This window comes from Anomaloglossus baeobatrachus, chromosome 12, assembly GCF_048569485.1.
Source record: "Anomaloglossus baeobatrachus isolate aAnoBae1 chromosome 12, aAnoBae1.hap1, whole genome shotgun sequence".
Classification (NCBI taxonomy): domain Eukaryota; kingdom Metazoa; phylum Chordata; class Amphibia; order Anura; family Aromobatidae; genus Anomaloglossus; species Anomaloglossus baeobatrachus.
The window spans coordinates 108,176,688-108,320,866 of record NC_134364.1 but is presented as its reverse complement, the minus strand read 5'-3'; the positions used below and the strand labels follow the sequence as shown (position 1 = coordinate 108,320,866).

Here is a 144,179-nt window from a genome sequence, read left to right as displayed (position 1 = left end):
CAGGTACGATGTGTATGCGATGAACGTTTTACCATTCAATCGCAATCGCATGTACCTGTCACACACTGCAATGTACCTTACAATGCCGGATGTGCGTCACTTACGACGTGACCCCGTCGACACATTGTAAGATACATTGCAGCGTGTAAAGCGGGCTTAAGTCATAGATCTATTAATAAAGACACCAAGAGGCGCTGGAAACGCATCAGAGACGGCCATCCAGTCAAGTGAACTTTTTTTTATCATATTCTAATAAAGCAGTATAGATTTTACCTTCATTCCTCATATTTTTTCCTTTACTAGAGAAGTATTTTTTGCCTATTTTCACTGCTCGGAGCGGCAGTTACATATGAGAACCGACACATACACAGAACCTGGACTTTCATATATGCGGTGAGATCTCTTAAAACTTTTTTCTTCTGACGTGAAACATACTCTTTTTAAGGTGAACAAAAAGGAAGTAGTTTCCAAAATAAACATAAGTTTTGGCTTGGTGAAAAGCCATTCCATCTTCACTTGAAAACACACTGTTGCTGCTTTCTATAAAAAAATATAATTTTTGGACGGCTTGAGATAGTATTTGCCTAATAATTTTGTGATCAGCAAACTTGTTGCAGATCAAAATAAAAAGGATTATTTTTAAACTCCTTGTTGAGTAGTCATAACTATTTCCCATTCAAGAGTACACTTGTTTTGTCCCATTAAAGATATAGATTTTGGATGGCTTTTGAAAAATCTATTGCTTCTTTATTTAGTATATAAAGGAGCTCTTATTACAGCCCAAACAGGGATATTTTTTGTACTTCCAATGTAAAAAAAGCCACAGCATTTGAAAAACAAAGGCTTGTGTAGAAACACCACTAAGGCAGGCATCTGTCCCTGAAAAAGTGATAATTTTTGGACCATTTATACCATTCAAGTAGCCTACAAAGTTTGAAACTGCAGTGTGCTGTGGGTTACCCCAATTATATTTTGTTTTCTTTATATAGGTCAAGGTTGCTTTGACATTCATAAGGCTGTGCTTGCATTACAGGGCTCAAATAGGCTCAATACACATCTCAGAGAACTCTCTTATTAGACAAGCATTTTCTAAGCAATTTGAAACTTTTAAGTAATGCATATTTTTGGAAAATTAGGTGAAGCTGGCAAATTTGAATTTCAAATAGTCAACTGATCTCTGGTGGTGAAATTAATTTTTGATTTAGATTTCTCTTTTCTTCATTCACTTTACATTTTATTTGATAAATGTTTACAATTAGTTCTTTTTTAAAGCATTGTTTCTTTGCAGCATTTCCTCACTCCTGCCTAAAACTGTTGCACAGTGCTGACGACTTTAGGCTTATGATAACCTCCGCTAACTTTGGCTTTAGACGTAGAAAAATAGCGGTCACTCACCGGTATTTGAAGTTTCCAGGCTTTATTTCTTAGACATACAGGGGAGAGATGTGAGTGCTACGCACATGGACGACCGTTTTGCACCTGCTACCGGTGCTTCAACAGGTCCATCCCCTTGATGGATGGATGGACCCATTGAAGCACCAGTAAAATGTGCAAAACGGCCACCGTCGTCTGTGTGCATTGCAATTACATGCCTCCCTTGTATGTCTAAGAAATAAAGCCTGCAAGCTTCAAATACCAGTCAGTGCCCACTATTATTCTACGCCTGAAGTCTTATTATGTCTTAAACATTACAGAGTACCGAGGTTGAAGGAGATACTGCGGCAGGTGGCTGATGAGAGCCAGCCTCTATAAAGCTAAAAGGCTCATGTGAATTTACCGTGCAGAATATAAAATTGTGCCCAGTTATTCCTTCTTTAATGGACATTCCCTAACTTTGATATTTGTCTAATAGCCATTCACTCGAGCATTTGGATTGGACAATAGCATCAAAAGTGGCTTGTGATCCAATTTTCTATGTCACAGTATCCAGAATGGGGTATGGCTATAGCAGGTTCAAAGCCTTATAATAGTTTACATGTATAATAAATATACATTACCTTACTGTGAATACTATATACACTTTAATGTTTTACATTCACACGTTTGTCTTTTAATGCAGGAAGCAAACAGTTGAAACTGGTGAATGGTCATGGCCGTTGTGCCGGAAGAGTAGAAATGTATTATAAAGGAAAATGGGGGACGATCTGTGATGACTCCTGGGATAAAGCAGATGCAGATGTGGTGTGTAAGCAGCTGGGCTGTGGTTCTGCTATCCAAGCTACAACTAGAGCCTATTACGGGAGTGAAACTGGTCATATCTGGCTGGATGATGTAAATTGTGTAGGAAGCGAAACACATATACTGAACTGTCCAGCAAGTGAACATGGTCAATATTGGTGTAAACCTTTTCGTCATGCAGGTGTGATATGCTCAGGTAAAAATATTCAGATTTTAATACATATTTTTAATAATGTATTACAGGTATGGTAAATGTGTGTAAAATAAACAATTCTGTTCATATAAATTAGAAGCCCACTAAGAGAACAGAGATTGAAGCCTTAAGCGGGCATTGGAAAAGGGGCAGTTATGCTGGACCCGGACAAGGCCACCATGCAGTTGATAGAGTTTTGCTGCCCAACTCTGCAACTTATCACATCCAGCCACCATTGACATCGGGAACACCTGATTGACAGGGTGCCATTTGTCGTGCCCAAACTGATCTAGCATTAATGACCTATCCTAAAGGTAGGCCAACAATAATAAAGTACTGGGCAACTCCATTTATATTTATATCACATCAACTTAAAAATAAAAAATAAGGCAGCCTTCCCACATTGTCTTGGACTCTCAAGGGCTCCCACTGTGCTGCTCCTCCCAGTGACTACTTTACATAGCCCAGTCTAGTAAGACTTTACAGTCAGTCCACATCCATTTCTGCACAACATCTCACAACCTCATTGAAACTGACCTTTCAGCTTATAGGGCTAAAGATCCAGGAACCTTCTAGATATTTCTTGATTCCAATGAGAGGAAAAGTGAAATAATCACTGTACCGCTATTCAGCTATTTTTTCCCTAAATAACATATATACAGGTGCAGCTCAATAAATTAGAATATCATCAAAAAGTTAATTTATTTCAGTAATTCAATACAAAAAGGAAACACATTTTATAGAGTGATAACACACAGAGGGATCTATTCCTATATATTATATAGAGTCATTACACACAGAGGGATCTATTCCTTTATATTATATAGAGTCATTACACACAGAGGGATCTATTCCTATATATTATATAGAGTCATTACACACAGAGGGATCTATTCCTATATATTATATAGAGTCATTACACACAGAGGGATCTATTCCTATATATTATATAGAGTCATTACACACAGTGATCTATTTCAAGTGTTTATTTCTGTTAATGTTGATGATTGTGGCTTACAACCAATGAAAACACAAAAGTCATTATCTCAGAAAATTAGAATATTATATATGGCCAAAAAAAATGATTTTAAACGCAAACATGTTGGCGCCTACTGAGAAGTCTGTACAGTAAAAACCTCAAAACTTGGTCAGAGCTCCATTTGCATAATTTACTGCAGCAATGTAGCATGGAGGCGATCAGCCTGTGGCACTGCTGAGGTGTTATGGAAGCCCAGGTTTTTCTGACAGCTGCCTTCAGCTCATCTGCATTGTTGGGTCTGGTGTCTCTCATCTTACTCTTGACAATACCCCATAGATTCTCTATTTGGTTTAGGTCAGGTGAGTTTGCTGACCAATCAAGAACAGTAATACTGTGGTTCGTAAACCAGGTATTGGTACTTTTGACAGTGTGGACAGGTGCCAAGTCCTACTGGAAAATGAAAATGCATCTCCAAAAAGCTTATCGGCAGAGAGAAGCATGAAGTGCTCTAAAACTGTCTGGTAGATGGCTGTGCTGACTTTGGTCTTGATAACACACATTGGACCTACACCAGCAGATGACATGGCTCCCCAAAACATCATTGATTGTGGAAACTTCACACTAGACCTCCAGCAGCTTGGATTGTGGCCTCCACTTTTCCTCAAGACTCTGGGACCGCGATTTCTAAATGAAATGCAAAATTTACTTTCATCTGAAAAACAACACCTTGGACACTGAGACATAGTTTAGTTCTTTTTCTCCTTGGCCCAGGTAAGACACTTCTGGCATTGTCTAATGGTCATGAGTGGCTTAACATAAAGAATGTGACAGTTGTCGCCCATGTCCTGGATACGTCTGTGTGTGGTGGCTCTTGAAGCACTGACTCCAGCAGCAGTCCAATTCTTTTGAATCTCCCCCAATTTTTTGAATGGCCTTTTCTTAACAATCCTATCAAGGCTGTGGTTATACCGGTTGCTTGTGCACCTTTTCCTTCCACTCAACTCTCTATTAATATGCTTATATACAGCACTCTGTGAACAGCCAGCTTCTTTACCTTTTGTGGCTTACCCTCTTTGGGGAGTGGGTTAATGACTTCCTTCTGACATCTGTCAAGTCAGCAGTTTTCCCCATGATTATGTAGCCTACTGAACCAGACTAAGGGACCATTTTAAACACTTAGGAAGCCTTTGCAGATGTTTTGAGGTAATTATTCTAATTTTCTAAGATAATGACTTTTGGGTTTTCATTGGCTGTAAGCCATAATCATCAACATAAACAGAAATAAACATTTGAAATAGATCTCTCTGTTTGTAATGACTCTAAATAATATATAATAAACATGTGAAATTGAGCCCTCTGTGGGGGATACCTCTATATAATATATAACATGTGAAATAGATGACTGTGTGTAATGACTCTATATAACATATACATTTCCATTTTTTATTGAATTACTGAAAAAAATTACATTTTTGATGATATTCTAATTTATTGAAATGCACCCGTATTCCCAGACTTCCCAGAGCTAACTTCTCTAAGCTAAGGGTAAACTCTGCTCCCCTAATAATCCACACAATGCATGTAGTCCAACCTTTCCCATGTCTCAACAATTATTGAGGCAGGAAAGACAAGATAGTGCAAATAGGGTCTTACCCAAATTATGTATCTCCAAGTATAACAAGGAGAGGCTCACTTCAACAGATTGTGAAAATCACAACCCCCGTAATAACAAAACGGCTCCAGAAGACCCATGTGAAACTAGCAAACAATCTAAGAGTTTTTGTGAAGATTAAGCTTGGATCTGTACACTTGAGTAAGCCAGCGTTTCATTCTGTAGTAGAGTCGGAAAGATATTAGAGCTGCTTTACAAAATGTAATCTTAAACATATGTTATGGTGCAATCTGTGGGCTAATAACTGCTAGTGTTGAGGCATACAATGAGAGGAGGAAAAGGGTTAATTCTGCTCTGCCATTGAAAGACCCAGCCAAGAACAGGATAAAGACAAGAAATTATTTTTTTCAATGCATTTCAGAGCTAAATGCTCTTTCTGTGGGACAAATCATATTACCTAATTTTATGTGATTTGTCCTGAAGAAGGAGCATTTATTTCTGAAACGCTTTGACAAATAAAATCACTGTATTATACTATAACTTTAGTAATTTGATTTATTCAAATCCCTTTTCTTTTGGTATTCACTTATACTTTTTTGCACTAAATCCATCAACTGCATGTGCACTTTTAAAGAAATCCAAAATAATTGGTCTTCAATTCATATTTTTGTGACTTAAAAATGTCATAAAAATGGTCCAAATTGAAAACTTCTCGAGAAATCTTAATCTAGGCGAAGGTCGGAGTAAGATGTACCAAAAAAAAAGCCAAATCTGGTAACAATTGAATTTCTTGAATCTATCAGAAAAAACAAAGTTGTTGAAGAAAAAAAATAAAATAAAAACTAAAAAAAATACAAATTAAAAATTATCGTAAAGCGGAAAGAAAATAAGGCAAAAATACTAAAGCCACTAAAAAAGCAAATTACTCTAGAAAGATGAATGAACCACAATGATGAATCAGGGCTTTAGTGTTTGTTACTATCAAATCCAGGCAAAACAGCGTCAAATGCAGAAAAATGCGTCAGTATCATGCACCACATGCCTTAACCCCTCAATGACCAAGCCATTTTTGACCTTTAGTCACCAAAAGGAAAAAGTTTTTAACTACTATCAAAGATTGACTAACACCCTGAATAGTTTTAAAAAGAGCATGAATATAATATATGATATGAGTATTCGAAATAGAGTTTAGTATAATAATTTTTCTACTAGTCTCAAAATTAGTCTTATGAGTGCTGTCTCTTTTCCTTCAGATGCATGTTACACAAGACTTTTGACAGGATAGTACAAAAACTACTTTACAACTTGACTTCTCTTTCCTCATCTCTTTTCACTTTGTCCCTGTCACGGGTTATGTATTCATAGGCCAGGGGCCCCTGGGCTGACCCTCAGACCCTGCACTGTCCCTTATCTTGATGGTAAGCTTGATGGTAGCCAGGGTTGAGTCTCACACGTGGCCCTTTCTCCTATCCAAGCCATAATACAACTTCCCACCCACCCAGGGAGAGGGCTGGATACCCAGAAACAAAACCCCACAAAACAACACGTATGAGGGAGAATGGAAACTCGTACACACTGCACTCAAAACACACAGGAGAGACCATATGTGTACAGGGAAGTGAAGAAAAAGGGAAAGTAGTAATGTACAACAGGGTTACATTTACACCACTCAATATCGCAACAAAGATCACCATCCACAGATTCACCTACAAGACCGGTATCTCTTGGAGCAAAAGATAACAGCTATAATTGGCACTGAGTAGTGAGATCAAGGATCTTATATAAGAAGTAGATGACCTTGATTGGTCATTGGCGACCTGAGCTCTTGGCAGAGTTCCCAAGGAATTAACTTCTACAGGAACAGAGAACATTAAACAACCAATGCCCAGTTCTGGCTGAAAAATTAGGAGACCTCAGGTTGCCTGTCAGACTCTGCAGTGTGAAAAGAGCCCAATGCTGCAGTGACATCTAAAGCGTCTAGACCAGAATACCGCATCACAGTCCCTCTATCTTTCCCTCTCTTCTCTCTTCTCTTTTTTCTGTATATTTCTCTTTTTTTAATTTCTTTTGCTCTATTTCTTTTAATAATTTATTCCTTCCTCCATTTCTCCATCTTCCCCTCTTTCCCTCCCTCCCTCTTTCTTTCCCTCCCTCCCTTTTTCTCCCTTCCCACCCTTTCTTCCACCTTTTCTTCCCTATAACTATTCCTACCTACCTTCATTAATTTCCCTTCTCCCTTGCCTTCCTCACTCCCTTTCCTTCCTCCTTTCTTCAAGAACCACACAAAAGAGCAGAGGGAGGGTCATGCAGCACAGAAGAGTAGCAGTGTGCTGATGATAAATTAAGTTTTACTGTTTGCTACTTTAATATAGGGTAATATAGAAAGTTTTCATAATTCAATAAAAAAATGTTATGAGAATTACCTAGGTAAAAAAAAACCTATATTATATAATTGCAGAAAAAGAGGAAAAAGTGAGGCTGATGGATGGATCTTTTCGCTGTGCGGGAAGACTGGAGATTCTCATAAATAATACATGGAGCAGAGCGTCCAGTGACCAATGGAGCATCAACGAGACGCACGTCGTGTGCAGAGAATTATATTGTGGTCATGCAGTTGGTTCATATATCAGAAAATCAACAGCAATCAATGGCCATGTGTATATCAGTGAAAAATGTCAGGGAAATGAGACCCAACTGTCAGATTGTTCTGTTCCTGGATCATCAGTTGTAAAGACATGGACCAATCAGGAAAAGGATATACATGTCGTTTGCTCAGGTATAGTAGTATGAATGGACTTTGGTTAGAGCAGCTATCCAACATATGTCTTAAAGCAACCTATGTTTTACCAAATAGAGTACAGTACTAAGGAGGCCATCTGCTTTATAACTTTATTATGTCCAGAAGATGCTCAAATATTTTAGACTGGTGCTCAAATGAGCAGATATATGTGAACCACACATCAATGATGAAAGTGCTACAGATTGGGCATCACTAGGCTACAGAATACATTACATCCAATGGCATGTCATGTAAAATATCTAAAGCTTCCAACACTTCCACATATTCGTCTGTAACTATAGGAAGCATACTGTATGTCTGCAACTGGTCTTGGCTTTGGCTAATATTCTGGAAGAGTGGAGATTTATCATAATGGAAGACGGTGAAGCATGTAGCATTCTGCTTGCTTTTTTGGTGAAGCATATTGAGTCCTGTGGAGGCTGATACAGTTGAGAGTGGTCCTCACCAAAATACACATTCATAAATCATACACAAGGATTTGGAGACCATTGGGCTAGAGAGTATTTTAGATTAAAGATATGCATTTTAATGGAATGTCAAATCCAAATTGCCATGTTAAAGTTTATTACATGTGTATATATATATTTTTTTTATAAATACAGGAGATATATGGCTACGATTGGTAAATGGCCCTGGCCGATGTGCTGGAAGAGTGGAGATTTATCATGATAGAATATGGGGGACCATCTGTGACAAGCACTGGGATAAGGCTGATGCCGACGTGGTTTGTAAGCAGCTGGATTGTGGTTCTGCTATCAAAGCTACAACTAGAGCCTATTATGGGGAAGGACATTTGCCCGCCTTGCTTGGGGATGTAACCTGTGTAGGAAATGAAACACACATCTTGAACTGTCCATCATATAAACTTGGTGACATATTCTGTTTTTTTAGAGACGCAGGTGTAATTTGCTCAGGTAAGAAAAGATTTCTGCATATCTTTGATATTCAACTTCTATCATGTCAGTTTTAAGCGTTGTTTCCGATGTAGAGCATTAGAAACATTTTGTAGCTCTTCGAGCCTGAAGTAGATTCTCGATTACTGGTTTGCTATTATTATCTATTATTATTATTCATAGACCAGCATTGGTTCCATGGAACTGTATGTGAGAAGGTTTTACACACAAAATACAGATATACACTAGATCAATCGGTACAGAGGGGAGAGAAAGCCCTGCCCTTGCGGACTTACAATCTGCAGGATGACATGGAAGAGACAGTAGGTTGGGGAGGTTTGTAGAAGCTGACCGAGGTGGCAGTGGCGTCTTTGCATGCTTTAAGCTTTCTTGAAAAGATGGGTTTCCATTTTATCTTTGAAGCTTGCGAATGTACTAGATAATTGAACATGTTGGGTCACAGAATTCCAAAGGATGAGGATACTGAGGAGAAATTTTGGAGGTGATTGGATGAGGAACAGATTAGCGTGGTGGAGTAGAGATGATCAATCTTGATCGGTAAAGGATCGCCATTTTCAAAATCATACAATCCTTGATTGGTTCGGATCAGGCTCCGAAATCCAAACATTTTGACCCAAAAGTCGTCATTACTAAGTTTTGTTTGTTAACTGTTTGCGGCTTTTCTAATACTTTACAATTATTTTGGCTACTGTACAGGTGCAGTATGATGAGCGGAGGGGACATGTTTGATGAGGGGAGCAGGTGAGCAGACGAGGTCAGAGGAGCAGCAGATTTTTTTTTTCTTACCTTTATGTTAGGATGTTCCTGCAGGGTGCAGAAAACATCCACAACGTTCAGACACAAGGGTTTGTGTCATTGGCTGGATAAGTCACATGTCCATCTGCATTTAAAATGCAGACATGCGGTGTGGATGCCATTTTGTGATTACTAAATCTTAGGGAATGTGCTGCTGCTACTGCAACTACACAGTTAGCTTAGCTAGAGGTTTAATTGAGGTACCCCTGAGGCCTCAGGTCAGGTGCCACAGAGTACTGCACCTCACACGAGGTGCAGTATTCATCGCGGATGTGGAAAAGCTTGTCACCGGTAACAAGCACAACCACACTCAACCAAAACATAACACGGGGGTTCTGTCACTGGGACCGGGCTAGGGTAGGTGCTGGGTGGCCATGACGAGGTATGGGACCTCATGCCCACTAGTTCAGGGACTCGGGAGGTGGGGTACCCACAGGGGAAAGAGGAGACATCTGACACACTACAGGCAGTTAGCAAAAGATGGCATCCAGGTCAGGTTGGCCTCTGGAATGGACAAGCAAGCTAAGACACAAAAAGGTCGGAACCCGTGGTCTGGAGTTGGAGGCTTAACCTGGGTTCTGAGGAAAGAATGGGGATCTCAGGGTTCGTGAGGAGTGCACCCGTGACCCGTTCCACGGACAAGGAGCTGGAGTGGAGGGAAACCATTGAAGGGAGATACACAGAAGGAACCACCGGCCATGATCTGGGATCGGCTGAGGCCCATCACAGCGTAGCGCGGTGCTCCAACGGCAGTGTGTGACCAGTGAGTAAAGACCTTGAACTGTTCCGCCTGTGTCATCCTGTTACTGCTGATGCCCTCCCCATCACGCCACCACACCATCAGCGCCTGAGAGATTACTACAAACACCATCCTCCCTAGGGCCATAGCCTGTGGAGAGCTGCGTTGTCATCCACCCCAGCAGAGAAGTCCCACAGCAGTGGCTAATACTGGCTGCATACCACAGGTGGTGTCACGAACCACTACCCCCATCATCCCCATCCGCAGCCTTTTATTAACACCCGGGATCACGGAAAAGGGCAAGGCCACCATGGCATCCCAGGAGAAGCACCACAGCCCGGTGATGAGTAACCCCCGACCCCGTGGGCGCGTCATAATCATAGGTAGTTGACATAATTAGGATGTATGGCGATAGTGTAGGGAACGTTGTGTGCCACAAATTGACATTTCATCATCTAGTGAAAGCTAATCGTGCGCTCTAGTTCTTTATTGTGATTTCTATATTTAAATAGAGCCACATCTAGGTTCCAGCTCCAAATTGCTATTTGTGCATCTAAACATGGCCACATCTGGGTTCCAGCTTAAAATTGCTATTTCTGCTTTTAAATGGGGCCAAATCTTTGTTCCAGCTCTAAATTGTGATTTGTGCTTCTAAATAGGGCCACATCTGTGTTCCAGCTCAAAAGTACTATTTCTTGTTTTAAATAGGGCCACATCTGTGCTCCAGCTCCAAATTGCTAGTTCTACATCTAAATAGGGCCACATCTTTTTTCAAGATCCAAATTTCAATTTCTGCATCTAAATACTGCAACATCTGTGCTCCAGGTGAAAATTGTCATTTACCTCGTAATCACCTAAATAGTGATTGCTAATTTAGTGACAGTTGACTAACAGGTGTGAGATTAGGGTTGTGAAACAGCTGCTTAAAAGAGGGAAAGGGTATATTAAACATTATTGTGAAATCCCGAGGTTGTGTGGAAGGGGATAATAAGAGCAGTGTTCGATGTGTACACGTTGTGGTAGGTGCTTAAATTTCTGGAAAGTCAACTGAACAAACACCGGCGTGTCCTAGCCAAAGACAACTGACAACTTCTGCTAACGGATGGGCTACTCAACTCCCTTTCTTTGGCAGCCACACAGCTGTACGACTTGTAGATGATGGTTAGAAAGAACATGTGGTACAGTGGATGGCAAGCGTGGCATCAAGTGGCCTCTCCTCCTGTTTCTTCACCTCAACGTCACACACAGTACAATCCTCAGGTCTGCACCAAAGATTGACAGACTCAAAAAGAGAAAAGCATCTGCACCGATGCCCAAAATATTTGCCATTTGGATCCAGGGATGGATGAAGTAGGGTCAGAGCAGAATCGACCAAATGTTAAACTCTGGGGGGGATGAAGGTGATGATGATGAGACTCAGATACCTGATGCACAAGTGGCACCCCTGAGTACATCAGGGTGCCACAGGGCACTGCATCCTTACCCAGGGTGCACGGCCTACCTCCATGGTCCCAAGTTCCCAGAAACCGGTGTCACCTCCATCTGCACCACAAATCCCAATCAACACCTCACATCCTGACCTGTCAGACACACCAGTGGGTTGGTCTAGCTGGAAAAGGGCCACCCACCTACCTAGTGGACAGGCAGACTGGTGGGAGGGAAGCAAAGGAGTCGAGTAAGAGCCCTCAAAGAGAGAGGAGCTGGGGAGTATTAGCTCCTGGGGAGCTAGAATGAGGTTTTGTCGCAGACAGTAATCTGGGACAAGAAGAGTCAGGGACCGGTGGCAGTGACATTGGAAAAGGGTGCGATGGACATAGTCTAGGAGGACTGGCGGCACCAGCAAGCCCAAAAGAAACTGACCGGCACTGAGCACGACGGGGTACAGGACCCTAGGTCAGGAGGCGCTTCAATGTCCTGGCATTTAACCTGCAGAGGAAGGAAACCTTCAGGGAACTTCTCAGAGAGCTCAGAGACTGAAAGCATCAACACACCGTGGGGGACAGAGTTTTCCAGTGAAAGCAACCCATTAAAGTCCCAAGTGCCAGCCCTTGGGAGCACATTTTCACTTCAAAACTGAAGAGCGGGACCCTATAGCTTCAGGCTATAGTGACCCACATGGACATGAAACTGTGTACGGAGGCAGGCTCCGGATTACTATGTGACACCGGTGGGACCGAGTACTTGGACAGGCTTCCCGCAGCGGCACGCAGAGAAGTTTGTTAACTTGCAGCTTGGGTGTCTCCTTTATAATCCTCATCCAGCACCACGACTACCCACAGTGAGTACCCTGGTCCCCAGCACCCTGCTCTCCCAAATAACCAACCAACAACCCTGAGCCCGGGGCCATCCCAACCTGTGGAGGGACTAATATCAGGCTGCTTAACTCCATCTGCCTTGGTACTCCTTACAGCAGCGGCGGTACTCCCATTACCCCAACCCACAGGTGCAGTCACTAACTTCTCCCCTGTAAATACCCTCATTTACGGATCAAAGTGTCTGCCAACCTGGGTCTGGGTTCCTCAAGCCACCACAATCCCAGAACCGAGCAGCCCGACCAACACCGGGGTGGCACACGCACATGTACTATACTGTGGGGGCAGCGCAGGAAGAGGAGGGCGAAGACAGAGATGATGACTATGAGTTTCGGGATCCCACTTAGTGTGAACCCAGAGGCACGCAGCTGAGTAGCTCAGCAGAGGAGGAGGAAGACGAGGAGGTTATGTTGCTAATTCACACACAAACAATAGTGATGCAACCACGACAAACACTGGATTCTCAGCAAGAACTCTGGCTGTGTGATAGCTCGCCCTATCAACCACATCTTCTGCTTCTTCCTCCTTTGTCACCATCGACAGTGTTCTCACACAGGTCTCCAGATGCAGAACCTCCACTTATTTACTCGCTACAGTTGGGGTAAGAAAGAACCCATCAGCTGTTGTGGAAGTAAACATGCCTGGTGCTTTTGATCCATCTGGGACACCAAGCACTCCACATGTTTCTTCTCAATCCACCATAACATTTCCACATACACTTCCCTCACAGTCCACAAGTTTGTCGTGTGCACTCTACTCTACCCTTTGTCACCACAGCAGTGAGCTGACTACTGGGTTACAATTCTGTTAGGTCCATAGTACAAGAGTAAATTTTGCCAGATGCTTCCCACCCCCGTTAAGAAGGGCAGTGAGCCCCATAGGGGTGAGCAGGCCCATGACGATCGGGAGGGTGCAGGGTAGTAAGGAGTTAAAAGGTTTTGGTTGGGGATGAGGGAGATAGATGGGGGCATGGGATTGGTGGTTGGTACTGGAGGGGGGATTGGTGGAGAGCAAGGAAGGGGTGGGGGCGTAGTTTGAGGTATAAAGAGAATGTAAAGTGTGTTACCTCCCCTTTCGTAGCTTGAACTTTGTGCCCCAGGACGTTTGTGCTGCAGCCCACTGCGATGGCTGACCTGGCTGCTTTAATGGACTTAGTGCGTGGGGCTGCTGAGGTCCTGGGTGCTGACGTACTACGGGATCAGCTGGCGGCGGTTTGCGGTGCTAGAGCGGTGATTCCTGCTGCTCCTGCGCCCGGGCCTGTTCTACGTGCTCGGCGGTCACGGCCGCCGGTGCGCTACTCCCCCAGTGGAGGGGGGAGAAGGAGATCAAGGAGCCCCTTCGGGGACCCTCCGGCACGAGGGAGCCCCGCGTCTGCTGTGGTGGAGCTGCCGGTTGCCGGGAGGAATCCTCGCCGGAGATCCCGCGGGTCGGAGGTGGGCGGAGCTTCGGCGAGGCCTACTTCCGGTCCGCGGCCTGCAAGGTCCCGGAGCGGAGTAGCGGCAACCCCCGGTGATGTGCGGGCCGGGGGTGGAGCCCAGCGTATCGGATTGGCGGTGGGGACTCCCTGCAGATGGCAGGGGAGCGACTCAGGACGGATAGTGGAGGTGGAGTGCGGCGGCGGGCAGAGACGAGCGGGAGAAGAGTGCGGCGGCCCGGCGGCCATGGTGCGGTCCCGGATTACGGTCCCCTCCGGCGAGGATCGGGCTGGGGGGTTCCCGGCGTTTGTCAGAGGCGGGATGGCAATCCCGCAGTCGGCAGGGAGGGAGCCCAATGAGCAGGGAGGACGCAGCAGCGGCGCAGCAAGGATACCGGAGGCCAGCAGGGATGGACGGCGGTACGGCGCCACGTCGTGCCAAGAGACTGAGGTCCAGCAGGAGGCGTCCGGAGGAGCGGGGTGCGGTGACCGTGGGGGTCGACGGCCGCCAGGTGCGGGCTGTCCCCTCGCTGGTCCCCCCTGTGGCCGGCAGTGGCAGTTCGGACTCCGGAGGGGATGAAGAGTCGATGGCAGTGACAGGCCGGGCGGAGCGACAGCAGGATGATCGGGGCACGGCTGTGCCAACGTCGGTGCAACGGCAGCCGGGTGAGCGAGCGACAGAAATGTTTAATGCTGTGGGTAGTGCGGGCGGGGGAGGGGGTTCCTCCGCGGGAAGTGTTGCGCAAGGGGCGAGTGCGGTCGGTCAATCTGGTCTACCGGGCCCGGATTTTTGGGGGCAGCTTTTGGGGGTGTTGCAGGGGTTGTCGGCGGAACGGGGTAGTCGGATGGGGCCTGGGGCTCCGGTGGGGGCGTGGGTGGCCCCCTCGGAGGTAGTGCAGACAGAGGCGCCGGGGCGTGAGGTTGCGGCGCGGGACACTACCGCGGCGGTAGATGCGGGACAGGCGGCCGGTGGGGTGGCTGCCGTGGGTGCGAGTAAAGAGGCGGAAAAGGAAAAAGAGAAAGAGGATGAGGTTGTGCGGTTGGATGATAGGGCGCGGAGTGAAATTTATGTGTGTTTTGAAGGTCAGTTGGGGGTTCATTTAAAAAAGGAAGTGAGGGACAAGATTTGGAAAGGGGAGTATGTGGAAATTTTTTCCCTGCTTCCCCTGGAGAAGTTTAATTTGGATAAGGTGAAGCCCAGTGATACAAAAAAGGAGAAGGAGGATGAGGAAAAACGGAGGTATAGGTTGATCCCGAGGACGTTTACCAATTGGCTGCAGGCCTTTGCGATCTTGGCTAGCGTGATTGGGGAAAAGGAGCCGGAGCATTGTTCCGCTCTATTCGGTTATATGGACGCGATAGGGGAGGCGTATAGAGTATACGGCGGATTAGGGTGGTTAAGATATGACGAACAGTTCCGGCAACGGAAGGCTCTGCGGCCTGGTGTTCAGTGGGGACACAAAGATATTTCTTTGTGGATGCGGCTAATGACGGCTCCGGCTCAGCCCTTTCGAGGTGGTGCCGGGAGCCCGGGTGCGAGCGGCGGGTCCCCGGCTGGACAGAAAAAGGGGGCTTGTTGGCAATATAACGAGGGCCAGTGTAAGTTCGGGGCCTCATGTCGTTTCAAACATGAGTGTTCCGGATGTGGAGGTTCTCACTCCCTGGCAAGGTGCTTTAAGAAAGGAAAAGGAAAGGCGGGGGAGGGGTCTGGAAAAAGGGAGGACGCCAGTGAGGGTAGAGGCGATGCTTCCCTATCTAAATAGGTACCCGGACGTTAGAGCGGCGGAATTGTTGGCACGTGGTTTTACGGAAGGTTTTCGGATTCCGTTTGAATCTGAGGCGCCGGTGTTTCGCCCGGGGAATTTGAGGTCCGCAAAAGAACATCCAGCGGTGGTGAAGGAAAAGCTGCAAAAGGAGGTGGAGTTGGGGAGGATGGCGGGTCCATTCCAGGACCCGCCATTCTCCAATTTAAGGATTTCCCCCCTTGGGGTGGTGCCTAAGAAGGAGCCGAACAAATTTCGGCTCATCCATCATTTATCTTATCCGGAGGGATTGTCGGTGAATGATGGGATATCACCAGAGTTGTCGGCAGTTTCTTATGTATCCTTTGATAAGGCATTGGAGCTGGTAAGGACTGCCGGGTGGGGGGCCCTAATGGCAAAGGCGGATGTGGAAGCAGCTTTTCGTTTACTTCCGGTGCATCCAGAGAGTCTTCATCTCTTGGGGTGTATGTGGGATGGGGAATACTATGTGGATCGCTGCCTGCCGATGGGCTGTTCCATTTCGTGTGCACATTTTGAGGCATTTAGTACCTTTTTGGAATGGGTAGTCAAGGACGTGGCAGGGGTCCATTCAGTGATTCACTATTTGGATGACTTCTTTTGCGTGGGTCCGGCGGGCTCTTCGGTTTGCTCCTTGTTGTTGTTTACGTTAGAGCGGATTGCGAGGAGCCTGGGTATTCCGTTGGCAAAAGAAAAAACAGAAGGGCCGGTGACTGCTCTATGTTTTTTAGGTATTGAAATTGATACACTGGCAATGGAATGCCGATTGCCTGAGGGGAAGCTTCTGGATTTGAAGGCGTCGGTGCGTTTTTGTATCAGGCCAAGAAGGTGCGGTTGCGGGACTTGCAGTCAGTGCTCGGGAAATTGAATTTCGCTTGTCGCATCATGCCGATGGGGCGGATCTTTAATAGGAGGCTGGCAAGTGCAACCGCGGGGGTAAGAGCTCCGAATCACTTTGTCAGAGTGACAAAAGTGATGAAGGGGGATTTGTTGGTTTGGGAGAAGTTTTTGGACCGGTACAACGGTCGGACTCTTTGGATGAGCAAGGCTTTGTCCAATAGCCAGTTGAAGTTGTATACTGATGCGGCTGGAGCGACAGGTTTTGGGGCAATTTTTCAGACGCACTGGTGTGTTGGAAAATGGCCAAAGCTTTGGGTGGAAACAGGTCTGGTGAGGAATTTGGCGCTGCTGGAATTGTTTCCCATAATTGTAGCAGTGGAGTTATGGGGCCCCGATTTTTCCGGAAGAAGGGTTTGCATGCATTGTGACAACATGGCAGTGGTGCATTCCATCAATGCGCTGTCGGCAAAATCCCCGCCGGTTGTGGGGTATTTAAGGCACTTGGTGTTGCGTTGTTTGGAGTTGAACATTTGCGTGGTGGCTCGGCACGTGCCAGGGATTCGAAACGAGGTGGCTGACGCGTTATCACGGTTTCAGTTTTGCAGGTTCAGGAAGCTGGTGCCGGGAGCGGACGCGGATGGAGAACCTTGCCCGGACGGGCTGTGGGACCTGGCATCGGTGTAGCTTTTGAGGGGATTAGGAGATCGGTGTCTGAGGCTACTTGGTGCCGATATCAGGCGGTGTGGAAGGAATGGGCAGAGTTGGAAAGAAGGGACTTCGTGGAGTCGGGTTACAAAGACCGAGTGTTGGGGGTCCTGATGTTAATTAGTGGGGATTTTTCGGCAGGTCGGTCCGTTTCGGTGATGGGTGGCAAGCTGGCGGCATTGGCCTTCCTGTTTCAGATGCAAGGGGTCCGGGATGCGACTAAGGATTTTCTGGTGCGGCAGGCAATGAAGGGTTTTCGGAAAGGGGCCCAGTCGCGTGACATGAGGCGGCCGGTGTCATTGCCTTTGTTGGGGCGTTTAGTGGGATGTTTGGGGGAATTGTGTTCGTCTCCTTTTGAGAGGGGGTTGTTTTCGGTAGCTTTTGTATTGGCGTTTTTTGGGGCCTTTCGCATTGGTGAATTGGTCAGCCCGACTAAGCAAGCAATGGGTGGTTTGATGATGGAGGATGTAATGCTGGGGGAGGATAGAGTGGAATGTCGGCTTCGTTTTTCGAAGACGGATCAGAGGGGGCGGGGGCGCTTAGTGGTGTTGTTTGCGTTACCGGGACACCAACTGTGCCCGGTGGTACAGGTTTCGGAGTTTATAAAGGTACGCGGAGGTTACCCGGGCGTTTTCCTGCGGCATGAGGACGGATTGGCCTTGTCGCGTTACCAATTCATTGCGGTGCTGAAGATGGCCTTAGCTCGGGTGGGGGAGGAGCCAAGTGAATACGGGTCTCACTCCTTCCGGATTGGGGCGGCAACGGAAGCCGCCAGGTGGGGTTTGAGTGAGGATTGTATCCGGCGGATTGGGAGGTGGGAGTCTTCCAGGTTTCGCTTGTACATTAGGCCTCATTTGGTCAGATGATGATTCGGGGGTGGGGAATTCCTGTTTTGTGTTTTGATGCTGGTATGTGACAATTTTCTTGGCTGTTGCTGTTTTATTCGTGGTGTTTATATTTGGTAGGGCCATGCCTTGTGTGGATCCTCGGGCACTCCTACGTGTATTGGGGAGCGTTGCGGGTGGATGTGCGTCACGATGGTCGGCAGCTTGGAGTGTCGGTGACGGAGGCCCGAGTAAAGTGGCTGGGAATTCGGGGCATGACCTGGGGTAGGGTGCGCCCAGAGGTGGCTTATTATAGCCGTATGGATCGTGACCCGGATGTGTTAATTTTACACGTGGGTGGGAATGATTTGGGAGTAAGGTCGGCAAGGGAATTGAAAAGGGACATAAAGTTGGACCTGTTACATTTGTGGAGGGCGTTCCCGGGCATTGTGATCGTTTGGTCGGACATCATAGCTCGGACGCAGTGGCGTTTTGGTAGGTCGGTGGACCGTATTAATAGGGCTCGGAGTAAGCTGAACCGGGCAATTGGCAGGTTTGTGGCACGGAATGGTGGTTTGGTGGTGCGGCATAGAGAATTGGAGGAGTCCACGGAACAGTACCTAAGGGGAGATGGAGTTCACCTGACCGATGTGGGTCTGGATTTATGGATGTTGGGTTTGAGGGATGGCCTGGAGCAAGCACTTGGGGTGTGGGGGGCCCGGGCCAAGTAAGGTGGTCACTTGGCCGGTCTGTGGCGGGGGGATAGGTCCGTCTGAGAGGTTGGGAGTACCGACAGTCGGTTGGTTGGTACGAAGTCGCTCAAGGGGAGTGGCTTCGGAGTGGATGGGAACTTGCAGGCGGAGGTCCTGCAGGTTCTGGGTGGGGGTAATTAACGATGGAACGTTATTACCCCTCACCTTGGGCCGGTTGGTCACGGCCGAGGTGGTCCTCTGGGCCGGTTTGGAGGTTACGGCCGGGGGGTTAAGAATGATGGTTGTTTCCCTCTCGGATGGATCTATCGGTGGTTTTGGTTATAAGGGTATATATGTATAAAGGTTATGTTTAACAATGGGTGGCATGTTGAGCCACGAGTTTGGTATACATATATACGGTTAAATAAAAGCTGTGGCCATTCCTTGCAATAAAGTCGTAGTTATCGTCTTTATTTAAGTAAATAGGGTATGGGGGGTAGAACCTGTTAACCTGCTTATCCCTTATAGATGCGTCAAGGGATGCACACATGCTGGATTATGGAAACAAGCTGGAACACAATCTTAAGAGTGCTTTTCCCAAGACAGCAGTGTGGCACCCAGTGTGCATTGCAGTTCTTCACGTCAAACATTGGGAACATTGGGCTGTCATTGCAGAAATATTAGTAGCAGCAACAGTTTAAGTGGCAGAAGCTATTTCTATAACTTGTAGAACACATTTTTTACACCATCCCATTCGCCAGCAGAACAGAGTACAAGTCTGACGCATAGTGAATAACTAGAGAAGATGGTGCAGGAGTATCTCGAGCTCAATATCAATGCCATCAGGGGTGGGTTGGGCCTTTTGCATTTTGGGCTTCAAAATTAGAAGAGTGGCCTGAGCCACTCCAGTAACATCTTGGAGGTTTTATCATGCCCAGAAGCCAGCATTCTCTCAGAACGTGTCTTCAGCACTGCTGGTGGTGTCCTGACTAATAAGCACATCAAGCTGTCCCTTGAAAGTGTAGACCACCTAACTTTCATCTAGATGAACAAGTCATGGATTTTCAATTACTTTTCCACCCCAGTTGCAGACTGCGCAGAATTGGCAATATTGTACTTTTCAGTCTGTTGCATTCATATTGCATTATTGTAGTCTGTGACACCTTTGTCACGGCTTCTGTTACTACTGCTGGTGATCTTAATAATAAGTGCCTTGGTGGTGCAACAATCAAGCAGTGTGTCCACCGCTGTTACTTTTACACCTTGTCTTTTTGTTTTGCATGAAGCACTTACTAATCCACCTATTTCTCCTCCTTTTGCTTCTTGCCGAGTCACGACAAGCCTATTTGTTTTACATGGAGACTCTTATCTGGGACTCCATGTTGTGTGTTGCCTGTAGTGGCAGGGGTCTCAAAGTACCAGGCCTATACCTATCCTTCATCTATCTATTCATTTGAAGGCTATAAATGCTGGGCTATACCCTGTGTGATGCAAGGTCCATGCCACACTGGTGTACAAAGACTCTATGGGTACTCAGGGGCAATTGATGAAACTGTCCTGGTGTCTGCAAATAATTTTCGGAAATGTGGAGACTCCAAAATGGATCTACAAGTTTTGTCTTGTCTGTAATGACAGGGATTCTAAGAGGAAAAGGCCTACTTCTGTCACAAATCCATCCACCCACTTCTTGATTTTAAAGCTGTAAAAACTGGGCCAGACCCTGTGGGGAGCAATGCCCATGGTTGATGTCTGTGCAAAGACACTATGGGTAATGTGGGGAAATTGATGCTACTGTCTTGCTGTCTGACCATAACTTTTGGAAATGTGGAGACTCCAAGATGGGTCTCCAAGTTTTGTCTTGTTTCTAGTGGCAGGAATCTCAGAGCAACAGTCCTACTCCTGTTGCACATCCAATATTTCTTATGTTAATAGTTCAGGAAGTTAATGGCTGTGCCACAACAGTGTGGCTCCACTGTCAAACAGTTTGAGCAGTTTTGGAAGCTTTTGGGCCCCCCCAAAGGTGTTGTCTAGGCCTTTTTTGCATCCCATTGAATTCAATGGGTTTGGCTAGGATCGTCGATTGGATCGTCGATCTGTTAGGCAAACTCAGGCGGACTCGATGATCCTGAACCAATCTAATACTTGGGAGGTTCACTCATCTCTATGTAGGAGAGATGAGGGTGCTGGGTGGACCAGAGATTATGTGTTGACGTATATAAGATTAGTTTGGCGATATATAGAGGAGACAGATTATGGACAGCTTTGTAAGGCTTTGTTAGTAGTTTCAATTGTATACACTGGGAAATTGGGAAACAATGAAGAGATTTTTAGAGGAGAGAAGCAGTGGATTAATTGGGCAGTACAATTAAGGATAGACTAGTGAGGGGCAAGTATACTAACAGGGAGGCCACAGAGGAGGATGCTGCACTAGAATTTTTTTATGTTAGGAGTTGAATAATGGTGGTGTGGAGCCCAGGACTGCTCCAGCGGTTACCTTTAGGGACTCCATGGGACGGTCTGGTCACAGGTAGGGAACCTTCTCTTTAGGATTTTTCGTGACGCCACTCTCGGTATTGCGGTTAGGGGACCACCACTGCAGGTTAAGGGACGCCTGGGGTTGTTGGTAGGTGCAGTTAGATGGTGTGGCCCCCTAAGAATAGGGCTGGCCCCTGGGCCCGTTTTGAGTGGGTGGAACCACAAGGCGCAGAATGACTCAAACACATTCCAGGAAGTCTTTTAACGTGTTTACTCACTCTTTGGTGGTTACTGTGAGATGCCCGGGCGACACTGTGATAACCAGGTGGAACCAGAATTTCCAGAAGGCCATTCTGAGGGTAGCTGTCCACTCGCTCTCCTTGCACTCCTTTTGTTTGGGAGGACCCCTTACATGAATTATGGTAGGTTTCTTCCAAGGAAGCTGTTTCTGACCCTCGCTCCCCTTTCTGGCCTGTCTGCCGGCAGCGTAGACCTTGGTTGGATGGCTTCTGGCCCTATCCCCTTATGGGCCTCCTGGTTGCTGCTTGGGCTCAGACTCTGTGTTGTGGTGGTGAAGGCGTGAAGTACCCCCACCTGAAGGTTGAGCAGCTCTGGATGATTAGCCGTCTGCTCTGGGGACCTGTCTCCCCCTTGCGTGATGGAATACCGGTGATCCCCTTACTTGGCCACCTCTCTCTGGGTGTCTTTCAGGCTGACCCACAGGTACCCGTTCTCCCCCACTGCACTCCGCAGGGCCTGGCTAGCATGAGAGACCCTCTGCTCCCTTCCATACTCCTCAATATTCTGCTTCCGACTGCTTGCTCCTCCTTTTTCTCTTGTCTGCCCTGCTTCCTAGCAACCAGCCTCTGAGCACACCCCTTGATGGGAATTGAAAGTTAACCCCTTCTGGCTACCCAAGGGTCCCTTCTAATGGTGTGCGAGACCTGGTCACTATGTGTTTGTGTGTGCACCTCATCCTGGCCCTTGGAGATTACCTGGAAGCACTACCCCAGTATGGGTGCAATACTCTGTGGTGCCTGACCAGGCCAGGGGTGCCACATTCCCCCTTGGTTATCAGCAGCACGTTCTTGGGCTGCAAAGACAAGAAAAAAAAGGTAATTACAAAGTTTTCCCACACAGGGGCAACTATTTACATTTAAACATACCAAGTAGCATTCCACCACCAACCACCCACAAGTCCGAAACCCACCCAAAAACTTCAAGGAGGTAGGTCACCGGTCCTTTTGGTGACCAGGTCTGGGCCATCCATTTCCCCAGACCTTTCCTCCAATCCTCCTCTCCTGAGGAGGGTGGTGTAAGATATGCCCCATAAACAGGCGTACCCACTTCCGAGTCTTGGAGGGCAGGCCCCATAAACAGGCGTGCCCCCTTGTTGGTGCAGAGCCATGCCCCTGAACAGGCAGACTCTGAGGTTGGTACCAAGGAGATAACTTTTTACAATGAGAGAGTTCGTGGTATAGCCAGTTCCTAACCTGTGGTCCATATTTTAAAGTGCACATAACCAAGTGCAAAGAAAACATTTTTAAAGAGTTCTCACAATAGTCCTTGTGGGCACATTTCACTTAAACGTTACTTAACTGTAAACAGGTTAAACAATACATGTTATACTGACATTTTGGATTAAACTGTACTTTCTCTATACCATAATGGGGGCTGACCAAAGTTGCTGCGGGTTGAGCTACGCAGTACTATACTGTCATCTGTCTGATGTTGTGTCCTCCCACCCGGTGTATGTGTCTCACTGTGAATAATGGGTGTACTGGGTGCCGATACCAGTGCATGGTCTTATGATTCAGCTACGTTTGGCTCTTCAAGGTTCTAAACAGGTTCTTCTGGTTCTTTACTTCTTCTCTAGGTTGAGGGACTGTAATGACTGGAATAACAACTGCTCCATTGTATTGAGGCCAACTTGCTGGAAAATCTCCAAGTACAGTATGGATCATCTTTTCTCTTGGTTCTTCGACTGACGAAGGGTTGGAAACTTCTTCAGGGATTCTTAGCTGTTCAGGACATCTCTTTAGGCGATCTCTAGAAATGACAGCTGTTGTCTTTCCTCCATCTTTGCTGATAAGGCATGTCTTTTCACGGCTAAGTGTCGATGGTAACACAGTATAGGGTTCTTCTTCCCAGTGATTGTTCAGTTTATGACGTCTTCTCTTTCTCTTGAGGACTACATCTCCAGGCATCAAAGGAACAGCAGGTGCTTTTTGATTGTAGGCTTTTTCTTGTTTCTAACGCTGCTGAGTCAAGCTTCGCTCCACACACACTCTTGTAGTTTCTTGTATTGGGCTTGGCGGTTGGAATCCCAATCAGCACCTTGTAGAGGGTCTTCAGGGGTCTCAACTCCCATTTCCAGATCTACTGGCAATCTTCCTGGTCTGGCCCTCATCAGATATGCCGGTGTGCAGTTCGTGGAACTCACAGGAATGTTGTTATACATGTCCACCAGGTCAGGCAGCTTTTCTGGCCATTGACTTCATTCTTCTAGTGGGAGAGTTTTCAGTTGGTCGAGAATAATGTGGTTCATCTTCTCACACATGCCGTTGGTCTGAGGGTGGTAAGGCGTGGTACGGATCTTCTTGCAGCCGTAAAGGTTACTAAATTCCTTAAACACCTCAGCTTCAAAGGCTGGTCCTTGGTCAGTGAGCACTTGGTCTGGATAACCATTGTGGTCTACAAAAATGTGTCTGTAAAGCTCTGGCTGCAGTCTGGCCTGTCAAGTCCTTGACCGCTACCACCACCAGGAACCTGGAGTAATGATCAACCATAGTGAGAGCGTAGTTGTAGCCTTGTCTGCTGGGCGCCAACTTTACATGGTCCAGGGCCACAATCTCCAGGGGCCGTTTAGTTTGGATTGGCTGGAGTGGTGCTTTCTGGCTGTGATGGTCTTTTCTTCTAAGATTGCAGGGCCCGCAGTTTCGACCCCACTTCTCTAGGGCAGATCTCATGCCCACCCAGTAGAATCTTGCTTTAAGTAGTGCCTCCAGTTTCTTCCAACCAAAGTTGCCCGCGCCATTATGATATCCAGTACCATTCGTGTATCCTTCTGTGGTACTATCACTTGCCACACCTTCTCATGCGTCCTCGGGTTAATGATACTCCTGTAGAGCTTGTTTTGGTAGATGAATAATCGACCCCTCTCTTTCCATAGGTACTGTGCTTCAGGTGGGGCTCCTGGGTCAAAGCTGGTGCCAGGTTGGGTGATCAGCTTCTTCACCAAGCCTACCGCTGGATCATTTTCCTGGGTCTCCTTCCAGTTATAGTGAGGTAGTGGATTCAGGGTCACTTCTTGGCGGTTGACACGTGACTGCCGACACTGTTTGGCCCCGTGGCGATTGAACGCTGGCAGCTCAATCTCATCAAGGTCATCTACATCTTCACCCTCGTCTGCTAGGTGAGGCATCCTGGACAAAGCATCTGCGTTGCCATTTTTGCGGCCAGCTCGATACTTGACAGTAAAATCATAATTCGCTAGTCGGGCTACCCAACGTTGCTCCATGGCGCACAATTTAGCAATGTCCAAGTGGGTCAGGGGGTTGTTGTCCGTGAAGACGGTGAATTTGGTGGTTGCAAGGTAGTGCTTGAATTGCTCTGTGATAGCCCAGACCATGGCCAGGAACTCTAGCTTAAATGAGCTATAATTTTCTGGGTTTCTTTCAGGAGGCCTGAGCTTCCTGCTGGCGTAAGCAATCACACGTTCCTTGCCTTCCTGCACCTGTGAAAGCACTGCTCCAGTCCCACATTACTGGCATCTGTATACAATACACATGGTAGACTGTAGTCAGGGTAGGCTAGGATCTCTTCACCCGTCAAGGCCCCTTTCATTTGTCTGAAGGAGTGTTCTTCTGTTTCTCCTCAGTGAAATGGTGGGCCGGAGGTCTTCCCCTTCTTTGCTTGGCCAACTAACAGCTCTTGTAAAGGGGCTGCCATCTTCGTGTAGCCCTTGATGAACCTTCTGTAATAGCCTACCAAGCCAAGGAACTGACATACCTCTCGGACCGTAGTAGGTGTGGGCCATTCCTGGATGACTGTGACCTTCTCTGGGTCCGGCGTTACTCCTTCTGCGCTGACCACATGTCCTAGGTACTGGACCTTTGGCTTCAGTAAACGGCACTTGGATGGTTTCAGCTTTATCCCATATCGAGATAGTGCTTCAAAGACTTCAGCCAGGTGTTTCAGATGGTTCTCGTAGGTCTTGGAGTACACGATGACGTCATCCAGGTAGAGCAAGACAGTTTCAAAGTTGAGGTGCCCCAAGCAACACTCCATCAACCTCTGGAAGGTCCCAGGGGCGTTGCAGAGTCCAAATGGCATGCTGTTGAACTCACAGAGGCCCATGGGGGTGGTGAAGGCCGTCTTCTCCCGATCTTCCTCTGCAACTGATACTTGCCAGTAGCCACTAGTGAGATCTAGGGTAGAAAAGTAGTTAGAGGCTTTCAAGGCAGCGAGGAATTCCTCTATCCATGGCAAAGGGTAGGCATCCTTGTGTGTTATCTGATTTATCCGTCTGTAGTCTACACACATCCTCATTGTGCCATCCTTCTTTTTCACCAGGACCAGGGTAGCTGCCCAGGGGCTGCAACTGTCCCTTATGACTCCTGCCTCCTTCATGTCCTTCAGCATGTCCTTTGTGCGCTGGTAATGGGCTAGTGGTATAGGCCAATGTCTTTCCTTAATGGGAGGATGACTGCCTGTGGATATATGATGTTGCACCCCTTTGATTCTGCCAAAGTCTAATGGGTTCTTACTAAAGATCCGCTCGTATTCCTGCATGACCCTATGAACCCCATGTTTCTGGTAGGTGGGTGTAGAGTCAGTCCCCACATGGAGTTTCTGGCACCAGTCCTCTAACTGCTTTTGGGAGGTCTCATCCTCTTTTGAGTCGGCTTGTGTCAGGGGACCTACAGGTGTTATAGCGTCATTTGGGCAAGTAAACAGTTTGGCTATGGTAGCGTACCTTGGAAGTCTGGCTTCCTCCTCCCAACAGTTCAACACTCATACAGGCACTCGTCCCTTGTGTACGTCAACTACCCCCTGGCTGTCAGAATCGTGGGCCAGTGTTCTGAATGAATGGGCTCTAGTACAGCCTGTTAATCCTGTCCTCTGAGACCTACCGCTGCTCTAAAGCACATCATCATTTCACTCCGTGGGGGTATCACAATTTGGTTAGCATCCATTACCCGTACACTACCAATCTCACCGCCAGTCTGTTTTACCTGCTGCTTCCTCAGAATGACTCGGATCTCTTTTTGTAAGGCTCTCCGCGATCCGCCCTCAGCACCTTCAGCAATCTGGTGAAGCAACAACAACACTTCCCCTAGGCAATTTTCCATGACATTACTGCCTAAAATCATTTGTGGGTTCCTTTCTCTGACATCATTATCCACAACAATCAGTCCTTGTCCTTTCATTTCCTGCCTTCCCACCTTTATGGTTACCTCTTTGACCCCAACGTGGTCTATAGGTTGTCCATTGGCTGCATAGATGGTGAGGTCAGGGTCCGGTGGTCGGAGATCGTCGTCCGACTAAAACCTACGATAAAGAACATACGGGATCGTGGTTACCTGAGAACCAGTGTCCAATAATGCCGGAGTAGGGATCCCATCCAGGACGATGGACAGGACCAAACGTCCACCCACGTACTGATCACGGCAGTGAACTGGGCCTGATCTTCTAATCCTGAGGACTGGCCCTCGGCCCCAGGTTCGGCTCGTTTAAAGGACAAGCCCTTGCATAGTGGCCTGCCTCTTGGCAATGACAGCAAATACGTTGTCCAGATGAGTCATAGCGATCACTGCTCCTGCCTCGGGCTGTAGGATCTCTTCTCCCCCTCATCCATGGGACGTCCTCCGGGCTGTCAGCTAGCAGGATTCGATGAGGGACTTTGGTTTCTAAGGGCAACTGCATTGCTTTCAGGATTCGTGCAACGTCCTTGCTGAGCTGCTGCTCCTGGAAGGATAGTGTATTTATGGACTCTGCCGGCGTGTTGAGTCCTTTTGCAGTTACCAGGGCCTGCGAGGAGGATTCTGCTCCTGCAGCCAGGGAACTGGCAGGCCATGCTGATGAGACGAGGTCTGTGTCCACAGAATGTTGGAGTGCTTTCACCGCCCTGTCTTTCAGAATGGCAAAGTCCACGTCAGGGTGTTCCAGGGACCACAGCTTCATCTACTTCCTATCCTCAGGAGAGTGCAGGCCCCGCAAGAATTATTCTTTCATCAGCTGGTTTCCTTCCTGATCACTGACAGGGTCCACCAGCTTGAGAGCCCGAAGTGCAGCTTGCAACCTGAGGGCATAGTCTCTTATGCTATCTTGAGGATTCTGGCGGCAGTTATAGAAATCCGTCCTCAGCTCTCCCTCGGTGCAGTGTTCAAAAGCAGCTGCTAGTTTGGCAAAGATGACTTCTACAGAGCTCCGGTCATCACTGGTCCAGGCCTCAGCCTCCAATTCTGCTGATCCAGTAAATTGTCCCAGCACCACGGCGGCCCTCTGCTTACCGGTCATTGCGTACATGTCCAGCAGGGTGTTGATCTTCTTCTTAAATCCGGTCAGTGTGTCTACTTTACCAGCATATTGGGGCAGCCAGTGTGCCCCTGGGACGTACGGAAAGGAAATCGGCATTATCGGGGAGACTTCGGCTGGTGCAGCTGCGACCGCGGCACCGGCACCAGGCGCTGCTGCGTTCACCGCGCTGGGGGCTGGCATCGCTTGGGCTGCGTCGCCCTGACCGGGGGCATTACCTCCCGCAGCGTCCATTTTCCTTCCAGGTCCCGCTTTTCTTCTTTAAAATCTGTGCGCTCCCTCTACTTCCGGGGTCAGAACGCTCTGGGGATTCTGGGGCGGCCACACCTCTTTGTGGGCGGTGCTCTTCTCCCTCGTGCGGGCTGCAGCGTGCACTTTTGATGATGGCAATATGGCGGCGGTTCAATTTTTGCGGTCGGACCTCTGAGGCGCACGGTCACCTGTCTCAACAGGTCAAGTCCTTATCCTGTTCGTGACGCCAGAAAGATGTGGAGCCCAGGACTGCTGCAGCGGTCTGGTATGTTACCTTCAGGGACTCCACGGGACGGTCTGGTCACAGGTAGGGAACCTTCTCTTTAGGATTTTTCGTGACGCCACTCTCGGTATTGCGGTCAGGGGACTGCCACTGCAGGTTAAGGGACGCCTGGGGTTGTTGGTAGGTGCAGTTAGATGGTGTGGCCCCCAAGAATAGGGCTGGCCCCTGGGCCCTTTGAGTGGGTGGAACCACAAGGCGCAGAATGACTCAAACACTTTCCAGGAAGTCTTTTAACATGTTTACTCACTCTTTGATGGTTACTGTGAGATGCCCGAGTGACACTGTGATAACCAGGTGGAACCAGGATTTCCAGAAGGCCGTTCTGAGGGTAGCTGTCCACTCGCCATCCTTGCACTCCTTTTGTTTGGGAGGACCCCTTACATGAATTATGGTAGGTTTCCTCCAAGGAAGCTGTTTCTGACCCCCGCTCCCCTTTCTGGCCTGTCTGCCGGCAGCATAGACCTTGGTGGGATGGCTTCTGGCCCTATCCCCTTATGGGCCTCCTGGTTGCTGCTTGGGCTCGGACTCTGTGTTGTGGTGGTGAGGGCGTGAAGTACCCCCACCTGAAGGTTGAGCAGCTCTGGATGATTAGCCGTCTACTCTGGGGACCTGTCTCCCGTTGCATGCTGGAATACCGGTGATCCCCTTACTCGGCCACCTCTCTCTGGGTGTCTTTCAGGCTGACCCACAGGTACTCATTCTCCCCCGTTTTCAGCTACTGCACTCCACAGGGCCTGGCTAGCATGAGACACCCTCTGCTCCCTTCCATACTCCTCAACACTCTGCTTCCGACTCCTTGCTCCTCCTCTTTCTCCTGTCTGCCCTGCTTCCCAGCAACCAGCCTCTGAGCACACGCCTTGATGGGAATTGAAAGTTAACCCCTTCTGGCTACCCAAGGGTCCCTTCTAATAATGTTGGAGACCTGGTCACTATGTGTTTGTGTGCATACCTCATCCCGGCCCTTGGAGATTACCTGGATGCACTGCCCCAGCATGGGTGCAATACTCTATGGTGCCTGACCAAATCAGGGGCGCCACAGTGGATTATAGAAAAATTTTTAAGTTGGATGTGGCAGGAGGTTGGTGACAGCTTGGATGTGCGGTTTGAAGGACAAGGCAGAGTCAAGGGTTACTCCAAGGCAGTGGATTTCTGTTACTATGGAGAGTGTGGTGTAATTTATTTTAAAAAATTAGATCAAGTAGGGGAGATGAGTGAGATAAAGGAAAGATGATGAGTTTAGTTTTCTCCACATTAGGCTTTAGGAAGAGAGAGGAGAAGGATATGGCGGATAGACAATTCATCATTCTGGACAGCAAGGAGGCGACATCTCAGCCAGAGAAGATCTCAGTGCCATCAGCGTGTAGCACATTATATGCCACATGAGCTTTCTGAGTAGAACAGTCTACATAGATTGATTAGCTTCCACTGCCAAATATTGGGTTCCTGAGTCTCTGTACACCAATAAAAATCCAACAGATCAATTTAACTTATACAACTGCAAACATAGAAGCATATAAAGGTTCTGATCAATTTTACTTTAACAGAAAACTGACTAAATATTCATGCTCTCTGAAGCACAGGGAGCATAGATAATACACCAGTTGAGTTATTGCAACAGTGCATAGTGGGCTTTACATGCTACGATATCGTTAATGAATTATCGTCAGGGTCACATTGTTTGTGACGCACATCCGGCGTCATTAACGAGATCGTAGTGTGTAACACTCAAGAGCGATCTTAAACAATGACAAAAGAGGGCAAAATCGTTTGCCGTGGAGAGGTCGTCCGGAAACAAAAAATCGTTTTCATGATGTTAGCAATGTTGTTCCTCGTTCCTGTGGCAGCACACATCGCTGTGTGTGACACCGCTGGAGCGAGGAACATCTCCTTTTCTGCCTCCACCGGCTATACGGAAGGAAGGAGGTGGGCGGGATGTTTACGTCCCGCTCATCTCCGCCCCTCCACTTCTATTGGCCGCCTGCCGTGTGACGTCGCACGACCCGTCCCCTTAGGAAGGAGGCGGGTCGCCAGCCAGAGCGACATCGCAGGGAAGGTAAGTGCGTGTGACGGGGGTAAGCGAGGTCGTGCGACACGAGCAGATATATGCTGGTGTCGCTCAACCGACGGGGGCAGGTACAATCGCTTGCGATCTCGCTAGCGAGATCGCAGCGTGTAAAGCCCACTTAAGTGTAACACTAAAACACATGAGTCTTTAATAGATAATATAGTTTGAAAATTTGGGGTAGAACAATATGTCTTGGATGACTAATCTGAGGTGGCTCCCAGGAAACCTGTCCCTACACCACTCCCCTAGATTGACAGATTTCCCCTTATGTCATCCAAGGGTGCAGGACGTGGTTAAGCCGCCATTCATAAGAGATGCGTGGCTCCCGGACGGATTTGCAAAATACATTTCTTTGAAATGTAGTAGTAATTCAGAATAAAACATACTTATAGCTGCATTAATGCAGTCAATGTCAGGAGAGTTTATATTTAAGCCTGACTAAAAATCATTATTCTTAGCTTTTTATGATCCTATGTAAACAGGGTTCTTGCTACCAAGTGCAATAGCTGCCAATGGATGCCTTTCTTGAAAAATATAATATTACAGGATATGGATTCTAGATTTTGTTATGGGACATGGATCCAGCTAGCTAGACTGACTGGCAAATGTGAAGTCTGGAAGGAACATTTCCCCCAAATATGGATTAATGAACATCTAACTCATGGGGTTTTCCTCAGCTTCTGGATCAACATGTTAGGTTTTGGTTGAACGCAATGGAATGTCTACGCTCAACCTTAAAAAACATGAAATTATATGCAATTTTGGATGGCCACCAGTCGGTACATGTAAACAGAACCTTTCTCTTTACATTGCCCCTCATAGGTCCAAAAAAAGAGCAGAACTGAATTTGGAGATGGGGAGTCTGACCTGCCTAATGGAATCTAAGAGGTGATTATGTTATCCCGTGGTTCCCAGGAAGTCAAAAAATGACACCTTGTCTACCCAAGGTCACTCACTAAACAGTCTCAAATTGGAGGTAACATTACCCAGCTGTATGTGTGACGCCCCTGGACTATTCAGGTCGTCACAGGGTACTGCACAAACTGCCCTACCCGTGCAGTATTCAACCCCCCCATGGTTCTGGGTCTACATCCTGCGGTACTGCCTCCACCAGCATTCACAAATCCTAGATACACTTTGCACCACACCTGTCAGACACACCAGTGGGCTGCTTAAGCAGGAATAGGGCCGCCCACCTAGAGGTCATACAGGGAGGTGGTAGGTGTCAAGTCAGTTCAGTGGTAGCCCTCGAGCTGAGAGGAGCTCTGAGGAAGCTGGGACTTGGAGCTCCCAAGGGAGAAGTAAACTAGGTCGCAGACGGTGGTCTGGACAGAGAGGAGTCGGACCCCCGGTTGCAGGGAATTGAGGCTAGGTATTAACCAAAAAGAAGAAACCAAAGATCCATATCTGTTTACACATTGAGCAACGCAGATTCCACCATATGACTCATATATGAAACCAAAAAAAAGGTGTTTCTGCACCTAAGAATTACATACAATATCCATCATATTTTAGAAAAAGTATCAAATTTTATTCCATCATAATTGAAATACAACATTATATTACTTTATTGAATGCTGGTATACACAGAATTAAAATAACCCTACCCCATAAAACCAAAGAAAAACAACTGGTGCATTGTGGAACAAGGCATAATATCAAAGAGTACATGCATCATACACATATATAAGTTCCTGGGTATGAGTAGGCACGGACACATCCAGTGATAGCCCACTACTATGTAAAAGTGCCAAAAGGGTTCAGATTATTTTATGGATCTAAAACCTGCAACTTGCATTCCATATTGCGGCCAAATCTATAACCGTACAGATGAAATAAGGCTATTTCCCACCTGGCAAAATTGAAATAATGCAATCCTTCTTGTTGGAAGGAAGAAAGGGGACTTTTCCAAATATTAATAAAATTGTATCATTACATAGAGCATGTCCCATCATTTAACAATATTGCATATTTTGTCGATTGGTATTTGCAGGTGAGCCACAACACCACAACACCTAGCACCTCAATGTACATTGGCACATAATAAAACAATCATAATAATAGTGCTTCCCATATCACATATATAATTGTAAGTGACTAGGTACAATTGTAAAAAGGTGAGAACACCTCCGGAGATATCCCACAAGATTTTAAATTAAAGGCAAAAACACCTCCAATGAAATTTGGCACGGATCAAAGAGCCATGAATCATATACCCAGGTAGCAAGCCACAACGCCCAGTGCCTGAACCCGAAGAGAAGGACGGTCAGCAGCCTGTTCCTATCACCGATCCGGGACCAAAGGTGCGTCGGGGTACATAGACCCTAGATCAATCACCACCCCTAGATCTGAGCGGTTCGATCCGCTGCAGGGGCGGAACATATGTAATGAAGGGGAAATGAATAGTTGTAACAAAGCTGAGATGAAAAAATGACACTGTTGAATAGCACTATTAAGTAATTAAATATGTCCCCCAAAATTCTGGGAACCCTACTTTAATTTTAAATGTTTAATTATGCTTGATATCTAAGTTTATATATAGTTTAAATAAGAGAAAAAATAATGCAATTGAAGGAAAACATTGTAAGAAAAAAATTGAGTAAAAAACATAAAAACTATAATGTGTTGTATAACTGCAGAGAAAGAAGATACAGTAAGACTGATGGACGGGTCTTATCGCTGTGCTGGAAGACTGGAGATTTTGATAAATAATCTATGGAGCAGAGCGTTCAGTGACAAATGGGGCATAAATGAGGCCCACGTTGTGTGCAGAGAATTACACTGTGGTCATGCAGTTGGTTCATTTCATATCACAACACCAACAATCCGTCGTCATATACATCTCATTGGAAAATGTCGAGGAAATGAGACACAGCTGAACGATTGTTTTTCTGTTGGATCAGTTAATACAATAATATGGACTGATCAGAAATTGGATATACAAGTTGTTTGCTCAGGTATAGTAACATGAATGTGACAAGGCTACAGCTGAGAACTCGTGATGAGTGGTGGACGGGTCTATATCGTACAGTAAAATAAATAAATAAATTTAAAAAATGACATGCGGTCCCTCTAACAAGATAAAGCCTTATAGCTGGGGGGCTGGTATCCTCAGGCTGAGGAGACCAACATTATTGGGAGTCCCCCAGCCTAAAAATATCAGCCTACAACTGCCCGGAATTGCCGCAACCATGAGATGCGACAGTCCTGGGACTTTACACGGCTCATCCCGATTGTCCTGATTCGGTGGCAATCGGGGTAATGAGGGGTTAATAGCATCTCACAGCTGTCATCAAGCCCAGAATTAGAGAAGGGGTCTTCTATGAGACCATCCATTACTAATTCTACAAGTAAAAAGAAATACACATTCATGGAGAAAAAAATACAAAACCACCCTCTTTCACCACTTTATTAACCCAAAAACACCCAGGTCCGACGTAATCCACTTGATGTCCCACATCAGTCCTGGCTCTGCTACATCCGAACCTGGAGAGACCAAAAATATGTCCAATCTCTCCAGGCTCCGGAAACACTGACACAAAGAACCCAGCTGGCATCAGTGACGTCACTTAGTACACTGTCACTGTTAAAGTGCTGTCGGGGAGCGGGACACTGCCCGCACTTTAACAGTGGCAGTGCCAGCATGGAGGTAAGAGCTGCCCTGCACTCCCCAGAAGGCATTTTCAGAGTTGAATTGTGGGCCGTGTCCCCCTCCCCACCAGCCCTTCAACACTGACAATATCGTCCGGGGAGTACGGGGCAGCCCACATCTCTATGCCGGCACTGCCACTGTTAAAGTGCTGGACCGTGTTCCTCTTCCTGACAGCACTTTAACAATGGCAGTGCTGGCATGGAGGTGCAGGCTATCCCAAACTCACCGGATGGCACTGTCAGTGTTAAAGTGTGGGGTGGATGTCCCGCTCCCCACCTGCACTTTAACAGTGTCCATGAACTGAGTGATGTAACTGCTGTCAGCCGTGTCCTTCTTGTCAGTGTTTCTCGGAGCCTGGAGAGATTGGACATGTTTTCAAACAAAGCATTTTTCTCTGTGTATATGTGTTTATTTTTAACCTATAGGATTAGTGATGGGGAGGTCTGGGCTTGATGACAGCTGTGTGCTGTTAGTAACTCCTCATAACTCCAATTGCCACTGCACCAGGGCAATCGGAATGATCCGGGTAAATTCCCAAGACTGTCGCATCTATTGGATGCGGCAATTCTGGGTGGCTGGTGGCTGATATTTTTAGGCTGCGGGCTCCCAATAACGAGGGTCTGGACAGTCTGGGAATACCAGCGTTCAGCTTTATTTTGGCTGGGTATCAAAGTTAGGGGAGACCGCATGTTATGGGGGGCTGTCTGATAATAACCTAAAGGAGTATCAGACAGTCAGGGTCCACCGTGCAAAGACTTTGCTGCAGACTATGGCAGAGTGCAATACCTCTGTTAACTCACAGAAGGATATAATAAGTAAGTAAAGCAATTCCTCCCTTACTTGGAGGGTGTGTGGAATGATCTCTGTTAATAATCACAGAGACAAAGGCAATGTGTGCGAAATGGCACCTACCTAGGTCCGCTCTTCTAGTGGTGCAAAAGAGACGAACAGCAGCGTAAGCCGCACAAAGCTCCTACCTGCGTTCGCTCCACTAGTGTGCGAGGACACGAACCACTAGATATGGCACCTGCCTAGATCCGCTCTTCTAGTGGTGCAAAAGAGACGAACAGCAGCGTAAGCCGCACAAAGCTCCTACCTCTGTTCGCTCCCCTAGTGTGCGAGGATACGAACAACTGCCAGACGCAGTATAAGGAACGTTACCCTAGCGGCAACGTCCACCTACGAGTTGAATCACAAGGCCCAGCCGGACCATGTGCCTCAGGCACCTGCCTATGTTCGCTCCCCTAAGAGGTAAGGATACGGGCAGCAGCCGAAGCTGTAAGGTATAAGAACGCTACCCTGCCGGTAGCGCTCACCTAGCATAGACAGAGGAATGCCTAGAGGAACGCGCACAGAGCGTCTACTCTTATGCATGAACCAAGAGGACTGAGCGCCATGCGGCGTGTGTCAGGGTCTTATATAGACTCTGTGCCTCATCCAGGATGGAGGACACCAGAGCCAATCCGCTGCCAGAACGACAGGAGTGACGTCATGCTGGCCTATCACCGAGCAAGACGTCACAAGCACATGACCAGCGACCAATCGGCATAGAAGGTGTCAGAGACATGTGACCTCGTGTCAGCGATGATGTCACCCGCACATGTGCAATGGCTCCAAGATAGGACTTAGTCTCCAGCGCTCGCACATGTGCAGTAGCAAGAAATCTGGACTTAGTCTCCAGCGCTCGCACATGTGCAGTAGCAAGAAATCTGGACATAGTTTCCAGTGCTCGCAGCAACCGTAACAGTACCTCCCCCTCAAGGGCCCCCCTCCCGGCAACGCAGGTAATCGGCAACTAAGTCGGGAGCATGGACAGCCTCCTCAGGCTCCCAAGAGCGATGTTCCGGGCCATAGCCCTCTTAATCTATCAAGAAGAACCTGCACCCTCTAACCATCTTAGAACCAACTATGGCTCGTACCTCATAGCTAGAGCAAGAGGAATCAGAGGCAGGAGAGTGCACTTCACGAGCGTGAGGTAAAATAGCCGGCTTTAGCAGTGAGACATGGAATTTGTCATAAATCCTAAGATGGACAGGTAACTTCAATTGGTAGACTACAGGATTTACCTGTCTAAGAACCTCATAAGGACCCAGGAAGCGAGGAGCAAATTTGACAGAGCTCACTCTAAGTCTCACGTGTTTTGCAGAGAGCCACACAAAGTCCCCTGGAGAAAAGACAGGAGCCGGGCGACGAAACCGATCGGACACCGTCTTCATACGGTCCTTAGCTGCTTGGATCGACTCTTGAGTCCGATCCCAAACCTCTCTGGCATTAGTTGCCCAGTCGGCCACAAGAGGAGGAGGTGCCGCAGCGGGAAACGGTACCGGTACCCTAGGGTGTTGCCCATTATTGAGTACGAACGGTGTCTGCCCAGTGGCCTCAACCAGCGAATTGTTAAGGGCAAATTCTGCCCAGGGTAGGAGGGAGGACCAGTTATCGTGGTTCTCAGCAACAAAGTGTCGAAGGTATATAATCATAGATTGATTGGTACGCTCAACCAAACCATTGGTCTCCGGATGGTATGCCGAAGAGAGATTCAACTCAATTTGCAGAAGGCTACAAAGATCTCGCCAGAAACCGGAAGCAAATTGCGGGCCTCTATCACAAATGATACGATCTGGCATCCCGTGAAGCCTAAAGACATGCTTGAGGAATAGTTTGGCTAGTACCCTGGAAGATGGGATTCTCGATAACGGTACGAGATGAACCATCCGGGAGAAATGGTCCGTAATGACCCACACAAATCTATGTCCCTGAGAACATGGAAGATCACCCACAAAGTACATGCCTACCACCTCCCATGGTCTATCTGGCACCGGTAAAGGATGCAAGAGCCCAGCCGGTCTCTGCCGTAATGGACGGTTGCGAGCACACGAGTAGCAGGAACCGACATATCTCTTGACGTGGCTGGCTAAGTGTGGCCACCAATACCACCTCTGCAGTAACTCTCGTGTCCGCCTAATACCAAAATGCCCACCCACCTTTGAGGTGTGGGCCCATGACAGTATATCATTCTGTCGATCAGGCGGAACAAAGGTCTTGCCCGGTGGGATTTGGTCTAACGTCACAGGGGAGAGCGTATGAAAAACCCTGGAGGGAAGGATAAGACGAGGTTCGTCAATCTCTTCCTGGGTAGAAACCATAGAGCGAGACAGGGCGTCTGCCTTGTTATTCTTACTCCCAGACAGATAGTTGATGGAGAAGTGAAAGCGGGAGAAAAACAAGGACCAGCGGGCTTGGCGAGGATTCAGACGCTGAGCGGTTTGTAAGTACGTCAGATTCTTATGGTCTGTATAGACCTGGAAAGGATGTTTTGCTCCTTCCAGCAAGTGACGCCACTCCTCCAAGGCTAATCTCAAGGCGAGCAGTTCCCTATCCCCAATGGTATAGTTTCTCTCTGCCGGTGAAAAGGTTTTAGCAAAGAAGAAACACGGCCTTTTTCTACCTGCACCGTTCTTTTGATACAAGACCGCACCAGCACCCACTGAAGAGGCATCAACCTCTAAGAGGAAGGGCTTACTCTCATCGGGTCTTTGAAAAACGGGAGCAGTTGAAAAGTGTCTTTTTACTGCCTCGAAAGCCTGAGATGTCTCAGTAGACCAGGCTTTGGGATTAGCACCTTTCTTTGTCAAGGCCACCAAAGGGGCCACCAAAGTAGAAAAATGGGGTATGAACTGCCTGTAATAATTTATGAATCCTAAGAAGCGTTGCACCGCCTTCAAGGAATGAGGTTCGGACCATTGCAGGACAGCAGAGAGCTTCGCAGGATCCATAGCCAGACCCTCTTGTGAGATAATGTAACCCAAAAAAGGCAATGAGGACTGCTCGAATACACATTTCTCGAGTTTATCAAACAATGAGTGCTCCCTTAAACGGGAAAGGACACGAACGACATCCTGACGATGAGTCTCCAGATCAGGAGAAAAAATCAGGATGTCGTCCAGATACACCACTACTGAGGATAACAGTAAATCCCTGAACACATCGTTTACGAAGTCCTGAAATACTGTGGGTGCATTACATAACCCAAAAGGCATGATGAGGTATTCATAGTGACCGTCTCGGGTGTTAAAAGCGGTCTTCCATTCGTCACCCTTTTGAATTCGTACCAAGTTATACGCACCCCGCAGATCCAACTTCGTAAAAACTTGAGCTCCTCTCAGTCTGTCAAAGAGCTCCGAAATTAAAGGTAATGGGTATTTGTTCTTTATTGTGATTGCGTTGAGACCCCTGTAATCTATGCAGGGACGCAAATCACCCTCTTTCTTCCGAACAAAGAAAAACCCAGCTCCCGCGGGAGAGACAGACTTACGAATGAACCCCTTCTCTAAACTCTCTCTTATATAGGTCGACATGGCCTCCGACTCAGGTATCGACAGGGAGTAAACTCTGCCTTTAGGTGGAACCGAACCTGGGATAAGGTCTATGGCACAGTCATACGGCCTATGGGGTGGAAGAACCTCAGCACCCTGTTTGGAGAACACGTCAGCGAAATCCAAATAGGGTGTAGGTATGGGAGAGAGATCAGTTGATGCAACCGCAACGACCTTAGGTGGTAAGGGAAGACATCGGGACTGACATTTCGAACCCCAACTAATAATGCTGTCAGACTCCCAGTCAATGTGAGGAGCATGAGTCCGAAGCCATGGGAGACCCAGAAGGATGTCGTCTATACCCTCAGGCAAAACAAGAAAAGAAATCTCCTCTATGTGACCCTGAGACAGGGAAAGGCGCAAGGGAACTGTCCTCAATGTAATGGAGTCAGACAACATAGTTCCATTAACAACACGGACAGGAATAGGCGCCTCTAACATGATAGAGGGAATATGGTGTCCCTTTACAAATCCTGAGGACACAAAAGTCCCGTCAGCTCCGGAATCCACAAAAGCCATAATAGGCCATGTATTCTCAGATAACGAGAGCTGACCTGGGATACAACACTTAGAGGGTGCAGAAGACGTCTCTAGTAACCCCCCTCTAATGGTTACTAGGCCAGGGAGTTTCCCTGATGACTAGGACACTTGTTGGCATAGTGCCCAGCCTGACGACATACGTAACATATAGGAGGACCAGACTTGCGTAGTCTGGAGGACGTATGACCTAACTCCATAGGAGTGGGAGATGTTTCAGATGCTGAGGAACATGGTAGTGGACCCTCAACAACTGGAATAGCCCGATGCTTAGGGCGTGAGGAAGAGATATCAAGTCTACGTTCCTTATGGCGTACATCGATCCTCGTTGCTACTGTGATCAAGTCCTCCAGAGAAGCAGGGACCTCACGAGTAGCAAGAGCATCCTTGACATAGCCTGCCAACCCTCTCCAGAAGATAGGAATCAACACCTTCTCTGGCCAATCTAGTTCTGCCACCAGAGTTCTAAAAGCAATGGCATAAGAACTAGTGGATAACGAACCCTGAGATAGATCTAACAGTCTCAGAGCCGCATCATGGGTAACCTGCAGACCCATGAATACCGCCTTAAGAGCATCAAGAAAGTCTTGATGTCTCAGAGTAACCACATCAGAGCGCTCCCATAGGGGAGTCACCCATTCTAAGGCTTTGTCCTGAAGTAAGGAGATGATAAAGCCTACTCTGGACCTCTCCGTAGAGAAGCGAGAAGAGTTGACCTCTAGGTGTATCTGACACTGACTAATGAAACCACGACATGATCTGGCATCGCCAGAATATCTGTTTGGCAGAGCAAGTCGAGGATCATGTGCAGCTGTCACCATGGTCTGAGGTTTATCCTCTATACTCCTGAGCCGTGACTCAAGTACTTGTATGTAACGGTGTAACTGCTGATATTCTGCCATAACTGCCAGACCCTTGGCTCAGTCCTAATGTTACGGGGGGCTGTCTGATAATAACCTAAAGGAGTATCAGACAGTCAGGGTCCACCGTGCAAAGACTTTGCTGCAGACTATGGCAGAGTGCAATACCTCTGTTAACTCACAGAAGGATATAATAAGTAAGTAAAGCAATTCCTCCCTTACTTGGAGGGTGTGTGGAATGATCTCTGTTAATAATCACAGAGACAAAGGCAATGTGTGCGAAATGGCACCTACCTAGGTCCGCTCTTCTAGTGGTGCAAAAGAGACGAACAGCAGCGTAAGCCGCACAAAGCTCCTACCTGCGTTCGCTCCACTAGTGTGCGAGGACACGAACCACTAGATATGGCACCTGCCTAGGTCCGCTCTTCTAGTGGTGCAAAAGAGACGAACAGCAGCGTAAGCCGCACAAAGCTCCTACCTCTGTTCGCTCCCCTAGTGTGCGAGGATACGAACAACTGCCAGACGCAGTATAAGGAACGTTACCCTAGCGGCAACGTCCACCTACGAGTCGAACCACAAGGCCCAGCCAGACCATGTGCCTCAGGCACCTGCCTATGTCCGCTCCCCTAAGAGGTAAGGATACGGACAGCAGCCGAAGCTGTAAGGTATAAGAACGCTACCCTGCCGGTAGCGCTCACCTAGCATAGACAGAGGAATGCCTAGTGGAACGCGCACAGAGCGTCTACTCTTATGCATGAACCAAGAGGACTGAGCGCCATGCGGCGTGTGTCAGGGTCTTATATAGACTCTGTGCCTCATCCAGGATGGAGGACACCAGAGCCAATCCGCTGCCAGAACGACAGGAGTGACGTCATGCTGGCCTATCACCGAGCAAGGCGTCACAAGCACATGACCAGCGATCAATCGGCATAGAAGGTGTCAGAGACATGTGACCTCGTGTCAGCGATGATGTCACCCACACATGTGCAATGGCTCCAAGATAGGACTTAGTCTCCAGCGCTCGCACATGTGCAGTAGCAAGAAATCTGGACTTAGTCTCCAGCGCTCGCACATGTGCAGTAGCAAGAAATCTGGACATAGTCTCCAGTGCTCGCAGCAACCGTAACACCGCACGTCTGTTTTTATAATTTTTTACTTATTTTACTGTACGATATAGACCCACCCACCGATGACTGTGATCGGTTGCAGTCAAACAGCTGTCACTTAGCGTGGTGGCGGGTCTAATTGCAACCAATCACAGATGCCAGTGGTCGGAGGAAGCAGTGCCTGGGCCGGTCCCGCCCACAGCCATGATTCAGTCATGGGTACGGGATTGAAAAGCACCAGGTGAGTGCTGCTATGAACAGTTCTACTTTTTCATATGTGAGGCTGTATGGCACATTTTGAATAAAAATAATTTAGAGTAGGACTGCCCCAAAGAGATTTGCCGTGTCATGGAGGGCTAGCTCAAGAAATTGTAATTTTTTGCCAAAAATCTCAAATTTGAATAATAAGTACAGTTTGGAATATTTAGTGCAGTAGTGCACATGTAGTGCTGGCTACTTTGTTTTTACTTCACAAACCCAATTCACCCTGGAGTCTGCAAGACAGAAAGTGGTTGAACATTGCGGACTTGGCTTATGCAAGCTTCACATGGTACGATCTTTCGTGCGATTGCACGAGCGATCGTACCCGCCCCCGTTGTTTGTGCGTCATGGGCAAATCGCTCCCCGTGTCGCACAAAGTTGTTAAACTGCTGTCACACATACGTGCTGAGCGACCTCTTCCTGAAGGGGGAGGGACGTTCGACGTCACAGCGACGTCACACAGCCACCGGCCAATAGAAGTGAAGGGGCGGAGATGAGCAGGACGTAAACATCCCGCCCACCTCCTTCCTTCCTCATAGCCGGCGGGTGCCGCGGGACGCAGGTAAGCTGTGTTCATCATTCCTGGGGTGTCACACAGAGCAACGTGTGCTGCCCCGGGAACGATGAACAACCTGCGCAAATAAGAAAAAAACAATTTTTTAAAAATGAGCGACAAGTACACGATCCATGATTTATAACTGATTTGGAGTCGCACGTAGGTGTCACATGAGACGATGTTGTGAACGATGCCGGATGTATGTCACAAAAACCGTTACCCCGACGACATGTTGCATGATAGATCGTCTCGTGTGATGCCCGCATTACTGCTTTGTACAGGTTACAACTATATTGAGTTCTGTGGAAGCCTATTGAGATTGGTTCTCACCCGAATGTTAAAGTTTGTTACATTTCTACATTTGCTCTTACATGCAGGAGGCACACGTCTACAACTGGTCAATGGTCCTGGTCGATGTGTTGGAAGAGTGGAGATTTATCATAATGGAAGATGGGGGACGATCTGTGATAACTCCTGGGATAAAGCAGATGCAGATGTGGTGTGTAAGCAGCTGGGCTGTGGTTCTGCTGCTAAAGCTACTACTGAAGCCTATTATGGGAGAGAATACAATGACAAATGGTTGGACAATGTAGAATGTAAAGGAAATGAGACACACATCCTAAACTGTCCATCAAGTGAATTTGGAAAAGGAGACTACTCTTATATGACTGCTGCAGGAGTGATATGTTCAGGTAAAAAAAAGCAAACCCAAAGATTTCTGCATACTTTTTTTTTACAATTTATATTGTCACTAGAGATGAGCGGTGCTCAAATCGAACTATTTGTCAATCACAAATTCGACCTGTTTTAGGCGATGTTCGAGTCGTTCGACGAACGTGAACACTTAGCTTCAAGTTCGACAGTTCGAGGTTATGTTCGATAACGGTTCGATCACCAAAAGCGTAACTGGCTTTTCACAGTAATACTGTCATTCAATGTTAACGAGAACAATCCGTTCTGGGACTGTGCTTGTTAACCAAGTTACTCGTTTAGCAAAGCAAGATTTCCCATAGGAAATCATTACAATGCAGACAATTCCTTTCACAACTTGTTAAATGTCCCATCCTGGTCCCCTATTGTGCCATTCCACACATGCACAAACACACACAAACACGTACAAACACACACAAACATACACAAAAATACACGCGCACACACACATATTATGCTCACCTTACATTCGGTTCTATCGCCGGCCTCCTGGGACTTGCAGTTCGCCGGTACAAGATGTGTATCGGGTAACCATAGCAACCGATGCCGGAACTTCTGCTTCCAGAGCACTGACATCAAAGGCAGGAGCCGCTTGCCTCTGATTGGCCAGCGTGCTTCCTTTGAGTAGCGTCTGACAGAGGAAGTTCCTCCCTCGTTGCAATGGTTACCCGATACAAGTAGTTCGCCGCTACAGGATGTGTATCGGTTAACCATCGCGACGAGGGAGGAACTTCCTCTGTCAGACGCTACTCAAAGGCATTGCGCTGGCCAATCAGAGGCAAGCGGCTCCTGCCTTTGACGTCAGCGCTCTGGCAGTGGAAGCTCCAGGGCATTGGTCGCATGGTTACTAGATATATATCTTGTACCGGCGAACTGCAAGTCCCAGGAGGCCGGCGATGGAACGGAAGGTAAGGTGAGCATAATATGTGTGTGTGCGTTCGTGTTTGTGCATGTTTGTATGTGTTTGTGTTTGCCTGTAATTGTTTTCAATGGTGTTCAAAAGTGTTCAACGAACGTTCGTTGAACACACCCACCATTCGACGAACCGAACTGAACTCGAACACTAGGGTGGTGGCTCATCTCTAATTATCATACATGGTGTTACACATCTGTTTTAGCTGGGCATGGCACCCCTCCCTTCCATTATGCCTGCTGTCCTTTTGCTGTGCCTATTTATGGGTTTTACAAGTCGCTCGAAATTTCTCAATAACTTCATCTCCATTGGTCTCTAAACTGAAACCCTACAGTTTGGTTAGCCCTTTTAATTTGCAGGTTAATCCCTTAATAACTGAACAATTTTTTTTTTATTTTTCCCGCTCTTCTTCCAATAATTATATTTAAATTTTTCCATCCACATAACCACATGAAGCCGGAGCCAAGTGGTTGGCCACGCCCACCGAGGAGTTTGGATGGCCTGAGGCGGGAAAACACACAGATCTGTTTTGGAGGTGAAAGGGAGAGATAAGGAAAGGAGTAGGGAGAGAGTTAGGAGGAGAAGATGTCTGTCAGGTATCTGGGTCGGAGTCTGGATACCCTGTGGCCAGGAGGCAGACGGTGCTGGCCGCCTGCAGGAGCTGGGATTACAGACGGTGGAACCGTAAGGGACCGGGACCGGGTAGTGGCCCGCCGGTACCGAACCGGGTAACCGATTGGAAACCGGAGCACCAGGAGGTGTACTCAGACCCAGTACGAGGCCCAAAAACCACTGGACTGAGTCAAATTCACTGATTGGGGTCTGGACTTTAGGTCCTTTCCCACCCAAGACCCGACTGAAGACAACAGCCCAACCATAGGGATAGAAAGCCACCGCCCAGGCATCGAGATCCCACGGGCCAGGGTCTGCCGGCAAACGGGCTCTACTGGCACACACAAAGCTGGGGAGTGGACTATCGTTGCTCAGGCATAGGAGTCATCATTTCTACCAAAAGAGAGGTGCAGGAGAAAGGCGGAAACGACCAACCTAAAAAGGGGACAACAGTGCCCTCGGGCTGCGCACCGCGCTGCACCACACCGACACACCAGCACACATTCCCCCTCCTCAGCATCCTCGGGCCCCCGGGACCATCATCCCCCTACCAACGGTAGGTCAACACCAAGCTGCGGACCACCGTCCCCGGGAGCTTCGTCAACGGCAGCGGTGATGTCCATCCATTCACCACAACCCGTGGGTGGCGTCACGAACTTAATCCCCAAACAACTGCGGCCTCGGCCGTGGCCCTCACCCCCACCGAACACCACCCCTCACGTAGCGCCAGCATTCCTTTCAGAGCGACGTGACCACCGGGTCCGGAAGGACTTCGAGCCACCCACCGACGAGCACAGATCCGAGCGGCTCGGCAGCCAGCCGAGCCCCGGGGCGGTACACGTCCGATCTTCTGGCGTCACAAACAGGATTGAACCCATCCATTTACCTGTGGAAGTGCGCCTTGAAGTTATCGTCAGCGGTGTTCTGTTGAAAAATTGCAGAACCCGCCATCTTTTGACGCGAAGTTTCCCGCCAAAGCCGTCTTCTCCAAGGAAAAAAGTGCGAAAGTGAAGCCCCGCCCCTGAGAACAGAGCGGTGCAGAAAGAAACCAGAGTGCCCCGAAAAGACCAGGGGGGGCGGGTGAAGACCCTGTCACATGTGACCGAAGGGATAAAGGGAAGGGACTCCAGGACTCTGCCATCCATCTGGTTCCTGGTCCCCGACAGTGCACCATGTCCACCCCGTCCGGCAAGCCAGAATTCGCGGAGCCCGCGCCTGGAACAGCGGCATTGGTGGAAGCCCGGACAACTCTGATGTGTTGCCGTCTCCAAGCACAGGTGCGCTTCCTCATGGAGCAGTGGACGGCCGAAATGGAGGGGATAGCCGCCACCGTGCGGGCATGTGAAGTGGCGGCAGTTTTGGAGGAAAGAGTATGCGACCCACGTCCCTGTGTCCTAAAGGGACAGGCCACTGCGGCTGATGGACCCGGTCTGCTCCTGCCCTCCATACTGCCTCCCTCACCACCCGTAGTGGTTGCCGCTGCCTCTCCGCCCGGTTCCCCAACCCCGTCACCGGTGGCGGAGCCCGTCCCAGACGCCTATGAGGATCTGCCTGTGGAGGCAGCACGCGGACGGCCGTACGTTCGGCCTGCACCATTCCTGCTCCCGTGGAAAGATGATTCGCGGAGGATGCCCGCTCCCGATGTGGTCCCGCCGGTCCCGGAAGTGACCGTGCTGCAGAAGGTCCAGGCCTCGGCAGTCCGCCTGGCCAAGAAGGAGGTGGGCGCTACCCGGAAGAAGGCCCAGCAGGTGAGGCTGGTCATTCCCGGGTCTCAGGCCTCGGCTGAGGTCCCGCGGGGTTGCCGCTGCCAAGCAGCAGAGCCGGCCGCAACACAGCGGGGTTCCTCAATGCTAAAAGTGTCGGTCGTGGTCGACACCGGGGAGAACCGGCTGGGCCAGACCCCCGCACCAAGAAACTTCGGGCAAGCAGACGCTCCGTACTGGGAGCGGTAGCCAAACCAGCTGGGCCGGGAAATCGAGGCTCGGGAGAAGCGGAGAGCGGAGATCCTAGCCTGTACCATCCGGGAAAAAGAGAAATTGAGGAGTGCCACCTGCCGGGTGCGGGGCCCGAGTTACAAAGGCCAGGTCTGGCGATTTGACCCCGACCGCGGATGGGGATTTGTATATGAGCCCAGCCTGGAGGCCGAAGTCTTTGTATCCCGTCGGGATGTGTATCCGCACTTGCTCATGGGTCACCCAGACCGTGACCTAGTACCCGGAGAACTGGTCACCTATACCCGTTATTGTGGGGAGAGGGGCTGGTTTGCCCTCAGCGTCCAGAGGGAGGAGGGCATACCAGGAAGGCTTGGGGCGCTCCCAGTCCCCTCCCCCACCGTACAGCTCTGAAGTCACGGTGGAAGAAGAATACGAAGACAGAGATTAAAGGTAGCAGATTCCGGCTACCAAGTTGAAAAGTCCCTGTTAGGACCATATTGCCCATCCATGTTGGGACTTTGTTGATTTGCCCCGTTAAAAAATGAACACGGCTAAGAACTTGCAGGCCACCCAAAAACTTTTGGGCTTGTAAATAATCCAGGACCGGCCTGTCCCATCTCACAACCTCCGGAGAGGCGGATTGGAGGATGGGACTGCGGGAAAGTGATGGCCGAGGCCCCGCCACCACTGCAACCAGTGGCGATCCTCCGGGTCCGGGGGTCCCCTGGATGTGGGGCCCCTGAGAGACAGCCGAATGTGGAACTCTGTACCCGTCCCGTAAAACAAAACCTGGGCCCGTTCCTGGACTGGAGAAAAGGGGTGCTGCCAGTTTCTTAGGGGCAGCATCAAGGCTAGTTTTGTTTGGGTGGGCAAGCAGAAGGACCTGGTCCCGTTACAGTGATTAATAGAGATGAGCGAACCGGTCGCGGTTCGGCTCGAGGTCGGTTCGCCGAACGGAGCTCCCGTTCGAGTTCGGTTCGTCGAACGTTCGACGAACCGAACTCGAACTGCATAGAAAACAATGGCAGGCATTCACAAACACATAAAAACACCTAGAAAACACCCTCAAAGGTGTCCAAAAGGTGACAAACAACTCACAACACAACACAAACACATGGGAAAGTCACAAGAACAAATTCTCATGCGAAAACAAAAGAGCGTAACGAGGAAAAAGAGGACCAGACACAGATATAGGCATGGCACGCCCTTCTAAAATCATGTAAAACACCGCAAGGTGACTCCAAGCGGAGTCTCCCTTTTTTCCAAAAATTGGGCCACACACACACCCACCCCTTCATTGGCAGCACTTGTGCCCCAGTTGTACACTTCACAGCTAGATTTGCATCAAGCACATTCAAAAATACGCCATACTTAACCGTCCCCAGGATGACCCCGGGGTAGGTAGCAAAGTCTTTGCTGAACCATGGCTTGTTCATCTTGGCTCCTTTTAAAAAACACAGCAAGCAAGGGTTACTCCAAGCGGAGTCTCCCTTTTTTTCCAAAAATTGTGCCCCACACACACCCACCCATTCAGTGGCAGCAGTTGTGCCCTAGTTGTACACTTCACAGCTAGATTTGCATCAAGCACATTCAAAAATACGCCATCCTTAACTGTCCCCAGGATGACACCGGGGTAGGTAGCTAAGTCTTTCCTGATCTGTTCATCTTGGCTCCTTTTAAAAAACACATCAAGCAAGGGTTACTCCAAGCGGAGTCTCCCTTTTGTCCAAAAATTGGGCCCCACACATACCAACCCCCTCAGTGGCAGCAGTTGTGCCCCAGTTGTACACTTCACAGCTAGATTTGCATCAAGCACATTCAAAAATACGCCATACTTAACCGTCCTCAGGATGACACCGGGGTAGGTAGCAAAGTCTTTGCTGAACCATGACTTGTTCATCTTGGCTCCTTTTAAAAAAACACAGCAATCAAGGGTTACTCCAAGCGGAGTCTCCCTTTTTTCCAAAAATTGGGCCACACAGACGCTCACCCCTTCAGTGGCAGCAGTTGGGCCCTAGTTGTACACTTCACAGCTAGATTTGCATTAAGCACATTCAAAAATACGCCATACTTAACCGTCCCCAGGAGGACACAGGGGTAGGTAGCAAAGTCTTTCCTGATCCCAGCTCTGTTCATCTTAGCTTCTTTAAAAAACAATGTAAGCAAGGGTTACTCCAAGTGGAGTCTCCCTTTTTTCCAAAAATTGTGCCCCACACACACCCAACCATTCAGTGGCAGCACTTGTGCCCTAGTTGTACACTTCACAGCTAAATTTGCATCAAGCACATTCCAAATCCACAAGCATTTACTCTCCCCAGGATGACACAGGGGTAGTAAATTCCTGGTGGATCCATGACTTGTTCATTTTGATGAACGTTAGTCTGTCCACATTGTCACTGGACAGACGCGTGCGCTTATCTGTCAGCACACACCCAGCAGCACTGAAGACACGTTCAGAGACAACGCTGGCAGCTGGACACGACAAAATCTCCAAGGCGTAACTGGAGAGCTCTGGCCATTTTTCTAGATTTGAAGCCCAAAATGAGCAAGGCTCCATTTGCAAAGTCATGGCATCGATGTTCATTTGGAGATACTCTTGTATCATCCTCTCCAGCCGTTGACTATGTGTCAGACTTGTTGTCTCTGGTGGCCTTGCAAAGGAGGGTCTAAAAAAATTATGAAAAGATTCCATAAAATTGCTGTTACCAGCACCAGATACAGTCCTACTGGTACGGGTAGACTGTTGAAGATGATGAGACCGTCCCATGTTTGTCAAGTTACAACTGGGAAATTCACTCCCTGCACCTGCACGGTTGTTTGGTGGAAAAGCCGAGCTAAGATCGAGTAACAGCTTCTGCTGATACTCCTGCATACGTGCGTCCCTTTCTATGGCTGGAATTATGTCACAAAATTTGGACTTGTACTGGGGATCTAATAGTGTGGCAAGCCAGTAGTCATCATCACTTCTAATTTTGACAATACGAGGGTCATGTTGGAGGTAGGGCAACAAGAAGGCACTTATGTGTCTTGCGCAGCCATGCGGACCAAGTCCACGCTGTGTTTGTGGCATAGAGGTGCTACCCGTTCTTTCTTCCTCTGACATCTCCCCCCAACCTCTTTCAACTGAAATTTGACCAAGGTCTCCCTCATCTGCTGAGTCTTCCATGTCCATGGACAGTTCGTCCTCCATTTCTTCATGCTCTCCTGCACCTTCCTCAACATTTCGCCTGCTACTATGTGCCCTTGTTGATCCCTGTCCCCCATGGTCCCATGCCTGCTGATGGTGATGATGAACGTCTGGACCTTGGTGATGTTGTTGTCCCTTGCGCATATGAATCCTCCTGTAGTTCCTCCCCTTCCTGTTGTCCCACCCCCTGACTCCGAATAGTGTTTAGCGTGTGCTCCAGCATGTAAATGACTGGAATTGTCATGCTGATAATGGCATTGTCAGCGCTAAACATATTCATCGCCATGTCGAAACTGTGCAGAAGGATGCATAGGTCCTTGATCTGAGACCACTCCATCAGGGTGATTTGCCCCACCTCTGCATCTCATTGGCCCAGGCTATACGTCATGACGTATTGCACCAGGGCTCGGTGGTGCTGCCACAGTCGCTGTAACATGTGGAGAGTCGAATTCCAGCATGTCGCCACATCGCATTTCAGGCGATGAACCGGCAGGCCGAAAGACTTCTGGAGAGATGCAAGTCGCTCAGCTGCGGCGGTTGAACGGCGGAAGTGAGCAGACAGTTTTTGCGCCCTGGTCAGAAGGCCATCTAGGCCGGGATAGTGTGTTAAGAATTGCTGGACAACAAGGTTCAACACGTGAGCCATACAAGGCACGTGTGTCACCTTGCCCAGGCGAAGGGCCGCACGCAGGTTTGCAGCATTGTCGCACACGGCCTTACCAGGCTGCAGGTTGAGTGGAGACAAGCATTTATTAAACTCGGACCGCAGAGCTGACCACAAATCCTCAGCTGTGTGACTCTTATTCCCAAGACATGTCAAGCTAAAGACCGCCTGATGACGTTGCGCTCTGCTGCCAGCATAGTAATGAGGGGTGCGTGATTCCTTCTGCGCAGTGAGAACGCTGGTGGACTGACCAGGCAGGCTTGGGGCGGAGGTGGAGGACCCAGATGAGGTGGAGGAGGCAGAAGCAGTGGCGGAACTTGTACAGACAGAGGATTGACACACAAGTCATGGGGACGGCAAGACTTGTGCAGCAGACCCTTCACCATCTATCACCATAGTTACCCAGTGCCCAGTCAGCGACATGTAACGTCCCTGTCCATGCTTACTAATCCAAGTATCGGTGGTGAAATGCACCCGTTCACACACAGAGTTTCTCAAGGAAGCGGTGATGTTGTGTGCAACATGCTGGTGTAACGCGGGCACACCTTTCTTAGAGAAGTAGTGGCGACTAGGCATCTGGTACTGGGGCACAGCGACAGACATAAGGTCTCTAAAATCCTGTGTGTCCACTAGGCGGAAAGGCAGCATTTCGGTAGCCAAGAGCTTACAGAGGGATAGAGTCAACCTCTTAGCTTTGTCATGGGTCGCAGGAAATGGCCTTTTATTTGACCACATCTGAGGGACAAAGATCTGGCTGCTGTGTGTAGACGGTGTTGAGTAGGGTGTCCCTGGAAAAATGCAGGTTTGTGAGGAAAGTGCAGGCGGAGACATGATGTTGCCTTCATCCAACGTTGCTGCTATCGATGTCTGAGAGAGCTGTACACACTCACTTGTTTCCCCTTCCAAACCAACTGACGACCTACCAAGCAAACTGCCTGTTGCGGTTACAGTGGTGGAAGTTGTGCGTGGAAAACCAGGTGTGACAGCTGTCCCCACAGTCCTAGAAGATGAAGAGCGCACGGATGCACTGGAAGGGGCAGGCCCTGGATAGTTCGCTCCGCTAGGCCGCACTGCAGCACGGTGAGCTTCCCACCGGGACCTATGATATTTATTCATGTGACGATTCATGGAATAAGTTGTCAAACTGCTGAGGTTTTGACCTCTACTAACAGAATCACGACAAATTTTACACATCACATAATTTGGGCGATCTTTTTCTATGTCAAAAAAGGACCAGGCTAGGCAAGGCTTAGAGGGCATGCGACCTGCTGAGCCCCCCCGACTAGTGCTCAGAGGCAGAGTGGTGGCTGATGATGCAGTTGTAGACGTGCTACCAGTGCTCCGACTCTGTCCAGGAAGGCGCAAGGTAACTTAGTCGTCGGTTGCATCCTCCTCCACCGCCTCTGTTGACCTCCTCGAGTACCTGACTGGGGGTTGACAGTAGGTGGGATTTAGAACTTCATCATCAATTGTTGTGTTTGCACTCCCCTCCCCCTCAGACCGAGCCTCTTCTTGCCCTGACCGAATATTTAAGTTGTCATTCCAATCTGGTATCTGCGTCTCATCGTCATCAGTATGTTCCTCATTGTCTATAACTACAGGTGTTACAGTTTGTGACAAAGGGTCAACATTATGCTCAGAAACGTGGTCCTCACGGCCTGAATCAGAGTCACAAAGGTTCTGGGCATCACTGCAGACCATTTCCTGGTCTGTACTCACTGTAGCTTGGGAGCAGACTTCTGATTCTCAGGCTATAGTGTGACTGAACAGCTCTGCAGACTCAGCCATCTCAGTTCCACCATACTGTGCAGGGCGGATGGAGACTTCAGAGCTGGGAGAAAGCAAGTGTGATTGGGATGACAACTCAGAGAATTGGTGTTTTTTGGATGCAGTACTTGAAGTGGCTGAGAGGGCACTTGTTGGACCACTTGAGATCCATTCAAGCATTTTCCTTTTTTGGCCATCATCTACCTTTGTTCCTGTTGTTCGTGTCCGTAAAAAAGGGAGCACATTGGATTGTCCACGGTAAGTAGTAGACATCTTTCCTGGTAGATGGTCTATCTTCAGCAGATGATAATGGAGCTTTGCCACCTTCCCCACTGACAAACCCTTTTTTTCCTTTTCCACCACGCCTCTTCCCCTTTCCACCAGCATCTGTCATTTTGCCACTCATGTTGATTGCGACAAGATTGTGCACTGAAAATGTGGTAGTAAAAATTGAGAGGTGGTGTAGATTGCAGCGGTGGTCTAGCTTAATTAACAGCAGAATAATAAAGAATAAATATCCCTGACAATGCAACTACGGCCCTTAAACTGGCAGTATAAATTGCTAGTATAATGGCTTAGTAACAATGAGTTTGAGTGTGCAATGCAGGCAGACGTGCTGCAAAAATCTGTGCACTACTGGGACTATACAGAAGTCCAAAAGCCACGTTTAGGATGCCACTAAGTTCACTCAGTGTTTGCTAGTATAATGGTTTAGTTATAATGAGTTTGAGTGTGCAATACAGGCAGACGTGCTGCAAATATCTGTGCACTACTGGGACTATACAGAAGTCCAACAGCCACGTTTAGGATGCCACTAGGTTCACTCAGTGTTTGCTAGTATAATGGCTTAGTTATAATGAGTTGGAGTTTGCAATACAGGCAGACGTGCTGCAAATATCTGTGCACTACTGGGACTATACAGAAGTCCAACAGCCACGTTTAGGATGCCACTAGGTTCACTCAGTGTTTGCTAGTATAATGGCTTAGTTATAATGAGTTGGTGTGTGCAATGCAGGCAGACGTGCTGCAAATATCTGTGCACTACTGGGACTATACAGAAGTCCAACAGCCACGTTTAGGATGCCACTAGGTACACTCAGTGTTTGCTAGTATAATGGCTTAGTTATAATGAGTTGGTGTGTGCAATGCAGGTAGAGGTGCTGCAAATATCTGTGCACTACTGGGACTATACAGAAGTCCAACAGCCACGTTTAGGATGCCACTAGGTTCACTCAGTGTTTGCTAGTATAATGGCTTAGTTATAATGAGTTGGAGTGTGCAATGCAGGCAGACGTGCTGCAAATATCTGTGCACTACTGGGACTATACAGAAGTCCAATAGCCACGTTTAGGATGCCACTAAGTTCACTCAGTGTTTGCTAGTATAATGGCTTAGTTATAATGAGTTTGAGTGTGCAATGCAGGCAGACGTGCTGCAAATATCTGTGCACTAGTGGGACTATACAGAAGTCCAATAGCCACGTTTAGGATGCCACTAAGTTCACTCAGTGTTTGCTAGTATAATGGCTTAGTTATAATGAGTTGGAGTGTGCAATGCAGCCAGACGTGCTGCAAATATCTTTGCACTACTGGGACTATACAGAAGTCCAATAGCCACGTTTAGGATGCCACTAGGTACACTGAGTGTTTGCTAGTATAATGGCTTAGTTATAATGAGTTTGAGTGTGCAATGCAGGCAGACGTGCTGCAAATATCTGTGCACTACTGGGACTATACAGAAGTCCAATAGCCACGTATAGGATGCCACTAGGTACACTCAGTGTTTGCTAGTATAATGGCTTAGTGATAATGAGTTGGAGTGTGCAGAGGACAGGAGGGTACAGTGCCAGGATTGTGGGTCTCTGGGTAGAGGAAAGGAAGCCTGCCTTTCTTTCCCTCCTAATGGGGAAATGCAGCGAGGAAATCCCTGACCTTAGCTACACAGACGCTGTCATCTTGTGTAGCTGTTAAACTCTGTTTTCAGGACCTGTCACCTATGGCTCTGACCCTGCCGGTATGAGCCCTTAAAAGGACTGATAGAAAGTGCTATCCCTATGCTGTAAAGCGATGTGTATAGAGCGTACACAGCAGTATCGGCGATAGGAGCTGCGCCAGTGATGTCTGACACCAAGGACGCAGAAGAGATAATGGCGTCCGGACGGGCAGATACTCGTTTTTATAATGCAGGGACATGTGACATGGACATCCTATCACACATGCCGTTGCTTCTCTGGCTAAAAGTCCACCTAGCTGTGTGTGTGTCTGGGATTGGCTGACATGCTGGCCCTCCCCACCACACGCGCGCGCTTAGGGAAGGAAGACAAGGAAAGAAAAAAAAATGGCGATCTCCATTATCCAAACAGCAGTGATCTGAATGCGCTGTTCCCGCACACTATACACTGAAATGTCATAATAGTGTGAGTCACAGAGTGACTTACACTATTACAGCGGAAAGCCAGCTAGGAATTAGCTGTTTTTTTTGCTGCTAGAACCGTTCTCGAACGTATCTAGAACTATCGAGCTTTTGCAAAAAAGCTCGAGTTCTAGTTCGATCTAGAACAGCCCCCAAAATCACTCGAGCTGCGAACTGGAGAACCACGAACCACGAACCGCGCTCAACTCTAGTGATTAATAAAAATGTTTGATGTTTGCAACGGTTAAAGAATGTGCCTCCCATAAGGGAAGATTTAAAAATATGCTTAAATTGTACAAAAGTTATTATAAATGTAAATATGTTTTATTCTTTTTCAGTTAAAAGCAACAAAATAAACCGGTGGTGGATGGGCAGCCCGCGGACGGTCTGCATTAAACCAAGGGTGAATGTGACACCCTGGACTAGCCAGGTAGTCACAGGTAGGCCCTTACGCAAACACCTTCCCCTAAAAAGGTACCAGCAGCCAACCTTAAAACCCTGAGTCACCCCTCTCAGGTTCTGACGTCCACTGCTGGGGGGCGGAGCCAGGCGGTTGGCCATGCCCACCGAGGAGTTCAGATGGCCTGAGGCGGAAAAACACACAGATCTGTTTTGGAGGTAAAAGGGAGAGGAAAGGAGAGGAGGGAGAGAGTTAGGAGGAGAAGACATCTGTCAGGGATCTGGGTCGGAGCCCAGATACCCTGTGGCCAGGAGCCAGATGGTGGTGACTGCCTGCAGGAGCTGGGATTACAGCCGGTGGAACCGTAAGGGACCGGGACCGGGTAGTGGCCCGCCGCTACCGAACCGGGAACCGATTAGAAACCGGAGCACCAGGAGGCGTACTCAGACCCAGTACGAGGCCCAGAAACCACTGGACCGAGTCAAATTCACTGATTGGGGTCTGGACTTTAGGTCCTTTCCCACCCAAGACCCAATTGAAGACAACAGCCCAACCATAGGGATAGAAAGCCACCATCCAGGCATCGAGATCCCACGGGCCAGCATCTGCAGACAAACGGGCTCTACCGACACACACAAAGCTGGGGAGTGGACTACCGTTGCTCAGGCATAGGAGTCATCATTTCTACCAAAAGAGAGGTGCAGGAGAAAGGCGGAAACCACCAACCTAAAAAGGGGAGAAGTGCAGCCGGCTGCGGGCACCGTCCACCATCTTGTTTGGTTTACCAGAGACTCCAGTGTGTCTGTAATAGTGAGCACAACAGTGCTCTCGGGTCGCACACTGCGCCGCACCGCACCGACACACCAGCACGCATTCCCCAAACTCAGCATCCTCGGGCCCCCGGGACCATCATCCCTCTACCCACGGAGGGGTCAACACCAAGCTGCGCAAAACTGTCCCCGGGAGCCTAGTCAACGGAAGTGGTGGTGTCCATCCATTCAAAACAACCCGTGGGTGGCGTCACAAACTTAATTCCCAAACAACCGCGGCCTCGGCCGTGGACCTAACCCCAACCGAACACCACCCCTCACGTAGTGCCAGCATTCCCTTCAGAGCGACGTGACCCCCGGGTCCGGGAGGAGCTCGAGCCACCCACAGACGAGCACGGATCTGAGCCGCTGGGCAGCCGGCCGAGCCCCGGGGAGGTACAATATGTTAGTTATGAAAGTTGTTTTAAAAGCGGAAAAAAGCTGAAACTGTGTGTATGAGAAGCCTAATTACCTAATGAAATGAAAGTGACTGGTCTTCTGGCCAAGCTGCATAAGGAATATGCTTCAAAATATGCATGAAAAAAATCACCAAATAAAAGTTCATCGCATTGTTATGTCTAGTATTTTGATTTACTATGTTAGAATTTAAATTCACTAACTATGGGAAAAATGCGAGGGTGAGTCAAAAATAGTCTGCACTGTGTCATGATAGAGGATAGAAGCTATACCGCCGTATAGGACAACACAAAGAAAAGGGGAAAGGAATGCCCTATCGCTAGGGAAAGAGGGAAGTGGTGACCCCTGACAAATAACCTGCATCTCATCCTCAATGCCCTCACCTGTCGCCGAGCAGGAATACCTCACCCCTAGGCAAACCTTGATCTTTGGCCTAAGTAAGGATGGAAGGTATGAGCTCTTCACCAACACCACTATCCCTAAAGGAAGACACAAGGGAACAATATAGCAAAACACAACTGCTATCACCAGAGCCCTGGTAGATAGTAAAAAACAAGACTTATCTGAGCTGCAACAACTACAGGAGTCTAGAGCAACAGAAGATGACCTTTCCAGAGCTCAGCAAAGAACAAACTATAAACTGCACCCAAATCCTTCCAGTGTGAGGTTTATAAAGGAAGTCAGAGGCTAGCAACTGAGAGCAGAAACTGCCAGTGTCCCAGGATCCTATAGTCTGCTGCTGCAGAAACAGGGAACTGGCAAATAACACATGCTGCCAATCTTTGGGATTTTCTAACACTTGCTGCTACTGGATTGTCAGCCAGCCGTGACACATCCATGACAACTGGGGTCATTATTAAATATTCTGTTGGCCACACAATCTTGTCAGCGCTTTCCTTGCGGGGTTACTGACTATCTTTCCAGTTGCTGAGGTGTGAACATGGTACATCAATGTGTGACTGTGGTGCGATGAACAGTGGAGGACCCACATGTGCATTGCATAGGAAAAAGAGCAGCGTGAAGAAATTATTTTTTTGTTGCCTGAAGGTGTGTCTATAGAATGTATCAAAGACTTTGTGCAGAGTTTCGAGAAAGTATTTTGTCGTGGAGAAATATGTATGAATGGAAAAGGAAATTCAAGGTAGATTGCTCAAGTGTCATAAGTAACGAGAGATGGATACCCATCCATCCCCATGACTGATGAAAAACGTATGATAGAGCATCCTTCCTATCATCCTGATCTTCCCCATCAGACTATTATCTGTTTGAGCCCTTGAAAGAAGCCCTACAACAACAACGATTAACATTGGATGACGATGGGGTCAAGAAAGCGGTGCATTAGTGGTTTGCAGCTTTATTCAGAGAATATGAAAGCTAGTTGACAGTGGAAAAAAGTGTCTTAAGAAGGGTGGAGATTGGTCGTACAAATTATGTATTTGTATTCCTGAAAGTTGTATTAAAATAAATTCTACAGCCAGAGTGCGAGTAATTTTTGACCCTCGTATTTAGAAAAAATGCTAAAAGCTTTAAATACAAAAACACAACATTATTGAGATATTTTCCATAAGTTTTTGTTTGCAATTCTTTAGATTACAGAGAATACAGATTAGTTGATGGGTCTGATCCATGTTCAGGCCATTTAGAAGCTCAGCACGGTGATACCTGGGGATCGATTTGTGAGATTGACTCAGAGTTAAGAGCTGCCAATGTTATCTGCAGAGAGACCAACTGTGGTCATGCCGTGCCATCGTTACTGAACTATACCAGGAGGCTTGACCAGAAATGGACAGAGCAAATCCACTGTACTGGTAATGAGACCAGATTATTAGACTGTGCAAGAAAACCTGGAGAACAGATGAATTGCAGCAAACAATATCCTTCGGCAATTCAATGTAAAGGTATGTGTGTTTTTCAGATTTATATTCCTTAGAGTATCTCAAATTTTAATGAAATGTTAATTATTTGTCGATCAGTGGTATGGGTGGGGTTATGCAGAGCTTTTTTTTCTGCCTATGCACAGGCTACACAATAACTGTCAATCAATGGTGTGGGTGAGGTTATGTAGAGGGTTTTTTGCCTATGCACAGGGTACACAATAAACTGTCAATCCATGGTGTGAGCGGGGTTATTCAGAGCTCAACATTCAGAGAACTGATAGATCTGTAACAATTTATATAGTGATTTTTATTGCAGAAGAGAGTTTTCAATAGGCCATACTATCCAAATATCTACCCATAAAATGAATGCTTTAATTGTCAATTCATTAAAACCACAATAGGACAGACAAAAAACACACATACATAGTGCTTCTGTGATCAGTGCACACTAGGTAAAAAAGGTGTCCAGGGACTCAGTGGTATATTTGTAATATAACAGAGAACGGTAGAGAAGGGTTTCAACGCCGCGCCAATGACCGACAGATCCTGAAGTGTCAGATTAATGTTGCTTTATGTCACGCACAGGTCAAGTCAATGCGTTTCAAGAGACTCAGCTCCCTTCATCAGGACAAGCTGGCAAAGAACATCAAATTTCAATCTTGAGATTTGATGTTCTTTGCCAGCTTGTCCTGATGAAGAGAGCTGAGTCTCTTGAAACGCATTGACTTGAGAGGTTTGATGTTCTTTGCCAGCTTGTCCTGATGAAGAGAGCTGACTCTCTTGAAACGCGTTGACTTTACCTGTGCGTGAAATAAAGCAACATTAATCTGACACTTCAGGATCTGTCGGTCATTGGCGCGGCGTTGAAACCCTTCTCTACCGTTCTCTGTTATCTGCCATTTGGGGACTGCTGCCGTGACCTGGAGTTACATGCTTGCATAGGAGTTGTGACTTTCACAACCCCTTTTGGTGAGTAGGTGTGCTCATTCAAGACTAGAGTTGAGCGCGGTTCGTGGTTCGTGGTTCTCCAGTTCGCGGCTCGAGTGATTTTGGGGCATGTTCTAGATCGAACTAGAACTCGAGCTTTTTGCAAAAGCTCGATAGTTCTAGAAACGTTCGAGAACGGTTCTAGCAGCCAAAAAACAGCTAAATCCTAGCTTGGTTTCTGCTGTAATAGTGTAAGTCACTCTAACCGGACATTTTCTTCACGAACGCCATTATCTGCCTTCTGCGTCTTTGGTGTCAGACATCAGTGTCGCAGCTCCGTCCTCCTGAGTCCTATAGCCGATACAGCTGTATGCGCTGCATACACAGCGCTAGACAGCTTAGGGAGAGCACATTCTAGCAGTCCTTTTAAGGGCTCAAAGCGGCAGGGTCAGAGAGCCATAAGTGACAGGTCCTGCAAACAGCAACAGCGTCTGTGTAGCCCAGGTCAGGGATTTCCTCCCTGCATTTCACCATTAGGAGGGAATAGAAAGGCAGGCTTCCATTCCTCTACCCAGAGCACCACAATCCTGCCACTGTACCCTCTTGTCCTCTGCACACTCCAACTCATTCTAAGTAAGCCATTATACTAGCAAACATTCAGTGTACCTAGTGGCATCCTATACGTGGCTATTGGACTTTGCTATAGTCCCACTAGTGCCAAGACATTTGCAGCACGTCTGCCTGCGTTGCACACTCCAACTAATTATAACTAAGCCATTATACTAGCACACACTCAGTGAACCTAGTGGCATCCTATACGTGGCTATTGGACTTTGCTATAGTCCCACTAGTGCCAAGACATTTGCAGCACGTCTGCCTGCGTTGCACACTCCAACTAATTATAACTAAGCCATTATACTAGCACACACTCAGTGTACCTAGTGGCATCCTATACGTGGCTATTGGACTTTGCTATAGTCCCACTAGTGCCAAGACATTTGCAGCACGTCTGCCTGCGTTGCACACTCCAACTAATTATAACTAAGCCATTATACTAGCACACACTCAGTGTACCTAGTGGCATCCTATACGTGGCTATTGGACTTTGCTATAGTCCCACTAGTGCCAAGACATTTGCAGCACGTCTGCCTGCGTTGCACACTCCAACTAATTATAACTAAGCCATTATACTAGCACACACTCAGTGAACCTAGTGGCATCCTATACGTGGCTATTGGACTTTGCTATAGTCCCACTAGTGCCAAGACATTTGCAGCACGTCTGCCTGCGTTCCACACTCCAACTAATTATAACTAAGCCATTATACTAGCACACACTCAGTGTACCTAGTGGCATCCTATACGTGGCTATTGGACTTTGCTATAGTCCCACTAGTGCCAAGACATTTGCAGCACGTCTGCCTGCGTTGCACACTCCAACTAATTATAACTAAGCCATTATACTAGCACACACTCAGTGTACCTAGTGGCATCCTATACGTGGCTATTGGACTTTGCTATAGTCCCACTAGTGCCAAGACATTTGCAGCACGTCTGCCTGCGTTGCACACTCCAACTAATTATAACTAAGCCATTATACTAGCACACACTCAGTGTACCTAGTGGCATCCTATACGTGGCTATTGGACTTTGCTATAGTCCCACTAGTGCCAAGACATTTGCAGCACGTCTGCCTGCGTTGCACACTCCAACTAATTATAACTAAGCCATTATACTAGCACACACTCAGTGTACCTAGTGGCATCCTATACGTGGCTATTGGACTTTGCTATAGTCCCACTAGTGCCAAGACATTTGCAGCACGTCTGCCTGCGTTGCACACTCCAACTAATTATAACTAAGCCATTATACTAGCACACACTCAGTGTACCTAGTGGCATCCTATACGTGGCTATTGGACTTTGCTATAGTCCCACTAGTGCCAAGACATTTGCAGCACGTCTGCCTGCGTTGCACACTCCAACTAATTATAACTAAGCCATTATACTAGCACACACTCAGTGTACCTAGTGGCATCCTATACGTGGCTATTGGACTTTGCTATAGTCCCACTAGTGCCAAGACATTTGCAGCACGTCTGCCTGCGTTGCACACTCCAACTAATTATAACTAAGCCATTATACTAGCACACACTCAGTGTACCTAGTGGCATCCTATACGTGGCTATTGGACTTTGCTATAGTCCCACTAGTGCCAAGACATTTGCAGCACGTCTGCCTGCGTTGCACACTCCAACTAATTATAACTAAGCCATTATACTAGCACACACTCAGTGTACCTAGTGGCATCCTATACGTGGCTATTGGACTTTGCTATAGTCCCACTAGTGCCAAGACATTTGCAGCACGTCTGCCTGCGTTGCACACTCCAACTAATTATAACTAAGCCATTATACTAGCACACACTCAGTGTACCTAGTGGCATCCTATACGTGGCTATTGGACTTTGCTATAGTCCCACTAGTGCCAAGACATTTGCAGCATGTCTGCCTGCGTTGCACACTCCAACTAATTATAACTAAGCCATTATACTAGCACACACTCAGTGTACCTAGTGGCATCCTATACGTGGCTATTGGACTTTGCTATAGTCCCACTAGTGCCAAGACATTTGCAGCACGTCTGCCTGCGTTGCACACTCCAACTAATTATAACTAAGCCATTATACTAGCACACACTCAGTGTACCTAGTGGCATCCTATACGTGGCTATTGGACTTTGCTATAGTCCCACTAGTGCCAAGACATTTGCAGCACGTCTGCCTGCGTTGCACACTCCAACTAATTATAACTAAGCCATTATACTAGCACACACTCAGTGTACCTAGTGGCATCCTATACGTGGCTATTGGACTTTGCTATAGTCCCACTAGTGCCAAGACATTTGCAGCACGTCTGCCTGCGTTGCACACTCCAACTAATTATAACTAAGCCATTATACTAGCACACACTCAGTGTACCTAGTGGCATCCTATACGTGGCTATTGGACTTTGCTATAGTCCCACTAGTGCCAAGACATTTGCAGCACGTCTGTCTGCGTTGCACACTCCAACTAATTATAACTAAGCCATTATACTAGCACACACTCAGTGTACCTAGTGGCATCCTATATGTGGCTATTGGACTTTGCTATAGTCCCACTAGTGCCAAGACATTTGCAGCACGTCTGCCTGCGTTGCACACTCCAACTAATTATAACTAAGCCATTATACTAGCACACACTCAGTGTACCTAGTGGCATCCTATACGTGGCTATTGGACTTTGCTATAGTCCCACTAGTGCCAAGACATTTGCAGCACGTCTGCCTGCGTTGCACACTCCAACTAATTATAACTAAGCCATTATACTAGCACACACTCAGTGTACCTAGTGGCATCCTATACGTGGCTATTGGACTTTGCTATAGTCCCACTAGTGCCAAGACATTTGCAGCACGTCTGCCTGCGTTGCACACTCCAACTAATTATAACTAAGCCATTATACTAGCACACACTCAGTGTACCTAGTGGCATCCTATACGTGGCTATTGGACTTTGCTATAGTCCCACTAGTGCCAAGACATTTGCAGCACGTCTGCCTGCGTTGCACACTCCAACTAATTATAACTAAGCCATTATACTAGCACACACTCAGTGTACCTAGTGGCATCCTATACGTGGCTATTGGACTTTGCTATAGTCCCACTAGTGCCAAGACATTTGCAGCACGTCTGCCTGCGTTGCACACTCCAACTAATTATAACTAAGCCATTATACTAGCACACACTCAGTGTACCTAGTGGCATCCTATACGTGGCTATTGGACTTTGCTATAGTCCCACTAGTGCCAAGACATTTGCAGCACGTCTGCCTGCGTTGCACACTCCAACTAATTATAACTAAGCCATTATACTAGCACACACTCAGTGTACCTAGTGGCATCCTATACGTGGCTATTGGACTTTGCTATAGTCCTACTAGTGCCAAGACATTTGCAGAGCGCATCTGCCTGCGTTGCACACTCCAACTAATTATAACTAAGCCATTATACTAGCACACACTCAGTGAACCTAGTGGCATCCTATACGTGGCTATTGGACTTTGCTATAGTCCCACTAGTGCCAAGACATTTGCAGCACGTCTGCCTGCGTTGCACACTCCAACGAATTATAACTAAGTTACATTGTCAGGGATATTTATTCTTTATTATTCTGCTGTTAATAAAGCTAGACCACCACTGCAATCTTCACCACCTCTCAATTTTTACTACCACATTTTCAGTCCACAATCTTGTCGCAATCAACATGAGTGGCAAAATGACAGATGCTGGTGGAAAGGGGAAGAGGCGTGGTGGAAAAGGCAAAAAAGGTTTTGTCAGTGGGGAAGGTGCCAAAGCTCCATTATCATCTGCTGAAGATAGACCATCTACTAGCAAAAGTAAGATGTCTACTACTTATTGTGGACAATCCGATGTGCTCCCTTTTTTACGGACACGAACAAGAGGAACAAAGGTAGATGATGGGCAAAAAAGGAAAATGCTTGAATGGATCTCAAGTGGTCCAACAAGTGCCCTCTCAGCCACTTCAAGTACCGCATCCAAAAAACACCATTCCTCTGAGTTGTCATCCCAATCACTCTTGATTTCTCCCAGCTCTGAAGTCTCCATCAGCCCTGCACAGTATGGTGGAACTGAGATGGCTGAGTCTGCAGAGCTGTTCAGTCACACTATAGCCTGGGAATCAGAGGTCTGCTCCCAAGCTACAGTGAGTACAGAACAGGAAATGGTCTGCAGTGATGCCCAGAACCTTTGTGACTCAGATTCAGGCCGTGAGGACCAAGTTTCTGAGCATAATGTTGACCCTTTGTCACAAACTGTAACACCTGTGGTTATAGACAATGAGGAACATACTGATGAAGATGAGACGCAGATACCCGATTGGGATGACAACTTAAATATTCGGTCAGGGCAAGAAGAGGCTCGGTCTGAGGGGGAGGGGAGTGCGAACACAACAATTGATGATGACGTTCTAGATCCCACCTACTGTCAACCCCCAGTCAGGCACTCGAGGAGGTCAACAGAGGCGGTGGAGGAGGATGCAACCGACGACGAAGTTACCTTGCGCCTTCCTGGACAGAGTCGGAGCACTGGTAGCACGTCTACAACTGCATCCTCAGCCACCACTCTGCCTATGAGCATTATTCGGGGTGGATCAACAGGTCGCATGGCCTCTAAGCCTTGCCTAGCCTGGGCCTTTTTTCACATCGAAAAAGATCGCCCAACTCATGTGATATGTAACATTTGTCATGATTCTGTTAGTAGAGGTCAAAACCTCAGCAGTTTGACAACTTCTTCCATGAATCGTCACATGAATAAATATCATAAGTCCCGGTGGGAAGCTCACCGTGCTGCAATGCCGGCTAGCGGAGCGAACCATCCACCGCCCGCCCCTTCCAGTGCATCCGCGCGCTCTTCATCTTCTAGGACTGTGGGGACAGCTGTCACACCTGTTTTTCCACGCAAAACTTCCACCACTGTAACCGCAACAGGCAGTTTGCTTGTAAGGTCGTCAGTTGGTTTGGAAGGGGAAACAAGTGAGTGTGTACAGCTCTCTCAGACATCGATAGCACCAACGTTGGATGAAGGCAACATCATGTCTCCGCCTGCACTTTCCTCACAAACCTGCATTTTTCCAGGGACACCCTACTCAACACCGTCTACACACAGCAGCCAGATCTCTGTCCCTCAGATGTGGTCAAATAAAAGGCCACTTCCTCCGACCCATGACAAAGCTAAGAGGTTGACTCTATCCCTCTGTAAGCTGTTGGCTACCGAAATGCTGCCTTTCCGCCTAGTGGACACACAGGATTTTAGAGACCTTATGTCTGTCGCTGTGCCCCAGTACCAGATGCCTAGTCGCCACTACTTCTCTAAGAAAGGTGTGCCTGCGCTACACCAGCATGTCGCACACAACATCACCGCTTCCTTGAGAAACTCTGTGTGTGAACGGGTGCATTTCACCACCGATACTTGGACCAGTAAGCATGGACAGGGACGTTACATGTCGCTGACTGGGCACTGGGTAACTATGGTGATAGATGGTGAAGGGTCTGCTGCACAAGTCTTGCCGTCCCCACGACTTGTGTGTCAATCCTCTGTCTGTCCAAGTTCCGCCACAGCTTCTGCATCCTCCACCTCATCTGGGTCCTCCACCTCCGCCCCAAGCCTGCCTGGTCAGGCCACCAGCGTTCTCACTGCGCAGAAGGAATCACGCACGCCTCATTACTATGCTGGCAGCCGAGCGCAACGGCATCAGGCGGTCTTTAGCTTGACATGTCTTGGTAATAAGAGTCACACAGCTGAGGAGTTGTGGTCAGCTCTGCGGTCCGAGTTTAATAAATGGTTGTCTCCACTCAACCTGCAGCCTGGTAAGGCCGTGTGCGACAATGCTGCAAACCTGGGTGCGGCCCTTCGCCTGGGCAAGGTGACACACGTACCTTGTATGGCTCACGTGTTGAACCTTGTCGTGCAGCAATTTTTAACACACTATCCCGGCCTAGATGGCCTTCTGAACAGGGCACGAAAACTGTCTGCTCACTTCCGGCGTTCAAGCGCCGCAGCTGAGCGACTTGCATCGCTACAGAAGTCTTTCGGCCTGCCGGTTCATCGCCTGAAATGCGATGTGGCGACACGCTGGAATTCAACTCTCCACATGTTACAGCGACTGTGGCAGCACCGCAGAGCCCTGGTGCAATACGTCATGACGTATAGCCTGGGCCAACGAGATGCAGAGGTGGGGCAGATCACCCTGATGGAGTGGTCTCAGATCAAGGACCTATGCACCCTTCTGCACAGTTTCGACATGGCGACGAATATGTTTAGCTCTGACAATGCCATTATCAGCATGACGATTCCAGTCATTTACATGCTGGAGCACACGCTAAACACTATTCGGAGTCAGGGGGTGGGACAACATGAAGGGGAGGAACTACAGGAGGATTCATATGTGCAAGGGACAACAACATCACCAAGGTCCAGACGTTCATCATCACCAACGCAGCAGGCATGGGACCATGGGGAACAGGGATCGACAAGGGCGCATAGTAGCAGGCGAAATGTTGAGCAAGGTGCAGGAGAACATGAAGAAATGGAGGACGAACTGTCCATGGACATGGAAGACTCAGCGGATGAGGGAGACCTTGGTCAAATTTCAGTTGAAAGAGGTTGGGGGGAGATGTCAGAGGAAGAAAGAACGGGTAGCACCTCTATGCCACAAACACAGCGTGGACTTGGTCCGCATGGCTGCGCAAGACACATGAGTGCCTTTTTGTTGCACTACCTCCAACATGACAGTCGTATTGTCAAAATTAGAAGTGATGATGACTACTGGATTGCCACACTATTAGATCCCCGGTACAAGTCCAAATTTTGTGACATAATTCCAGCCATAGAAAGGGACGCACGTATGCAGGAGTATCAGCAGAAGCTGTTACTCGATCTTAGCTCGGCTTTTCCACCAAACAACCGTGCAGGTGCAGGGAGGGAATCTCCCAGTTGTAACTTGACAAACATGGGACGGTCTCGTCATCTTCACCAGTCTACCCGTACCAGTAGGACCGTATCTGGTGCCGGTAACAGCAATTTTATGGAATCTTTTCATAATTTTTTTAGACCCTCTTTTGCAAGGCCACCAGAGACAACAAGTCTGACACATACTCAACGGCTGGAGAGGATGATACAGGAGTATCTCCAAATGAACATCGATGCCATGACTGTGCAACTGGAGCCTTGCTCCTTTTGGGCTTCAAACATAGAAAAATGGCCAGAGCTCTCCAGTTACGCCTTGGAGATTTTGTCGTGTCCAGCTGCCAGCGTTGTCTCTGAACGTGTCTTCAGTGCTGCTGGGTGTGTGCTGACAGATAAGCGCACGCGTCTGTCCAGTGACAATGTGGACAGACTGACGTTCATCAAAATGAACAAGTCATGGATCCAGAAGGAATTTACTACCCCTGTGTCATCCTGGGGAGAGTAAATGCTTGTGGATTTGGAATGTGCTTGATGCAAATCAAAACATCCTGTTTGCAACTAGGGCCCAAGTGCTGCCACTGATGGGGTGGGTGTCTGTGTGGCCCAATTTTTGGAAAAAAGGGAGACTCCGCTTGGAGTAACCCTTGCTTACATTGTTTTTAAAAGAAGCCAAGATGAACAAGTCATGGGTCAGCAAAGACTTTGCTACCTACCCCGGTGTCATCCTGGGGACGGTTAATTATGGGGTATTTTTGAATGTGATTGATGCAAATGTAGCTGTGAAGTGTACAACTAGGGCCCAAGTGCTGCCACTGATGGGGTGGGTGTCTGTGTGGCCCAATTTTTGGAAAAAAAGGGAGACTCCGCTTGGAGTAACCCTTGCTTGATGTGTTTTTAAAAGAAGCCAAGATGAACAGAGCTGGGATCAGGAAAGACTTTGCTACCTACCCCGGTGTCATCCTGGGGACGGATAAGAATGGCGTATTTTTGAATGTGCTTGATGCAAATCAAAACATCCTGTTTGCAACTAGGGCCCAAGTGCTGCCACTGATGGGGTGGGTGTCTGTGTGGCCCAATTTTTGGAAAAAAAGGGAGACTCCGCTTGGAGTAACCCTTGCTTGATGTGTTTTTAAAAGAAGCCAAGATGAACAGAGCTGGGATCAGGAAAGACTTTGCTACCTACCCCGGTGTCATCCTGGGGACGGATAAGAATGGCGTATTTTTGAATGTGCTTGATGCAAATCAAAACATCCTGTTTGCAACTAGGGCCCAAGTGCTGCCACTGATGGGGTGGGTGTCTGTGTGGCCCAATTTTTGGAAAAAAAGGGAGACTCCGCTTGGAGTAACCCTTGCTTGATGTGTTTTTAAAAGAAGCCAAGATGAACAGAGCTGGGATCAGCAAAGACTTTGCTACCTACCCCGGTGTCATCCTGGGGACGGATAAGAATGGCGTATTTTTGAATGTGCTTGATGCAAATCAAAACATCCTGTTTGCAACTAGGGCCCAAGTGCTGCCACTGATGGGGTGGGTGTCTGTGTGGCCCAATTTTTGGAAAAAAGGGAGACTCCGCTTGGAGTAACCCTTGCTTGATGTGTTTTTAAAAGAAGCCAAGATGAACAGAGCTGGGATCAGGAAATACTTTGCTACCTACCCCGGTGTCATCCTGGGGACGGATAAGAATGGCGTATTTTTGAATGTGCTTGATGCAAATCAAAACATCCTGTTTGCAACTAGGGCCCAAGTGCTGCCACTGATGGGGTGGGTGTCTGTGTGGCCCAATTTTTGGAAAAAAAGGGAGACTCCGCTTGGAGTAACCCTTGCTTGATGTGTTTTTAAAAGAAGCCAAGATGAACAGAGCTGGGATCAGCAAAGACTTTGCTTCCTACCCCGGTGTCATCCTGGGGACGGATAAGAATGGCGTATTTTTGAATGTGCTTGATGCAAATCAAAACATCCTGTTTGCAACTAGGGCCCAAGTGCTGCCACTGATGGGGTGGGTGTCTGTGTGGCCCAATTTTTGGAAAAAAAGGGAGACTCCGCTTGGAGTAACCCTTGCTTGATGTGTTTTTAAAAGAAGCCAAGATGAACAGAGCTGGGATCAGCAAAGACTTTGCTACCTACCCCGGTGTCATCCTGGGGACGGATAAGAATGGCGTATTTTTGAATGTGCTTGATGCAAATCAAAACATCCTGTTTGCAACTAGGGCCCAAGTGCTGCCACTGATGGGGTGGGTGTCTGTGTGGCCCAATTTTTGGAAAAAAGGGAGACTCCGCTTGGAGTAACCCTTGCTTGATGTGTTTTTAAAAGAAGCCAAGATGAACAGAGCTGGGATCAGCAAAGACTTTGCTACCTACCCCGGTGTCATCCTGGGGACGGATAAGAATGGCGTATTTTTGAATGTGCTTGATGCAAATCAAAACATCCTGTTTGCAACTAGGGCCCAAGTGCTGCCACTGATGGGGTGGGTGTCTGTGTGGCCCAATTTTTGGAAAAAAGGGAGACTCCGCTTGGAGTAACCCTTGCTTGATGTGTTTTTAAAAGAAGCCAAGATGAACAGAGCTGGGATCAGCAAAGACTTTGCTTCCTACCCCGGTGTCATCCTGGGGACGGATAAGAATGGCGTATTTTTGAATGTGCTTGATGCAAATCAAAACATCCTGTTTGCAACTAGGGCCCAAGTGCTGCCACTGATGGGGTGGGTGTCTGTGTGGCCCAATTTTTGGAAAAAAAGGGAGACTCCGCTTGGAGTAACCCTTGCTTGATGTGTTTTTAAAAGAAGCCAAGATGAACAGAGCTGGGATCAGCAAAGACTTTGCTACCTACCCCGGTGTCATCCTGGGGACGGATAAGAATGGCGTATTTTTGAATGTGCTTGATGCAAATCAAAACATCCTGTTTGCAACTAGGGCCCAAGTGCTGCCACTGATGGGGTGGGTGTCTGTGTGGCCCAATTTTTGGAAAAAAGGGAGACTCCGCTTGGAGTAACCCTTGCTTGATGTGTTTTTAAAAGAAGCCAAGATGAACAGAGCTGGGATCAGGAAATACTTTGCTACCTACCCCGGTGTCATCCTGGGGACGGATAAGAATGGCGTATTTTTGAATGTGCTTGATGCAAATCAAAACATCCTGTTTGCAACTAGGGCCCAAGTGCTGCCACTGATGGGGTGGGTGTCTGTGTGGCCCAATTTTTGGAAAAAAAGGGAGACTCCGCTTGGAGTAACCCTTGCTTGATGTGTTTTTAAAAGAAGCCAAGATGAACAGAGCTGGGATCAGCAAAGACTTTGCTACCTACCCCGGTGTCATCCTGGGGACGGATAAGAATGGCGTATTTTTGAATGTGCTTGATGCAAATCAAAACATCCTGTTTGCAACTAGGGCCCAAGTGCTGCCACTGATGGGGTGGGTGTCTGTGTGGCCCAATTTTTGGAAAAAAAGGGAGACTCCGCTTGGAGTAACCCTTGCTTGATGTGTTTTTAAAAGAAGCCAAGATGAACAGAGCTGGGATCAGGAAATACTTTGCTACCTACCCCGGTGTCATCCTGGGGACGGATAAGAATGGCGTATTTTTGAATGTGCTTGATGCAAATCAAAACATCCTGTTTGCAACTAGGGCCCAAGTGCTGCCACTGATGGGGTGGGTGTCTGTGTGGCCCAATTTTTGGAAAAAAAGGGAGACTCCGCTTGGAGTAACCCTTGCTTGATGTGTTTTTAAAAGAAGCCAAGATGAACAGAGCTGGGATCAGGAAAGACTTTGCTACCTACCCCGGTGTCATCCTGGGGACGGATAAGAATGGCGTATTTTTGAATGTGCTTGATGCAAATCAAAACATCCTGTTTGCAACTAGGGCCCAAGTGCTGCCACTGATGGGGTGGGTGTCTGTGTGGCCCAATTTTTGGAAAAAAGGGAGACTCCGCTTGGAGTAACCCTTGCTTACATTGTTTTTAAAAGAAGCCAAGATGAACAAGTCATGGGTCAGCAAAGACTTTGCTACCTACCCCGGTGTCATCCTGGGGATGGATAAGAATGGCGTATTTTTGAATGTGCTTGATGCAAATGTAGCTGTGAAGTGTACAACTGGGGCACAACTGCTGCCACTGAAGGGGTGGGTGTGTGTGTGGCCCAATTTTTGGAAAAAATGGAGACTCCGCTTGGAGTCACCTTGCGGTGTTTTACATGATTTTAGAAGGGCGTGCCATGCCTATATCTGTGTGTCCTCCTCTTTTTCCTTGTCCAGCTGTTTTGTTTTCGCATGAGTATATGTCCTTGTCACTTTTTAATGTGTTTGAGTTGTTTGTCACCTTTAGGACACCTTTGAGGGTGTTTTCTAGGTGTTTTTCTGTGTTTGTGATTGCCTGCCATTGTTTCCTATGCAGTTCGAGTTCGGTTCGTCGAACGTTCGACGAACCGAACTCGAACGGGAGGTCCGTTCGGCGAACCAACCTCGAGCCGAACCGCGACCGGTTCGCTCATCTCTATTCAAGACCCCTTATATACCGGGGAAAGACCCTATTGCGCTTCTCTTTTCACAGATTTTCCTATCCGTATATTTGTAATACAAACTCTTCGAGCAAAAAAGGGGATAATCCAGCAAACATCAGTCTGCATTTGTGATATATCTGTTGCCCTTGGACTATGCCCAACGGGGGATTTTCTCCAGTGTATTTTGCAGTATCTGGATGACCGGTATGGGGTAACATAACATTCTATCGATACACACCATCGGTCCCTTATAGCCACTATCAATTCCTATGATGAACCCCAATAAATAGTGGGGGGAATCAAGAGAATCAAGTTCTTTGGTACCGGGATTCAAGTATTTGATACTCAGATGTGGTGACGTATTATGGCATGTGGATTCTCCTTGCAGCCCGGGAGGACTACCATCTAAAGCTAAGTACCCCAGTACTATGTATATTTAGCTAGTTCGCTAATTATATTGGCCACAGACTATCATTATTTTTGGTATATGCGGTAGCCTTGAGTTACCAGATCTTTATCAGGGAGGGTGACATATTGTATGTATGACATTAATACCCTCTTGTTTTGGTGTGTCTGTAGCCAGCATGTTTTAATACAGTATATATTGCACCTTTCCCTTTGTCTGGAGGCTGGGTAATTAATCTAGGTGGACAGGGAAATAAGGGACAGCCACCGTGGAATAGGGGCACCATACATCTAGGGTGCTTAAAGGCCCATTGCTAAACAGGCTATAGTGGAGGGACAGTTTTATCCCCATTTTTGCTCGAAGAGTTTGTAAGCCCCGCACATGTCTGGTGATCTGATTAGAGATCCACCAGTGCCTGTTTACCTCTTAGATCGCGCTGTCAGATACAGCACAATTTAAATGGTTGCTGTGGGGATCACACTGTTCCCCAACGAGAATGACAGCCCCTTGATGTGATCACGGGGAGCCAATATGTTACCATGATAGCGCGGGATCAGCTGATGACCCCTGATGACCATGACAAACTTCCTGTGAGAGCCAACAGAGCTCCAGCATTCACAGGAAAGCATCATTTCTGCTGATCAGAGTGATGCTGCTCTGATCAGCAAAAATAAACAAGCGATTGGACACTGCGGTGATAAAGTCCCCTAGGGGGACTAGTAAAATAAATAGAAAATGTAATGAAAAATGTTTTTAAAAATATAGAACAAAAAAAAGTTCAAATCACCCCCTCATTCAAAACAAAACATCCAAAAGAAGACTCTCTTCTTTTGGATGTGCACTCGATACATGCGGTATACCAAGAGTGATCTAACAGTGATCCATCAGAAGGACTAGCAGTGCCCGGTTTCCTCTTTTTTTTTCTCATTATTATTGTCATTTTATAACTGCAGGGATTGAGTCATCGGTGAGGTTGATGGATGGACTGGATCGTTGTGCTGGAAAACTGGAGATTTTAAGAAATAATAATTGGAGCATTGCTATTAGCGATCAATGGGGCTATAATGAGACACAAGTTGTGTGCAGAGAATTACATTGTGGTCATCCAATTGATTACTTTAAGGTCAAAGCACCAACAGCAGTCAACAGTCATGTATATTTCAGTGGAAAATGTCAAGGAAATGAGACCCAACTGTCAAATTGTTCTGGATCTGGATCTGGAACTGGATCATCTGAAATAAATACATGGACAGATCAGGAAAACCAACTAGAAATCATCTGCTCAGGTATAATTATTATCATATAATTTAATATAAAGTTCAACAAGCACTAATACTAAAATCACTAGCCTAATAATAATTTGTAGGTGTCCCCTTAAGTTGTCAAAAGGTTTGACCCATTGAGGCATTGACTTTACTTGAACGTTGAAAGTATTGTGTTTTATTCACTTAAGACAGCTCCTTTAAACTATTCGACATTTGACGATATATCTAAGCGTACATACTTACATAGTATATCACATTTATATTCCAACCTGATCCTATCTGGATTTCTTGCTTTATAGAGGCTGTTAGTTGATTCCTTATTGATTTTACCTTCGTAAACATTTCGTAGAAATGATGGATGTATAAGGGGTAATTATCTCGGTGAGATCTGGGTCAGTTGTTAAGGTACCCCAGCACCTTTTCTACTTCTGATCAATTAATCTAGACATTTCTCCACCCTTGTCTCAAGTCCATGGCCTCAGCAAAGGGAGATGTTTTGATCCTTTCTACTACACATGTAAATGTTTCATTATGCCTAAACCTAACCCTACATTCATATGCCTAAAGGCCCCATTACACGCAACTACGTATCTAACGATATATCGCCGGGGTCATGGATTCCGTGACGCACATCCGGCATCGTTAGCGGCGTCATTGCGTGTGACACCAATGAGCGGCCATTAACGATGGAAAATCCTCACCAAATCATCCATCGTTGACACGTCGTTCATTTTCAAAAAATCGTTGATTGTTGAGGACGCAGGTTGTTCATCGTTCCCGAGTCAGCACACATCGCTGTGTGTGACACCTCAGGAACGACGAACTACAGCTTACCTGCGGCTGCCGGCAATGAGGAAGGAAGGAGGTGGGCGGGATGTTACGGCCGCTCATCTCCACCCCTCCGCTTCTATTGGGCGGCCGCTTAGTGACGCCGCTGTGACGCCGCACGAACTGCCCCCTTAGAAAGGAGGCGGTTCGCCGGCCACAGTGACGTCGCTAGGCAGGTATGTCCGTGTGATGGGGCCTAGCGATGTTGTGCGCCATGGGCAACGATTTGCCCCTGACACACAACCAATGGGGGCGGGTTCTTTCACCAGCGACATTGCTAGCGATATTGCTGCGTGTAAAGCCCGCTTTAGAGTGAAAAGTTGTAGTTGATGAACAATTCTTTCTCACTCTATAATATTGACCTTTGAGCATAATTTGTCTTTAAATTATAACACTGATGGCTTTCCCAACTTAAAAGATTGTTTGTGAAAGTGGGATTTCAGAGTGTTCAAATTCTGTGTGATTTCAGCATTTTATCCACGTAGGTGCCAATATGAATAGCCAGATCCAAAAGTTGTTAAGTAGGGGACACTAAGTTGGTCATCAACAATGCAAAAATGCAAAAAACAAAATGAAATAAAAGTATCACTCATATTATAAAGTGAATTATGTAATTTAAAACTACAACCATAATTTGAAAATAAGAAAAGGTATAGCTTTTGCAAGAAGGGAAGGAAAAACACAATCAAAACTTTTGGCCACAAGAAAGGATTTACAAGTTGTCATTGCCTCTTGGACAACTATTCTATTAATTATTTTCACTCCTCTTTCTGAAATCTTGCGGTGAGCACCTGGTCATGGACGATTTACGGTCAAATATTTTGTGTTTTTCCAATTCCGGATTATGGCTCCAACAGTGCTCACTGGAACCTACTATAGTTTAGAAATTCTATAACTAATGCCATCAGTATGTTTTGCCATAATAAGGTTGCATTGGTCTTGAGACAGCTCACTGGTTTTACCCATCATGAGATGTTTCTTGTGTGGCACCTTGGCTGCATCAAGAAGGAATTAAAAATGAATGACTTAGAAGAAAAAGGCTAAAGAGACAAGTGTAGATTTGTAACCCACATTAGCAAGAGTTAAGTATTACTGATGATTTGACTCAGTCATACTATCTCCAAAAAATGGCCTTGTTGATTCTCCAGTATGTAGTGGTTAGCACCTTTTAATGCACCAGTGCTTGCTAACCAAAAAAATGTCAAGGAAGGGCAACCAGGGCACTGACAACCAGATTATGGGCTTCTAATTGTAAATATACAGTTGTTATTATTATTGATTTTATTCTTATCATAAAATGTATGCTTTATCCAATGCAGAAAGTAAACGTCTACGACTGGTAAATGGACCTGGTCGATGTGCTGGAAAAGTAGAGATCTACTATAATGGCAATTGGGGTACCATCTGTGGCCACTTTTGGGATAAACCAGATGCAGATGTGGTTTGTAAGCAGCTGGACTGTGGTTATGCTCTTAACGCTACAAATGAAGTCTCTAGTGAGCCTGGGTACGTCTGGCTGGATAGAGTACAATGCAGAGGACATGAAACACACATCTGGAACTGTGCTGCAGACAAATGGAGTGAACACCAGTGTATTAGTTATCAAAAGGCAGGTGTAATATGTTTAGGTAAGAACTCTGAATTATTTTATACACTATTCTTCAACCTATTTTAAATATACTTCTATGTCTAGTGTACCACATATATTTGAGAAATAACATCCTTGACATTTGAAGAACATCTAGCCCTGCAATCAGGGTAGTAACTAATTATTCCAAAAATTTTCAGAAAATATGAAGCAAGAACCCAAGAACTTAAAATGTTTTTCAAAATTTTTAATCCCCCTTTTCACTTGATGGAGTTTATTCTATAAACAAAAAAAAATTGTGTTTCCCTCACCTTCTCCGAGTCTTCTCCACTTCTCATGGTGTCTATTACTGTCTACAGTGCTGATGTCATGTCAACCAAAAATTGAGCATAGCGGCTCTCTCTGAGTGCACGGCACAAACTGGTCAGAGTCTCTGAGGTTACTGTTTGGCTGCAGCACTGGTGATATGATGTCGCCCTACAGATATTAGTCACGTGGAGCAGCAGTGGAAACGACACAATGGAATTGGGGGACAGGGGTTTATCATAATGATAAAAACCTATAAGGGTGTGTTCACACAATGTTTTCTTTAATGTCGATGCAAAGTGTGTGTGTTTTGAAAACCACCTGAAAAAGCACTGAAAAAACGGAAATGCTAAAAAATGGATATATTAAATCTTATGGAAAAAAAGGACTTGCTTTTTGTATTGTTCAGGCTTTTGTGTATTTTAACTGCTTCAGGTTTCCAAAAATGTCATACTATAAAAAGATGTGACCGGACCATTCTGCAGAAATTTTCTGCTTTGATGACATTCCATAATTTACAATTTGAGTCATTGGGAAGGCTCAAAAGATGCCTGGAAAATGCCTGAGCATTCTTATGAGTGTTATGTCAGCCTTTTCGACAAAAAGAACAACTAGAAAACACTTGTAAAAATTAACCTGTCAAAAAAGACAATGGTCAAAAATGCATTTATGAAATTACCAAAAATTGATGTAAGACTATAAAACTCCTCGGGGTACAGACATTGAAAACCTTGTGGAAACAAAAGGCATTTATTGCATGTACCCTAACATGCAGTGTTGTAGAGTTCTTATGAATCCTAATTGATATTGTCTTCCTTGGATATGACTGAATTCTTAGAATGATACTGTTGAACTGGTAATATGTCATGATCCAGGACCGGTATTCCCCGCTCCAGAGTTTCCCAGACCCGGCCTGGTCATGTTAGGGGTTAACTCCAATCAGTCTCGTTCTGGATTCAGGAGACACTGTATCTGGGCGCTGCACCTGCATTCCTGTACTGGTTATAGTTTTGCTCTGCAGCCTGTGACTGGCTCTGGTGAGATTTCCTCTTTGATCTGACTCCTAGTTACCATGCCCTGATGTGTACCCTTCCCCATTTGTCCATCTGTCCCAGTCCCTGACTTCCCGCTCCTTTCAGGTGTTTACCCATCCTGGTTCATCCTCTTTCCCGTGTTTGTGTGTCTCCTCAGCCTCCAGTCTTGTCTTCTGTTCCCTGTGCCTTTGGTGTTTCCCTCTGCATACCTGATCTCCCGGCATCTGACTGCGGTTCTGTTTTGTTACCTTTTTGTAATCCTCCCTTTGCAGTGACTTGACTTTCCTGGCTAGACCCGAACTGTTTGACTACTCTATTGCCCCCCTGGTGGTTCGCCGGTGAACTGCCTAGTGAAGTTACTCTGCTGAACTTCGCCTTCTTTCTGTTACAGTGTTACTTTGACTCTCCTTCCCTACTCTGCTGTCACCTAATGGGGAATACGCTGTACTATGTCTTACCTGCCCTTTGTACAGCGTGACAGAATAATTCTGTTCTTAAACAGATAGCACTTGCCCTGCTGTAGTTTATCCTTGTCATCCAACATTGGATAACTTGATAATTGAATAACAGCATACTCATGTGAATGTTTTGTAATAGAGGTAGGTGTGATGTGATCACTGGTGATGTGCACGAGGGGAGATATGTGTCGCTGCGACTACTGCAATCAGTGATGTGAACCCAGATGTAGTACTCCAGCACATTAGGTGCTGAGAGGGTTAATTTGTATTACCTGGGCCGGGTTTGTTGTGGACAGCTAAAGAGATGGGTGGGATGGCTGTTCACCATATCTCCACCTCGGGGTGTGGTCCCAGAGGTAAAAGCTAGGCCTCTGGACACACTCATGGTTGGTTCTGTTCTGCTCTGTATTTTCCTGTGCTGGAGGCAGTAGTGCTGTCCTTTTGTCAATGGATTGTGACTGCTGATAATAAACCAGGTGAAAATCCACACGTGAGGTGTTCCTGCATCCATCTCCTACTGCTGAGAGAGTGGCTCTACCACAAGTGGTGCAGACTGCGGGCAGGCATCCCGGGGCCGTTTATACCTGCTACAGAGGAGCTGGATGTCCTGGGTGAAGGCAGTCATGAGCCAGGGAACACGGTCAGACACCATGAAGGACCTGATTAAACACCTGGTGCAGACCCAACAACAACAGAAGCAGGCCAAGCAGGAGATGAACAGGTTGTTTATACAGCAGCAGCAGCTAGCCCTACAAGAGACGAACAAGCTGTTCATACAGCAGCTACAGCAACAACGGGAGCAACAGCAGAGGCAGATAGAAGTCCTAGCAGAGGTAATCCGTGGCAGAGTGACCAGTCCAGGTAATGACGCTAACGTCCGGAAGGCGGTAAGGCGAGCTATGCAAAAGATGACTCCGGGGGATGATGTTGAGGCCTTCTTGACTGTGTTTGAGAGAGTTGTTGAAAGAGAAAAACTCCCGCCGGAGCAGTGGGCAAAGGTATTGGCACCATATTTAAGTAGAGAGCCACAAAAGGCCTATTATGATCTTGCTTTACAGGACGCTAAGGAGTATGACAATCTAAAGGCTGAAATTGTGGCACACCTGGGTGTGACTATGACTGTTAGGGCACAATGGGTCCACCAGTGGGCATATCATGGCGACAAAAGCCCTCACTCGCAAATGTTTGATTTATTGCATCTGGTACAAAAATGGTTGCAGCCAGAGTCCTCTACCCCAGTGCAGATGGTGGAGCGGGTCGTAATGGACAGGTTTCTTCACTCCCTTCTAAAGCCAGTGCAGACTTGGGTTGCCCGAAGAAACCCCTTGAATGCTGATGACCTGGTTGGACTGGTGGAGAGGTACCAGGTGGTAGAGAGTTCCCGGGGGAAGTCACGGGACTTACCATTTCCCTATTGGGGGATTTCTTCAGTGAGCGACACCCAAAAGAAGGGTAGAAGAGCCACAGGAGGGGGGAATCCAAGGTCCCAAGTGGCGGCATGCAAAACCCCCAGTCAGTAATGTTATCTATTGGAGGTGCCAGGGACCAGGTCACATTGCTGCCCGCTGTCCCTTGACTTCCGAGCCGATGGACTGCAGCATTCATCGGCACTCTTCCTATTATGCATACCCAGCCTGCAGTGTGGACAGTCAACCCAGTGAGGGGCCACAGGCATGTCTTGTAGAAATAAATGGTACCAGAATAGTGGGACTTTTAGACTCTGGGAGTTCAGTGCATCTCGTGAGGGACACACTTACACACCAGCTGATTCCTGGGAAGAGGGTGGGCGTCCGCTGTATTCATGGGGATGCCAAGGACTACCCTGTGGCTGCTGTGACTATAAAAACAACTTGTGGGTCGGAGTCTCATGAGGTTGGAGTGGTAACAGATCTGTTGCACCCAGTAATAATAAACGGGGTTGCTCAAGAGCCGGGGGCTGACACCAGATTCCCCCACTTTGCAGTAAATGGGGAATTGTTATATCGGGTTACCCAGTTGAGAGGCGAGATAATTGAGCTACTATTGGTACCAGGGCCTTATAGATGCCGGGTGTTAAAAATGGCCCATTCTCCTGTCCTGGGTGGTCATCTGGGGGTAGATAAAACACGGGAGCGGATTCTACAGAGGTGTCATCGAGAGATTCTTAGTTATTGTAGATCCTGTCCCACCTGCCAGCTAACTGCACCAGTTTCACATTTTCTAAGTCCTTGTGCCATTACCTATAATAGAGGTTCCGTTTGACCATATTGCCATGGATCTTGTGGGCCCCCTGGTAAAATCCGCTAGAGGGCACCAGTATATCTTAGTGGTTCTGGACTATACTATTCGATACTCTGAGGCGGTACCATTGAGAAATTGTTCCTCTAAGAATATAGCCAGGGAGTTCGTCCATATCTTCTCTTGGACCGGACTGCCAAAGGAGATCCTGACAGTCCAAGGGACCCCCTTTATGTCGAAAGTCATGAGGGAACTGTGTAAGGTGCTGCGGATTACACAACTGAAGACTTCAGTCTATCACCCACAGACAGACGGCCTTGTGGAGAGATTCTTAGGGTACCTTCACACTTAGCGATGCAGCAGCGATCCGACCAGCGATCTGACCTGGTCAGGATCGCTGCTGCATCGCTACATGGTCGCTGGTGAGCTGTCAAACAGGCAGATCTCACCAGCGACCAGTGAACAGCCCCCAGCCAGCAGCGACGTGCAAGCGACGCTGCGCTTGCACGGAGCCGCCGTCTGGAAGCTGCGGAGACTGGTAACTAAGGTAAACATCGGGTATGGTTACCCGATGTTTACATTAGTTACCAGTGTGAGCAGGGAGCAGGGAGCCGCGCACACTGAGCGCTGGCTCCTTGCTCTCCTAGCTACAGTACACATCGGGTTAATTAACCCGATGTGTAATGCAGCTACATGTGCAGAGAGCAGGGAGCCGCGCACACTGCTTAGCGCTGGCTCCTTGCTCTCCTAGCTGCTGTACACATCGGGTTAATTAACCCGATGTGTACAGCAGCTACATGTGCAGAGAGCCGGAGCCGGCAGCACAGGCAGCGTGAGAGCTGCAGAGGCTGGTAACTAAGGTAAATATCGGGTAACCACCTTGGTTACCCGATGTTTATCTTGGATACAGCTTACCTCAGCTGTCAGACGCCGGCTCCTGCTCCCTGCTCGCTTCATTTGTCGCTCTCTTGCTGTCACACACAGCGATCTGTGTGTCACAGCAGGAGAGCGGCTTTGAAGAAAACGAACCAGGGCTGTGTGTAACGAGCAGCGATCTCGCAGCAGGGGCCAGATCGCTGCTCAGTGTCACACACAGCGAGATCGCTAATGAAGTCACTGCTGCGTCACAAAAAGCGTGACTCAGCAGCGATCTCGGCAGTGAGCTCGCTGTGTGTGAAGCACCCCTTAAAGTCCATGCTTAAGAAGGTCATGGAGAAGGATGGCCGAGATTGGGATTGCCTGCTTCCATACTTGCTCTTTTCGATCATGGAAGTTCCACAAGCCTCTACCAGGTTCTCTCCCTTTGAACTTTTATATGGTCAACATCCCCGAGGGTTGCTTGACATAGCCAAAGAAACCTGGGAAGCAGAGGTTACCCCCATAGGAGTGTCATAGAGCATGTGGCAGAGATGCAAGAGAGGATGGCTGAGGTGATACCCATCATGAAAGAGAGTCTTCTCCGGGCTCAAGAGGCACAGGCGAGAGAATATAATCGCTCTGCCAGGGTGAGACAGTTCAGCCCTGGCAACCGTGTGTTGGTGTTGACCTGAAATTACCTCAGCACTCCCAGAAAAATCCACCAGGATTCGGACCTCAATAATGCTGGAATGGGAGTACCTCCCCTGATGTTACTAAGGACCCTATGGAGACCTACTATAGACATACCCCCAAGTTTACTATTATGATGATTTAGAAAATGGTTTGCAACCGTGGAAATAGTTTTTCCCTGTTTAAGATGTTTTGACGCCAGAGCTACAGTTAGGTCCAGAAATATTTGGACAGTGACACAATTTTCGCGAGTTGGGCTCTGCATGCCACCACATTGGATTTGAAATGAAACCTCTACAACAGAATTCAAGTGCAGATTGTAACGTTTAATTTGAAGGTTTGAACAAAAATATCTGATAGAAATTGTAGGAATTGTACACATTTCTTTACAAACACTCCACATTTTAGGAGGTCAAAAGTAATTGGACAAATAAACCAAACCCAAACAAAATATTTTTATTTTCAATATTTTGTTGCGAATCCTTTGGAGGCAATCACTGCCTTAAGTCTGGAACCCATGGACATCACCAAACGCTGGGTTTCCTCCTTCTTAATGCTTTGCCAGGCCTTTACAGCCGCAGCCTTCAGGTCTTTCTTGTTTGTGGGTCTTTCCGTCTTAAGTCTGGATTTGAGCAAGTGAAATGCATGCTCAATTGGGTTATGATCTGGTGATTGACTTGGCCATTGCAGAATGTTCCACTTTTTTGCACTCATGAACTCCTGGGTAGCTTTGGCTGTATGCTTGGGGTCATTGTCCATCTGTACTATGAAGCGCCGTCCGATCAACTTTGCGGCATTTGGCTGAATCTGGGCTGAAAGTATATCCCGGTACACTTCAGAATTCATCCGGCTACTCTTGTCTGCTGTTATGTCATCAATAAACACAAGTGACCCAGTGCCATTGAAAGCCATGCATGCCCATGCCATCACGTTGCCTCCACCATGTTTTACAGAGGATGTGGTGTGCCTTGGATCATGTGCCATTCCCTTTCTTCTCCAAACTTTTTTCTTCCCATCATTCTGGTACAGGTTGATCTTTGTCTCATCTGTCCATAGAATACTTTTCCAGAACTGAGCTTGCTTCATGAGGTGTTTTTCAGCAAATTTAACTCTGGCCTGTCTATTTTTGGAATTGATGAATGGTTTGCATCTAGATGTGAACCGTTTGTATTTACTTTCATGGAGTCTTCTCTTTACAGTTGACTTAGAGACAGATACACCTACTTCACTGAGAGTGTTCTGGACTTCAGTTGATGTTGTGAACGGGTTCTTCTTCACCAAAGAAAGTATGCGGCGATCATCCACCACTGTTGTCATCCGTGGACGCCCAGGCCTTTTTGAGTTCCCAAGCTCACCAGTCAATTCCTTTTTTCTCAGAATGTACCCAACTGTTGATTTTGCTACTCCAAGCATGTCTGCTATCTCTCTGATGGATTTTTTCTTTTTTTTCAGCCTCAGGATGTTCTGCTTCACCTCAATTGAGAGTTCCTTAGACCGTATGTTGTCTGGTCACAGCAACAGCTTCCAAATGCAAAACCACACACCTGTAATCAACCCCAGACCTTTTAACTACTTCATTGATTACAGGTTAACGAGGGAGACGCCTTCAGAGTTAATTGCAGCCCTTAGAGTCCCTTGTCCAATTACTTTTGGTCTCTTGAAAAAGATGAGGCTATGCATTACAGAGCTATGATTCCTAAACCCTTTCTCCGATTTGGATGTGAAAACTCTCATATTGCAGCTGGGAGTGTGCACTTTCAGCCCATATTATATATATAATTGTATTTCTGAACATGTTTTTGTAAACAGCTAAAATAACAAAACTTGTGTCACTGTCCAAATATTTCTGGACCTAACTGTATGTCCGAAAAATGTTTCTGAATACAATGTCGCAATTCCTGCATGGTCTGACCAACGTACACAAACTGACACGAACAAATAAGAGCATATATCACATTGTGAGATTTGCAATTGGTATAATGGCGTAATTGGTACGTTTTTTTATCTCGAGGGTTCGTGAAGCTGGAGTTTGGAGTCATGAATTGGCAAATGGAGCATTGACCACAGGGATACGAACCTACTTGAATAAGTCCTCTACCCAATTTGGTTGTTGGCCATGTAAAATAACTTCTACATAAATGATCTTTAAGATTGGCAGCCCTTCAGGCTGTCAACAAAGGCTTAGAGGATACTATTTGTTTAAGATTAGAATCAGATAGCAAAATGTCCCAATTTTTCTTTAATATTTGACGAATCTCCGACCATTGACCATTGAAAGTGGTTATCAATCTTGGAAAGGTGGATACTGAATCTCTTTGTTTAGGTTTAGAAGGGTACTCCGATCTGTATGTGATGCTTTCTGGAGGGCCCGATTGAGGCTGATAAAGGCGGAAATATAGTGCTGTGACCAATCGACCTATATACAGCTGAAGCCAAAAGACAACTTACAAATGCGGCACTCTACACCATCTTACCTTCGGACCCCACGACAGCCTTTCAAAAGAAACTGGATGCTCTGTTAGCTGATGCTGTTTCTAAAAACATCATAGGTAAGAGGGAACGGAATTTCATCTTTAATGCCCATCCGATTACTCCGACTTTTTATTTGCTTCCAAAAGTCCACAAATGTTTGGAAAACCCTCCATTTTGACCAATTGTGGCAGGTATAGGGGGTCTAAGTGAGCATGTCTGTATATATATAGATTTCTAACTACAACCGCTTGTTATGTCTTTGAAATCATATGTGCGGGACACCATACACATATTGGACATTTTTGAGAATTTTCCAATACCTCCACAGACTCTTTTGGTTTCTTTAGATGTTGAGGCCCTATACACTAGAATAGGGCATGAAGACAGCCTCCATGCTGTATCTACTTTTTTGTTGGATGAAAACGGCAACATTTTGGTCCATGGTACGTTTATTCTGAATCTCCTATCTTTTGTTCTCCAACATAATTTTTTTGTCTTTGACCGAACCACCTACAGGCAGACGTCCGGTACCACGATGGAGGCATGCTGTGCACCTTCATTCGCCAACCTTTTTATGGGTTGGTGGGAGGAGACGCACGTGTTCACCATATCTCCACCTCGGGGTGTGGTCCAAGAGGTAAAATCCAGGCCTCTGGACACACTCATGGTTCTGTTCTGCTCTGTATTTTCCTGTGCTGGAGGAAGTAGTGCTGTCCTTTTGTTAATGGATTGTGACTGATGATAATAAACCAGGTAAAAATCCACATGTGAGGTGTTCCTGCATCCATCTTCTACTGCTGAGAGAGTGGCTGTACCACAGAGGTTAATGGAAAGGTCTGTGCACATGCTCCTCTATCGGTAACCATATTGTAGACAGGACAGCTATGCTCCTGTAAGGATTTCTGTGATAAGTGCAGAAGTACTATCTGCAATACTCATAATCATAAAATCATTTACTCAACACAAGAGTGGATGGGTCAAGGAGAACATAACTTTTCTCACTAATAAAAATGGCAGGATGATGATGATGAAGTCACCAATAATGATGATTCCTGTTGGCGGGAAATAGATTTGGGTAATTATGCCATCAGAATAGAAGACTAATTATGTTAGCAATAAAGGATGGAATTGTTGTATGCTTGAAACATCAAAACCTTCCAGGGATAGATCTGTTGTTAATGTGGTCATCTCAGGAGCACATGACATTGGGCAACAGCTGTATGAGGAACCAAAGCTCTTAAGGGGGCTTTACACGCTACGATATCGTTAATGTTTTGTCGTCGGGGTCAAGTTGTTAGTGACGCACATCCGGCGTCATTAACGATATCGCAGCGTGTGACACTGACCAGCGACCTTAAGCAACCTCAAAAATGGTGAACATCGTTCACCATGGAGAGGTCGTCCCAAACTCAAAAATCAGTAAGGGTTGTTTATGCAGGTGGTTCATCGCTCATGCGGCAGCACACATCGCTATGTGTGACACCGCAGGAGCGAGGAACATCTCCTTACCTGCCGCCGGCCACAATGCGGAAGGAAGGAGGTGGGCGGGACGTTACGTCCTGCTCATCTTCGCCCCTCCGCTTTGATTGGCCGGCCGCTTAGTGACGTTGCGGTGACGTCGCTGTGATGCCGAACGTCCCTCCCCCTTGAAGGAGAGATTGTTCGGCAGTCACAGCGACGCCGCCGAATAGGTAAGTGCATGTGACGCTGCCGTAGTGATAATGTTCGCTACGGCAGCGATCACAAACAATCGTATGCGCGACGGGGCGGGTACTTACACGCTCGCTATCGCTACAAATTGCTAGCGATATCGCTACCGTGTAAAGCCCCCTTTAGACCTAGAGAAAGCTCTGGTGGAGGTAGCATTGCCGCCAGTGAATATGTGCATGGGAATTTTAATTTATTTGGCTGAAGGACAACACTATCACATGGCAAATGCACTGCAAAAATGAATAAGCCTTTGCTTACACACAAATTAAAAATTTATAATTTTCCATCATCCCATGAAACAGCATAACCTGCTCGTCTAAGAAAATTAAAATTGCCATCAATATGAGCGAGTGTTTACTTCGCCATCATCATTGTTCTAGCCTGCCCATAGCCACAAACTGTAACTAGTAATCTCTATTAACGTTCTCATCCATGAACCATTCTCCTCCTCCATTACATCATCAGTTGTCCATAACTGTGTGGCCAGAAAACAGCAATTTATGCCCAATCGTCAGCTTGTTTGCCACTGAGAAATGAACGCCTGTATTTCCTAGTAGATGGCGTTCCAGTTGTTGTCCTATTTCTTAGCTAATTCCCCTGACGACATTTGCTCTGTCTCAATGGAGAATGTGGTAAGGCAATTACTTCCAAGGACAGGTCATGTCTTTCATGACACAATGAGTCAATGTTTTGTTAGGCAGGAAAGATGATGTGTGGCGCCCCTGACCTGGTCAGGCACCACTGGGTACTGCACCCATGCTGGGGCAGTACTTTCAGGTAATCCAAAGGCTGGAATAGGGTGTGTACGCACAGACACATAACAACCAGGTCTCCCACACTTTGAGAGGGGACCCTTGGGCAGAACCAAATGAGGGCTTGCCTCCACATCTCAGCAAGGGGTGTAGTGGAGGGCCTGTAAGCTAAGATGCAGAGGAAACTAGGAGGAGCGAGCCAGTCTGGGAGTGGAGTGCGGCAGTTGCTAAGTGGACACCCTAGTCAGACCCTGAACGTGAAGTTGCCATTAGCGGGGAGAACGGTGATCAGTCAGTCAGTTAGAAAGACACCTGAGGAGAGGTGGTTGAGTATGGGGACTCCTGTTGACTAGGCACGCACAGGGAACAGGTCCCTAGAGTAGACATCCATTTATTGATCTGCTAAACCTGCCGGTGAGGGGATCTGCAAGTCACTCACCAACCATCTATAGTCCGAGCCTTAGCAGCAAAGTGGGGGCCCATAAGGGGGATCGAGCCTGGAGCCATCTCCCTTGATCCACGCTGTCGGCAAATGGTCCAAAAAGGGGAGAAAAGGCAGTAGCGACTTCCCTGGATGAATCCCACGGTACTTCAAGTCAGGGGTTATCCGAAACAAGAAGTGCTAGGAAGGCGAGTTAACGGTTACCCTTAGACCGGCCTAAAGAATACCTGGTTCCACCTGGTTTATTTCAGCATCGCCCAGGTTACCTCACAATAACATCTAAAAGTGAGTAAAGAACAGTTGAAAGACATCTTGGACTGAGACTGAGTTATTCTGGGACCTGTCATTTCACACACCCGAGTCACTCACGGGAGGCCATACCATCAGACTGCAGACTCCATCAGCCCCAGACGCTCATTAAACCTGCAGTGGCGGTCACCCATATCCCTGACCGCAAACCGTGAGTGGCGTCACGACTCCTACATATATAAAACTGACATACCTGTTGCCAGAATTCCCAAAAAGTGGAGACCCTGTGGCGTCCCTGAAGATGGAGTAATGTCCCTGGGGCGACTGCTGCAGGTGGGCACCACAGATGCAGCATCACAATGAGGCCAGATGTTAACAACACCTTCTCGGATGGGCAGGTGTTCAAGTCCGCAAAGAATAGAACATTACTTACATAGTGGAGAAGTTGATCCTCTACATTGAGTAGAAAATGTACCACTTGTTGTCTCCCTACCAACTAAAACTAGTCTTCAACAGTAGTAAAAGTAACATTATCTTGCAAATTTGAATCTTCAACATACTTCAATGCAACACTAAATTACAAATCAGGCTTTAGGGCTCGCTCAGAAAGGCATATAAATGGGCTGTGTGCTGTCCTTCATTGAGCGGGAATGATTATAGAGACCACATGCTATCTTAGCCCATGTGCTGGCGAAAATGGGCAATTTTCCACATGCACTGATCCCCCGCGTGGTCAATACTGCAGCATGCATTTTTCTAGTCTGTCTTATGGACCAGTATTTTGCATGTTGTGTAATCAGTTGTGGCATCTATACGCAACATGATTAACATACGACTGGTACATTTTTCCATGCATCTGTGAGAATCCGTCTTAACTATCAGAGTATAAGAGCAAAATTTCATGATAGGATCATCACATTCACTAAAAAGTCCATGGAAATGATTGAATCAATCTTTAAAATTCATAAATATGATAAATAACTACATTATATACCCACAGGAAAAGCTGGATCAATAAAGTTGATAGGTGAAAACGATCACTGTGTAGGAAGACTGGAGATTCTCATAAATAATACATGGAGCAGAGCATCCAGTGACCAATGGGGCATCAACGAGACGCACGTTGTGTGCAGAGAATTAAGTTGTGGTCATGCTGTTGGTACATTTATTATCCCCACCCCAGATACCATCAATGGTCATGTGGATCTAAGTGGAAATTGTCAAGGAAATGAGACCAAACTGTCAGATTGTTCTGTTCCTGGATCATCTGATTTAAAAACATGGACTGGAAATGATATAGAAATAATCTGCTCAGGTAATTAATTATAAATTACCTTCCATTAAATATTCTATATATGAATTATATCTTTGTATTTCTTTAAATGCAGAAAGACAACAGCTAAGACTGACGAGAGGTCCCAGCAGTTGTGCCGGCAGAGTGGAGATTTACCACAGTGGAAAATGGAGGACGATCTGTCCTACCATCTGGCACGAAGAAGATGCCAATGTAGTTTGTAGGCAGCTGGGTTGTGGTACTGTGTCTGACACTACATCAGAAACTTATCTTGGGAGAGGAAGTGGGGACATCTGGCTGGTCAATATATTATGTACAGGACAAGAATCACACATCTGGAACTGTGAAACACGTCCACTAAGTATATATAACTGTATTCAAGAAACAGACGCAGGTGTGATATGTTCAGGTAAGGGTTTCTTAAGTTTTTTGAATATATTTATACATACTTTATTAAATCCCCAGGAGATGTGACCATTTTTTAAATTTTCCCTTTGTTTTTTTCTCCTTTCCTTAGCTATGATTCATTGAGTCCTAGTCCACGTCAGTAATCCTTGAAAATCCCCTTATACCATCCTTCCGAAATCCGTGGCTCTTTAGATTAGCTGGCCTTTGCAATAATGATGACGCACCTGTTACGGGGGGACTGGTGGATTTGGTGGTGAATATCCCAATTGCTAGTTGGGGTCCACCGTGCTCCAAGATGGTAAAGGAGCTGCTGGCAACCCGTAAGTCAGGCGGATAATACAGAGCTGGATGGCTCTGAAATAATAGGAACCTGATCCAAGTTAGGCGTCTCTTGGACCAGGAATCTGTGAACCCTGTTCACACCACAGGGTCCACACACCCAAACCAGGAACTCCCATGTTAACACCACAGGGGTCCTGGGGTACACGGTCCGTGTACGTAGGGGGCACAACACCCAGACAATAGGCGCAGCAGCTGCAGGCCAGTTTATTCCACTGGAATGCTACAACAGGACTAGAGTGATAGGAGGGGAAGCGTGGCACCTGACCCTAATGTGCCGAGCCACGAATCTTGGCGTGACAGGCACCGCACGCCAACCCTTCCTACCGCTTCCAAAACTAGTGGCTGTAGCCACAGTAAGGCTCTAATCATAGGTATGAGCATGTAAAGACTGCGCACTTCCATGTGGTCTCCAGGCACTTTTAACACCTATGGTCCGCCCCAAACTTAGGAAGAGCCACAATGGCACCTCCAGGGGCCAATAGCAGAGTGCCACATCATCCGTGACGTCACCAGCGGCCTATCCGGAACCGCCACGTCACTGATGACACATGGGCAGCACTGCCCCAAACACCCTACCAGTCATCATCTGATGACCAATAGTGGGGTGCCAAGTCATAGGGGCGGGCCTCCGTTAGCCAGTCTGGAGTGGTCACATCATCAGGACTCCTGATGCTATCCAGCCTATCAGGGCCTGCCACCTCACGGACATGCCCAGTGAAGTCTTTACCGGACTTAGCCTCCCATGCACTAAATGCCTGAGCATGCTCAGTAGGCACAACACAGGACTTGGATACAGAACAGAGTCCAAGAACCTGAGCAAAGAGGCTTTTTGCACTAAGTGTGTGAGCATGCTCAGTAGCCTGAACTGAGGACTTCACATCAGAAATGGCACTATCAGGCTGAGCATGTTCACCAGGCAAAACACTGGACATAGGCTCTGGCTGGGGCAAATCGGCACGTGCATGTGCCCTAGCCGCCTCTTCACACTTAGACGTGGAGGAAGAAGCAGCCAGCGGGGCGACCTAAGGCACGGCCAAAAATAGTATGCGTAGCAGGAACTGCAGCAGGCTGCTTGTGGCTATGGCGGTGCCGATTTGTAACCGCACCAGACTGACTAATCAGTACAAGAGCCGCAGATTATGTCCTATAAGAGGTGGATTTCAGGGTATGAACCATGTTCAGATGTATGTTCAACATTACAATTCCCATCAACTGAATCTTTAACTATTGTTTGCTTTTTCCTTCAACTTAGCCATATGAGGGATTTTTGCTTGTAGGACGAGTTGTAACTTTGAATGAAGTAATTAATTTTATCATACCGTGTAATGAAAAATATGGAAAAAATCAAAGTTTGGAGGAACTGAAAAATTAAAGCTTTACTGTGATATTCCAGTCCAATCCATAATCAACTATCTCCTACAAAGCCTAGCTGCAGAATGGGCTTCATAGGTGTACAAACATGGAGGACATGGTAGCCTTCAGTAACGGCTTAATGCATTACTAAGCTATTATGACTAATTAAGGGTTTGTACAATGACATATGAATTCTGATCAGAAGGAAGCTGTGGAGAAGTAGTGTGACGCCCCTGGACTATCAGGTCGTCACAGGGTACTGCACAAGCTGCCTGTTACAGGGGAACCGGCAGATTAGGACCAGGGGGTATATATCCTAATCGCCAGTCGGGGCCCACCGTGCTCCAGATGACAAAGGAGCTGCTGGCACCTGAGGGTTAGGCGGAGACTATAGAGCTGGATGGCTCTGAGATAACCCAGGAACTCTGGGAACCGGTCTTGTGTGTTGGGACACGTCAGACCGGACGACAACCCGATTAGCGTTTTGGTGCACCTAGCGCTACACCAACCACGTGTGCAGGAAACACGTCAGGCCGGGTGGTAACCAGGTAGCGTTGACCGGAAGACCGCCACGAAAGCGTCCCGTTGGCCACGTGTGTAGGACACGTCAGGCCGAGCGGTCCTCCGATTAGCGTTTCTGGCCACATCTTGACTGGCCACGTGTGTGTAGGACACGTCAGGCCAAATGGGTACACCAGTAGCGTTGACCGGGAAGCCGAGGAGGATAAGGAACACCCTGTTAACTCCACAGGGGTCCTGGGGTACGCTGTCCGTGCGTGTAGGGGGCACAATCGGACAGGTGGCGCAGCAGGTGCGTTGTCCATGTGCGTAGGAGGCACAATCGGACAGGTGGCGCAGCAGGTGCGTTGTCCGTGTGCGTAGGGGGCACAATCGGACAGGAAGCACAGCAGCCGCAGCCCAGTTAACGCCACTGGGCTGCTATAGCAAGACTGGAACGGCAGGAGGGAAGCACGGCGCCTGACCCTGATGTGCCGAGCCATGAATCTTGGCGTGACAGGCACCGTTCGCCTAACCCTACCTACCGCTTCCCAACATAGGCTTATGCCGCAATGAGGCTCTAACATGGAGGTGTGCTCTGACTGAGCAAAAGTGAAGACTGCGCACCTCCATGTTGTCTCCAGCCCCTTTTATAACCTGGGTCCGCCCCAAACCCAGGGTGGAACCACCAAGGTCCAATAGCAGAGTGCCATGTCATCAGTGACGTCACATGCGACCTATCCGGAACCGCCACGTCATTGATGACCTCATGGCAGCCACGCCCCAAACACTTCACCAGTCATCGTCTGACGACCAATACTGAGGTGCCAGATCATAGGGGCGGGCCTCTGCGAGCCAGTCCGGAGTTGCCACGTCATCAGGACACCTGACACCCTCTGCCTTATCAGGGCCTGCCACCTCACGGACATGCTCAGTGAGGTCCTTACCGGACCTAGCCTCTGGTGCACTAAGTGCCTGAGCATGCCCAGTAGCCTGAGCAACAGGCTCAGAAAGCAGACTATCAGTTTGAGCATGCTCAGTAGGCACATCCCAGCACTTAGACACAGCACGAAGTCCAAGTACCTGTGCAAAGAGGCTGTTAGGGTTAATTGTGGGAGCATGCTCAGTAGCCTGAACTGAGGACTTAGGGCGGCTTTGCACACTACGACATCGCAGGTGCGATGTCGGTGGGGTCAAATTGAAAGTGACGCACATCCGGCATCGCATGCGATATCGTAGTGTGTAAAGCCTTGTTGATACGATTAACGAACGCAAAATCGTCGTAATCGTATCATCGTTGCAGCGTCGGCGTAATTCATAATTACGCTGACGCGACGGTCCGATGTTGTTCCTCGCTCCTGCGGCAGCACACATCGCTGTGTGTGAAGCCGCAGGAGTGAGGAACATCTCCTACCGGCGTCACTGCGGCTTCCGTAGGATATGCGGAAGGAAGGAGCTGGGCAGGATGTTTACATCCTGCTCATCTCCGCCCCTCCACTCCTATTGGCCGCCTGCCGTGTGACGTCGCTGTGACGCCGCACGACCCAGCCCCTTAATAAGGAGGCGATCGCCGGCCAGAGCGACGGTCGCAGGGCAGGTGAGTGCGTGTGAAGCTGGCGTAGCGATAGTTTTCGCTACACCAGCTATCACACGATATTGTACCTGCGACGGGGGCGGGCACTATCGCGTGCGACATCGCAGCATCAGCCTGCGAAGTCGCAACGTGCAAAGCGCGCCTTAGTCTCAGACATAACACAATCAGGCTGAGCATGCTCACTAGGCAAAACACCGGGCTTAAATTCTGGCTGGGGTAAATCGGCGCACGCATGCGCACTAGCTGCCTCTCCACACTTAGACGTGGTGGAAGGAACAGCCAACTGGATGACCCGAGGCACGGCCAAGAACGACAGCCGGCGCCTGGGCGCAACAGGAACCGCAGCAGGCTGCTTGCGGCTATGGCGGCGCCGGTTCGTAACACTGCCCTTCAGTGCAGTATTCTGCCCCTCTCTTGGTCCTGGGTCCCTACTTAAGTAGTGTTGCCTCCAACAGCAAATCAAAACCCTAGAGACTCCCTGCACCACACCCACATGAGACACCAGTGTACGGCTTGAAAGGAATAGAGCCGCCCACCTGGGGGGGTCAGGAAGGGGAGGTGAGGTGTGTAGTGAGTTGTTGTCTGTCTGTGAGTGGAGAAGGAGTTGGAAGTAGCCCTCGAGCTGAGAGGAGCTCAGAGGAAGTCGGGAGTGGTGACTCCCGAAAGAACTGCCTAGGTTGCAGACGGTGGTCTGGGCCTAGAGGAGTCAGACCCCCAGTCGCAGGGGATTGTGGCGAGGTGCTTAGACCCATCGAGAAGGATTGCCAGCAGCCTAGCCATATCACCAGTCAGGGACCAAAGGCACGACGGGGTACATGGAACCTAGGTCGGGGAGTAGCTTCAGGCAACCCGATAATTCACCTGAGGAGAACGGAGCCTTTATGATATGTTCCCACCTGCTCCAGAATCGGGGCACTATTGTTGCAGGCAGGGGCCGCTTCTGCTTCTGGGGCCGCTCGGATCCGGGTTCGCTGCTGTGGCTCGAGTGGTGACCGTACCCGGGCTTGCACGGCCGTCCGTCCTCTCAACCGTCGAAAGGGGATATTTACAGGGGGAAATGATGTGTTGGTGACGCCACCCATGGGTTGTGGTGAGCGATGGTGACACCGCCGCTGCCTGGTGATGGGGCACCCCGGGGCTGATGGAGCGGGGGCAGCAAGATGGAATACCCTCCACGGGTAGAGGAGGTGTAGTCTCGGGGCCCTTTTGTACACGGAAGTAATGGCTGCTCGAGGTGGCGTGCCGGGTTGGACCGGGGATCAATGGTGTACTCACAGTTCAAGAATCACACACAAGTCCAGTAGTAAACCAAGTTGCCAGTGACTGGTCGCCTTTGGCGGGTGTATTCGGGTCCCACACTCGAGTGTAGCAAACAGGGGTCCCTTCCTCCTGCACTCTGTGTTTGTGTCTTTTGTGGGACGACTTCGCATGGAACGGGGAAGTCCACTCCCGGTACTGTGTATGTTTGGGAGCTGTGGCCCGCAAAATCTGACCCTTAAGATTTTTGTGGGTTCTGACGGACACCCTATCCCCCGTGTTGGGCTTCCATTTCGCTCTCTGGGCTTCTGAAGTACCAGGCCTGAAACCTCGTCCTCTGCTGGTTAATTAACAAGGGGCATGCAACCATCCTCGTCCTAGGGTCCAGGCACCCCGTCTGTGCATAACCTCCGGACCGGGTTCCTGCTGTCGGCACTGGCGGGCTACAACCTTGCCCCAGTACACTTAAGGTCTCCCGCGACCGGATCTCCGTCGCCTGTGGCCCTGTTTACTGTCTGCCACCTAGCCAGGTAGTCCATGGGCCCCTACCCCTGACTCCACTGCACTTCACACTCCAACTGTCAGAACTCAACTCCACTCAACTCAACTGTTGTCTTCCCGCCCCTGACACCTCAGGACTCCTAAGTGAGCGTTCTCATCCGCCTGATCCCGCCCACTGGTGTGTCCCTATTGTCATGAGGGGGTGGCGAGGTTTTAATGGCTGTGTGTTGTACCTGGGTGTGGGGTTTTGGTGTGATAAGGAGGGTGGTCTACTTTTGTGACTACCTGGTTTTGCCAGGGCGTCACACTAGTGCAACGAGGGGGATAGGACTTTCCAACTTAAACGGTCCAGAAAATCCTAAGCGTGACCCCTGAGAGCAAGCTCCCATACTTAGCCAAAGTAAGGAGTGGGGCCTGGCTAGTTCTACACTACTGGGCCATCAAGTTGAAGTCTAAACTGAGTTCCAGGAGGCAGGTCACGGACAGATCACCAGGCAGCACCACTTAGGGACGGGACCCAGATGAGCTCCCCTCAGCGGCAGCGCTATCCAGAGACTTGGTTTACCCGGTTGTCGGTGTCTGTTTATGAACTGAGTGAGTATGAGAGTGACCCCTGCATCCCCACAGCATCCCCTTCTCCGAGTCCCGGCACACCCCTTAACCGTGGAGGGTTACAACACCTTGCTGCCACGTTCCATCATCCCTGGGTACTCTCAACAGTAGCGGTAATACTCCCAATTACCAAACACCACAGGTGGCGTCACGAACTATAACTCCCCTGTAAATACCCCCCTTTTCATTCGAGTGGCTGCATGACCCCCGGGTCCGTAGACCCTCGAGCCACAGCGAACCCGGATCCGAGCAGCTCGAATTCTTCCACGGGGGCGGTACAGAAGCGCAATAGGGTCTTAACCAATAAAACACAAAAAAATATTTTGAAGTAGGTACACTCACCTAAAGGGGTTGTTTAAGTCACAACTCCTGTAATTGCATTTTGGCTTACTATGGAACAGCTGCAGCCCTGAAGAAATCCAGCAGAATACAAACGGAGAAAGAACCAGGTGTCTTGCCATGCTTTTCACCTTCACCAGATTCTTACTACTTTTATATAAAACCGTATAATTTTATTAATATCAAAATTACGTACATATCAAACAATTAAAATACAGGATTGAGAGAGGAAGGATGATCTTGCCCTATCCTTTCCCTTCCTCAATACGAGGGTCGGCGTCCTAATGTGAAGACGCCCCCGTTCCTCGACGGCTATCCCTGGATGTTGCCCTCCCTATTGGATTAGATGTGATCTCTCTCAGATAGAAACAACCCCTTAAAGTAGTAACACCACAGTGAGGAAGAGGTGATCAGTCCGCAGTGGCTAATTTGTCTGTATCACCACCCAGATGAGTAGGGATATGGGGCCTAGGGAAGTCGTCAGATATTCATGAGTCTATGTGCTCAGTTAGAGAAATAGATAGGTGAGTCACATTTCTTATATAAACCAATTCAAGAAATGCCCGACGCGTTTCGCCCTTGTCAATATCAATATTCAGGGGCTCATCAGGGGCTTTTCAACAATTTCTTGAGAGATTTTTCCGTCTTTGGACAGATCTGTGACAAATACAATAAAATAAAACCCTCATTAATTACAGGTCCAAGGATCCAATTAGATAGTGAATGTAGGTGTACGTAAATACTGACCAACAGTCGCTTATTTGCCACCTCAAGGGTGTATGGGAGGAAAATGTGTTGCCTATTCAGCTGGTCTATCGTAGAATATGTCAGGATGAATTTTTCACCTATATAGGTAAACACACTATTAATAAACTTTCCTATAGGTAACAGCCATTCACCCCGAAATAGGGGCCATACATTAGGAAAAACAGTACCTTTCTGAATGGTGGTTCCTATGCTACTCAAACCTCAGTGATGTCCAAGACATTACTGGACACTGTCAATAGAGAATCAAACAAACGATTTGCTCCATAGTTATGGCATAAGGGGACAAGTATGCAACCAAGTTCAAATACATAGTTCCATATTCAGTCCCTATATGAGATTACCTGGAATAGTTATAGATATCCACACTGGACCATGTTATATCTCACTCAAAACAGTGGCCGAGGAATATAGCCGTATGTATAGCCACCAATAGAGTCAGTTTACTCAAAAGGGAAGGACCTAGGGGTCATGATGCATGGGGCGTTACGTCACCTCCGGTTTCCCTTATGGAGGCGCCAAATTTTGCTTTAAATAGCCCATTCCGTATCATTGGGTGTGCGACCGCTGGATGCCATACCTGGAATCCCCCACACGGACCCCTCTAAGGTAGGACTCTTACAACCTTCTGGTGAGCAACATAAGACTTAAGCTGGTGTCACACATAACGACGACGACAACGACGTCGCTGCTACGTCACCATTTTCTGTGACGTTGCAGCGACGTCCCGTCGCTGTCGCTGTGTGTGACATCCAGCAACGACCTGGCCCCTGCTGTGAGGTCGCCGGTCGTTGCTGAATGTCCAGCTTCATTTTTTGGTCGTCACTCTCCCGCTGTGACACACACATCGCTGTGTGTGACAGCGAGAGAGCGACGAAATGAAGCGAGCAGGAGCCGGCACTGGCAGCTGCGGTAAGCTGTAACCAGCGTAAACATCGGGTAACCAAGGGAAGACCTTTCCCTGGTTACCCGATGTTTACGCTGGTTACTAGCCTCCGCTCTTGCTGCCAGCGCCGGCTCCTGCACTGTGACATGTGTTTGCAGTATGCATCGGGTAATTAACCCGATGTGTGCTGCAGGAGAGCAAGGAGCCAGCGCTAAGCGCGGCTCCCTGCTCTCTGAACTGTGACATGTAGCTGCAGCACACATCGGGTTAATTAACCCGATGTGTGCTGCAGGAGAGCAAGGAGCCAGCGCTAAGCGCGGCTCCCTGCTCTCTGAACTGTGACATGTAGCTGCAGCACACATCGGGTTAATTAACCCGATGTGTGCTGCAGGAGAGCAAGGAGCCAGCGCTAAGCGCGGCTCCCTGCTCTCTGAACATGTAGCACAGCGACGTTATGATCGCTGCTTCTGCTGTGTTTGACAGCTAAGCAGCGATCATAACAGCGACTTACAAGGTCGCTGTTACGTCACCGAAAATGGTGACGTAACAGCGACGTCGTTGTCGCTGTCGTTTAGTGTGACACCAGCTTTAGGCGGCTAAATTAGTGTTTGTATACATCTGCACTTTAGACTCCGGTTGCTGTGGATCCTTGTGGTTACCCCGTGCCCCACTGTGGGATAGCAACCAGGTATGTGGCCTTCCTCTTACTGCATTTTTACATTGTGGGATAAGAGAAAAGGGCTAGCCCCTTATTATATTGAATTATAAATGAATCTCTCTTGCTTATATAGGACCTGGAGTATATGTACCCTCTCATTAACTACTGGAGGCTGCATAAGCGATATTGCCAATGATATGTGGCTGACCGCCTTAAAATTATAAAATTATTCTGTCCTTTGGATGAACGTAAGGTATTGTCCTACGGTCCTATGATACTTATACTCATGTTGCTCTGACTATATTGGGGTTGCATTTTGGTTCTTTGTACCTTTCTCCCCCTAGGTCCTCCCCTTTTGAGTAAACTGACTCTATTGGTGGCTATACATACGGCTATATTCCTCGGCCACTGTTTTGAGTGAGATATAACATGGTCCAGTGTGGATATCTATAACTATTCCAGGTAATCTCATATAGGGACTGAATATGGAACTATGTATTTGAACTTGGTTGCATACTTGTCCCCTTATGCCATAACTATGGAGCAAATCGTTTGTTTGATTCTCTATTGACAGTGTCCAGTAATGTCTTGGACACCACTGAGGTTTGAGTAACATAGGAACCACCATTCAGAAAGGTACTGTTTTTCCTAATGTATGGCCCCTATTTCGGGGTGAATGGCTGTTACCTATAGGAAAGTTTATTAATAGTGTGTTTACCTATATAGGTGAAAAATTCATCCTGACATTTTCTACGATAGACCAGCTGAATAGGCAACACATTTTCTTCCCATACACCCTTGAGGTGGCAAATCAGCGACTGTTGGTCAGTATTTACGTACACCTACATTCACTATCTAATTGGATCCTTGGACCTGTAATTAATGAGGGTTTTATTTTATTGTATTTGTCACAGATCTGTCCAAAGACGGAAAAATCTCTCAAGAAATTGTTGAAAAGCCCCTGATGAGCCCCTGATTATTGATATTGACAAGGACGAAACGCGTCGGGCATTTCTTGAATTGGTTTATATAAGAAATGTGACTCACCTATCTATTTCTCTAACTGAGCACATAGACTCATGAATATCTGACGACTTCCCTAGGCCCCGTATCCCTACTCATCTGGGTGGTGATACAGACAAATTAGCCACTGCGGACTGAGCACCTCTTCCTCACTGTGGTGTTACTACTTTAAGGGGTTGTTTCTATCTGAGAGGGATCACATCTAATCCAATAGGGAGGGCAACATCCAGGGATAGCCATCGAGGAATGGGCGCGTCTTCACATTAGGACGCCGACCCCCGTATTGAGGAAGGGAAAGGATAGGGCAAGATCATCCTTCCTCTCTCAATCCTGTATTTTAATTGTTTGTTATGTACGTAATTTTGATATTAATAAAATTATACGGTTTTATATAAAAGTAGTAAGAATCTGGTGTTGGTAAATATCTACTTTGAGCATCTAAAATTGGTATATAATTCATGCTATTCACCTTTCAAACGAGGGGATATAATTTATTCCATGGCTTTAATGAATATTACCAAATACAGGTCAATGCGTTTCGGAGGACTCATCCCTCTTCCTCAGGACATACATTAATGACAAGGGATGTATTCGTATTGAATATGAATGCCGTTTGTATTCATATTAATTCTGATGGCAGAGCAGCCGAGGTTTCCATGTATGGTAGAGATACAACATTTATGGCATTTGGACAATCAGGGAAGTAGAAAAGGTGAAGGCTAACGGATGCCGAAATCTTGATAAGATGATAAGATATGAAACGGGCATTCAAGAGTCTAAAGGCATGTCCACATAATGCCATTATGATGCCGGCTGATGAGGTTTTCCTAGGCAAAACTGATAAATGAAAAAAGCCTAAAGTGACTTTGTTGCCAGTTTTGCCATAATTTTTTCTGCTGTTGACATTTTTCCCAGTTAAAAACAAGTGACTTCTCAATGGAGACACCTGAAGAATTGTGTGTTTTGTTTTGCTGTTGTACTGTTTCTGTCGCGGGCGGGGAGGAGGGTGTCAGCACACCGCGCTCACCCCTTCTGCTCGGGTCCGGCTGCTGCTCAGTGGTGGCTCGAGCTGTGGGCCGGATCCCGGGGGTTTCTCGAGCGGCACTCCTCGCCCGTGAGTGAAAGGGGGGTTTGGGGTGTTGGGATAATGTCCGTGACGCCACCCACGGTTGTGGTGATGTGTAGCACCACCGCTGCTCGATGCGGGGCTCCCGGGGATGGTGATGTGGAGCAGCCAGGTGTTGTGTTGCCCCTCCGTGGGTAGGGGTTGGTGATCCCGGGGCCCGGTGATGGCTTGTGAGGTGCAGGGCCTGGTGGGCGCAGGGACGCGGGGGCAGCGCTGTGCCTTGCGGCACTGTGGTACTCACTCAGCCTGAGACATGGACACAGTTTGTACGGTAAACCAACGGCTGGTAGGACGGTCCCACGGACGGTTCACGGTGCTGCGGTTCCCTGCAGTTGACGGTGATGGTCACTCTTCCCTGCACCTATGTTAAGTCTATTGGTAGCGATGGATTCCCACCGGTTACCCGCTCCCCGACTACAATCTGGGCCGGAGGAGCTCCACACTTTGCCCGCAGGCGCCGGCCCTGGGAAACTGGTGCCTTGGCGGTGGCGGTGTTTCCCCGTTGTGGTTGGACCTTTGCCGTCAATCAGGACTTGCTTGTTGGGAGATCTACGTCCCCTTCACTAACGGATTTAGCAATTTACAGCGACTCCAAGCCTTGCTGGGATCCGAAAAGCCCCTGCTCTGGTGCTGACTGCCCTTTGTATCCACTCCAGACCACCGGGCACACAGCCAACGGGGTCCTTCCAGTAACCTCCAGACAGTCCCACTCCAGACCTTCACCGCCGTCTGCTGACCTTGCTGATTCCGTCTGGGCACACAGCCACAGACCAACTTCAGGCTTTCTGTCACTTCTCTTACTTCCCTAGTTGTCCACTCCTCACTCAAGCTCTCCCTGAGCTGAACTTCACTCTTGCCCTGCCTGGGCTAATCTGCCTGGTACTTCCTGCCTCCAGAACTGTGATCTCCTTGGTGGGCGGAGCCAACCGCCTGGCCCACCCCCTGGTGTGAATCATCAGCCTCTGGAGGAAGGCAACAAGGATTTCTGGTTAGCTGTTGTGCCTGCAGGGAATGTGGGGTGTGTGTGTGTGTTGTTGTGACCTGTGTCCCCTGGCTTGCCCAGGGCGACACATTTCCAACCCTAAAGAGGATATAAGAAATATTAATAGATTGAACAGATGCACAGCAATGTCATTGTTCCACCAACATATTTTGTTTCTGCAGTTTGCTAGTGCTTTTTCAGGGGGAATCTGCCTCAAAAAGAACTTGTGTGCACATTTCCTTAAGGATAATCCCTTATTCAAGAACTTCATTGGTTAATAATAGCAGAGAGCTTTTATTAAAGTCAATCACTCTCCAGAAGACTCATTTTGTCTATACATTACAGAAAAAGCCCATTGATTTCTTTTGTCCACTTCCAACCCTAAAGAATCCATCAGTGATATAGACCAGGGTTCCCCAACTCCAGTCATCGAGGGCCGCCAACAGTGCATGTTTTCAGGATTTCCTTAGCATTACATGGGTGTTGGAATCATCAACTGTGCAGGTGATTACATCACATGTGCAATACTAAGGAAATCCTGAAAACTTGCACTGTTGGCGGCCCTTGAGGACTGGAATTGGGGACCCATGATATAGACTGTGACAATGTCACGATTCCTCCATCTGGTGTGCCTGGACACAGTGAGTCCAATATTGGCCAGGGGCCTGCTGAACTGTCAGTATGGTCATGGATAGCCAGCCAATCACTGTTGGGGCATGCAAGGTTTCGTCTATGTGTCTCCTGTTTGGAGTTATTACCTTGCTGTTTAGCTTGCTCTTTGTCTCTAATTTTTGCCAGTTTTAGCTTTAGCTCGGTGGTGTCTGCATGCCTTGTGTTCCTGTGCTCAGTATCTGAGGTATTCTTACTTGACCTTGGACTTTGTATCTGATGATCTATTTTCCTACCTTCTATGTCTTTATCCTTTTCCTTCCTGGAATTTTGACCATGGAAATTGACCTGACTACTAGAGATGAGCGAGCCTCTAGAGGCTCGAGTTCGGTTTGTCGAACGGAGGCCACTTTCGAGTTCAGTTCGGCGAGCCGTTCGACGAACCTCTCAAACCCCATAGAAAACAATGGGAGGCAATCACAAACACATAATAACACATAGAAAACACCTTCAAAGGTGTCCAAAAGGTGATACACAACTCACAAGACAACACAAACACATGGGAAAGTGACAAGGACAAATACTCATGCGAAAACAAAACAGCTGGACAAGGAAAAAGAGGAGGACACACAGATATATGAGTATATACAAGTGAACATCGATGCCATTACTGTGCAACTTGAACCTTGCTCATTTTAGGCTTCCAATCTGGATAAATTGCTTGAGCTCGCCACGTACGCCTTGGAGACCTTGTCGTGTCCCGCAGCCAGCGTTCTCTCGGAACGTGTCTTCAGTGCTGCTGGGTGTGTGCTGACAGATAAGCGCACGCATCTGTCCACTGACAATGTGGACAGACTAATGTTCATCAAGATGAGGAAGTCATGGATCACAGAGGACTTTTCCACCACTGTGTCATCCAGGGGAGGTTAAAGGCAGGTGTATTTTTGATATTGTTTCATGCAAAGCATATTTTTAAGATTGAAAATGGGGGACAACTGATGCCAGTGAAGTGGTGTGTGTGTGTGGCCTAATGTTTGGAAATGAGGTAGACTGTGATTGGAATCCCCTTTTTTTTTAAAAAAAAATAACCAAGATGAACAAGTCATGGATCACAGAGGACTTTCTTCCCCTGTGTCATTCTTGGGAGCCAAAAGGCTCGTGGATTTTTGATAGTGCTTCATGCAAAGCATCTTTTTAAGATTAAAACTGGTGGACAACTGATGCCAGTGAAGTGGTGTGTGTGGCCCAATTTTTGGAAACGAGGGAGACTGTGGTTGGAGTCCACTTGCTGTTTTTTACATGATTTTCGAAGGGCATGACATGGCTTAGAGGTTTACTTTCAGCATCTGCAAACGGTTGGGTACAGAAATGCTGCCTTTCCAACCTTTTGAACAGAAGATTTTCAAGACCTTATGCCCATTGCAGTGCCCCAAGAGCTGATGCCCTTTCTCCAAGAAAGGCGTGCCCACGATACACCAGCATGTCGTACAAAACATCACCGCTTCTTTGAGAAACTCTGTGTGTGTGACAGGGTGCATTTCACCACAGATACTTGGCCCAGTAAGCATGGACAGGGGCGTTACATGTCGCTGACTGGGCACTGGGTTACTATGGGGAGAGATGGAGAAGGGTCTGCTGTACAAGCCTTGCCATCACCATGAGTTGTGTGTAAATCCTTCCTCTGTATGTAGAAGTTCCTCCACTGCTTCTGCCTCCTCAACCTCATCTGGGCCCTACACCTCTGCCCAAACCCTGTGTGGTTAGGCCACCCACGTTGTAACTGCACATAAGGAATCCCACACACCTCCTTACTATGCTGGCAGCAGAGCTCTACGGCATCAGGCGGTCGACTGTTTACTTTGAAATGTCTGTGAAATGTGAGTCAGACCGCTGTGGAGTTGTGGACGGTAAGCTGTGGAGAGTGAGACCGAGTTTCATCAATGGTTGTCTCCACTCAACCAGCAGCCAGGGAAGGCCAGGTGCGACAATGATGCAAACCTGGGTTCGGCCCTTCGTCGTGACAATGTGACACACGTGCCTTGTGTGGCTCACGTGTTGAACCTGGTTGTCCAGCAATTTTTAAACCACTATCCTGGCCTACATGGCCTTCTGCAGAGGGCACGGTGTAACGCCTGCCTGGATCCACACACTCAGACGGGCTGTAAAGGATGGGCTAGAGGGAAGCCACTCACCAAGCAGGACCCCTAGAACCCTGAAACCCTTTAACCCCTATACAGTGATTTGGAATTACACAGGACCCAAGTTGATCAATACCTGTGGAAGGCTGCAGCCCGAGAGAATAGTAGTCAGGCAGGGTCAAACCATGAATTGATGAACCGGAACAGAATGGGACGGCCAGGACTTAATCAGAAAACAAGCAGAGGTCAAATGCGGATCGGGCAACGAGGTACATAAACAGCAGGCAGGAGACGTAGTCAGGAAACAAGCACACAAAATCACAAAACAGAACTGGGCGGAACAGGAACCAGAGGTTCAGAGCTATGTCTGCCAGTGGTCAGCAGACAGGATGGGCCTAAAAAAGGCTGTGGTGTCTTCCCATTTGTTGTAGCTGAATGATGGTACTTCATCTTTGAGACACCCACCACCTACATTCAGCCAGTGGTTCTGCATATCTCAAGGTAATGCAGCCCAGTAGGTGAGCATAACCTGTGTCCACCGGCGCCGCTAGCATTGACTTCACTCCCATCATCAGCACTATGCATGAAAGGAACACGGTGTCACCTGGCGACCGGAGTACAAATTGATGGAGCGGACTCCGGTGGTGACTTAACAGCCGTGTGCGACAATGATGCAAACCTGGCTGCGGCCCTTCGTCAGGGCAATGTAACACACGTGCTTTGTATGGCTCATGTGTTGAACCTGGTTCTCTATCAATTTTTAAACCACCATCCTGGCCTACATGGCCTTGTGCAGCGGGTACGCTCGCTATGTGCTCATTTCAACCGTTGACACCCAGCAGCTCAACAACTTGCATCGCTCCAGAAGTCTTTCGGTCTGGTGGTTAAACGCCTGAAATGCGATGCGCCGATGCGCAGGAATTTGAATCTGCACATGTTGCGGTGTCTGTGGCAGCACCGCTGAGCACTGCTGCAATACGTTATGACGTATAGCCTGGGCTAACTAGATCCAGAGGTGGTGCAGATCACGCTGCTGCAGTGGTGTCAGATCAAGGACCTATGCACCCTTGTACACAGTTTACAAATGTCGACGAAAATGTTTAGCACTGGCGATGCCATTCTCAGCGTGACAATTCTGGTCATCTACAAGATGGAGCACACTGTAAGCATTATTCGGAGTCAGGTGTTGGTCCAAGAGGAAGGGGAGGAAGTACAGGAGGAGTCATATGCGGAAGGGATAACAAGATCTACAAGGTCCAGACGATGAGCGGCACCTAGGCGGCAGTCATGGTGGGGGATAGGGATTAACAAGGGCGCATAGTATCAGCAAAACTGTTGAGGAAGGTGCAGGAGCCAGTGAAGAAATGGAGGACGAACTGGCGATGGGCATGGAAGACTCAGCAGATGAATGAGAGCTTGCTCACATTTCGGTTGTGTGAGGTTGGGGGGAGAGGGCAGAGGAAGGAGGCATGATTCTCACCTCTCCGCCACCAACACACCAAGCACTTGGTCCTCCTGGATGTGCAAGACACATGAGCGCCTTCTTGCTGCACTACCTACAACATGACCCTCGGATTGTCCGAATTCGAAGTAATGCTGACTACTGGGTTGCCACACTATTAGATCCCCGGTACAAGACAAAATTTGGCGAAATAAGTCCTGCCATAGAAAGGGACGCACGTATGCAGGAGTATCAGCAGAAGGTGGTACGAGTCTTAGACCTGCTTTTCCACTAAACACCAGTGCTGCACAGAGTGAATCTCAATGCTTTGTCATGGGTAGGAGGAAATGGTCTTTTACTTGTCCACATCTGAGGGACCGAGGGCTGGCTGCTGTGCTGAGATGGCGTTGAGTACGGTGTCCCTGCAGAGTTGCACTTTTGGTCATATACAAAATGAGTTGAAAAAGGACAGATGCTGATGGAAAGGGGAACAGGTGTGTTGGAAAGGGGAAAGAAGTTTGTGTCCGTGGGTTTGGTGGTTAAGCAACAGTAACATTTGCTGAAGAAACACCATCTGGTACGGGGGCACTGGCAGATTTGGAAAAGGTGGTATATACTATGTTAGCGCTATATCAAAAAATTAAGAAGAAAATAAAGAGAAAGGTATATATCCCCATCGCCAGTCGGGGTCCACCGTGCTCACAGATGGAAAAGGAGATGTTGGCAACTTGAAGGTTAGGTGGAGGATACCGAGCTGGGTGGCTCTGAAACTAATAGTTGCCTGAACCGAGTTAGACGACACTCGGATCTGGAGACTGGGATCCCTGTTAGTGTCACAGGGTCCACATGCCCACCCAGCCCAGGAACTCCCTGTTAACAACACAGGATCTATTGGGTACGCTGTCCGTGTGCGTAGGGGCCACACCTGTGGACAGCAGGCGGATAAGCAGCAGCAGCCCAATAATGCCACTGGGCTGCACTAGTAGGACTGGTAGGACAGGAGCTCGTCTTAACCGTTCTGCGTTACCAACTGTGGTGGCGGCCTGCACCGACGCCCTATCCCTGCCTACCTCTGGCCTAAAACTGCAATGGGTTAAACACATGGAGGTGTGCTCTTTCTGAGCATAATAGAAGACTGCGCACCTCCTTGTTGGCTCCAGCCCCTTTTATAACCCGGGTCCACCCCAACCCAGGGTGAACTACAATGCACCTCCTGGAGACAAAAGCAGAGTGACACGTCATGAGTGGCATAACTAGCGGCCTATTCGGAACTGCCACTTCAATGATGACCTCATGGCAGCCACGACCCAAACACCTCTACAGTCATCGTCTGATCAACAATAATGAGTTGACAAGTCATAGGGGCGGGCCTCTGCAAACAGTCCGGAGTGGTCTGGCTCCATCGTCAGGACACCTGATGCTCTGTGGTCTATATGGGCCTGCCACGTCATGGGCAGGGCCAAAGAGTTCATTACCGGACCTAGCCTCTGATGCAGTAAGTGCCTGAGCATGCTCAGTAGCATAAAATACAGTCTCAGAAAAAAGACTATCAGCTTCAGCATGCTGTCTAGGCACAACACAGGACTTAGACATGGGACGGAGTGCAAGTCCCTGTGCAAAGAGGCTTTTCGCACTAAGTGTGGGAGCATGCGCTGTAGCCCGAACTGAGGACTTAGGCTCAGGAATGGCACAGTCAGGCTGAGCATACTCACTAGGCAAAACACTGGACTTAGGCTGCGGCTGGGGTAAATCAGCACACGCATGCGCACTAGCCGCCTCTCCACAACACTTAGACGTGGAGGAGAAAGCAGCCAGCTGGGCAACCCGAGGCACAGCCCAAAATGGCAGCTGACGCCTGGGTGCAACTGGAACCGCAGCAGGCTGTTTGCGTGTACGGCGGCACCGATTCGTTACAACAAATAGCAGCCAAAATAACAGGTGTACTTCTTCCCGTGGATAATCTGATATGATCTCTTTTTTCACGGACACGACCATCGCTACCAAATGTAGATGAGGCACCAAAACAGCATTTGCTTCAATGGATCTCAAGTGCGCCATAAAGTGGCCTCTCCTCCACCTCAAGTTCAATATCCCAAATACTCCATTCCTCTGTGGTGTCAACCCAATCGCATTTGCTTCCACCCAACTCTCAAGTTTCCAACAGCCCTGCTGAGTATGGGGTAACATAGATGGTTGAGTCTGCAGAGCTGTTCAGTCACACTATAGCCTGGGAATCAGAGGTCTGCTCCAAAGCTGCAGTGAGTCCAGACAAGGAAGTTATTATTATTATTATTACTTCTTTATAGAGCATCATTGATTCCATGGTGCTGTACATGAGAAGGGGGTTACATACAGAATACATATACAAGAAACAATAGACAGACTGGTACAGAGGGAAGAGGGCCCTGCCCTTGCCGAATTACATTCTAAAGGATTTTGGGTAGGAGACAGTAGGTGTGGTGATGGTTGGGCGGCAGCTACGCACGGTGGTGGTGTCATTGAAGGTTATAGTCATTTCTGAACAGATGACTTTTCAGGTTCCGTTTGAAGCTTGCGGGTGTAGCAGATAATCTGACGTGTTGAGGCAGCGAGTTCCAGGAGACAGGGGAAATAATCTGCACAGATGGCCAGAAGCTTTGTGAGTCAGATCCAGGCCCCAATGAAGAAGGTGCTGAGCATAATGTACACCCTCATTTCCAAACAGTAAATCCTCCTGGTGGAGACAATGGGGAACATGATGAGGAGACTCAGATACCTGATTGGAACGATAACTTTACTATTCGGTCAAGGCAGGAAGAGGTTGTCACGGAGGACTCAGGACAAGGGGAATGAAAACACACAGGGTGATGATGAGGTTGGAGGCCCACTTACTGTCAAACCAAAGTCACTTAGTCGATGAGGTCAGCAGAGGAGGTGGAGGAGGATGCTACTGACAACGAGGTTACGTTGTGTCTTCCTGGACACAAAGTAAGTACTGGAAGCACGTCAACAACTGAATCCTCGGCCACAACTCTGCCTCTGAGCATAAGTCATGTTGGCTCTGCAGGTCGTATGGGCTGTAAGCCTTGCCTAGCCTGGGACTTTTTTGACATCGCAAAGGATCACCCAAGTCATGTAATCTGTAAGATTTGACAACAATCTCTAACTAGAAGGCAAAAACTCACAACTTTGAGTACTTCGTCCATGAAGTGTCACATGGATATGAAATGATAGCGTGAGGGTGTATTGCTCAGCTTTAGCCAATGTCAATGCAACATGCTTATTTGCCGTTCATTGCATACATTGTTGCAGACTACACACAAGGGGCTGCTGTTTTTTTGGATCTGCCTTTTTTCTGTTTGGTCACTATAGCAATACCAAATTGGTCTTCGGGTGTGGACTTGGAGATTATGTCTATGAACAGAAGGAAAAGCTAAAGGTATGTGTTACAGCAAGGAGCCACTGCGGAAACACTTCGGTCAATTGTGAGTGAAGTCGTATTGGAGTTTGGTGAGGAGCACCGCAACGCCAGTGAGCAGCATCCTGTGCCAGAGACCGACATTCTTCCAGTGCTGTCTTTACTGTTTACCGTGAGAGAAGCGTAAAGTCTGTATTTATGGCAACTGGACACCACAGTACCTGGGTACTGAAGGCTGTGCCCAGACAGTAATGCGTGCACGCAACACTTTGTTTTATTAGCAAAACACATATCTGTTCTTGGTAGGCCGACTATAAAGATGATTAGACTTGCTGCCTCTGCACTGTCAAATTGTCACTTAAAGTTTAAATCATAGAGGGACAGCGACACATGTTTGCATTGACTGTTGCTTTACAAGATTTCCATGACTGTGTTACTGAGCTGTGTGGTTTGCATTCACACTGTTATCATCTGCCTTATCTGTGAGGCTTCAGCTAACAAGGGTATTCAGGGGAGGTAATGGGTTTTGTCTATGTTTAGGTAGATTAGTTGTAAGCTCTTGTGATGCGCCACTTGGAAGTCGTGTTCGCACACACACACACACACACACACAATTACTCCTGCTACGCAGAGGGATTAGCAGGTAGTAGGCAACTGAATAGATTGTTCTATTCTTTAAGTTTTATGCATGGTTCTTATTGTTTGTTTTGGGAAAGTTAAACAATCATTTATCCACCCAACTGCATACAGTTCTTTTCCTGTTGCGTGGTTTTGCTGCATACTGGGGAGCCCACCCTGTACATGACTTTAAATGAAGCATAAGTCGCAATGGGAATTTCACTGTTCTACAATGTGGCCTAGCGGGGCGGTGCAACCACCGCCTGCCCCATCAAGTGCATCTGCGTGCTCTTCATCCTCTGTGACTGTGGGGACAGCAGTCACACATGCTTTTTCACACTGAACTTCCACCACTTTACCCGCAACCGGGAGTGTGATTGGCAGGTCATCACTTATTTTGGAAGTGGAAACAGATGTTATTGTTGAGCTGTCAGACATCGAGAGAACCACCATTGGATGAAGGCAACATTATATCCACACCTGCACCTTCCTCACAGATTGCCTGGACTACCTGCAGTTAATAATTGCATTCCAGAAATGGAAAGGAGTGTAGAATGCCCATGTGTTGTACCTTGCTTGGCAGCAAAGGAAAACTAAGTTAGTATTCCAGACACTTTTAGGATGGCAGAAAGTGTCAGCTCTTTGGGTAAATAAAATAGCATGGCAAAAGTGGGCAGGTGGGTACAGTGCCCGGGTTCTGTGGGTACCAGGACAGGAAAGGAAAACTAACTTAGTATTCCAGACACTTTTAGGATGGCAGAAAAAGTGTCAGCTCTTTGGGCAAATAAAATAGTGTGGCAAAAGTGGGCAGGTGGGTACAGTGCCCGGGTTCTGTGGGTACCAGGACAGGAAAGAAAAAATAAGTTAGTATTCCAGACACTTTTAGGATGGCAGAAAGTGTCAGCTCTTTAGGCAAATAAAATAGCGTGGCAAAAGTGGGCAGGTGGGTACAGTGTCCGGGTTCTGTGGGTACCAGGAAAGGAAAGGAAAACTAACAGTATTCCAGACACTTTTAGGATGGCAGAAAGTGTCAGCTCTTTGGCAAATAAAATAGCGTGGCAAAAGTGGGCAGGTGGGTAGAGTGCCCGGGTTTTGTGGGTCAGTGTACAGCAAGGAAGCCTCACTTTCTATTCCTCCTAATGATGAAATGCAGCAAAGAATTCGCTGAGCTGAGGTACGCAGACGCTGTTATCTAAAGCTGTATACAGCCTTTGCATGGACCTGCCTAGCAGCTATGGCTATGAACACCTGAAAATCAGCCCTGAAAAGGGCTGAAGTAGCCTGCAGTCCCTCCCTAATCCCTACAGCGCTGTGTAGCTAGCACTATGTCTATAGGGCGCACAGCAGGATCGGCGGCAGCAGCGTGAGCTGTGACTGTCACCCACACGCAGAAGGCAGATAATGGCGCCAATAGGGAAAATGGCCGTATTTATAAGGCAAGGACATGTGACATTCACAGCCTATGACACATGCCCTTGCTTGTCTGGCAAAAATCCACTTACCTGTGTGTGTCTGTGATTGGCTGACATCCTGGCCCGCTGCACGCGCGCTTAGGAAAAAAACAAAATGGCGATCAGCATTCTCTCAGCACCACAGATCTAAACTGCGTCCCCCCAGCACACTATATGCTGAAATTTGATAATATTGTGAATCACAGTGACTCACACTTTTACAGTGAATAGCCAGATAGTAAATAGCTAGGCTTTTTGCTGATCGAAATGTTCTCGAACGTAACTCGAGCTGTCAAGCTTTTAGCAAAAAGCTCGCATTTGAGTTCGATCTCGAGCACCCCCCAAAATCACTCGAACGTCAAGTTGGCGAACCTCGAAAATTGCTCTACTCTACTGTCTATGCCCTTCTCTTTTCAACTATAGTTGCAATCTCATCTGTAGCCACTCACTTCTACTAGAAGTATCCAGTCCTCCCTACACTGGCTATAGTTCATATCTATGCTGTCTACTTCTAAGGATCCTGTATCTGAAGAAGCTGAGGTGTTAATTCTGTTGCAGCTGTGAAGTTGCTGCTGGAGAAGTTATGGAGTGTTATTTGTTGTGTATTTCCCCACCTATTTGTCTTACCTAGATCATGTTGTCTTATTGTAATGGAAAGTCTAGCATCCCACTGGCCTTCACTAGTTAGGGTGACTTCAGGGCCAGTGAAGTCCTAGCCACGTGATGGTGCATGGGGGCAGGGATCAGCCTTAGGTGAGTTTAAGGATGTAACCCCTCTCCAGAAATCCAGGGCCTTCCATTGTATTGATTCCCTGGTATTCCCATTGTATTGCGTCCCCTTGTTTCCAGAGTGACATGTACCTGCTGAATTTTTGAAGGAGAAAATGCTCCAGAAAATTGACAGCAGAGTTCTCTGGGATCCTTTAATTTGTTTTTACTGCGTTTTTTCATTTTTAACTATATATATTAACTAGTTAGTGCTACCAGAAGAACACATCAGGTTGCTTTTAGCCACTTCACTGCTATCCCTCTCTTATGTGGTTAAAAATGCACAAGAAAACTGACGATATGAACAGTAAGCCACTTTTTCATTGTATGGCGCCCCTGCGGCTTCAGGCATCACATGGTACTGCACCTCACCCGAGGTGCAGTATTCATCTCGGATACAGAGAAGGTAGTCACCGGTAAACCACCAACAACACACTCAACCAACACATAACATGGGAGCTCTTCCACTGGGACTGGGCTAGGGTCGGTGCTGGGGTGGCGATCAGGAGGTATGGGACCTCTTGCCCACTACTTCAGGAACCTGGGAGGCAAGGCACCAACAGGGGAGTTAGGAGCCATCACACAGAGTAGTCAGTCAGCTCCGGGTGCAGCAAGCACCATGTTGCATTCAGGAGGAGAGAAGCAGACACAGACAGTTCGGGGCCCGTGGTCCGGAGCTGGAAGCTCGACCCGGGTTCTTAGGAAAGAAAGGCGATCCCAGGGTTCGCAGAAGGCACCCGTGACCCGTTCTTCGGCCCAGGAGTCGGGGTGGAGGAAAACCTGTAGAAAGGTGACGTACAGAAGGAAACACCGGCCTCGACCGTCGAAGCATTCGGGATCAGCTGAAGCCCATCACACCTTAGCTCGGTGCTCCAATGGCAGTGTGCTTTCAGTGAGTAGAGAACTTGAACTGCACCCTCTGTGTTGTCACGTTACTGCCGGCGCTTTCTATATCGTGGCCCTGCGTCATAGGCGACTACTGCCACTCCTGTCATCCCCCTGGGGCAAAGCTCTACCAGTGGAAAGCTGCAACACCTGAGCTGTGTTACCCTCCACCCCAGAAGACATAGACCCTCCGCAGTGGCAGCTCTCATTATAGCACAGGTGGTGTCACAAACAACTACTCCCATCATCCCTGTACCCATCGTTATTGACACCGTCGGGGTCACAGAACTGGGGAAGGCCACCGTGGCGACCCAGGAGAAGAACTGCGGCCCAATGATGAGTAACCCCAGACCCCATGGGCATGTCAATTGCAGTGCATATGCTTATTCTACTTCAGCATTTTTAGGTCTTTTTTAGGGGGTTCATAAACCTGAAAAATATGCCCTGTGCACATACCCAAAGAAGCATAAAATCGTGAAGAGATAATACTTTAATCAAGTAAATAATGGTTTGTACTTCTTTAGGTCACCGAGAGTACAGATTAGTGGATGGGCCCAACACTTGCTCGGGACATTTGGAATCCTTGCATGGTAATGAATGGGGATCGGTCTGTGAAATTGATGCAGAATTAAACACAGCCAATGTCTTCTGCAAAGAGCTTCACTGTGGAGAAGCCGTGCCAGCGTTAATAAACTATCCAAGAAGAAAAGCAAGAATATGGACAGAGGAAATCCACTGTACCGGTAATGAGACTAGGTTAATAGACTGTGCAAGAAAACCTGGAGAAAAGAGAACCTGCAGCAATCAGTATCCTCCTGCTATTCAATGTAAAGGTATGTGATATTATTTACAACCCATTATTGACCCAGCCAGTATTACAATGCTGCCTAATTTTTCTATTTCAAATGTGTTTTTAATGAAAAGTTTTTAATATAAAAAAATTATGTAATGTATATTTTTTATTATAATGAAAAATAACTATTCATGTATTATACTACAGTATTGCAGTAGATGCTGCAGAGAAATCTTGGTTTTCCAATAAGGAGAACATCAACAGGCTGATGGGGCTGATGAGAGCCAATGCCCGCATTCATCTTTAATGACATCTGCATTCTGCTGTGAGTGATTGATAGCACCATTTAAATTGATTAGCTGCAGTGACTGGAGCAAGTTCCAGTCACTGCAGTAGCAGGCAAATCCTAGCTGAGTAGCACAGATGGCATCTGCCTGGTTTGAAGCAAGCTCTGCTCCAGAGTCAGGTTTATTCTTTCTTTAGCAGCTTATGACAAAAATGTACATTATATAGTCATATGCAAAAGTGTTGGCATCCTTGAAATTATTCCAGAAACTGAAGTAGTTCTCCCAGAAAACAATTCTTGGCACCTTCCTAAAATTGTGAGTAAACAACTTTGTTTCAAGCAAGAGATGCTCATTCAAACTTACCTGAGGCAAGTAACAGGTGTGGGCAATATGGGGAAAATCACACCTGAAACCGGGTAAAAAAGGAGAAGTTCACTCAATCTTTGCTTTCTGTGTCTGTTTTTTCTACACTAAGCATGGAGAACAGAAGGAGAAGAGAACTTGATGTCCCACTCTCCACGATTCACAACATAATGAAAATGTTTAGAACTCATGGCATTGTAGCTAAGCTCCCTAGACAAGGACGGCAGAAAAAAATTGTTGAAAGGTTCCAATGCAGGATAGTCAGGACGGTAGATGAGCAGCACCAATCAAGTTTCAAAAAACTTCAAGCTGTCCTGTAGGCTCAGGGTGTAACAGCATCAGTAGAAACAGTCTGTTGACATTTGAATGAAATGAAACACTATGGCAGGAGACAAAGGAGGACCCGTACTGCTGACGAAGAAACAAAAAATCTAGTCTTCAGGTTGCCAAAATGTAGGGGAGTAAGACAAAATCCTTCTGGAAGGCATATTGTGGACACATGAGACAAAGAAAGAGCTTTTGATATGGTACATCATTCAACTGGTTACCAGAAACCAAATGAGGCCAACAAAGAAAAGAGCACACTACCTACAGTCAAATATCTTGGCGGTTAAGAGAGGTTTTGGGGTTGTTTTTCTGTCCCAGGCACTGGGTATCTTGACTGTGTGCAAGGTATCATGAAATCTGAAGATTACCAAAGGATTTTGTTTCTCAATGTAGTTCCCAAGTCTCAGAAAGGTGGGTTTGCATCCTAGGTCATGGGTCTTCCAGTAGGAAATGACCCCAAACATATTTCAAGAAGCCCCAAAAATGGATGGAAAATAAGCTCTGGAAAGTCCTGAAGTGGCAGCAATGAGTCTGGATCTAAATCCCAATGAACACTTGTGGAGAGATCCTAAAATTGTTTTTGGAGAGGGCACCTTTAAATATGAGAGATGTTGAGCATTTTGCAAAAGAAGCGTCCAAAAGTCAAGTTGGGAGGTTTAAAAAGCTTGAGGATGGTGAAATAAAGTCATTGGTTGCAGTTATTAATTCCAAAAGGTGTGCAACCAAGTATTAAGTTGGGGGTGTCAACAATTGTGTCCGGCCAAATTTTGCATTTTTGTGTGAAATTATGTCCAAATTGCCTTTATTTCTTCACTTTTATTTGTGTTGTTGCAATACACATAAAGGAAATAGACATGTGAATAACTAAATGTGTAATTACAATTATTTTCTGGGAGAGATACTTAATTTTCTGTAACAATTTCAAGATGCCAACACTGTTGGCCATGAGTGTCCATTGTTAAGGGATAAGTGTGTCTCCTATGTTGAACTCTATGCATGTTCTACTCACATCTGTTTGCGGTACCCTAGACAGCTCAAGGTGATGACTGAGCATTGCCACCTATACTGTAGTGCAACTACATTAAATAATAACATGACTGCTTAATTCATTATTCAATTGTCTCCTGACCTCGGTGGTGAGGCCCGTCTCACCAGATAGATTGTGTTTTTCATGAATAGAAAACCAGTACCATATTTGTTGTTGATTGAACATGACAATTATAATTTCTTCCCATTGGGTTTTAACAATGTTGACATTTTTTAGGCATTTTTAACAGCTACAGACTTGTGAATGGAAGCCATCTATGTTCTGGAAGAGTAGAGATATTATATGAAGGACGATGGATGGCGATGTGCAGCTCTCATTGGACTCTACGAGAAGCTAATGTACTCTGCAGGCAAATTAAATGTGGGGTAGTTGTCTCTATTCCCGATAGAGGCCATTTTGGTAAATTTAATATTAGTACAAAGTACAGATTCCATTGTACAGGTACAGAATACCATCTTGGGGACTGTAGTGTAACTGCACTCGGAAATGGTGACTGTCCACCTTGGGATACGGCTGGTGTAATCTGCACAGGTAAGCCATTTAGCTGTGTTTAAAATAATATGTAAGCTGGGCAGATATTTCTTCTTCTCTATCCCCATATTTACAGAATATGTGATAGATACCTCTTTTACCTATTCTGGACTCTGTTCTCTTCCCATATGGCTGCTGCCCTTTCTGTGCTCCACATTGGTTTTTACAAGTTTCTTGGCAAGTCTCAGTGACATCATCTCCTTCGTTAGACCCCTCATGCATCTAAAAGTTAAGGCTGTACTGTGGTCAGCTGCCATTTGTTTGGGCTGTCAGTATCCATCTTCTTCTCTATCCCCATATTTCCAAAATATGTGATAGATAGATACCTCTTTTAGCTGTTCTGGGCTTTGTTCTATTCCCATATGGCTACTGCCCTTTCTGTGCTCCACATTGGTTTTTACACGTTTCCTGGCATGTCTCAGTGACCTTCATTTGGCAAGATTGACGGAAAAATAAAAACGCTATGGCTCTCGTAAGAAGGAGAGCAAAAAACAAAATCAAAAAATGGAACATTGCCCAAAGGTGAAGGGGTTACATTTTTGGATTTAAATATGGATTTAACAGCTTCACCAAATTTTTTCCCAAAAATATCAGGTAAGTCAAATAAATTTGCCACAAATCGCGATACTTCAAAGCCTCTCATTGCCAAGAAAGGACACATATAACATTCAGAGCTCATCTAGGACTATATTGAACCCTGTTTGAGCTCTTTAACACTAGAAGTCCCAGAGAGGGGTCATTTAACATTTCTACCTTTGGAACCCAGAGACGGGTGGAATGACCTGAAGGATTTTAGCTAACATCCTATAATCACCGTCTTTTGTTCTGTAATTAAGGCCATTACTGTCGCACCACAGGAGGTTGTTGTTTTCCATTGAGTTTAGCCATTAAGTTTCTAGTTAGTTCTATTCAGTTTGGACTAAGGGTCATTTGACCCTCTTTCGGGACTTCAGGGGGGAGCTCGAAATTTCTGGGACTTCTAGTGTTAAGGTAAAGACAACCTTATTGAGCCCTGAGTTTCATAAGTACCTCTTAGGAAATCCTTGAGAAAGATATTTAATTATTTTTTCTTAAATTTAAAGGCAGATGCAGTCAAATTTGTTTATTACAAAAAATATAATTTTTAAATCTTTTTTTATTATAATAAACAGGCTGTCTTTTACCACTTGTGGCCTGGTTACCTATAGTTATATACGGTGTGTTGAGGGCACTCACTTAGACCTTGCATTACAAAGCTTGAAAGAGGTTGAGTACAGTCCTAAGAGACTTCAGAAAGTTGTCTTTTTAGGGTAATTGTGGGCTTTGGAATATTTTCAATTTGCTGCAAGTTTTATAAAATTTTGAGGAATTAGAATTTCAAATAACTCTTTTTCAACTACTCGTGTAATCAAGTGGATTTAACATTGATCAGGATATACTGGCAGATTTCTAATGAAAAAGCCACATTACCATCAAATCAAAAATAAAAACTTTACACCTGGCAAAATGGAAAGGGCATGAAAATTAGGAAATAAGTTCCCTTAGGATTTGGTATTGGTTAAGAGCACAGCTAGTTTGAAAGACACAATTCACAGGTTTAGAGCTCATTCAGATAGATGTATTTTTGTCCAGTTCTCCTTACGTACAACTGAAGGCCAACTCACCCACATAATGAAATTAAATGTGTGTGGGAAAAATGGAAAATGCCCTATTCTTGTCCACTTTACAGACCAGTATAGTGTTGCATGAGTGTGCAAAGCTGCACCCAGACCTATGGTACCCGTTTGAGCTATACCAGTAATTGGCTTCATTATTCAACCCCTTCATGACACGGCCAATATAATTTTTTTTGCATTTTTGCTTCTTCCAAATGTCATAACTTTGTTTTTTGTCCACATAGGCATGTGATTTTTTTTTGCATGAGTTGTACTTTTGAATGACATTATTCATTTTACCATATTTTGTCATGGGGGCATCGATGAGCATAAAGAATTGCATGGCCCCGTGCCAGCACACTATTAATGCCACTCTGAGATTGACAGAAGCATTTAACAAGTTAACAGTCATGGGAGGAGCTCTCCTTCACCCACAGCTGTTAGTCAAGTCCTGCCTGTATGGGGCAAGTTCTGCTCTATATACCTGCCAATAACTTGCGTGGTACATGTCCGGCATATATTAGTAGGGGGTTATAAAGCCATTTAAATATGGCATTAAATGTCTTAAAGCGTTTAATCACTGACAAAATGGGAGGGGGTCTGTTCTGGTGGCCAGATATAAACCGTGAAAGGAGCTGACCAGCACCGGTCTTACATTACGTAGTGGCTATTAATAAAACTGCAGCTCAGCTCCAATTGAAGAGGATTGGAGTTGTTCTGCAGTTCTGGGTGGTCGCTACTTCGTAGTGAGTGAAGCAGCAGTATTCTGACTATCGATAAAGCAGATAACAGATAGTAGGATTGTTGGGTTCCGAAACTCCTAATAATATGATGGTGATAACCTAGAAATAAAAAAAAATCAAATTACAAATTGTACACTGATGTTGTTCTCATTAGACGTCAATTTCTACACTTTACACATTTGATTACATCTTAGTATAGTCACTTAGAAACTCTTTGGAGCTACTTCTATAAAACATTGACCTTTAATTAAACTATTGCTTTCTATTACACAGGAAAAGAGCAGACAGTGAGGCTGATGGATGGAGAGGATCACTGTGTGGGAAGACTGGAGATTCTCACAAATAATACATGGAGCAGAGCGTCCAGTGACCAATGGGGCATCAACGAGACCCACGTTGTGTGCCGAGAAATACATTGTGGTCATGCAGTTGGCTCATATATTAGAGAATCAACAGCAATCAATGGCTATGTGTATCTCAGTGGAAAATGTCTGGGAAATGAGACCCGACTGTCAGATTGTTCTATTAGCAAATCATCTGAAGAGACTGATCAGAAAATGGAGATAGAAGTCATCTGCTCAGGTATAGTAGCGTAAATGTATCTTCACGACTATTAGTAAATAAGACAACTCCAATAAATGTCATTTAATTCAAAAATAACCCCAAAGTTTGATGTTGAAAATATTTACCGATTCTAATCCTCTTTATTAACAATCAAAAACCCCCAAATACTCAACCAATTTGAAGCTGGATTTGGATTACCCCAAAAATCAAAACTCTACTTTGCATGAATTTCAGCAATTCTTGATGTGACTTAGAATTGTGTATGGCCCCCAATATCCTTGTATGAATTCTTGGCAATATTTGATCATGTTTATGCTGAAATGGTGAATGGTATACTGTAAAATTTTCTCCCAGACTTGGATCAGTGAGCATTGGGATAGTCTTTGGCTCCATTTAGCAATGGTGGATGCTAAATGTCCAAAAGTTTCTTAATTGGATCCAGATTTGTGGAGTTTAAGATTTTGTCAATGACATCAATGGTTTTCTGGTATCAGAAGGTAAAACAGGAAACTTGGCACCAGTGTAAGTTGTAAAACTGGCTCTTTAGATTTAATCCTGATACTTAGCAGTTAAGTTGGCTAAAACATGGAGGTTTGTATAACCCTCCAAGAATAAGGCTATGTGTCCACGGTAGAATGTACCTGCGGATTTTTCTGCCTGAAAATCCGCGACTTTCGCGGCAAATCCGCACCCGCGGATTTGCCGCGGATTTACCGCGGATTTGCCGCGGATTTTGATGCGGATTTTTTTTTTTTTCCCCATTCTATACCCAAAATCCGCACCAAATCTGCAACAAACAATTGACATGCTGCAGATTTTTCCGGATCAAAATCCGCGGCAAATCCGCAGCGGAAAAATCCGCAGCATGGACACAGCATTTCCAAAATGCCATTGAAATGGCTTGGAAGTGCCGCTGCTGCAGATTTTCGGCAAATCCGCGGCAAATCCGCGGCAAAATCCGCGGTAAATCCGCAGCGTGGGCACATAGCCTAAGACTCTCGAGGCCATCACTCACCCACTGCAAACGTAGTCAAACTGAATGATGTTTCAGGATGCCTTACATTGACCACTGTAAAGCAAACAGGGAATCAATGATGAACCTGCCCAAGCTAGTGTTTTTTGGCAAGTACTAATCAAGTTGAATGGAATCGGTCTGTGAGCACAGGTCTAAATACATGACAATGGGCCCTAAAACCATATTCATGGAGTCTGTTTATGACAATTTTTGACACCAGTTACAAAGGCCATTTTGTAGGATTCAAGCATTGTTCTTCCAGTTCCTTCTCACGCAAATGAACACATACTGATTTTACTGATAAGTTGATCCTCTTCTTCGGCCTTTTCCAGCTCCCTTCACATAGCAGTCTATGTCCTGGTATCAACTCCAAGCCTTTGAAATAGTATTTGAGGATACAGAAAACCTTTTCCAACGACAAGTTTTGATGTACCATATTGGAGGAGCTGGACTAATTTTGCAACAAGAATGGAAGGAGAGAATGAGAGAAGTAGATGAAGAAAGATAGAAAGGAAATGGGCATAGGAAAAAAAAAGAGAGCTTTTTTTGTGAATTGAATCTGTGTTGAAATTTTGGTGTTATCGCAATTTTGAAATAGTTCAAGCCAAACCCTATCGTCTGCAGATCGATCTACACTATCTTTAGTGATAAAAGCACTAACAAGATACAAAACTAATGAAAAATTCATCAGGAAACATGGAGAAAATAATTGTCTGTGGCCACTCCAATTTTGGGGGTTATCCTTCCATTCCTCTCCAGTGCATATTTTGTCCCTTTCATTTGCACTTCAGTTGGTGACATTGATTCACATCTACTTATACGTTTTAACTGGACATAATGATATCCCTGAAGTTTAATTGACTTAGAGTCTTTCTATGATGCCCAAGTGTTGCCTAATTTTTTTTATTTGTGTTTACGTGTATGTGTATACACATATATATACACATATATACATATGTATTATATACATACAATATAAGAATAATGTGTGTCTAATCTAATTTAGAAAGTAAACAGTTGAGGCTGGTGAATGGTTCTGCTCGATGTGTGGGAAGAGTGGAGATTTATCATGATGGAAGATGGGGGACGATCTGTGATGACTCCTGGGACAAATCAGATGCAGATGTTGTTTGTAAGCAGTTGGACTGCGGATCTGCTGTCAAAGGTACAACTGGAGCCTATTATGGGAGAGGAACTGGGGACATCTGGCTGGACGATGTAGAGTGTGTAGGAAATGAAACATATATCTGGAACTGTCCTTCCAAACAGTTTGGTAAGACTGACTGTGGTCATAAAGAAGATGCTGGTGTGATATGCTCAGGTAAGAGACAATATATGTTCATGTGCGGTAGTGAGCAAAATACACTCCTTCTATACCTTTTGAACTCCAAATTAGTTATATTTGTTTTCCAAATGCTAGAGAACATTACAGCACAGCCTAGTATGGTGTATTGGAGACTTCAATTTAGTTAGCTCATGTGACCAGTTTAAATAGGGTCACAGACAAAGGACTAGGTCCTTCTGAACTATCGAACAATAAGAACAGTAATGGCATGAATGGAAATTTGAAACGTCCTGGTCCATTATTGATACTTCATCACCGTGACATCATAAAGTTTTAAGATAAGATGGATACTTTAAGAAAAAAATCGATTCTGTTCTTTCACTTTTGTGTTAAAGGAAATTTGTATTCAGGTTTTTGACATTTAATCTGGTTGCGCGCGAGTTAGTAATTAGAAGAGGTGCAGGTATAAGGAAATTTGCAATGGACTAACAAATTGGACTCTGTCCCAGAATTCGGCAATTATTTTTGTTGAAATAAATGGTCAGTTCAAAGCAGTCATTTGTGAGTTTACATTTTTTAGTTCATTGTTCCTTTTAAAATGTTTGTCCATTTTTGGCTCCTTTTTTCACGTACTCATTCCTTTGTGGCTTAAAAAACAGTTTTTGCAATTAAGTTTTATTAAAATGTTTTTAATATTTATCTTCTTTTGCCTCTGACCTTTAAACAAATTGTCCATTGTCATTCTTTCATTTTAAATCTGTGTTGTCATCATATACCATCCAATTTTATATATCAGAAGATATTACATTTTACAAAATCAAATAGTTTTTGAAAAAATGCATTGAATAAAAAAAAAAAATAGATGCTACGTTTTATTTGATTTTTTTGTGTGCATCCTTATGCTTGGAGAGACAGGTATCATTCAAAATACAGAAGAGAATAGTTTTTGGAGTATATTTTTTCACGCGGGTATTCGTTCCATGGAAAGAATGGTCATCCAAAGGGGGTTATTTAATATTATTGGTGTAAATGATGTATTTTTTATGGTCAACTCTGGGACCAAAACTACAGTTACTTAGACATAGCCTTACATTATGTGTTAACTGAGAATCCATCAGTAAATTTATGTGGATGATTGAGGGAAAAGTTTATAATTATTAATCTGTTCTTTTTCTAACCTTCTCTCAGCTGATTTATCCAAATTGAATGTGGAAGCAAACGAAAAGCCTATAAAAACAAAACAGTGCATTATTTTCAATAGCACCCAATGGCAAAAATGATTTCTACTTCCAAATACATATCCAAATAGTATTTAAGCTAAAAAAAAATTGTTATGGTAGTACAGTTATCAGTTAGAAAAGGCACACTATGATTATGTTGCATAACAAGTCCAAACTTTTCGATTAGGATTATCAGACATTTAGATCAAAGAAGCAGACTATCAGTCATTACATGTCTCATAATCATAGCACCTCCTGTGATTTAGAATAAGCTTTGGAGGCAGAGTCTCTTAGAAATTTATATCCGGACCCTAAATCTAAACAGCTCATTTACATATTGAGAAAAACATGGATTTATCTGGATTAACATATCAGATCGTAGATATAAAGGTATCATTTTAGTCAGTTTTCTATATAGAAGGTTGAGGAGGGTTATATAAAAAGGTAAATCCCTGAGAATTTCTTTTTGCTGTTCATCATAGGTAAATATATCTTTTTTTTTTTTTTGCAGAATTTTTGGATCTTCGTCTGGTTGATGGGCCACATGAATGTGAAGGATGGCTAGAAGTTTACTATAATGGAAGATGGGGCTTTGCGTGTAATAATGTTATGCCAGAGTTCTCTCTATCCGTTATCTGCAAACATCTGAATTGTGGATCCAAGGGATACCTAGATATAAAAATGGGTGATGTTAGCAAGGGATCCTTCTGGGTGGATCATATAAACTGCACCAAGCATAGTAAACTATTGTGGGAGTGTCCATCATCTCCGTGGAGTACAAACCCCTGCAGTAACAGAGACTACGCTTATTTAGTTTGTAAGTATGTGTAGAAATATTTCTTTATATAATATGGAATATATATCACCCTTTTTTCATAATCTTATGTTTTTGACATTACTTTGTAATATAATTCTGCCAGTCACTGAAATTTGTGTTTAATTTTGTATATTTATCATTGTGTTTGCACCAAAACATTAGCTCAATTTCTGACATTGCTTGTTAGTTGTTGACTGCACCACTTAAGCGGGCTTTACACGCTGCGATATCGTTACCGATATCGCTAGCGTCTATATCCGCCCCCATCGTTTGTGCGACATGGGCATATCGCTGCCCGTCGTGCACAAAAACGCGCACCCCCGTCACTCGGACTTACCTGTCCTGTGACTTCGCTGTGGCCGGTGATCCGTCTCCTTTCTAAGGGGGCTGGTCATGCGGTGTCACAGCTACGTCACACGGCAGGCATCCAATAGAAGCGGAGGGGCGGAGATGAGTGGGACGTAACATCCCACCCACCTCCTTCCTTTCGCATTGGCGGTAGAGGCAGGTAACGAGATGTTCCTCGCTCCTGCGGTGTCACACACAGCAATGTGTGGTGCCGCAGGAACGAGGAACAACATTGTTAATTAGAAGAGAATGATTTTTTGTTTTAGGACGACCTCTCCGCGGCAAACGATTTTGGCCACTTTTGTGATCGTTTTAGGTCGCACATAAGTGTCCCACGCTGCAATATCGTTAATGACGCCGGATGTTCGTCACTAACGACGTGACCCCGACGATAAATCATTAACGTTATCGCAGCGTGTAAAGCCCGCTGTAATCCACCACTTTTTAATACTAACACTTAAAGGGAACCTGTCAGGTGCAATATGCACCCAGAACCATGAGCAGTTCTGTGTATATTGCTAATCCCTGCCTAACCGTCCCTGTATACACTAGCAAAGATAAAGAGATATTTAGAAAAAGTATTTCTAAAGATCCGTACTGTATGCTAATGAGTGAGGGCACTAGCCCGCTGGACGTTAGTTCCCCGGCCAGTCGACCCCATTAGCATATTGGTACTCCCATGTGGGCGTGCTAACATGTTAATGGATGTGCAGCAACACAGGATGATTTCACTCACCTCTCCGCTGCCATCACTTCCGACGGGGGATTTCGGCTCAGTGCGCATGACCTCGGACTTTGGGTCATGCGCACTACTTCAGTTTGAAGCCAGGACATGTACACCCGGCTTCATAGTGTGCATGACCCAAACTCCGGGGTCATGCTCACTGAGCCAAAATCCAGCGTTGGGCGGCGTTGGTGGTGGAGAGGTGAGTGAGATCATCCTCTGACGCTGCACATTGATTAACATGATAGTACGCCCAAAGGGGTCCACAGGGGCATACTAATATGCTAAGAGGGGCGACTGGCCGAGGAACTAACGCTCAGGGGACTAGTGTCCTCGCTCATTAGCATATGATATAAGATTTTTAGAAATACTTTTTCTAAAGATCTCTTTATCTATGCTAGTGTATACAGGGACAGTTCGGCAGGGATTAGCAATATGCACCCAGACCTGCTCGTGGTTCTGGGTGCATATTGCACCTGATAGGTTCCCATTAAATACGGGAAAAGAGGAGTTAACATGTTGGCATAAAATAAAACATATTAGGACTTTATAACTTTATTCCTGTACAAAAGTAGTAAAAAGTTGCATATTACGAGGCTAAAAAAGGTGTAAAATAGAGAGGAGCAAATTAATGTAGCATGAAAGAAAATTTATGTTGAAGTTTTCGAAATTCGCTTAACTCGGTGAATTCGAGCAATTTGCAGTGGTTCAAATCACACTGAAATGCCATTTTACACTTTACAGAAAGTGTCATTAAAGACTGTTTTTGGCTGGGTCCGGAAAGCTTCCTCATATTGCCCTACAGTTCTCACATTCTCACATGGTATAGCACAGTCAATTATCATACCAATATAAAAGCAAAAGCATAAAATGTAGGGCCATTTTGTGGTGAATCTGGAAAATAAGAAGACGTCAAAGCTCACCGCCTAACAATAGAGATAGAGAGGGAAAGTCTTAAGGCACTGAAAAAACTGTACAGTGTATCGAATAGTGCAGGAGAAAGATTAGTGTGTGACAAAAAAAGTAAAAATAGGTATTTAATTGAAAGGGAGAGAGATAATATAGTAGATGAGAGCCAGGAAGAGTAGTGCAGTTGGTTACTGTTTACATGATCAGTGTGGTTAAAATGCTGCTTCGATTTTTTTATGCATTTGCAGAAGCAAGCCACCACAATATTTCTGAAAAAGGGAAACATTTAACTCTGTGGCTGTGTCACAAAAAAATATTAGTTTTTTTTTGCACACCCATTATAATATTTTATTTTGCTATACGTATATATGCAATATTGATAACATGGTTGTTATTGCTGATTTTTTTGGATTTAAATAGGATTTCTTAGTTGCCAATTTTTGAGAGAGGAGATTGTGTTCCTCAATAACTATCCTGCTTAATAAAGCGTGTGTCACAAATGGTATTAATGATTTGTTAGTTGATTTGTGTACACCCTTATAAATACAAGAAGCATAACAATTGCACATACATGGCATGACAACTGTGACAAAATAGAAATAAGGTAATTGACAAGAAGAAAAGTGTTACGGGGGACCGGCAGATTAGGACCAGGGGTATATATCCCAATTGCCAGTCGGGGCCCACCGTGCTCCAGATGGTAATGGAGCTGCTGGCACCCTGTGGGTTAGGCGGAGACTATAGAGCTGGATGGCTCTGAGATAACTCAAGGAACCGGTCACATGTGTAGGGACACGTCAAACCGGACGACAACCCAGTTAGCGTTTCGGTGGAGCGGACGCTACTCTGACCACGTGTGTAACAACACGTCAGACCGGATGGTAACCAGTTAGCGTTGACCGAGAAGACCGCTGCGACAGCGCCCTGTTGGCCACGTGTGTAAGACACGTCAGGCCGAGCGGTCCTCCGATTAGCGTTTCTGGCCACCACTCGACTGGCCACAAGTGTAAAGGACACGTCAGACCAGGTAGTCACACCAGTAGCATTTGACTGGGAAGCCGAGGAGGATAATAGGGTTCACACACCCAATCCAGGAACACATTGTTAACTTCACAGGGGTTCTGGGGTGCGCTGTCCGTGCGCGTAGAGGGCACAACTGGACAGGTGGCGTAGCAGGTACACTGTCCGTGTGCGTAGAGGACACTCTCGGACAGGTGACGCAACAGGTATTCTGTCCGTGTGCGTAGGAGGCACAACTGAACAGGTGACGCAGCAGCCGCAGCCCAGTTAATGCCACTGGACTGCTCTAGCACAACAGGAATGGTAGCAAGGAAGCACGGCGCCTGACCCTCATGTGCTGAGCCACGAATCTTGGCGTGACAAGCACCGTTCGCCTAACCCTACCTACCGCTTCCAACAAGGCTTATGCCACCAAGAACTCTAAATGAAGACTGCGCACCTCCATGTTGTCTCCAGCCCCTTTTATAACCTGGGTCCGCCCCAAACCCAGGGTGGAACCACCAAGGTCCAATAGCAGAGTGCCATGTCATCAGTGACGTCACATGCGACCTATCCGGAACTGCCACGTCATTGATGACCTCATGGCAGCCACGCCCCAAACACTTCACTAGTCATCGTCTGACAACCAATGGTGAGGTGCCAGATCATAGGGGCGGGCCTCTGCGAGCCAGTCCGGAGTTGCCACGTCATCAGGACACCTGACACCCTCTGCCCTATCAGGGCCTGCCACCTCACGAACATGCTCAGTGAGTTCCTTACCGGACCTAGCCTCTGATGCACTAAGTGCCTGAGCATGCTCAGTAGCCTGAGCAACAGGCTCAGAAAGCAGACTATCAGTTTGAGCATGCTCAGTAGGCACATCCCAGAACTTAGACACAGCACGAAGTCCAAGTACCTGTGCAAAGAGGCTGTTAGGGTTAATTGTGGGAGCATGCTCAGTAGCCTGAACTGAGGACTTAGTCTCAGACATAACACAATCAGGTTGAGCATGCTCACTAGGCAAAACACCGGGCTTAGACTCTGGCTGGGGTAAATCGGCGCACGCATGCGCACTAGCCGCCTCTCCACACTTAGACGTGGTGGAAGGAACAGCCAACTGGACGACCCGAGGCACGGCCAAAAACGGCAGCTAGTGCCTGGGCGCAACAAGAACCGCAGCAGGCTGCTTGCGGCTATGGCAGCGCCAGTTTGTAACAAAAAGCTTTTGAGAATTACATGAGATTAAAGAAGCAGTCCTGCCATCTTTTTCTATCCATACATCCATTGCCTGATTATCTTTCATGGTTTGCATTTTTGTTATATATGGTTTACTTGCTTTCCTGCAGTTAAGCTCAATGTTTTCCTCAACTCCCTCAACATCTTACTCCATAGATTTTCCCTGTCCTTTATGCTCTACTATAACTTCCATGATGCAACATCATAGCTTCACCAGATTTGCCTTCTAGGATATCACTTTTATGATCATACCCTCTATATTCTCATAACATGTTATCACTATACATTTAGTAAGACTGAACTGTTAAATTCTACATTATATTCTGTGTGATGGGAGCCGTCAAGTCATCATTAGAAACTGTGATAGGAGTTCCATCCACCCTTCCACACAGATAGTGTGTAATACAGTATGTGCAATTGAATTTCTTCAAAGGACATACAGTAATGTTATACCTAATGGGGTCAACGTGTGGTCAGGTGAGCAAGATGAGAAGTATACTGTGAATTTTATGCTAAAATGAAACTATGATATCCTCAAATACTAGCTTAATTAAATACATTGGGGACTAGTCTAATATATAAAGCTCAGTGTATGTATGTGTGTATGTATATGTGTATGTATGTGTGGTGTGTGTGTGTGTGTGTGTGTGTATGTCCGCTAAAGGTCCGCACCGTTGCATTTACAATCATGAAATTTTGCACAGACACTCCATGTGACCCAGGGAATGTCATAGACTATGTTTTGATGGGAAAATTTAACCCCACACTTAACAGTTACTCTCAAAAATCCTGCCTCCATTAATCTGAATGGAACTGGGAGATACGGGCTATTAATAGTAACTGTCAGTGGTTGCTATAGGAACAAAATAAACTGTTAGTATAAGAAGCTTCTGTGTGAGTGAGAGACAGAAAAAGACAGACAGACAGAGACAGACAGGGAAAGAGACACAGAGATAGAGTCAGAGACAGACGGGCAAAGAGACAGCCCTGGAAAGAGACAGCCCTGGAAAGAGACAGCCGGGCAAAGAGACAGCCCTGGAAAGAGACAGATGGGCAAAGAGACAGCCCTGGAAAGAGACAGCCCTGAAAAGAGACAGCCCTGAAAAGAGACAGCCCTGAAAAGAGACAGCACTGGAAGAGACAGACGGACAAAGAGACAGACAGGGAAAGAGACGGCCCTGGAAAGAGACAGATGGTGAAAGAGACAGACGGTGAAAGAGACAGACTGGGAAAGAGACAGATGGGGAAAGAGACAGCCCTGAAAAGAGACAGTCTAGGCAAAGAGACAGCCCGGGCAAAGAGACAGCCTGGGCAAAGAGACAGCCGGGCAAAGAGAAAGCCGGGCAAAGAGACAGCTGGGAAAAAGACAGTCTTGGAAAGAGACAGCCCTGGAAAGAGACAGCCGGGGAAAGAGACAGCCTGGAAAAGAGACAGCCTGGGAAAGATACAGCCTGGGAAAAGAGACAGCCTGGGAAAAGAGACAGCCTGGGAAAAGAGACAGCCTGGGAAAAGAGAGAGCCCTGGAAAGAGACAGCCGGGCAAAGAGACAGCCGGGCAAAGAGACAGCCCTGGAAAGAGACAGCCGGGCAAAAAGAAAGCCAGGCAAAGAGAAAGCCAGGCGAAGAGACAGCCGGGAAAGAGACAGCACGGGCAAAAAGACAGCCCGGGAAAAGAGACAACCTGGGAAAGAGACAGCCTGGGAAAGAGACAGATGGGCAAATAGACAGCCGGGCAAAGAGACAGCCCTGGAAAGAGACAGCCCTGGAAAGAGACAGCCTGGAAAAGAGACAGCCGGGGAAAGAGACAGCCTGAAAAAGAGACAGCCAGGAAAAGAGACAGCCGGGAAAAGAGACAGCCCTGGAAAGAGACAGCTCTGGAAAGAGACAGCCCTGGAAAGAGACAGCCGGGGAAAGAGAAAGCCGGGCAAAGACACAGCCGGGAAAGAGACAGCCTGGGCAAAGAGACAGCCCGGGCAAAGAGACAGCCCTGGCAAAGAGACAGCCCTGGAAAGAGCCAGCCGGGCAAAGAGACAGCCGGGAAAGAGACAGCCCGAGCAAAGAGACAGCCCGGGCAAAGAGACAGCCTGGGTAAAGATACAGCCCCAGCAAATAGACAGCCGGGAAAAGAGACAGCCCTGGAAAGAGACAGCCCTGAAAAGAGACAGCCTGGAAAAGAGACAGCCAGGGAAAAAGACAGCCTGAAAAAGAGACAGCCAGGAAAAGAGACAGCCGGGAAAAGAGACAGCCCTGGAAAGAGACAGCTCTGGAAAGAGACAGCCCTGGAAAGAGACAGCCGGGGAAAGAGACAGCCCTGGAAAGAGACAGCCGGGGAAAGAGAAAGCCGGGCAAAGACACAGCCGGGAAAGAGACAGCCCGGGCAAAGAGACAGCCCGGGCAAAGAGACAGCCTGGGCAAAGAGACAACCTGGGAAAAAGACAGCCTGGGAAAGAAACAGATGGGCACAGAGACAGCCGGGCAAAGAGAAATCCCTGGAAAGAGACAGCCCTGGAAAGAGACAGCCAGGCAAAGAGACAGCCCTGGAAAGAGACAGCCGGGCAAAGAGACAGCCAGGAAAGAGACAGCCCGGGCAAAGAGACAGCCCAGGCAAAGAGACAGCCCGGGCAAAGAAACAGCCCTGAAAAGAGACAGACCTGGAAAGAGACAGACCTGGAAAGAAACAGACCTGGAAAGAAACAGACCTGGAAAGAAACAGACTGGCAAAGAGACAGCCCAGGCAAAGAGACAGCCCAGGCAAAGAGACAGCCCTGGAAAGAGACAGCCGGGCAAAGAGACAGCCGGGAAAGAGACAGCCCGGGCAAAGAGACAGCCCGGGCAAAGAGACAGCCTGCGTAAAGATACATCCCCGGCAAATAGACAGCCGGGCAAAGAGACAGCCCTGGAAAGAGACAGCCCTGGAAAGAGACAGCCTGGAAAAGAGACAGCCGGGGAAAGAGACAGCCTGAAAAAGAGACAGCCAGGAAAAGAGACAGCCGGGAAAAGAGACAGCCCTGGAAAGAGACAGCTCTGGAAAGAGACAGCCCTGGAAAGAGACAGCCGGGGAAAGAGAAAGCCGGGCAAAGACACAGCCGGGAAAGAGACAGCCTGGGCAAAGAGACAGCCCGGGCAAAGAGACAGCCCGGGCAAAGAGACAACCTGGGAAAGAGACAGCCTGGGAAAGAAACAGATGGGCACAGAGACAGCCGGGCAAAGAGAAATCCCTGGAAAGAGACAGCCCTGGAAAGAGACAGCCAGGCAAAGAGACAGCCCTGGAAAGAGACAGCCGGGCAAAGAGACAGCCGGGAAAGAGACAGCCCAGGCAAAGAGACAGCCCAGGCAAAGAGACAGCCCAGGCAAAGAGACAGCCCGGGCAAGGAAACAGCCATGAAAAGAGACAGACCTGGAAAGAGACAGACCTGGAAAGAAACAGACCTGGAAAGAAACAGACGGGGAAAGAGACAGATGGGGAAAGAGACAGCCCTGGAAGGAGACAGATGGGGAAGGAGACAGACAGATAGAGAGAGACAGACAGACACAAAGAAAGAGGGAGACAGAGAGAGAGACAGACAGAGAGACTGATACAGAGACAGACAGAGAAACGGATACAGACAGAGACAGACAGACAGAAACAGACAGAAACTCAAACGCAATGCCCGGGTACTACAGCTAGTTACATAAATACTAAAAATGTAACATTGGACTGTTCATTTACTTATGATCATCAAGTCACAGAAGGGAAGCCCAAAGCCTTCCAATGCTTAATAGGCTAAAATATGTTAGTGAAACTGATAAAGATGTTACCACATCTCCGCCAGAGCCTGCTCCTGCGACATCTGCATCTGTCATCAGGTACTGCTGTATTCACGCTGATTCAATCTGTAGGTGGTGTTGATGAGAAGTCAATGCCAGAAACTCTAGAGAGCTTAGAATCCATCCATCCACTAGGGTTAGGCGGGCTTTACACGTTGCAACATTGCTACCGATATATCATCGGGATCACGTCGTTAGTGACGCACATCTGGTGCCGGTAGCGACATCGCAACGTGTAAATCCTAGGTGCGACGATGAACGAGCACAGAAGCATACAATATTGCTGATCTGTGTAACGTCGCTCATTTCCATAATGTTGGTTTGACCGCATGTACGATGTTGTTTGTTGTTCCTGCAGCTCCACACATCGCTGTGTGTAAACCCGCAGGAGTGACAAACATCTCCTTACCTGCGTCCACCGGCATTGCGGAAGGGAGAAGGTGAGCGGAATGTTATGTCCCGCTCATCTCTGCCCCTCCACTTCTATTGGCTGGCCGATTAGTGACGTCGCGGTGAAGTCGCTGTGACGCCGAACGCAGCTCCCCCTTGAAGGAGGGATTGTTCGGCAGTCACAGCGTCGTCGCCGAGCAGGTATGTGCGTGTGAAGCTGCCGTAGCGATAATGTTCGCTAAAGCTGCAATCACGACATATCGCATGTGCGATGGGGACGGGTGCTATCGCGCTGGACATCGCTAGCAACTGCTAGCGATGTCGCAACATGTAAAGTACCCCTTAGAGTGGCTGAGTCCTGTAGTTCTTCATGGTCTGACAAAGTGGATGTGTGTGCTGTCCAGCTCAAGTCATAAGCTCCTAGCTTCAACCTATTAGAAAGCACCACACCCTATTTAAGCCTTCAGCTTTCTGCTGCTAGAAGCTGCCAAATATAGCTTGTACTTCCCTGGTTAAGTCTTTCAGTTGTCTAGCTCTGCATTTGTGGTCTGTTTTTCTGTCTACTCTCCTGCCTGTTGATTTGGTACCTTGCTGTTTCATCGGTAATGGCCCAGCTCCCCAACTTTTCTAATGGATGACACTATTGTCCTATTTCATGACCTCTCGACTTTGACCCTGCTTAGCGACTATTCCTGTCTCTGGACTGCAGCCAATCCATAAGCAGCAATCTCCTGGACCCTGTTATAAATCCCAATTCCTGTATAGGGTTAAAGGGTGTCAGGGTTTCTCGGAATTCTGCCGAATGGAGTGGCTTGTGCCTAGTCAATCCGAGTCAGCCGTTTTGTGTCAGAAGTTACAGATGTTATATTTACTTTAGGTCTTCATTTATACTTTTCTCTTTAATTAGTATATCTCAATGCTACAATAATCATCTTACTATTTTTTTCATGACTTCTGCTTGTAATATTTAGGTGAGAAAAATCAAACATCCATTCAGAGTTGCCCAGAATCTGAACCTTGTACAGGTTGGTAGCAATATTTTAATAACTAATCATTTACAATTTTAAACATAACAACACCTTTGGCAAAAATGTACTAAATTACTGGATGAGGTGTAAGATCAAAAACATATTCCCATACAGAGCAAGTGTTTTTTAACTGCAGGTGAGGTTACACATAGGTTAGGGACCCCAAAAATAGAGATTACCTTGGCGTTGGTTTTGAGGCTCTTTTGCATTGGTCAATACAATGGTTAAACATCTCTTATATTCCTATTATTCATAGCAGTTATGCATATTCCATTTTCATGTTTTTCACTTTTTTCAGATAGTTCATTGTATTTTTCAGTCTAGTATTCCCATAGCAGTTCTGCTTTTCATCATTCCCCTATACATTGTAAGTAGTGTGCAACTCTTTATCCTATTATACAGTTACCTCCACTGAGCTGCTCAAGCAGGACTGGACGGTAGGAGGGAAGCGCGATGACTGACTATGATGTGCCGAGCCATGAATCTTGGCGTGACAGGCACCAGATGCCTACCCCTACCTATCACTTCTAGTACTAGTGGGTGACTGCAATTTGGCTCTATCATAATGAAAATGAAGACTGTACACCTCCATGCAGTCTCCAGCCACTTTTAACACCTAAGGTCCGCCCCAAACCCAGGGTGAGGCACAATGGCACCTCCAGGGGCCAATAGCAGAGTGCCACATCATAAGTGACGTCACCAGCGGCCTATCCGGAACCGCCATATCATTGATGACACATGGGCAGCACCACTCCAAACACCTTACCAGTCACCACCTGATGACCAATGATGAGGTGCAAGGTCATCAGGGCGGGCCTCCGCAAGCCAGTCCATAGTGGCCACATCATAAGGACAACTGATGCTATCCAGCCTATCAGGGCCTGCCACCTCACGGACATGCCCAGTGAAGTCCTTACCGAACCTAGCCTCTGAGGCACTAGTGGAGGAAATGAAGAGAGGAAGGATCCAGCACAAATCCTCGTGGGTTAAAAGTAAAAATTCATCCTTTATTTCAAATGTTAAAAATCTTCAGAGACCGGGGGTGACAAATAAATATACAATTAGCGCATAGGTATATTTATTTGTCACCCCCGGTCTCTGAAGATTTTTAACATTTGAAATAAAGGATGAATTTTTACTTTTAACCCACGAGGATTTGTGCTGGATCCTTCCTCTCTTCATTTCCTCCGCTTACCCTGGCTGGTCTGGACCTACCAGCGGATCCGTGCACCCATGAGATCGTAGCAGTTGAGTCGGCAGGTGAGCTGAAATCTCCCTATTTTCTCACGTTCTGAGGCACTAGTGCCTGAGCATGCTCAGTAGCCTGAACAACAGTCTGAGAAATTAGACTATCAGCGCGAGCATGCTCAGTAGGCAGAGCACAGGACTTGGCCACAGAACAATACCTGAGCACAAAGGCTTTTCGCACTAAGTGTAGGAGCATGCTCAGTAGCCTGAGCTGAGGACTTAACCTCAGAAATGGCACTAACAGGCTGAGCATGCTCACTAGGCGAAACACTGGACATGGGCTCTGGCTAGGGCAAATTGGCATGCGCATGCGCACTAGCCGCATCTCCACACTTAGACGTGGAGGAGGAAGCAGCCAGCTGGACAACCCGAGGCACAGCCAAAAATGTCGGCCGGCGCCTGGACATAGCACGAACCGCAGCAGACTGCTTAGGACTACGGCAGCGCCAAATTGTAACAGGTGGTCCCACACAATTTTCAGATATATGTTTTTAAAATATTTAGAAAACCATGTATTATATCCTTACACTTCACAAATACTTGGCACTTAATGTTGGCATATCACATAAAATCCCAATAAAATACAATTACATTTGTGGGTGTAAGGTGGACAAGTTCACGGAGAGTGAACACTTTTTCAAGGCACTGTATGCCTTGCTGTGTAGAATGCCTAGAAACTATTGGTATTGGTGATACATATTTTGAACTGATTTCTTGTAGAGATTGAATGTAGATTCATCGCTAACCCTTATTACATTAATTTTATTTTATTTTTTGTATTAGACAATGACCGGATTCGTCTGACTGGAGGAGACAACAGATGCTCCGGCAGAGTGGAAGTGTTTTACCAGGGACAGTGGGGCACTGTGTGTAATGATGATTGGGATATCCATGATGCAAACGTCGTGTGTAGACAAGTAGGATGTGGCTCCGCTATGACCGATCCTACAGAGGCCAGGTTCGAAAAAGGAACCGGTCCCATATGGCTAAGTGAGGTGCAATGTAAAGGATATGAGCGAGCGCTACAGGATTGCTGGTCTACACGCTGGAATAAAAGTGATTGTCTCCACAAGGAAGATGCTGGAGTCATATGTGACGGTACGGACACTACCTTTTGAGCTTAAGTAAAAATATATTGATGTGATTTAATAATTGAGTAGACTCAGATTTTATTGTCAGTCATTACTGCGATAAAGAATTAGAAATATAGAATTAGAGAATGTGTATGAACGTTTTCTACTTACTATGTTCTTGATTGACTTCTTGATAGGGACTGACGGCCTGATCCTAGCGATGTCACTTACATGGTTATGTGTTGCTGCTTCAAAATAATGAGTGCTTTATCAATAAGAGATTATCACAACAAGACTCGGTGTCTTGTGCCTCCTAGTCCTGCTGCTCTGTGTAACCCCTGCCTCCACCACTAATTAGCAGCTTTCTTTCTATATACACTGTAGTAATAGAGCAGCTAAACGGTTTTGTGAGAGAGGTTATTAAAAGCTCAGCATTCTGAGCACCGCTACACACACAGCAGAGAAAACAGTGGTCAAAATGGCAGCATGCAGACCAGCAAGTGATACATTAATTAATTCAGGGGGTCTCCAACTCTTAATGATACTTATCTCAAATTGCTTAAAAAACACTGGACAGATTCCCTTAAAGAGGGTTGTCTGGAAACACTAGATTGTTGATCTATCCACTGTATAGGTTATCAATATGAGTTTGGTGGGTGTCCGACACTCAGAACCCACTCCGATCAGCTGTTATTTGCTCCGGTAACAGCCGGATATAAGCATTTTCAATCGAGCTACAATGCATAGCTTCACTCAATGTGCAGTGGACTATATTGGGGTTCATAATACTTGAAAACTAAGGCGGGCTTTACACGTTGTGACATCGCTGGAAATTGCTTGCAATGTCAAGTGCGATAGCACCCGCCCCCGTCGCACATGCGATATCTGGTGCTTGCTGCCGTAGCGAACATTATCGCTACGGCAGCGTCACACGCACATACCTGCTCGGCGACGTCGCTGTGACCGCCGAACAATCCCTCTTTCAAGGGGGAGGTGCATTCAGCATCACAGAGACGTCACTAAGCGGCCGGCAAATAGTTACATAGTTACATAGTTACATAGTTACTTAGGTTGAAAAAAGACCTAGGTCCATCTAGTTCAACCTTCCTCCACCAGTTCTACATTTGGTCACTAAGTCATTTATAACCAACAATGTTGTGTGTAGTGAGGAAATCATCCAGCCCTTTTTTAAAAGCTGTTATAGTGTCTGTCATTACTACCTCTTGTGGTCGGCATTCCACAGTCTGACTGCTCTAACTGTAAAGAACCCTTTCCTATTTAGCTGTCGGAATCGCTTTTCTTCCACTCGCAGTGAGTGCCCCCTGGTCCTTAGTACTGTCTTTGGAAGAAATAAGTCATGTGCCAGTCCTTTATATTGACCACACATGTATTTATACATATAAATGAGATCTCCTCTGAGACGTCTTTTTTCTAAGCTAAACATATCTAACTTTTTCCATCTGCCATCATATGGGAGGCCTTCCATTCCTTGTAATAGTCTAGTTGCCCGCCTTTGAACTGACTCTAACTTCTGAATGTCCTTTTTAAAATGTGGAGCCCAAAACTGAATCCCATATTCCATATGTGGCCTTACAAGTGATTTATAGAGGGGTAACAATACGTTGGGATCACGGGATCTAATCTCTCTTTTTATACACCCTAGAATCTTGTTTGCTTTTGCAGCTGCTGCTTGACATTGAGTGCTGCTGCTCAGCTTATTTATAATGAGAATATTATTATTATTATTATTATTATTTATTTATAGAGCACCATTAATTCCATGGTGCTGTACATGAGAAGGGGGTTACATACAAAATACGTATACAAGTTACAGTAGACAGACTAGTACAGAGGGAAGAGGGCCCTACCCTTGCGGGCTTACATTCTATAGGATTATGGGGAGGAGACAATAGGTGGGGTGTAGGTCAGGCGGCAGCTCCGCACGGTGGTCGGGCGGCAGCTCCGCACGGTGGTCGGGCGGCAGCTCCGCACGGTGGTCGGGCGGCAGCTCCGCACGGTGGTCGGGCGGCAGCTCCGCACGGTGGTCGGGCGGCAGCTCCGCACGGTGGTCGGGCGGCAGCGAGTTCATTGTAGATTGTAGGCATTTCGGAACAGGTGCGTTTTCAGGTTCCGTTTGAAGTTTGCAAGGGTAGGGGATAGTCTGACGTGTTGAGGCAGCGAGTTCCAGGAGACTGGGGATGCTCGGGAGAAGTCTTGGAGTCGGTTGTGTGAGGAGCGAATGAGAGAGGAGGAGAGGAGGAGATCTTGGGAGGACCGGAGGTGACGTGTTGGAGTGTAGTGGGAGAGTAGTTCGGAGATGTACGGAGGGGAAAGATTATGCACAGCTTTGTAGGTCAGTGTTAGAAGTTTGAATTGGATACGGTGGAAGATTGGAAGCCAGTGGAGGGACATGCAGAGAGGAGAAGCGGGGTGGTATTGAGGAGAGAGGTGGATAAGTCGGGCAGCAGAGTTAAGGATGGACTGGAGAGGGGCAAGCGTGTTGGCAGGGAGGCCACAGAGGAGGATGTTACAGTAGTCGAGGCGGGAGATTATGAGGGCATGCACTAGCATTTTAGTTGATTGCAAATTGAGGAAAGGGCGGATTCTGGAAATATTTTTGAGTTGAAGACGGCAGGAGGTGGTGAGGGATTGGATGTGTGGTATGAAGGATAAGGCAGAGTCAAAGGTCACTCCGAGGCAGCGAACTTTGGGTACTGGCGAGAGCGTGGTGTTATTTATTGTAATAGATAGATTAGGTGGAGAGTGTAGGTGAGACGGAGGAAAGATGATTAGTTCAGTTTTGGCCACATTGAGCTTTAGGAAGCGAGAGGAGAAGAAGGAGGATATAGCAGATAGACATTTCGGGATTTTGGACAGCAGAGATGTGGCATCTGGGCCAGAGAGGTAGATCTGGGTGTCGTCGGCATATAGGTGGTATTGGAAGCCATGGGACTTTATGAGTTGTCCCAGGCCAAATGTGTAGATAGAGAAAAGTAGGGGTCCTAGGACAGAGCCTTGAGGGACGCCAACAGAGAGATGGTGGGATGAAGAGGTTGTGTGGGAGTGGGAGACACTAAAAGTGCGATTTGAGAGGTATGAAGAGATCCAAGAGAGGGCAAGATCTCTGACACCAAGGGAAGAGAGGGTCTGTAATAGGAGGGAGTGGTCAACGGTATCGAAGGCTGAGGACAGGTCTAGGAGTAGGAGTATAGAGAAGTGCTTGTTCGCTTTGGCAGTAAGCAAGTCATTTGTGATTTTAGTCAGGACAGTTTCGGTGGAGTGATGTGGACGGAAGCCGGACTGTAGGTTGTCAAAGAATACCCAAGTCCTTCTGTTCTGTAGTCCCGAGTTTACTTCCATTTAATGTATACGCAGCTATAGGATTACTCCGTCCTAGGTGCATTACTTTACATTTATCAACATTAAATCTCATTTGCCAAGTATCTGCCCATTCTGACATCTTATCCAGATCTTTTTGTAATATTGTACTATCCAGGTCAGTTTTTAATATCCTACATAGTTTGGTGTCATCGGCAAAGACTGACACTTTACTATCAATCCCATCCACAAGGTCATTAATAAAGAGAGTAAAAAGAATCGGTCCAAGCACAGATCCCTGCAAAGCGGAGGAGAAGAGATGAGCGAGACGTAACATCCCGCCCACCCCTTCCTTCCGCATATCCAGTGGATGCAGGTAAGGAGATGTTTGTCGTTCCTGCGGTGTCACACATAACGATGTGTAATACCGCAGGAACGATGAACATTGTATCTGCAGCAGTAACGACATTATGTAAATGAATGACGTTATACAGATCAGCGATTTTTTACGCTTTTGCGGTCATTCATCGTCGCACCTAGGATTTACACATTGCGATGTCGCTACCGGCGCCAGATGTGCGTCACAACAACCGTGACCCCGACGATATATCGGTAGCGATGTCGCAACGTGTAAAGCCCGCCTTACTCTTTATAGGAAGAAATAGAAAAAGAAAACATTTTGACCATGTTCTTGAATTATTAAAATTTTGCAATACTCAACGTTTTACAATAATTTAGTGCAAACTTTTTTTTTGGGTCAGTACTATTAACTATATACCAAATTTACATCCTTTCATTACGTTTATATAATCCAAAAAAACACCCTAAACATTTTTTTCTGTGTCGGCATCTTCTGAAATAGATGTAGAAACTTGGCACTCAAGATTAATGTGAATAGTGTTTTTTTTATTGAGAAGAACTTGTAGGACCAGCACAAGCACAGACGTTTCGGTCAAAGACCTTCATCAGTGTGTCTACAGGGGGTCCTCAAAAGGTATAGGAACTTGGAAGCTTGCGTAGTCAGGTATGACGCGGTGTCTACTGCAGTTTATGTAGCATTGCCACGTCATACCTGACTACGCCAGTTGCTATACCTTCTGAGGACCCCTGCACGCACACTGATGAAGGTCTTCAACCGAAACGTCTGTGCTTGTGCTGGTCCTACAAGTTCTTCTCAATAAAAGACCAATATTCACATTTATCTTGAGTGCCAAGTTTCTACATCTACTTGAGACGGTTTTGGACCCTACTTGAGCCCCACCCCAAAAGTGCCATCTGTATCAACTCACCCGGCATCTTCTGAGAGTCATAAGGTTTATAAGCTTCCATTGATTCGAGTTGTGTCAGAGCTTCCTTTTTGTTTGACAAACTGAAGCTTTTAATGGTTCCATTTTGGTATGCATATGACTGATCTGTCCTTATTCCATTTTTCATAAAAGAATTAACCTCTTAATGATTTGTCCACTTTTAGCCTTTAGGACAATCAATTGTTTTCATTTTGTTCACAGTCCATGAACCATAGTATTTTTATTTTTTCGTGTTTCATTTACTATATTGGTTGGCAAAATGTTGGTGATATAAAATTTATATAGCTTTATTTATATTATACTCATTTGTACTATAAATATACTGCTTTAAAAAACAAATTTATTTTTTATTATTTTTGCCACCATACTCTGAAAGCCATAGGTCTTAGACTTTTCTGTCAATGGAGCTGTCTGTCCTGAGGCAGTTAATTTCAAACTCATCCTACATCCTTTTGCATCAAGAAATTAAAACAGCATGATAAAACAAAAACACTGAAGATCAATTCAATTTTCACCCAGAGTTTCGCCATCATGGCTTCTTCTGGAGCATAAATACATGTTTAGATAAAGCAGCTGCTGGGGCTTAGAAAACAACTGATTAATGGAGGTTGCTGGATGTCAGAGCCCCATCCAAAGGCAATGTCAACAGTATAGTAGGCCTATAAAATGTATTGAATATTTAAATAAATGAAAATTAATATTCCAAAAAGTAATATAAGCATGAAAATAGGAAACATGTTTGTGGTTATAGTGACTGACTTTTTTTTATTTCATAGATCATGGAGACCATTTTACTCACTCAGTGTTAACTATAACCACAGGTAAAATATTAACATGAGACAATAAGTAATGGCGTACAATGACTTATTAAAAGGCTATGACTTTTGAGAAAATATGTGTACATCTTAAAACATAAAGGTTTCCCATTATTATTATTAAATTGCAAGTATACATATATATATATATATATATATATATATATATATATATATATATATATATATATATACAAATAGGAAAAAAACAGAATGAAACAGGGGTTCCCTTGCTGGTTTCCCACGCTGATACTAACCTGACTTCAAACCGTACTGGCAGCACCTGTACAATGTGGACAGGTGCGTATCTGGGTGATGTATACATATATATACATACACATATACATATCTTCTTTTTTACATTTATTAATTAAATAAGTGATTGGGATCATCCAGACATAGATATTTATATACAAATAATCTTCATACACTCCAGGTATTTATTTATCCACTAATTGAATATATGACTTATATAAAGTAAATTAATAAGTGCAATATATTTTTACAATAATTTTATTTGCTTTTTGCACATAGTGATGTGATATTATGCTAATAATTTAATTTCCACCATCTTATAGATCTTCCTCCATCCCTGCCTGATACTACCTTGAACCCCAATGTGTTTCTTATCATCTCTATCATTTCCCTGCTCCTTCTTGGTATTGCAATCATTACAATAATATTTTTGATTAGACAATCCAAGTGGTCTAAAAAATGTGAGTATATTATAGTGAGTATAGTATCATACTAAAGTGAGTCTGTCAGCAGGTGTACAGCCTGATTCCACCAATATATTACTTACAGAATTTCTTGGTGCAGTTTTGATAAAATCCCGTTTTTTCTGCTGTAGATGTAACAGTGGTCAGAATGAGAAGCTGTGTTTTTACTCCGCCCACACCCCCAATTGGCAGATTGCTGTCTACAGTGCGCATTGTCAAACTGACAATCAAAAGGCGAGTGCGGAGTTACACAGATTAGCTCACCATTTTTGCAGTAGACACTAAAGGCCACTTTACACGCTGCGACATCACTAGCATTGGCTAGCAATGCCGAGCTCGATAGCACCCATCCCCGTCGGGGGCACGATATGTGGTGATCGCTGTCGTAGCGAGCATTATCGCTACGGCAGCGTCACAGGCACATACCTGTGCAGTGACGTCGCTGTAACCGGCGAACAATCCCTCCTTCAAGGGGGGGCGGTTCGTTCAGCGTCACAGCAGTGTCACTGAACCGCCGCCCAATAGAAAATGAGGGGAGGAGATGAGCGGCCGGAACATGCCACCCACCTCCTTCCTTCCTCCTTTTCCGGTGGACGCAGCTAAGGAGATGTTCCTCGTTTCTGCGGTGTCACACATAGCGATGTGTGCTGCCGCAGGAACAACAAACAACATGATTACTGCAGCAGCAACGATAATCAAGAAGAGGGGGTAATGTCACCGATGAGCGATTGTGAACGTTTTTGCGACGATTCAAAATCGCTAATAGGTGTCACACGCAACGTCATCGCTAAAGCGGCCGGATGTGCGTCACAAATTCCGTGACCCCAACGAGATCGCTTTAGCGATGTCGTAGCGTGTAAAGCCACCTTTAGTCCTGCAGTAATAATCTCCTGCTGATAAAACACTAGTAGTATTGAAACTTCTGAAACCTCAGTAAGTAGCTGAGCACGTGACCCAATGAGAAAAAAAATAATATAAAATAATTTTCATACAGCTGTCATTTTATTTATATATATATATATATATATATATATATATATAAAAAAGTCATTTTATTTCATAGTCCACCACATTATAATGTACAGATCTCGAAAATTGTCTCTCCAGGACAAGAGACAAACTCTAGCACAGCTCCACCTATTGGAAGTAGCGATCCTAAAAGTTAAATGTGGATTTTTAACAATCCTTTACATATAACTTAGGATATACAGTATATGCCAGATCAGAATCCCAATTTGCAGACACGGTGTTTCGGGGTGCTTGCCCCTCGTCAGTGCAAAGTATGGGGTGTCTGATCTGGCTCATGAGCAGCTTTGTGGGGACCACGGATCTCGAAAACATTTTGAAATATCTTTTCTTATAAGTAACCATTAGAAATGATGTGGTTCATAGTTTGTGTTGTGCGTTAATTCTAATATTTATGGAACTATTTGGGTATAATGTTATATTATTCCTGAATTAATAGAAATCATTTTTCCCTCAGTCTTCAGAAATTTCACTTCCGCTTCTTCCCGTGATCCGGTGTATGAAGATGTCGCGCTCAGGTTGACAGAGAGAAACAATAGTATGTCGCAGGTTTCAGGTCAGTAAGTTTTAAGTGATTGAGCACTTTAGATACATCTATGATAAAACAAAAATCGAATGACTGAATAAACCAAATACCATGGTTGTGATTCATCCAATGCCAGAATTCTGAAATAAATCACTTTAAAAAGTGGCAAATATTTTGCTAACATGAATTCCAAAAACAAATTTGGCAACTCTAGATTTTTTGCACCGGGTTCTTCCTTTTTTGCTAAAATGGGTCAAGAAGGGTGGGACGGGGGTTTGGTGCCACAGGACGGGGGTTTGGTGCCACAGCTTGTCTAAGGGGCACTTTGCACACTACGACATTGCAGCTGCGATGTCGGTGGGGTCAAATCGAAAGTGACGCACATCCGGCGTCGCTGTCGATATCGGAGTGTGTAAATCCTTTATGATACGATTAATGAGCGCAAAAGCGTCGTAATTGTATCATTGGTGTAGCCTCGGTAATTTCCATGAACTGGGAAATACCGATGTTACGATGTTGTTCCTCGTTCCTGCGGCAGCACACATCGCTGTGTGTGAAGCCGCAGGAGCGAAGAACATCTCCTACCTGCGTCCTGCGGCTCACGCCGGCTATGCGGAAGGACGGAGGTGGGCGAGATGTTACGTCCCGCTCATCTCCGCCCCTCCGCTTCTATTGGCTGTCTGCCGTGTGACGTCGCTATGACGCCGCATGACCCGCCCCCTTAATAAGGAAATGGTTTGCCGGCCAGAGCGACGTCGCAGGGCAGGTGAGTGCATGTGAAGCTGGCGTAGCGATAATGTTCGCTATGGCAGCTATCACCATGATATCACAGCTGCAACAGGGGCGGGGACTATCGTGCACGGCATGGCAGCATCGGCTTGCGATGTCGTAGTGTGCAAAGGGCCCCTAACTCCTGATGAGCTGTGGCCAGAAATCTCCTTCCAGTCCTGTCCTTTCAGATTTGTGTGTACGAAGGTAAATGCTCCTAAATCAATACGCGGCAGATGTATCTTAATGAATCAATAGAGTCTGACGCCAACATACTCTGTCACTAAGATTATCAGGAACATCATCAGTCACAATGAATGGGGATCCTAGATGTTTATGATCCTAGATGATAAATTTAGACTTCATTGTGATGACTTATCATTTTACAATGACTTTGATCCACATGTACATTCCCCTAGAGTTAAATCGCTGCTCGTTACACACAGTGCTGGTTCATTTTTTGGACATTGCTCTCCCGCTGTGAAGCACACATTGCTGTGTTTGACAGCGAGAGAGCAATGATCTGAATGTACAGGGAGCAGAGAGCTGGCTTCTGGCAGCCTGCGGTAAGCTGTAACCAAGGTAAATATCGAGTAACCAAACTTTGCTTGGTTACCCGATATTTACCTTGGTTACTAGCATCCGCCGCTCTAACGCTGCCAGTGCTGGCTCCCTGCACACGTAGCCAGAGTACATATCGGGTAAATAAGTAAAGCGGTTTGCTTATTAACCCGATGTGTACTCTGGCTACAAGTGCAGGGAGCCAGCGCTAAGCGGTGTGCGCTGGTAACCAAGGTAAATATCAGGTAACCAAGCAAAGTGCTTTGCTTGGTTACCCAATATTTACCTTGGTTACTAGCATCCGACGCTCTTAGGTTGCCAGTGCCGGCTCCCTGCTCCCTGCACATGTAGCCAGAGTACATATCGGGTAAATAAGCAAAGTGGTTTGCTTATTAACCTGATGTGTACTCTGGCTACGAGTGCAGGGAGCCAGCGGTAAGCGGTGTGCGCTGGTAACCAAGGTAAATATCAGGTAACCAAGCGAAGTGCTTTGCTTGGTTACCCGATAAATATCTTAGTTACCAAGCGCAGCATCGCTTCCACGCGTCGCTGCTGGCTGGCGGCTGGTCACTGGTCGCTGGTGAGATCTGCCTGATTGACAGCTCACCAGCGACCATGTAGCGACGCACCAGCGATCCTGACCAGGTCAGATCGCTGGTGGGATCGCTGGAGCGTCGCTAAAGTGTGACGGTACCTTTAGTTTGCAACAAATCTAAAAGTAGCCATCAATGTAGTAACAAATGCTTTAAAGACCAGGGGATTTGTAGTCTTTTCTCTTTTATTTTTTCCCCACTTTTTTCCAAGAATATAAGAACTTTTACTTTTTCATCAACATGGCCATACAAGGGCATGATTATTTTGAAGATGTAGTAGTTTTGAATGACAGCCTTCATTTTACCAGATAATGTACTGAAAATGGTAAAAGAAAATCCAAGTAAGATAAAATGGTGACGTGAATTGCAATCCCACCACTATTTTTTGGGTTTTATTTATTAAGTGTCAATTGTGAAGTAAAAATGACCTGCCAACATGAAAGTTTGGTGAGTCTGATTTTGGCATATATCAACATCAAGACTGACTGCAAAGTTACTGCATTGTCAAGTTACACAGCTCATTAGACTTTATGGAGAAGGGAGAGCCACAGAGAGTAAAAATAAGCAGAGGGAGACACAGAAAGACCATGCTGAGCTTTCTAACAAGTCTTTGACCTCAGCCTGGAGCTGGATTCATACATGCACTGATTAATACTATTATAAATGTCCTCCATGCAGGCTGCCCAGTACTATCTAAGTGCACTATACAGAGATGAGGACTCCAGTATACAAGGCCTACATTAAGGGATCTGGCTGCATGCTGTATAAAATGTTATGTGCAAAAAAAATATATATGAGGTATTATGGCCAGAATATGATTGCCCACAAGTCATGTCACAGGTCCTCATGCTTGTGGGTCCCTACACTGATATATAGATAAAAAAGCAACAAAAAGGATAAAAATCTCCTCCAAAAAATCAGCAATTACTTACACCAACTAGAGGCAAGTAGTTATAACCTGCTGAGGCCAAGGAACTAATGCCCTAGCAGAAGGCAGCAAAGCCCCCAATAAGGTGGACGCATGCTTTTTCATTTATAGATCAGTGTAGGACCCACAAGCATGAGGACCCGTGACATGCGTTGTGGGCAACCATATTCTTGCCATAATACCATCTAATATCTCATATTATATTTTCTCGCACATAACATTTTATACAGGCTACAGCCAGGCCCTTTAATGTAGGCCTTGTATACTGGGGTCTCCGTTCCTGTGTGGTGCACTTATATAGTGCTGGGCAGCCCGCCTAGTCTAATAGTATGGGTGTAATTAATAGGCTGCTAGCCAGATACTGTGCCCCTACCTGTGTGAATGGCGCCCCATACAAGCCATTTGTGTGCAATTTTATCATCCAGCAACAATTGCCCCCTCCATGGATTGGAAGTGTGTGAGTGATTTGCTTCTTTTGCACCTGTGATACCTCCACCTTATTGAGGGTCTTGCTGCATCCTGCTAGTGCATTCATTTCTTGGCTTGGGCAGGTGATAAGGGCTGCCCTCTATTTGATGTCTGTATTAACATTTAATTAAACTCATTTTCTGATGACACATTCCCTCTAAGGTTGCTT

At 46.7% G+C, this 144,179-nt stretch overlaps 2 protein-coding genes across 2 annotated transcripts; both read left to right on the top strand.

Moving 5' to 3' along the window:
* Positions 1-33,013: 33,013 nt before the first annotated feature.
* LOC142257660 (scavenger receptor cysteine-rich type 1 protein M130-like) lies at positions 33,014-42,549 on the top strand. Its single transcript, XM_075329797.1, has 3 exons — positions 33,014-33,350; positions 42,116-42,430; positions 42,494-42,549. The coding sequence occupies exons 1-3, from the start codon at positions 33,014-33,016 to the stop codon at positions 42,547-42,549; spliced, it is 708 nt and encodes a 235-aa protein (XP_075185912.1).
* Positions 42,550-56,624: 14,075 nt separating this feature from the next.
* Positions 56,625-139,399, top strand: LOC142257659 (scavenger receptor cysteine-rich type 1 protein M130-like). The gene is made up of 16 exons (XM_075329796.1): positions 56,625-56,727; positions 57,154-57,462; positions 74,192-74,378; positions 76,803-77,710; positions 86,649-86,963; positions 87,037-87,351; positions 111,118-111,426; positions 113,628-113,942; positions 116,593-116,901; positions 118,905-119,219; positions 120,915-121,220; positions 130,604-130,657; positions 132,692-133,006; positions 138,383-138,427; positions 139,000-139,137; positions 139,272-139,399. Exons 1-16 carry the CDS (start codon positions 56,625-56,627, stop codon positions 139,397-139,399), a joined length of 4,371 nt encoding a protein of 1,456 aa, XP_075185911.1.
* Positions 139,400-144,179: the final 4,780 nt, after the last annotated feature.

Coding starts and splice junctions, on each gene's coding strand:
- LOC142257660 (XM_075329797.1), top strand. CDS start 33,014: ATGTGTTGTATAACTGCAGAGAAAGAAGATACAGTAAGACTGATGGAC. Junction 33,351..42,115: donor TATACAAGTTGTTTGCTCAG/GTATAGTAACAT, acceptor TCTTACATGCAG/GAGGCACACGTCTACAACTG. Junction 42,431..42,493: donor TGCAGGAGTGATATGTTCAG/GTAAAAAAAAGC, acceptor TATTGTCACTAG/AGATGAGCGGTGCTCAAATC.
- LOC142257659 (XM_075329796.1), top strand. CDS start 56,625: ATGTATCAAAGACTTTGTGCAGAGTTTCGAGAAAGTATTTTGTCGTGG. Junction 56,728..57,153: donor AGATTGCTCAAGTGTCATAA/GTAACGAGAGAT, acceptor GCAATTCTTTAG/ATTACAGAGAATACAGATTA. Junction 113,943..116,592: donor GGCTGGTGTAATCTGCACAG/GTAAGCCATTTA, acceptor TCTATTACACAG/GAAAAGAGCAGACAGTGAGG.